We start from the raw sequence: 141,729 nt of genomic DNA, 5'->3' as shown, positions 1-141,729 counted from the left end.
GAAGTGGGCGCGAGTAACGAAAGGTTAACGAGGACAATCGTCAACATCAAAATCACCGTCTTTGTAGTGACGGAACCTATCACGATACCTTAGTAGCAGCATCTGCGTAAACTTTTCTTGGGCTCTCGATGCGCTTCAGCCTGTTTTCGGCCAGAATGAAGGAAGAAAATCTAGACTTTCGCAAATGAGGATTATTTGGCTCGAAATTAGACATTTTCGCACAACCCAACAAAAGTACACAACGCCAAAACCAAATCACTAACGTATTAAAATGGTTTGTTTACCGTCTGTTTAAGCTTGGTTTTTGAGGTTTTCGATATGTCCATCCAAATAGCATGGATGCAACCATCGATTACCAAACAGCAGATTACCAAACGAGTTATCTACGAAGGACCACCCCTCAAGCTGTAAGTGGCAAACTAAAACTTGATGTCGCTGTCATCGCTACTATGTAACTCCTGAACAAACTAATATTGGTAAAGGTGCATGCATATTTTTTTTATGCGTTTGGCAAACTATTTCTGGAGGGCGCCACTGGCAGATTTTACACACACAAAATCGATTGCTTTCTTCGAGCCTGTTAATCTGTTCTCTGTGCTATAACGATGCTGACTTTAATTGCTACATATCGGCCGTTACTCGCATAACAGTCCTATTTAGATAGGAAACTCCGTAGGAAAAGGGATTGTCAAGAAGCTAACTTTTGATAGTTTGTTGCTATTCCTTCCATAACATTCATGTTCATACTCATTACGTTTGATTATTATTCTGTTATATTATTATTGTTTTTGGCTCCCATTCGGCCGTAGTCGTCGTATGTTCTCGACTGGGAGAGACCTGCCAGAGTCAATGGAATCGTAGCACTAGCCCCGCAACGCAATTGCCCTGTACTCTAACACCTGACTGCGAAGTCGAAGTCGACCAAAAAATCAGAAGGCCCAATTCCATAGGTATGTTATGCTAAGCCTTTCCTTTTAACATTGCAGTTTTTGTGTTAATTTGAAACATTTTGGGCTTTTATTGATATTGAAGCAATGAAGGATTTTGTACTATAATTTTCATTTTTTCATGGGATGTGCAGCTTTCATTAAAACCTCTAATTATCATTAAATGCTAAAATTATTGATGGGCAAAAACGAATACGGTATCGTTATTCTATTATTTTTAGCAAAAAAATAGTAATATTAGGGCATACATCTTTTGGTTCCAAAAGCACTAGTGAATTTTTTACAGATTTTGTTGAATAACAATGCGGAGTAATATTCGAATCACCCCACCAAATTGCCAATTGGTTGGCAAAATCGTTTGGGCTGTCTATTTTACCCTAGGCATCTGCTTTACATTTAGCTATGCTAGGCATTACTTAACAATAATTGTTATTATTGATCATTAATTATTGATCACTTCCTTCTCATAATAGGCCCCATCGCGATGAAATCATAAGTTCACGATAAGGGCTGTAAAAGAGTTCTTCACTCCAAAAGCGTTTCTGTAGTAGCATATGTAAATAAAACAACGATATTTTTCTTTGCGCTTCCTGGAGATAAAATTTGGTAAAAAAAATTATCATGTGCACGAATCGCTGACGTAATTAGTAGCGGAAACCTGGAGCCTTTTATTTGATTCAACCCTATTTTATTTTGACAGTCCAATCGTTTTTGACAAATACGCAACCTGATGGTGAACAAGGGTGTTCCAGACAAGCTTCAGTGTGGTTGTAATACGAGAGAATTACGATTTTTAACCGTAAATCGTTGTTTAGTCATATAAAAACGGTAAAAAATCGACGAAAATGAGGAACTTTCACGTTGCTTATCAAAAAAGCTTCTCACAATTTTACTGGGCACAAAATGACACTGCTCCTTTAGGCTTTCATTGATAGTTTTGTTCTTCAATATTTAAGATCACATGGGACCACACGCGCGTGTAGGTAGTACATTAGTCAACCATTTTCCTTCACCATTGGCTGCTGTTTGAGTGTGTTGAATCATGAATAAATTTGTTGAGTAAGCATTAGGTAACAATAAAAAAGCACATTCGCACTATTAGTCACACAAAGTTCGCGTGGAGCAAAAAGTAGGCCAGAACAGCTGTCGTGTACTAAATAGAATGAATCGGCGTTGTTGTCAACGGCCGACATCCATATTGCATGAATTAAACGTGCTTTGACGTCAGTGTTGGTTAGGATTTTCCTCCATTTAAAAAATGAATGCGTTTGGTAATTTATTTTAATTTAATTGCAGTCGAATTTCGTTGGTTGGTGGGTCACCATCACCACCTCGGTTCAACCCAGCGAATTTGATTCATCGCTAGTTCAGTTGGGTCAGCTGACAGAAGGGCAGAATTTCACGAGGGGTGCGTGCGTGTTAGTTTTGTTACAGATTTATTGATAAAGTTAGCAAAGTAAGAAAACTTTTAGTGAAATTACATCTTTCTATTGAAAACTGCCTCCCTATAGGCCCGTCAGTGAGTCGTTTTAGTTTCAACCGCTGAAAATATTTGTTAATCGATATTTTAATTAGCATTAGCATTAGCATTAACAACGAAAACCAAGATTTACAGATGCTTTTCGAGCACACTGCATACCTTCCAGGCTATCTAAATTGAACTTCTTTTCTTTGAACTTAATTCCGGCATATTATTGAGCTGGAGGTGTTATTAAAAACCTTATTTATTCATTATCGCAACTAATCTCTAACTTTATGGAGGCTATAATCCTTAAAGCACATTCATGAAAGAAAAGACCTGGAGTCGCTAATATAATGCGCAAGAGTTAACCCTTATTCAGTTCGTAAATGATAAACTATTTCTAACCGTGGACCATCGTTATAATGAGAAAAATAATTGTTTTTTTGCAATTATTTGCATTCATTCGTAAGTTAATTGTGGTGCATCTGGAACTTTTAAAATTAATGGCAAAATTAAGGGGCGCTGTTGCGTAACTTAGCATTGTTCAACTGCAGTCAAGATCTTGATCGGATCGGACAATTGGAAATTAGTGCGAATAACTAAAATCTTGTTAATATTTACACCTTTCTATTCTTATACTGCAAAATCCCCTTTTTTATTCAAGTTGTCAAAGAAAGCGTAAAATAAACGAGGAAATTGAGGAAATTTGCAAAAATTAGACAGGAGACGTAAGCAATAAACATAAAAAATCAGTAAAACTCGAAATTAGCTGACCTCCATATATTATAGCTACACAGCGTTTTCGAATATTAAGACAGTTCGCTATTTATTAATTTTAATTTTAATACAAATTTGTTTTGTCTTAACAAACCTCAGTATTAACCATATCAGCCCATTTTTATGATGTTCTTTAACGCAATACGCCGTGATGTAAAGGCCCGCGCAGAATTGGTACTTTACGTTTGCGTTTGCGTTAATCTGACAGTTCTCCCATACAATTTGACAAATTATCTGCCGCAGGTTTATTACGCAGACGCTACCATAAAGTACTAATTCTGCGCGGGCCTTAAGGCCTCCTTGATATTTTGGCGTTATAGACTCTTTTATCCTATGAATTCTTCTATTCTGCTAGCCTATTTAATTTTTTTATGCAATCTATTTTTCACTATTTACAACGTTGTAAAGACGCAAATAGTTGAAACGTTTATGTCTTCGTTCGTTTGCGTGTTATCTGTTCCAGACAAGTTCTCAGCAACAGCGTCAAGACAAACTGTACAAACCGCGGCGGTTACTGTTCTCATAGGCCTGTGCGCATAATTTAACACAATCTTGTCTCGATTTACCTCGAACTGTGTGGCTTAACGTGGTATCTGTCCAACTTCCAATTCTTAATCACCTCAGAAAACAGAAAAAAATTTGTGACTTCTCCTAGCTACGCATTCGGGCAATTGACCGGCTACTATTTCTAGTTTGTCGCTGTTTCTTGTTTCAAGGTACACCCAGTGTGGGTACCGAATAACCGGCCCTGTCCATCAATCAATCAACAATAATTCGGGGTTTCAACCAGCCTCCGCCAAACCCACTACCAACATTTAAATTTTTCCTCTGAATACCGAGGTCACAGCAATGGTGAATGAAGTGTCAAATTTTGTAAATAGTTGTCCTGAGCTGAGGCTGGCTGGGAACTATTTAGCTCGTCTTAATAATAAAATGTTGCGTACAATTTATTTGAGAAATTGATACACCGGCAACACTACCGTTGAACCGCAAGTGTTCATCGTTTGACCGAAGCAAATTGCGGCAAATAACTCTTAGCTACGCAATCGTTCAAAAACCCCGGCGACATGTTCTGTTGACTGAGAACGAATTTTACGAATACGAATACGGATTACGTATGTGCGAAGCACGTGCCCCGGAAATCACAAGAAAAATGTCACACTTACATAATGTTCTGCTAGTTTAAGCGGTTAACGCTCGAGCCGGATCATCGATCGGTGAGAACAGAAACGAAAATGCCGCAACCAGCCGCAGTCAGCAACAAGCACATACATAGCAGGCCTGTTTAGCGTCTTGACTAAGCTGCTTTTTGAAGCTTTCCTACTTAGCATATAGTGATAAGATGATGAACGAATGTGCGATACGTATAGGTATGTGAATCGTTTTCATACAGGTCCGATAATGTTCAGGTTGCAAACGAAACGCAAACGTTATATGTAGATGTAAATTACTTGCTTTGCAAAAAAGTGGAAACTACTAATTTGATTTTACTTTGTTGAAAAGCGAATTTTCCATCCACCTTAGTAAATAAGTCAACCATGATGAATATAAACAAATGAATCATTTAAAAGAGTCAGTTGGTCAGTTCACATCAGTTGATGGCTTGATTCAGAGCCTTTCGATTTGCATAACCAAATTTGTTTTTATATTCTTTTGAACAGAATTCCAAGTAATCCCACAACAGCTGTTTTGTTTTGTAATACAAATTAAAATTTTCTTTAATTGTTGCATAGTAAAACTTAGTTTTTAAATCTAAAAGTTTTTGAAACTTTTAAGAACAAGGTTGTCAGAGTACATTTATGGCTATCAGTTTTGCGGAGATACTCCTTCCTTGCCCTTCTTAGGCTTACCAACATATCACCTTAGTGTCAAGTAACCATTACAAAAAATTAAAATTGGTTCAATTAATCTCCCAACCGTAATAAAATTTTGTAACTCGAAGCACTAAATATTGCTTTCTATAGGTTCTGTTACTGCTTGGGTCATAAGTCACACTAAATATCAAAGTCTAGGGCATAAACCGTCTTTAGACATTACCCTTCTTTATCGACAGACTACGCAGTCGGCTGTTAGGGTACAGGACTGTTACGGGGCTAGTGCAATTCTATCTAGCAGCACCGCCTAGCCGAGATTCGAACATACGACGACGAGCTTGTAAATCACACTAAATACTGAGATTTGTTCACAATTAAAATTCGTCATTAAATTTTCACGTTATCTGGCATACTCGTCCCTTTAACAGCGTAAATAAATTACTGACCCGGAAGTGTACTTGTATCCAATTTGACGTGCTTAATTTTTAACAATAGCACAAACAGAATGCGTAATATTTGATGTTAAGCGAGGTACTTTAAAATCTACTGATCGTTTCCTACGTCAGGTTTCGGTAAATTCTTTACAGCATAAATTTCTCCAGACTTTTCAACGATTTTGAGCACAGCAGACTTTGAACACTTCGCGATTTTCCCTAATTCGCGCAACGATAGCTTCTCGAAGCACCATTTGTGCAGAACTAAGTTGTATGTCAACATGGTTATCTCCGTGCTCCAACCCATGCTCTTGAAATTTGCCTTTATTTTGACGTTTATCAGTAGTGTTGCAATAATGAGCATTTTTTATGCACACTAAAATGAACATTCCTTATTTCGGAAATGTGTATTTTAACATCTAAACATATAAGAGCCTTGTCTGTAACCCCAAAACCAACCTCCTGACAGGACACCATATTTTCTTGGTATGAATCGCAGCTCACTCCCTACATGCTTTTTACAAAGCTGAAACTACACATGTGCCTCCTAAACTACACGTTATGAAAACTTCATCATCCTAGGCAGGATTTGTTATGTAGTAGTAGGTAGTAGTAGGGGAAAGCCACCATCACTTCAAGGACTTGCCAATGTATCTAGGTAGAATTACAGTAGATCCAAATTTGATTATCGAATGAATTTCACATTAATGCTGTTACAGAAGGGCCAAAAGGGATTAGGTGGACCCACAAGCAGAGGCACTTGTGCGCATTCCGGGGTTATAAGAGTCGCCTTCCAGCATCAGGATCCTTCCATGTAATAATCAATTTCGCAGTACCAACTTTAATCCACGTGATGATTTGTTTGTTTTGAATTGAGAAATGCCATATTTGCTTCAGACCTTAAGGATTCAGGTTAGCAATCCACTCCATCATCCAGCCTTCCACATTTATGATATCAATAATAATACTATTAATAATATGATATTAAGATGAAATGGGGTACATATGGGCAAAACAAAAATAGAACAATCTCACCAGCAGTCCTTCGAATGGAATAGAGTTGCGTCCTTTGAAGTCCCATAAGTGCTTCTAATAATTAATTTAGTTTTTTTCATTCTGGTATCCATGTGCAGTATTAAAACTCGTTTTGGCAAAAGTTTTTACTATACAGCAGGAGATGCTTCATAAGCTAAAACGAAAAAAATAATTAAAATAACTTATATTAGGATTATCTATTAGCAAGGTCGTGTTGCTTCGCCGTCTGCCCAAAACCGCGGTTTTGAGATCAGGCAGCCGGGAACCACCCAGCACCGCACCTCCTAGCTTGGCTACTCAATAGAGCATTACCAGTTATGGCCACGTGGAGGCGGTAGGTAGGGGCTTGGGATGGCTAGAGCTATATTGGACGCTCCTCATTTGCCATCCCCATTCCATACCCATCCGGGGCAGGATTTTGTATGGCCCGAAAATGAAGACGCCCGACTTTTGGACGCAAAAGGTGTAAAAATTCGTGATATAACAATGTACAGATATCAGTAACCTGGTTGAAACCCAGTGCCTCAGTCTATGGTATACAACAGAATGCGTGCGTTTTGCATGTAAACTTTATCTGCGACATCTGCAAGCTATTTTTTGAATTTCAATATAATTTAGAGTTCAATGATGCCTAATGTTGAACTTAAGCGCTCTTTATAAGCATACGAGAGCCTATAGCAGTGAAAGGAAGTGTGCGATCTGCTGATAGAAACAACTAATTTTTGGCTGTGCTAGTGGTCTGTATTCCCCCAGTATGTAAAACTCTACTATAGCACAGTGGAAAAATCACCAACAGCAACAACAAATTGCGTGTGCGCAAGGGGTTTCCACTAAGGCGTATAAATGTGTAGTAATCATAATTACTTTTATAATAATTTACGTTGTAAATACGTAACGGTTATCAATACAATAATCAATGATAATCTTCAGTTATCAATGGTAATCATTTTAGTATAAGTGCGTGATATAAGATAGTTAATATATTCAGCGAAGTTGCTTATTTTAATGCTTTCTACAATTTTTCAGCAGAATTTTTTACGTACCATTCATTTTACGTGATTTCGTTTTACGTCACCTTTTTTACGTCCGAAATTTGAATTAACGTCCTCTCGTTTTACGTGCAAAATTTGAATTAACGTCCACCTTTTTACGACCGATTTTTTTACGTCCCCCCAATAGTGGACGTAAAACAAGATTTGAGTGCATTTGAAAAACTAAAGTTTGTATCACCCTACCAGACAGACTCACGGTTACTCCAATAGTGCGAAAAATTCGCTATATTTTATTAATGAGGGTGCATGAGGTTGATTGCTATTTCTGACCCGATTTGGTGTCACTTTTTCAATTCGATCAAATCGTAGTACAACAACAATTGCGTCACTGTGTTTCCCAATGAGTGAAATCCAGCAAATCTGTCAAACTGTTTGTGAAATACGTGTCGACTGTGAAGAGTAAACCACAAAATGAATGCGAAGAAAAAGGTGGAAATGCCAGTGATGAGAAAAAATTCAAGCGAAAATAGAATTTGGCCGCCAAAAAAGTAGGAAACCAGCAGGTACAGAGGATGATAGGACGTGTTCGGGAAAAAACTCGAGCAATGAGCAATGATAAGATTACGAAAAATTTTCGTATCCAAATTATGCCCTTATGAGGTCTGGTAAGAAACATCGAAACAATAATGCTTTGATCACAGTTTTATGAATATTGATATATAGTACTCATATTGCAATTTAAAATGATGTTTCAGGATATGATAACGCAGAAATAACGAGCGAACTTGCAAAAATGCGCGAATATTTGCAGTGGAAGAGTTTTGTAAAAAAAATCAAAATATCCAAAAGATTAGAAGAAGCGAGGACGGCAATAACAAATGTAAAAGATGGAACCTTGAAAAGTATGTATTACTACCCAGGTAACCAATAAGCACTAACATAAGCAATAAATCAACCGGTTATTGACACTTTAGGCGTTATTTACTGCACATTGTTGGACATTGATTTTTGACTGCACCGCTGTTGTAAACTGGTATTCAAAATGCCATTCAAATACTTTTTGTCCGTAATCAGCTGCAAGTAAGCAATGGCAGCACTATAAGAAGTATAGCAGCAAAGTAGTCGTATATTTTGCCAAACTACTTGTTAAGTAGCCTTTAAGTTGACTTAAATATTTATTGAGTTGCATTCGAATAGCATTAATAATGCTTATTGGTTACCTGGGTAGAAGAGTATGTATGTTACTAGTCTTTATGGACAAAACCCATCAATTTTTTTAACTTTGGTATAAAATTTATTTCCATACATGACATTCAAAGCCATAATGCATTACCGTGTTCGTGTAACAGTTTTCCCTGTTTTCAAGTGGTCCGAAGGACCATGTTTGACCAGCGTCTTGTGGGTAGTGAAATATCACGATTCCATTTTAGAACCCTCATAAATCCTCCGACGTGCAGCAGCGGGCGACAAAATGCAATAACAACGACACCTATTATTCAACACAGACACGACATGAAACGATCTACCATATAAATTCGACAGTCCCCATGATCGCCCGTTTTCCAACAGTCAAATGACTATATTTGGCAATTTTTACTTGCAGCTCTTGCAACAACGGGGCTGTTGCTGCTCGTGAATCGGTTGCGCTACGAAAAAAAACTGAATGCGTTCAAACCGGGTTTGCGGCGTGGCCTTAACCCACAACAACGTTAACTGATGATGCATAATGCTTCCATTTAAGGCATGATTCAAACCTGTATCTGTGCGGTAGTGAAACGTTGCGCTATGCTGGAATTTCAGCAGAGCGTTCCGGTTGCACTAAACAGGGTTTATCCAGTTGTTGCTGGAATGTGTTGACTTTCAACAACTTTCTGGCTGGAAATTCCTTTCCTTTGACAAAGAATTTAGTTAGCTTGCAAATTGTACAGTTAAACAAGTCCTAATGCTACTTTATTTTATTTTTGCATTACCGGTTATGCCAGTCTCAGTATTACTGCATTTGTATTTGACAAACTGCAAAATGCAAACTACTGCAAAGTTCATTCTGCAGACCAAGTCAAAAGTTTGCAAAACCGCATCGGAAATCAATTCAGCCCATCCGACAGTGAGTTCCGTTAAAGATTAGACTGTAGGCGCCAGCTTTGAAAGAAGGAAAAAAATGACTCAATACATTGTTCACGCTACACAAAACCCCGCACAGAGCAGCACTATTTATGATGCTCAACCTCCTGCATTCAATGGGCCGCTGATCTCGGAAGCTTCCACTATCATGAAGTCCACTGTTAAACATTACCGCACAATAACTGGAAGAAGAACAGCACAAAAAATAAGCTGTTCTTCCAATAATTGCTTTTGGAAAAAAGAAATTTTCCCATTAATTATTAATGCATATGCTTCCGGTTTGCGTCATTCGTCATGGTTGATGGCAGCCTGGCTGACTGCTGGCCGGATGGTAGCGCAGCCCATGATGAAGATGCCCACCGACACAAGCGCCAATGCATCTCATAAGGCGTTCGAGTAGAGATTTTTAAGTTAAAAGATCTTCGTCATTGCTGGGCGATGACGACGCGACGGATCGCTGCTGACTAATCGTTAAGTATTTTTAATTTCCATCTCCAGTGAAGCCAATGATGGTGAGTAACAGGAACTGAACACTGCACTGAAATTAGTTGGGGCAAAAATCTATTAATCTTGTTTCTTCCACAGCTCTTATTGTACTAATTCTAGAAAATGTACTTCGCATCAAGTAGAACAAGCAAAGTGTTTGAACCAATTTGAACCGGAAACGAGTCGTGTTTAATTCATGCAGTCGACTAGACTCTTTGATTCGGAAGATAGCAGGAAATAGTGGGCGCACAGCATAGCCTCTCTCAAGCAAGCAACGCAAATCTCCAACGAATGTCACATGTCTATTGTACTTCATCAGGTGCTCTGGTTGTATTCGATACCCGGCACATGTTGGAGTACACTTAATGTGCTGACAGATTTCCATCTTCCGTCCAGGAGCAGCGCACTAGACTATGTGCAACCATGTGCAAACCGTTTTACACTATTAACATTTACCTGTGTCGGCTGGGGTTTTTACATTCGCTTACGGAATTTGTGAAGTTGTGAAAATCGTTACACTTTAAATGCATCATCACTTTCAGATTATTTCCGCCCCTGGCTAGGCGGCGGTCGTACCATCGGGAGCAATAACTTGGAACGGAGAAGTTTTGATGGATTTTCACATATGTGCACAGGTAGGAACCAACTAATATACAACTGGTTAATAGTATGATCTCACGAAGCTGGTTGTTAAGAGCAAGAGAGCGAAACGGAGTAGCTTGTGAAAGCTTCAATAAAAACACTTGAAACCTCCTCGTAAAAGTAAAATTGAAAAGTGCGGCTTCATAGTGCGGCATCTAATACGGATTTTTATAATTAAATGATTCAAATCTACAGACAGTAAAATGTAAAATAGAAATGCATCTTTTTTACTGTTGTTCAAAACTATAAACGAGAATAATGTGTTACAGTTTTCAAGTAATAAATCCTAAGTGATCTAACATCTAATTGTGAAAATGAATTAATATACAGACACCATATAGAGCGAGTAAACCCTTATGCATGAAAAATAATGGAATAAAAGGTTCAGCCTTATTAAGTAATATGAATAAACTTAATTACATTTATCAACACGGACGGTGCTAATCGCAAAATAGAGCAAAAAACGGAACTACTTTTATTTGCTCTTTTTATGAGAAATTGATTGGTGATAGCACCAACGCATAAAAAATAACCAAATTACCATATTTTCTTAACACACCATTACCTAACTTACTCTGTTGTGATATATATAAAACACAATGAAGGTACGGGTAACAGAAAATTGTCAGGAAATTGAATATGCCTTTAAGTTAAAACCCCCGTTTCCGTTTTCATGATTCAAAAACAATGAAATCATTAAGTTTGTAATCCAGTGGAATCATTACAATAGTGGAGCGACAAATATTATGACGAATAACAAAGGTTTCTGCGAACATTAGTCATGATCACTTCGAGCATTGACGTACTCTCCTCTTGTCCTATTGGCTTGCAAAGTTAAAAAACAATAACGCTTAAATATGCGACAACATTGCAAGGAAAGATCCTAGAAATTTGCAGACTTGTGCCAAAACGTGTGCTTTCAGTGCTTCAATATTGCATATAGAACAATGTATTCTTATAAAACGCAACCAACAAAAGTTAAACATGAAAAACTAACTTTGAAGGAACTTCCAAAAAAACCCAAACTTTGTACTCGAGAAAAATACAAATTCCATTTTGTAGGCGAAGTTATTTGGGTTTACGTTTTCTACAACTTTGATAAAGAAACCATGTCTATATCTTGTAACACAAAAAAGTTGTTTTTTTTTATTTTTATTATAATAACCCATAACTTTAACACTTTTGAGTTAAGAAACCCGAACAAAAAGATCTGAAATAAAAGTGAAAGCCGCTAGGAAAAAAGTTACAATTGAGCCGTTCCGAATTATAGTGGTCTATTGACCATTTAGTTAATTTTACAGGAGATGCAATTGTCTAAAAAACTCTATAATAAATTCTATACAATTATTTACACCAAGCCTAATGTTCTAATGTGTAGTGTATAAAGTGATTCAACATGAGAATACATAAAAATCCCAACTTTTGTCAAAATATGCGATTTATTCATACCAATGTACATAGATCACTATGATTTCATATATAATTTACCTGAAATCCCCAAAACGTTCCGCAACATAGTGTTCTATATCCGTGGGATTTGTAAATGCCAATAAATGATACAAAATCTCCTATAAAATGGGTATTGATGAAAGAGTATGACGACTGGGTATGGAATATTGTATTCTTGCGCCATTTTGGAAAAGATGGAACTTCTGGTTATCTGAGAATGACCGTACATGCGGTTTCGAACAAGAACGTTTCCAATAACGATGGTCTCGAGTTATTCCATTAAGGCGGTCGAACGTCCTTATTGGAGTCTATGTAGCAAATGGGAATTAACTTAATTAGTTCCAACATGGAATAAATCGTGATCCTGACCGTACTGGTGGTACGGTCAAGGTGGTATGGAAAATAGCGCAGAATTGTCTCACTACGTAGCGCTAGTGTATATGTAATATTCCTATACTGGCTGTATCTTGCGCTGCTGACTGTCTAGAAAGTTGCGATCTTCGGGAAGGTTATTCAAACGACTGCCAGCTTTGAGATAATATGAAAATAATACAAAATTGTCTCACTACTACAAGGCTATGAAAAATAGTTAACTTCAACGCTCAATTTTTGTTCGATTCACGGACGGGGTAAAAGTGCGATTCATGGACGAGGCAAAAATGTATAGCTAATTATATACAGCTTTAGGCACTATATTACAGATACTAGAAATGAAAGATCGGCAGAAAACTGTGTGCTCTACGGATGTTGACCGAAAAAAAACAATGTTTTTCCACTGATGAAACAAAAAACTAACGTTTGGAAAAGTTTCGATCTGACGGAGGCTTCAGTACACCAGCGCAAAATAGAAAAGGTGCAAATTGAGAATATTGCTTACCGACACATAACGCAGATTGAAGATAATATGGTTTTGTTAGTTACTGTTGAACTAATTTCATGGATTCGAGCTTTGCACTTTTGCCCCGCTGTAATCGTACTTTTGCCCCGCTAGTGGGAATCCACAATTGTGGGGAATAATGCACATTCTCACAATTATGCATCAGAAACTCCATTTTTCTCTATGTAAAGCTTGCTTCTTTAAGAATTGGAACAAGCTTTTGCTCATATTGTGGCGCTCTTGGTGGACGGATTTAGAAGTTCTTGGCGCCCACGTGTCGGAAATTTTGTTAGCTTAACCTATGTACTTTTGACATTCCGCAAAACGACTGTAATTTGTAAAGAAACAACATGGAAGCCGAAAGAAGGGAAAAAATTGTGCACAGTTATTTGAAAATCCATTCTAGGTCTACATCTAGGCTAGCTAAACAGCTGAAATTGCCCAGAAATACCGTATGGCGCGTTATCAAACGGTATAAGGAAACATTGGCGACGATTCGGAAGCCTTAAGCTAATCATCGGAGTGAAACTGTCGACCGGAAACTGCGTGGTAATATTTTGAAGACCACCAAGAGGAATCCCAATCTGTCGTACCGTGGTTTGACCAGAAAATTCGGTGCTGCCCATAGTACCGTAAGGAGAATTCGACTCCGGGAAGGAATCAAGTCGTATTGAGCTAACAAACAGCCAAACCGAACCATAAAACAGAATAGTTGCCAACCAAGTTTGTCGGGTGTCTTCTGATTGACGATGGAACCTATGTCTGGGCTGGCTTCGGGTAAATGCCAGGTTAAAAAATTTACTCGACAACGGCTCGGGGAATGTTCCAAACAAATTGAAATTTGTTTTTGCCGACAAATTTGCACGAAAGTTTATGATTTGGCAGAGCATTTGCAGCTGTGGCAGAAAAACGACAGTTTTCGTTATAAATAAGACAATGACGACGGAACTATACCAAAAGAAGTATCTCCAAAAACGAATTTTGCCATTCATTCGATCCCAGCATCATCCGGTTATGTTTTGACCTCAATTGGCAAGCTATCATTACAGCAAAGTCGTTCAAGAATAGTATGCAGAGAAAGGGGTCCAGTTTGTTCCGAAAGACCTTAACCCACCCAATTGCTCCCAGTTCCGCCCTGTTGAGAAATACTGGGCAATCATGAAGAGAAGACTCAATACAAAAGGAAAAGTTGTCAAAGACATCAATCAGATAAAGACCTGGTGGAATAAGATAGCCAAAACGATGGACGAAGAAAGTGTGCGCCGCCTAATGAGCCATATTACAGGAAAAGTTCGAGAATTCCTACGAAACCGTGACGAATAATTTTATCCGTATTTTTTCTTGAAAGTATGAAGAAAATGCTACTTTTGTGTAAGGAAAGATCTTGAATTCAATAATAAATAACTGAAATACACGCAATTGTTTTTGTTCCAATACTATCTGAAGCAAGCTTAATTATAAGTTGTTGATGATTCATAAAAAAGTAATGACACAATTTAATGATTCATTGGATGACGAATTTATTTTTGGTCAATGCATAGTACTTAGAAACATGAACTTTCATACTTTCTCTTTAATAATTACTAATGAACTGATGATTCGTTTTAGGTCGGAACTCAAAGAAAGATATAGCATCTCTGGAAAAGTTGTTAAAAACTTTTGCCAAAAATATCATCTTTCTCCCAGAACAGTAGACTCCCAGAAATCAGTGTTATCGATATATCTTCGAAATTATAGAATTTAGAAGACGATGATGTTCTACAAATATTTATTTTGGTATTATGAAATAATATATAATTTTGATGAAGACTCCGAGTATCACTTCTACATAAATATTTTTTAAGAGTTTAGCATAGAATAGCATAGACCGCCCATGAGTTCCCCGCAATTGATCTAGATCAGCTGAGATTGCACAAAGAACCATCAGAATGATGCTTGGGAGTAGCAGATCATTCTCAGTGTGCATTTTCTGGTGATCTAATTCTTAGTGATGATCAATAGCAAAGCTAGCCACGCCCATACAGGTCAATTTGGGAGGGAAAGGAATGCTAGTACGACACTTGCTGCTACTAGAGACCGAGGAATCCTCTGCATCATCCACAAGTGTCACAGGGTGGAAGGAGTTGTTGTTAGTAGAAAGGATCCATCGAGGCAGGTGGTGCGATCACTGTCATTCGAGCTCGCGTACGATTTGAGGACGTTTTTGGTTACGTGGCCATTGCGAAACAGGCAGTGAAGATCTGACATACCGATATAGGAAAAAACTATGAAAAATCAGTTTACCGCACCGAAGTCGGCAAATTTTTCCCGAGACTCGAACAGCCGAGCGTTCGGTAAAATTTTTTATGATGCCAAACGTTAGTAAAGATCCGTAAACGTCGATTTGCAAAACCGAAATTTCCACCGAACGCTGGGCTGTCCAAATCTCGGCAAATTTTGCCGAGTTTTTTAGGTGTGTAGGTAACCGATTTTACGATTAAAATGCACGTTTATAAGATTTCATTAAAAGTTTTTTATAAATGAAATATAATGGTAATGGGGTTACATTATGAACCATAGTTTGAAAATTTATATCGAGAAATATTATGCACATGCGAGATTTACGGTGGCTTGAAAACCTCATGACAAACTAAAATGTATAATACCTGAAATTAAAAATCAGGCACAATGAAGTGTGCCAATATAGTCCCTAAGTTGATAAGTATTTCCTCCTATCAACACAGAGCATATGCTATATGCAGAGATATAGCGCCCTGCACGCGTCATAAATATTTTTTTAAGAGTATTTGATAGATTCAGTCTAAAAGTCGTCATATTTTGGTTGAAAATCGGTGAAAGTTTGCACATACATTAGTCGGTTTTACTGTGTTCTAATCTTTATTTTATTGAAAAATGGGTAGTTGTAAAAAAATCGGTAAATAATGTTTAGAGGCGGCAAGTCCTTATCTACTGCGATTAGGAGTATAGCAAATGATATTTTATGCGTTGCTAGTAACATTCTTTTTTAGAACGAAGTTTGATAGATGAAAATACAAAGAAAGTCAATCGTCTCAACGAGTTTTAGATCAATTTTGGGTCTAGTTTCTGGATATTTACGAACTAAGACTAATCATCATTCCAAAGTAAGACTAACCATCGGTTATTGCACTTAATAATGTTATTATTTTTTCGAATTTTTCGAGAAAAAAATACATTTTTCTCTATATCTTCTCTATATATGCCGCTTAGCTTGGTCTCATCGTTTGATCTCAAGACAGATATATTTATTAGGATTCAAATGATGTAGCGCCTGTACACGGCAGGCAGGTGTCTGCAGTTTTTGCAGTTTTCAGCAGTGTTTTCCAACGGAAAAGTATTTTATCTTAGTTTTCTCGATACGAAAAAATGTGAAAGTTCATATCTGGGGATCCTGCTGGGATAAAATTGATCTTTTTTTTACCAAAGATAAGATATTTTCACGAAGAATCCGACGACAGAGTATTTGTTTACGGCAGATAGTTGTTTCTTGATATTTTAGTCAAATAAACGGCAATTTACCCTAATTTTTTCAGTGGAGGACCAAAATATTGAAATCCATATAAAAATATCTTTCTCTTGATATGTAAACATTGAATGTAGTTGAGATTCGAATATACGGCAATTAACTTGTTAGACTAGCATCGTACCTCGAGGTCAACTGGGAGATATCGTATGAAGAATAAAGTTTTTCTAAGCGTCTTAGTAGAATACGAAAATTAAATTGAAGGTTTATTGACTGCAAAATCATCTGTACAGGCTTAATAAATGCAGAATTCAAGGAAAACTTGTTCCATTGAATTATCTTTTGTAGTTTTTCTTTCATCGTCATCCGAAATTAGTCCATTTTTAATGCATGCGTTATCAAATCTTAAAGTGAAGTAAGTTAGTTAATGTTCTTTTTAGAGCAAACAAAAAACTAAGCTCTATACGGAACAACTGGCTATTTATAGACGTTACCCCGCATTGAGACCAGCGCTAATAAAATTTCAATAACATTTTACATGAGAAAAATTAGAAAAAAATCCCTAAACATATCGAAACCTGACTAGTGCATGGACTAGGGAGGAAGGCAAACTAATCACAAACAAACTCGAGGCGATTGACAGGTGAAAGCAGTTCTTCGATGAGCATTTCATCGGCGATATAACAGAACAGGAGTCGCAACGGAAATTAACGTAGGAGTTCCTACGATAACAGCGTGCTACCTCCGGATCTCGAAGAGAACCGGTGAGAAATCGGTAAGCTGACGAATAATAGAACTGCCGGAAGGGACCGACTCCCGGAAGAACTCTACAAAAATCGACAAGAACCACTACTGTCTTACCTGACTTATAACGAATATACGTGTTATTGCAATAAAACGTAACCTACCGTTTTATTCGTTTATAACGTATATGCGGCTGATATCGATAACAAACGATTTTTTGTAAGTTATGCTTTTGTTATTGTCTTTAACTTGTAAAAAGTTGCACAAATAACAATTCAGTTTTAGAATAAAATTATTGCGTACTACTGGCACTTGAAATATAACGTTTAAGTACGTTATTTTCAGTGATCAAAATTAGCGATATTTCTAATATTTGACGTGCTTATCGACTGTATTCAATAATTCTTTAGACTTAGGTTTTATCGGCTCATCATACTGATGTCTAAAGTGATATTTCCAATACAATATATTTTTCGAAACCTTTCGAACCAACACGATCCCGCGAATACAACGTATATTCGTCGCACTGAGTCAGGTAACACAGTAGCAACGGCACTTCACTAAATAATTTTAAGGGAGGAGGAGGAACTACCGGAAGGGTGGATGGAAGATGTGATTTGTCCCATCTACAAAAAGGGCGATCGGTTAGATTGCTGCAATTACCGCGGTATTATGCTGTTGAACGCCACCTGCAAGCAGGCTTCATTCTCGGTTTTTTGCTCAGTACATGCTCATTTGACTGCAGAGCCTCAACTAAACAGAATTCGAAAAAGTAGTGTAAAGGGCAATTGTAGGGTCAATTATTATCTACATTATTCTTGAACAAAGTATAGTTTTATCTTTTGTATTTACTGCGCTATGCGATTGCTACCCCATTGGTAGCCAAATGAGCGCTCTTTTTGCTAGCCAACGGGGTAGCAGCCCGATAGCGCCGTAGATAATAATTAGCTCTACAATTGCTTTTTACACTACTTTTTCGAATTCTGTTTCGTTGAGGCGGTGCAGTCAAATGAGCATCTACTGAGTAAAAAACTGAAAATGAAGCCTACCTACAAGGTACTCTCCTGGTACCTCCAAGGTACTCTATAATAGCAAGAGAATTCGTAGGGCAGTATCAAGCGAGCTTTATAGAGGATCCTTCGGATCTAATTTTTACTCTCCGTCAAATCCTCCAAAAAGGTCGGGATTACAACCTGCCCACGCATAATATTTTTATGGATTTCAGGGCAGCATACGATACAGTCTAGCGCGAATAGCTATAGCAGGTTTCCGTTTTCCGGATAAACTGACGCAGCTGACTTTGTTTGCCACATGGCCAGATCGCTTGTATTCCTTGGCAAACTTTGAAAGTTTCTGCTTCCTTATTTCTTCCGGAACATCAAACTTGTGCTTGGCGGTGAACAACAATATATTATTTGTTTATTTATTATTAATCTATAACATAAGACATTCGTCTTCTCATAATTGAGCACATATGCGTAAACGTAGAAGTAGCGTCATGGTTACTATTTCAATTTAAGGTTAGCTCTCAAAATTGTTTTACTATTTCACTAATTTATTTTGTTTAAATACTATAAAAGATCTTTCCAAGGTTAGATCATTAGGGAGTAACTTCCACTCGGTCACGCCTCTAACAAAGAAAGATTTTCCATATCTTGAGGAATAAAAGCGCGGTAGTTTGTATTTTCTCGATTGATTGCTTCTGAAAGATTGCAGTTTGTTGAACAAATAACCTGGTTGTTTTGGGTTAACAAGACTGAAAAGGAACAAACATATTCGCATTTGAGCAAATTTATTATTCCGTTCGGAAAAGTGACGTTTTAATTCACTTGCGTGTAAAACTGCGCCATCTGGACGTGAAATAATATTTCTTATGAGGTCGTACTGTAGAAATCGTAAAAGAAATCGATTCTTGAGCATTACTTGTCCTATCTTTTTACCCATTACTCTTCAGCAGCGTACTCCGCTTAATGATGAAAATAGCATGAGTTTTTTTTAATGTTAATAGACAGCAAGCCCAGCTAGCACCAACTCGTATATCAATGTACGAAAACTATCGTAAATATCTCCTAAAAAACTCGAAATCGTAACTAAAGCTGGATAAAGTGGGATCAAGTTGATTTTTTGTCGTATATAATGATAATGACTGACATACATACGATTTTCAATACAAAATCGTAGAGTAGTACGGAGCGACTCGCGCTTAATCGGATATTATCGTATATAAATACTTATATAGTCGTAGCGCTCAAAATTATTCGTAATCACGTATATCGCCTCCAAAATAGTACGGATATGCCAATTTTGCGCATGAAATACGATTTATTTAGCATGTATATCTGTACGTAATGCTGATTTTTACCTTTTTATACATATGAAAATGCTAGCTGGGTGTTATTAGAAGACCATTCGTATACGCAGGCTACGTCTTCATTAATTTACGCAGCGGCTTGAGATACGGAAAGCCCTGCACAAGCGAAATATAGTTGAACATCGTCAGCAAAAAAATGGATGTTACAATACTTGAGTACACTAGGCAAGTCGTTAATGCACATGGAAAACAAAACAGGGCCAAGAATAGAGCCTTGTGGTACTCCCGAAGAAATGGAAATAAATGACGAATATTCTCCGTCGTCACGATTTGAAGCCTTCTGCACTTTGTACGTATGTAGTCCCTCCCGGTCCTTAGCTCTCAGAACGAAAACTTGAACAGATTCAATTTGTGGCCACATCCCTGACCGAAGCATTGAAATTCCGCTTAAACACTTTCACGACACGCTTGTGGTCACTAATAGAACATCCATTCTGAGCGCATTTCTCCTTCCGTTCGATGCTCAGAGTTTCGTAGTAACGTTTAAGCACACGACTCACCGTTGATTGCACGATTCCGAGTTGTTTTTCGATGTCCTGAGGAGAGTTGAAGATTGTCCAGATGCTTGCGCAAAATCACTTCGCGACGTTGCTTTTCGGATGACGCCATTTTCTCCAATTTTCGAAAAATTGACTAAAAGCTTTTCTACAGCGTTTTATACACCCTTTATATTTTTTTTTAAGAGGCATCGAGTAACGGGCGTATTTCATTAAAGTACTGCCTTACTTTTACTTTTTACTTTGTCGGCGACAATCCGTTTATCGAATCTATGCCGAATTCAGGAGCCGTCTCCACAATACTCGGTCTTAGGCTACCACTCTCCAGTCGCCCCTAACACCCGCTGTTCTAGCATCCTCGTCAACAGCGCTCATCCAACGGGTACGGGATCTGCCTCGAAGTCGTCGGCCTCTGTTCTCTGTTCTTCTCTGCTAAATATTGTTTTCGTTGGTCTCTCATCCGGCATCCTTGCTACGTGGCCAGCCCATTGTAGTATGCCGTATTTTAATCGCTTCACAAAATCCGCATCTTTGAATACTTGGTATATTTCATGATTCATGCGCCTGCGCCACACTCCTTCGTCTAATATGCCGCCAAGAATTGTTGATCGCAGCATCTTAAAGTACCGCCACTATTGTTAAATACTACCTCCGCTAGGGGTACACTGAGCCCACTTGTTTCTTTTTGAAAGATTTTAGACCCGAATTTTTTCATTTAGCGCACCCTACCACCAAGAGAGGTTGGGACAAGCAATACTTTTTACAAAAGGATCTAGGAATATTCGTTTCCTTTCAGGTGAAAACAAAATTCCGTGCTTCTCCAATGCATTATCGCAACATTATTTTTTCAATTGCATCTCAAGAACAAAGAAAAAGAAAAAAACATTCAATTTTTGATATGTTGTGTAAAAAAATGTCAGCTTTCTATAAAAAGTCGTTTTAATTCCCATAGTGGTGAAAGGAACTTTTGGTATACCATCTTACTTATTATCTATACCTAGAAAAATGGATTTCTGTCTGTCTGTCTGTATGTCCCTATGATCCTTATAGAATCGAAAACTACTGAACTGATCGGCGTGAAAATTTGCATACAGGAGTTTTTAGGACCAGGAAAGGTTCTCTCGATAGCAAAAGATCCCTCCCCCAGTAAGAGGGGGGGTTCCCATACAAATGAAACACAATTTCTGCATAAATCGAGAACTAATCAAGCAAATGGAACAAAATTTGACATGTGGGTGTTTTTGGAGACAAGAATTTTTTCTATGGTTAATTGAGACCCCTCCCCACTTTAGGAGGGGGGGGGGGGGCTCCCATACAAATGAAATACAAATTTCCTCATAACTTCAGAACTAATCAAGCAAATGGAACCAAATTTAGCATGTGAGTGTTTTTGTATGCAATCTTTTTTCTATGGTGAATTGAGACCCCTCCCCTCTTTAGGAGGGGAATGATGACCCCTCTCCCTTTTCAGAGGGGGGGCTTCCATACAAATGAAATATAAATTTCCTCGAGAACTAATCAAGCAAATGGAACCAAATTTGGCATGTGGGGAGTTCTGGAGGCAGGAATTATTTAATGATGGTTTGAAACCCCTCACCCCTGTGGTAGGGGGATAAGGACTAAAAACAGAAAACAGAAAATAAAACAGAAATTTTTGGGCAACTCAAAAACAAATCGAACTCGAGAAATTTTAGACTTTTTCATAAAACATTAATCAATAACAAGACCACTAAAAACTATCAATAGTAACATTAGACCTGCCGTCGAAAGCGCCAGCCACTGCGGGGGGCACCCCTCCGTAGAGATCACCTCTATCTAGGTTTTTTTATTTTCCTAGATCTACTGGCCTCTATTACTTTCCTTCAGTTGGGTCATCCCTGCGAAATGGTACTTTCTACGAGAAGATTTTCCGTGAAATGGTACATCCCGCGTAAGGGTTTTCGCGAAATGATAAATGCGAAACTCTATATACCGCGTTATGGTCAAACGAGAATTGGCGTTCCACAAAATGGTATGCGGCGAAATGGTTTGTAGTGATGGCGAATGTTTAAATGCTATCTGCTTTATTTTATCAGGCTGAGCCATGGGGGGAGTTGTTTTTTACTTTACTGTGAGAAAAGTTTGTATATTAAAACACCCATGAACTCCTCAGAAACTTGCAAAACTCTAGATTGTGACAAAGGTCATCCGAGATTCACGATTTATGTACAACACAGTTTAATTTGTTTCAATACGAAGTTTGTCGGATCAGCTGGTTTGAGATAAAAATCGATACGAATATAGTTGAATATAATTCGACTGTTTGTTAACGCCGTATTCGTTAGTTCGTATCATTTATACTGACGGATATATAACAAATACTAAATATAACAAACCTTTTTGCTTGACATCAAAATTATTGAAATCGGTTCGCTAGTTCAATAGTTCGAATCAGTGGATTTCTGGCGCAGCTAATGGTTCCGCTAACTACCTAATTATGGCATTTCAGAACGAACTTTATTGGGTTCAAAACTGCCAGCTTTAACTGTGAGATAAAGAAGCAGGTGATCTGGATCAAAATCAGCATAAATGGTATATTTACTGCATGTATGAGTCTGATCTGTTTGGACTTTGGAACGCAATCAATTGTAGATGCAGCTCCATTTGGAAATAAAATTGAATAGTATGAAAATGGTTTTTCCATTAAAATCACATCTGGCATTATTCCACACGATCAATATTTAGGCATTAAAGTCACCTGTAATTAGAAATGTTTAACGATTTCTTGTGAGCTTTTGTGCATCATATCTAAGAAAAATTTTCTGTTCGCTTGTACTCTGAAAAGGTAGATCAGCAACAGCAACGAATAAAATACCATATTCTGCAAATGCACAGGAGCCACTTTGCTGAGTAGAGATCGTCGAGGATCATCTCGACTTTGTCTGGAGAAAATTGCATCTGTAGAAGATTGATATTGTAGATAGTTATGTATTGAAAGCAGTATTGTCATTGCATGGGCTAAAGATGCTTTTGAACAATGTAGAATGGTTGCTTTGGATCTCAACGTAGAAATGGTTGAGGCACACGATATTTGCTGTACTTGCCAATCATTTGGCGTGATAATTTAGTGGATATTTCGCTTTTACTAGAAAACCATTAGTTTTGCTTCTAAAATTTGCCTGTTGGAATGTAAGTAAATAAAGCAACAGAATTTCAACCATTTTCAACAAATAAACATAGATTTGCGAAGTACGATTCGTCACAAAAAAATTAAAATTCATTCCTTACCCATGAATCTCGCAGCATGGAATGGGGCTATTGATGCTTTGGTACAGAAAAAAATCACATTGCACTCTTTCAAATTTGTCGGTCGCAAGCGTCATCCTAGACTTGCCAAGGATAAGCACATCTGTCGCCTTGAGGTTTGTAATCGCACTCTCCTACTTACTCGCAGGTTTAAAAATAGAACCTATCACGAAGCGAACCTGACCACGCACATAACTTCGAAACAACAAAATTGCTGAATTGTGGGTACAGCGGTAAAAAGTAATCCGCCAACGTAGCGGCGGCAGTATGGGCATGGCAATGACTTGCGATTCGATCACCATCGCCTCGGACCGCGCGCAATACACACCAATTCAAAAAGAGTTCTCTTTTCATGATGGGACTCAGTCCGGGTTCGCAATTTGCCTGCGTTTCGAAAAAAAACTATACATGTAGATGGATTCGACGGTGGCGTCGCAGGTTGGTCAATTCGAATTTGGGTTTCAAATTGTGGTATGGTTAACTTTAAGAAAAATAACGATTGAAAAGTATATAAAGATACAACAAACTAAAAAAAACTAACTAAAAATTATAACATAACCAACACAAAACATTTACACAATACTGATATAAAACTTGTTTTTTATCTGTAGAAATATTGTTGAACTTTATCTAAAATTACATTGTTATTTTTGTTTCAATTTTCTTCAAATGTTATTTCTGTTCACATTTTGGTTTTTCGTTCTTTAAATTTTTGTCCTTTTTTGTGCGTTTGTCCTAATTTATTTTTCTTCGCTAAGGTTTTTTTTTTCGATTTTTAACGCGTAATAGATGTGAAAGCTAACAAAAAAGCAAAGCCTAGGTGCTACATTCCGTTATCGAAACTTAACCTTCTGTTTATATACGAAAGACTTCGCAGCAAGCTGTTAGAGTACATGACAATTGCAGGGCCAGTAGCTACGACTCTAGCTTGACTCTAACAGCCTTTCCCAGCTTAGATTCGAATATACGACGACTGGCTTATTAGGCCAGCATCATACCTCGAGGCCAACTGGGAGGCCACAGGTAGCATAATTCCCTATTATCCGTTTTACCCATAAAAAGCAATGTCCATATCACAAAACCTCAAAGAAACTGTGTCGCCAGGCATTCATAAAATCTCTTAAAAACTGTACTTAAAGTAACTTTTTAGCTTGTGGTTAAAAATTGATGAAATTTGGACTGAAACTAGCTAAGAGTGTAGGGTAATATCGTTAGCGTCGGGCCACCAAATTTTGTTCAGTTTTAGTAGCTCGTGATATCTATTAACAAGCGTTGTAATACTTCTTACTGTGACAGCTAACTTTTCACAATATTGTGAGTTTCAATCGTGTATTCAAAACACGCGTACTGAATTCAGTGATTGAATCTTACAAGAAAAAAAGTTTTCCGGGTGCACTGAACTTTTCTTCAAGAAATGATTCATGAAATGCAATTATCAAGATAAATATAGAAAATGTATGAAGTGCGAGGTACTTCATACGAAGACTATAGAACAATTCCCTCCAGTAAGGTGTTTGTAAGGTGGTAAGGTAAGGTAAGCTGAAATACTGCAAAAGCGCTTATCGTAAAGGAAGGTAATTTTTAGCTCAGAAGCGCAATCGCAATACTCACTAGAGAACGTCAGTTACGTGAAATGTGATGAAATAAAACAAAATTAATACTATAAAAACCTAGATTGTTGTTGTTTTTTCATTATAGTAGATAGTATGCTTTGGAAAAGTTGATTGTAGTAAAATTATTGCAATATCGCAAAAATGTAATTAAAACTAGGGTATTTGTAGTTATATCGGCCATTTTTTACGGAGTTCATTCTTTTCATGCCTCTATATAAAATTTCAATACGGATGTATTGGATTTTTTGCAGTGGCCGAACTTGTAAAACATGGCCCAACTATAACAACATTTTTTATCTTCACGAAAATGCCTATAACTTTATAATTTTTCAAGAAATCAGTTCAAGATTATCCACAAATATACCTTATTCTTAGATATTTGCAACGATGTATTTAGATTTCCGAAATTCCTTTGGAAACGGAAGTTATGAGCGAATGCCAAAAGGCGGCCCAACCACGACGACATTCCCTTAATATTTAGGTAAGCAGAATTTTGTCACAATTTGTTAATTGGTTATCGAGATGGCAACGAAGCAAAAGCAGATTTGGAAATCAATATTCCGGGTCAGCGACGATTAGGCAGCGGCAGAAAACTGACGTGGTGAAGGCCAAGAAGTCTGTTCAAGCGTCGGCCGAAGCTCTCCAAAAAAGGTTTCAGTCCGGTAGGCACCGAACCGAAATGACAAACAAAACACGGTAACCGAAACGTGCATCAGGAAACTGTACCGAGAGAGGTTGGCAAAACCGATGTACGTCGTGATAAGCGACGAGACTTACATCAAGGTGAATACAATGGAGTTGTAGGGACAGAAGTTTCTCCACGATTGGTCACACCACGATTGGTCGTTCGTGAGAACGTAAGGAAGCCCGAGCAGGAGCGAATAGCAAAATAATATCAAAATGTGTTATTGGGAATCGAATAACTCCTATCAAAATTTGGTCTTGTTTTGGCTGATATAGTAGGTAAAATAACGAAATTTTACTCCTTTAAGGCCAAAAGAATAACTTCTTGTGTTATTTGAATGACAAAGCAATAACATGACTGTATTCAGAGTTTAGAATAACATATTTTAGTATTATTAAGGTATTGAATAACAAATGCAGTAGTATATGTGATATTAAAAAGTCATTTTATAAAATAGTTATAATCTAAAATCTCTTTAATCAATAAAAAAAATTTTATGAAATATATTGAACGTCATTTTAAGGGCAAAATTAGATATAATAACAAAATCAGTTACTAAACTCATCTTACAAGCACTGTTTGAAATATCTACTCAATAACAAAATGTGTTATCAATGTATCTCCTTATCTATTCAATAACAAAATATACCATTATAACACAGTTTGATATTGTTTTTATATTATTTTGCTCTTTGCTCCTGCTCGGGAGAAGATGGACGAATTCGACAAAGGTTTTGATTTGGCAGGCCATTTGTGCGTGCGGCAAGATGAGCAAGCTGTACTTCACGATGGGCCTTATAAACGGGTAAATCTACCGGGACAAGTGTCTTCAGAAGCGCCTCCTGACGTTTCTGCGGTTTCGTCTCATGGAAGCGAGACGTATTGACCGGATTTGATATCATGCCACTATGCAGGGCCTGCAACAGACTGAAACAGAGATTACAATGTACCAACACACATCCATCCACCCAACCTGCCGGGGGTTCTCCCGATGGAGATGTTTTGAACTAACCTGATGACGAGATCTCGTAAAATACCTAATTTGTTAGAGAAACAGTGGATATCAAGAAAAGTCTGTCTCACCATCACCCAAAATCTTATGATTCGGGTCAAGGTTTAGGTGCAGTTATTCAGCTTTGGAGAGGAGCTCTAAATAAGCAACGAAGTAGAAACCTAGCCATAATGTTTTATTTTATTCCCAGAAAGTTTGAGGAAGATTCGACTTAAAATGAATTTTTGGTAACCATATTTGTCTCATTTTTTTCGAGTACAATTATTAGTTTACAAGAACAGCAATTGACAGATAACAATTTATGGCAACTGTGTTATACGAAACCGTCGGATTGTCCAGTTTCGGAAGAACAAGAGTATTGCTGTAGTATAAAATGCACAGACTGTATTGCAAAAATTGTAAAAAGTTAATTAGATACGCTTAGACGAAAAGTTCTGCCCCACCCACCATATTCACCAGACATCTCTCCAACTGATTTGCATATTTGGCTTGTCAGACCACTGCAGAAATATTACAAATTAAATTGATTTTCACATTTATCACATCTAAAGAAGAAGAATACTTTGGACATGATATCCGTACCAAAAAGATGACAAAAAGTGGTGAAAAGTAATCATAAACAAAATCGAAGTTAATCGCGATGTAATGGTAAGCACTCAGGCCTCTCACGCCGGGGACTCGGGTTCAAATTTAAACTCCGCAGAAGTCACAAATGAAGGGGGGCTCTGTAGCCGCAAGGTTACCGTATCTGCTTTGATTTGATCGTGGGTTCAAATCTATGTAGAAACAGGCTATTCGATGTCAAAGTGATTTTAGTGTGGGTTTATTCTCAGGTCCCTCCTCACCCTTCCTTCATGCTGAATTCTATATTATCCCATATTATGCAAAAAAGACTCTTATAATAAAATGCACTAATTAGCTGCCCCAGTGTTGGCTATAGTTGGGGACAGTGCTGTTATGTGGAACGAGGTGAGTAAAGTAGAGAAATCATTGCAGGAAGGGTACCCAATTATCACAAAACCACACATAAAATTCAATAAGCATATCGCCTACCCAATATCGATTATAGCAAAAATAAATGCAGTGCGGGTTATATAGCAAACACCCGGGCGATATCACAATAGATCAACGACACTGGTCGCAGTGATGACTCCATACAGGAAAAAAAGTCACAAATGAACCAAGCTATTCAAGTGAAATCAAATCAAATTGATACACATCGGTAATCAACAGGGAAACTTAGAACTATACCTTTTCAAACAATACTTCCGTGTCTCACTGTTGAAAGTTACCGAAATGTTAGTTGAAAAATAAAAGAATAATATTCAGAACACATTTGGGCAGCCTTAAAGTATCGTAAGCCCATGGACGATCAATCATTGTAATATTTTAAAAACGAATAAATTTGTAAGATCATATATATAATTAGAAACAGTCGATCAAAAGGACAAACATGCAAGTTCAAATATAGACCTTTACCGCAAGGAGAAAAACGCAAACATACCCCAGCGACGCAACCGACACAGCGGAACAACGCAAAAACTGGTTACCATATCTGTAGCGAAGCCGCACTCGACTTGAGCTATTCGGTCAATGTCCGTGAGGCAGCCTTCCTCGACGTGATTCCTCCAGGCCGTAGCTGGGTGGACAACGGTCAGCAAGCAAGCAGGCAAGCGGCCATCATAAACATATACGTACGTCGTACGTGTATAGATTGAATGGTCAACTGGTCGTCGCATTTACAAGTGGTGATGTGATTTGCATAAGTGTAAAGTGAAACATTTTCCCCGTCCTTCCGGTCAGCGCAGCGTAACCGTCTCAGGCTGCTACTCCGCTGACCAGTTAGTGATGATGATAAAAACCGACACTCATCGAATCCTGCAGGCTCAGGCTCTGCATCTTCGCCTGACGCTAACGCCGATGCCAAGAGCACGAGTTGCTGATGGTTGATGTGCGACGGAGAGTTACGACAGATCCAGCAAGACTGCAGCAGCAGCAGCAGCAGCAGCAGCAAGCTGCTTTCGTCAACGGATACAGGGACTTCTTTGATACCACAAAGAGATAATTTGCACTTAATTCAGAGATGACAGGTGATGTTAATCAGGAACCGCAGTATAGTAGTGCATAATCAATAGAATTCTAATCGAGTGATAACTTTTTTTAATACCGACAAGCGATAAAGTATCAACGTTGTTTGAATGCCATTAGTAAAATTTATGACCCTTGCGGTATTTTTTTTAGGATGCCTACATGAAGCTTACATAAAGACCGCAACAAGCTTCCGGTGGCCAAAGTACGCGATATTGCTATGTTATACCTCAAACTGTAGCATAGAAAGCTAACTATCACGATCTTGTAAAATTAAAATATCCAGGCCGAGACCGAGTGTAAGTTCATTTTCCTATGCTGTCCAGCAAGGAATAACTTTTACTCGGTTTTTTTTTACATTTTGGACTTGATCCCTTTTCAATTGCTAGACCTTATATCCCTCCAATCAATTTACATGTTGTTAAACGTAAAATTTATAACGTAGGACTACGTCTTACAGCAAGGTTTGGGATTGGGTGTCATTCCAAAAAATCTTTCTCGAAAAATGGTCAGGATTTGAACGTTAATAGCTTAGCGGTTTCCCGATCGATTTTCAATATTCTTACACCAATCGATCGGAAAATCTTCTAAGAATTGACTCAAATGAGGAAAAGTATGGATTCTTGATGTTGAACTATTGAAAAATTGAAAAGAAAGAACCTATGTTAAACCAGAATTCTCGCTACGCGATTGGTTGTTGGAAATGACGTCATCAAAGTGGTAACGCGTTTTCACGCTTCGGCTTATAATTCAAACAATTTTCATTGCGCGTCATTGAAAAATTGACAATAACTCTAGATCGGTCGGACTAGAAATTGTCGCTTTGCGATTGGTTGGCATAATTTCCAATTATTATCGAACAAGTCTTGATACAATTCAGAAATGAACGAGAAAGTCGATGGATAATTCAATTTAATTCTACTATAACAAAGTTACAAGAGAAAGTTAAATGAAATCTTACCAGTTTTCCTTGATTGCTATATGCCTTGATTTTCATTTACATTTACATTTATTGGGATATTTAATCTGACATAAAAATTGTCTTAATGAATAGAAACTTCAATTTCAATACTTACATTTTTGTGCAAACACGTGCGATGGTTCGCCGAACTCAAATAGTTCCTCCACTTTTGAAAAAGTCCGAATGCATTCCGTGATTGGTTCGTTATATCCAAATGCCGTTCGATGAAATGGAGTTTGTAGTAGGCCCGTCGATCGTAATAGTCGTTGTGATACCCGGAAATTCAGCAAGGACAACAGTTTCGGAGAATCAATTTCACCACTGATTAGTTTTCCAGTCGGAAAATACATTCAGTAAACCTTGTAATCGACGGCAGTCGTCTGCATCACAAATCACCGCGTATAGTTTCAAATCATCGGCGTATACTAACTTGCTGTCGGAATCCAGTAGTAACGCCACATCGTTGAAGAACAGTAGAAAAAGCAAAGGCCCCATGTTGCTGCCTTGAGGCACTCCAGATTTATTGGAAAACATCGAGGAAATACTGGGTCCGAGTTTCACACGATAATTCCTTATTGTGCTGTACCACCAACGGCAACACCAGCGGTGCCGCAGTTAGTTTAATTTCAATAATGGTCACATTGAAAAATTGTCTGCCGTGAATAAGTGATAGCAGTTAAAACCAAGTTAATACCAAATTAAACATTAATTCACCGCAACAAATGCGTAGGAAAACGCATTAAAACTAAACCCAATATTTTGTTTTAACCTTTACGTCCCCGACATCAAAAATGAAGATACTTTCAGGTACACTTTTGGCTCTATCTCCTTGGCTCTCTATCTATTTTCAATCGATTTTTTGCAACTAGTCTTAAAAGAACCACATTAGATTGGCCTTTAATAAAAAAAATATGCTGATAAATTATGGTTCCATTTTCCCGGAGATATTCCAGATCGCGGTGGGATTTTTTTTGACGTCATAAGTAGCATTTAACTTCACTTTTTGCACTAAGCACACAGCGCTCTACAAGATAGTGTAAAAGTTATTATTAGTGACTACAAATAAAAGGGATAACTTTTGCGCAGTCAATTAAGCAGATTTCTAGTTTTATTTCATCTGCTACTTATGACGTCAAAAAAAATCCCGCCGCGATCTGGAATATCTCCGGGAAAATGGAACCATAATTTATTAGCATATTTTTTTATTAAAGGCCAATCTAATGTGGTTCTTTTAAGACTAGTTGCATAAAAATCGATTGAAAATCAGTGGAGATAGAGCCACAAGTGTAACTGAAAGTACCTTAATTTTTTATGTCGGGGACGTAAAGGTTAATAAATACTGCTGGCCCAATAAACTTTATTGTGATCAGCGGAGAACAACAATGTTTTATATCTTCATGTAAGCAGCATTAGTATTAGTATTAGCAATTTTAGTGACATCTTTTGCATCTTCACATAAGGATTTGTTCGTTCTTAAAAGAACGGTTTTCGGCAATTGATGAAACTTAGGAAACTTGCAACTTAGGGCTTTCCCTCGGCTTTTGTTAGCAACACAAATCCATCCGTCACCAATGCCACAGTAATACGTAGCTTAATTTTTCTTTGGCAGAAAAGGTGAACGGCTCACTGGCAACTTTGCTCTTTTGTTCGGACTGAAATTGAAATGCTCCAGTTTGTTCAACGTACTTGATGGAATGATGGACCATGAAAAATAGGCGTGACCGATTCTTGTCGCTTGCTCTGGTATATAACAAGAGGTAATCCGGCGAACACCATTATTCAAACGCTAGCTGAGCTACTGTACTGCCAACATTTTACTAGCATGTCTGGACGCAACAAAGGAGGAAGCAACAAGGGCGAGCGAAAGTCACGCTCGAGTCGTGCACGTCAGCAGTTCCCGGTCTGCCAGTTCTGGAATTGGCAGGAAATATGCTGCTCGCGACAACAAAACGATCAGAATTATCACACGTCACTTGCAGCTGGCCACCTGGACTGGTATTTCATCGTGACTCATGACCATACACGAACAGCTTCGTCGATCACATAGCTGCTGAGGCTTTCCGGTTGGTCCGTTGCAACAAGCAGTGCCTGGTTTGCGGTTATCGGTACGGTACCAATTTGCCGAAAAGAGAATTACGTTAAGTGCGTTAGTGCAAGTTTATTGCAAGCTGGAGTTATGACAATCAAACGGTCGGTCCTTTTAAGGGCAACACAACGGTTGAAGAGTTTATTATATTTTCTTGCCCAGTTAATACCACAATAACACAGGCAACGAGGGAAAAGTTGAATTTTTCGCCGTTGCAGACGACCTACAAATGGCGGAAATAAGTTTTCTGGTCACGGGCGACATTTTCTGTAAAACGCCTGCAGCTTGTAAATACTTTGTTATCAGTGTTCGTTTGTGAGCCGAAAAAAGTTCCTTTTAATGAAAATCAGGGTGCAATTTATGGTCATTTGAAAAGCACTGTTTAGATTAATCAAACAAAACTAAGATATAGAAAATTGGACGTTTCATTCAAATGTAATTCCAATTTAACCAAATATAAAACGTGCAAAAAAGGGTAAACTACTATGGACTGAACTTATGTGCGCACGCCAACACGGACAGCAAAAACGGTCGGTCGCGATCGTTAGAAGCAGAGAGCGAGCGTTAAGGGCCAAGTCAAACAGAATGCCGCATTAACGCGTCCGCCATTGCCGCCACGGATCCTCCAGTGCCACGATGCCAAACTTTCGGTGTTCTAACTGATTTGGTTACGTGACCAGCCCGAAATAGGTAGTGGAAATCCGAAATATCGCGCGACCATTCATTCAGGCCGACCTGAGAAAAACGTGTCTTGCAATTATCTCGAAAATCTCAGCGGCACGAAACACTTTTTGGCATTCTACGTTCCCAAAGAAGCACTCTCTGTGGCTAACGATCAGCAAGAAGGAAAGGTCCTAGTCGCTGTAGTGCTTCTTCGGGGCTTACGATGAAAGGGGATATATACAGTACAGAGGGCCTGCTGGTTAATGCCGGCCGCCTTCATCAGGAAGTCACCAAGAGCCATTATACTATTATACCATTACACCAAGAGATCACTGGAGGAAATGAGCTAACTGAAGATAAACGTTGTACCGAAGACCGTCAACCCTCTCAACGTCATCCAGCTGCGACCTATAGTAACTTTTTTGACAAGCCTCAATCGGAGAAACTACACCAAATATTTCGTGGCCAAAAAAGAAAAACCGGCTGATCGCCGACACCAAGATGGAGCACATGATTTGCTTTGATACTTGATACTAAGATCATCATATGTCGGAAAACCGGCCTTTTTGCAAGTGAAAAACCGGTCGGGTCAACCAAAAACCGGCCATTTGGCAACCCTATGCCAAACGTTGTGGATTAGCCGAGGTTATACGTATACTGGTCGAGCCATATAGCACATTGGGCCCCTCTATTCCTGGTGCCGGTGGGGTTTTTGAAGAGAACGGATTTTACTGCACGATCGGCTAGCGTCCTTACCGCGTGGCCGGTCCACCGTAGTCTCCCAACTTTCGCCAGGTGTACGATGAAAATCTCTTCAAGCAATGCCGTGATTTATACACCTCCGCCACTCTTCGCTTTCTGTTTGTAGTCCGCCAAAAATAGTCCGCAACACCTTTCGTTCAAATACGGCTAGTGCATGTATGTCCGTAAGCAAAGTTACTGTCGCAAGTCCGTAGAGGACTACCGGTCTGATTAGCGTTTTGTACATCGTCAGCTTTATGCGGCGGCGTAAGCTCCTAGATCGCAGCCTCTTGCGGAGGGAAAAAAGGCTCGATTTCCAGCTTGAATGCGTCGTTGGATCTGCCTTTTCGTATTATTGTCGGCGGTGACCAGAGATCCCAAATATACGAACTCAACAACCACATCAGTTCATCGCCGTCAATATTCACTGTCCGTGCGAGACAAAAGTTGCTTTCTCTGCAGCCTCTTCCTAGCATATATTTGGTTTTCGACGCCTTGATTTGTAACCCTATCCCCCTTGCCTCCGGTTTGAGTCTGGCGTAATTACCTCCGCCGTCCCAAGGTTTCTAGTAATGATGTCGAGGTCATCTGCGAAGGCTAGGAGTTGGCTACTCTTGCTGAAGAATCGCCTCTCGTTTCGATGCCCGCTCTCCAGGTCACACCTTCAATAGCGACATTGAATAACATACAGAACAGCCCATCCCCTTGCCGCAACCCTCTACGCGATTCGAAAAGACTCGAGAGTGTCCTCGAAACACGCACGTGGCACATCACTCGCTGAAGAGTAGCTATGAGCAGCCGCGTCAGTCTGCCCGCAAAATCGTACTCGTGCATTATCTGCCATAGCTGTTCTTGTTGAACTGTATCGTATGCTGCCCTGAAATCCACGAAAATATGATGCGTGGGCACGTTGTACTCCCGACAGGAGGATTTGTCGGAGAGCAAAAATTTGATCCGTAGTAGCACGGATCCCGAGTTCTGGACATTATTCACATTCACATTATTCAATTCGATTCAATTAATACCGAACCAAAGGAAAATGGAAATAGAGCAAAGAAATAAAATCTACCGTGTTACGTCCTTCGCTTCGCAGTATAAGGATCTCTTGGAATCTCTAGTCACCGCCGACAATAATACGAGTAAGGAGATGTAACGACACGTTTAAGCTGGAAGTCGGGCCTGCTTCTCTCCGCAAGCGGATTCGATCAAGAAGCATACCCCGCCGTACAAAGCTGACGATGTACAAAACGCTAAGCCGACCGGTAGTCCTTATCGGACTTGAAACTGTAACTTTGCTTACGGAAGACCCACGTGCCACTTGTCGTATGTGAAAGAAAGGTTTTGCGCACTATTTAAGGTGAGGTACAAACGAAAAGCGGAGAGTGGCGAAGGCAAGCACGAGCGGCAGGTACTACTTGGAGGGATTCCCATCGTATACCTGTCGAAAGTCGGAAGGCTACGGTGGGTGGGCCGGCCACGGCACAAGGATGCCGGCCGACTGTACAGTGAAATCAGTACTCTTCAAGAACTCCACAGGCAACAGGAATAGAGGGACCAAATGTGCTAGATTGCTCAACCAGGTTTAAACCGACTTGCAAGTGTCGAGATGCTCCACGAATATAGGGCACGGGAGGGTATTTTCAGCCCATTAAGCGATGGCATCTATTTTTTCGGCCTATGGCCTAGCTCTAGTGGAAGAACAGGTGGTTTTGACGTTCTTTGAATAAAAAATAGTAGATTACTTACAGTCTTGAAAAAATAGTTATAACATATTAAAATTGTATGTCGGAAAAGTATTTTTATTGGCGAAAGAAAAGGCAAATAGGCTGAATTTAGAAACCTGTTAAAAATACCCTCCCATACCCTATATCGAGTAGCACATGACCGAGCACAGTGGAGACAAACCAAGGGGTTTCCAACAGCAATGATTACTACGCACCTTTGAAAAAAGTTATTTTTGATTACTTTACTGATTACCTCTGATTACCAGTAATCAATCTCTTGGGATTACCTAAATTAATCATGATTACCAATGATTACTTAAGATTATCATTGATTACTCTACTGATTACCATTGATTACCTAATTGATTCGTTGATGATTACAAAAGTAATCTCTGATTACTACGCACTTCTACGACTTTTTTTTCCTTGTTGGGGACCTTGGACCACTGCGACCAGTTCTTTGATCTATTGTGGTGTGTCCTCTTTTGCTGTATGCCTTTACTTATGAACAGCTACTATGTTGTTTAGTAATTGTTATTTTAATTGAAGGCATCATCCCAACACGGTAATATGTTGAGAATAAATTGTACTACTTTCTGAGGAGAACTAGCCCATATTTTCGACGGCTTCAACAGTCCTTTATCGAGAAATTTGCGCCTTTTATTGAATAATGCCGTGCATTCGCACAGTATATGATGAGCACTTTCACACTCTAGATTGCAGAAACGACATCTATCATCATTAAGCTTTCCTATTACCTTCAGATGATATTTGCTTAGACAATGACCAGTAACCACTCCGTTAAAAGTACTCAAATCTTTTTTTTTTTTTGAAAGATTCAATAGCTTTTGCGTGATTGAGGCATTTGGCTTAATAAACCGTTTTGCTTGACAGGCTGATAGAGTATTATTCCAGTTCAATATGACCTGATTCTCTTCCCATTTTTTCAGTTCCATCTTGCACGTACTATTGGATACCCCACAGAAAGGTTCGGGACGTATAAATTCCATTGCAGATCCAGATCTGGCTAACTCGTCTGCTCTTTCATTACCTTCTATACCACAATGCCTATAAATTCTACGACTACGACTACTTCTACGACTTACTGGAAACCTCTTGAGACAAGCTTTTGATACTGCTGCACCCACCACGGCTCTATGCTGCTAGAAGTAAGTAAGTAGGTAAGAAGTAAGTATCGTTTAATAGTGACCAACAAAGATTGCTGATCTAGAGAGTTTCAGTCAAATTATAAAATATTTTATTCAGGAGACAGCAGTGTAAGATATACCTATGAATCAGTAAATACATAAATAACTGCATTAAACAGTTTAGAGACTTTGATTGCTTTAGTGGTACAACGGTATATTTATCTCACTTCAATTATTCGTGTTGAAGAACAATCTTTTTTGCTATAATCTTACTGTAGAATTAAAATTTACTACATTTAGTTCTATATCAAACCATGAAATGGCACATAGATTCCTTTCTATAAATGAGATGTGACTCTCGAACTAAACGTGCAGAATATTTTGAAAAATAATAAGTATTTAAAATTCAGTACTCAAAAATTTTACGAATTCCAGTTGCTTGCCGACCGACTGAATCCTTCGATGTAACCAGTCAATTTTCATCGTGGTATACTGTCAACAAAATGAATTAAAAGCATTTCAAGAAATAATCTATTTAAAAGATATGACCAAAATATATCAAGCAGGTCTTAAATATGTCTTTTCATGATTTTTGATTAAAATTTACGCATGTTTAAAGATCGGGGTGTGTTTCGGAATATTTGCTGTGTAAAAGAAAATTGATCAAAATTGGATGTGTTTTCATTCCGAATAAGAAACACATATCTTCCACGCGTCCAACATGTTCAATGTAATCCTACTTGTTAAAAATTTAAAAAAAAAAACTTTCCAAATGATAATTTAGATTAGGTGTAGATAAATTTTAGAAAACAAACTATGCAAATTTGTTTTTGTTCAACCAAATAAAACATCAAATACAAATCTAGCTATAAAGGTTGCTATAAAAGGAACCCTCTTTCCTATCCCTCAATTGCTTGACGTTAGCTGTCACCCCTGGTTTGACAACGACGCATATTTTTCATTCAATATTTTGATTAGATGTACTTCAGTCGCAGAATTTCCATTGTGCTGCTGAAAAAAAGCAAGTGATCTAATTGTGTTTCTCTAATTCACCGCTAGCAGTAGGTTCTAGCCGATGTTAAAGTAAAGTCAATTATAAAAGTGCACCGAACGAATATCCCCTACTTAGAACGAAAGACAATAACAGTCTGGCTAATGTGTAGGTGAAAGTTTTTACTCTCCGAACGAAAACAGACCTAAAAACCTAAATGATGAAATTGAAATATCTGGTTATACTTCTCTCGGTGATCTACCTGCACAGTAGCGTCGTCCTGGCGGAAGAGTAAGTAGAAAATGTCAATTGATTACATACGGTGACATTGGCGATCAGGATAAGTTCGACATACACCATCCTTTTTAAGCCAAAATTCTAATTCATTTGCAGTTTTTTTCTCGATAAACAAGTAGATATATAATGACGTAGCGTACAAATTGATTTCAATTGAATGTTTTCAAATTTCTGTAAAGTAAATGTGTTAATATATGATTATAAAATATATTATCCAACTTGATGTCTTGAAGGAAATGGTAACTTCAAGTCTCTTACATTCGTAAATAATCAGCTCGTGCTTCATGGTGGTACTACATCTTCCATTTTTTGAAAGTGGACCTTCAATATTTATGCGACAGAATTCGCAACCAACTGTTACAGTACAGGGTGATCGTGAAACTAGTGCAGCACTAGTAGCGCTATGATCCTATTGACTAACACTTGCTTCCAGTCGAGATTCAAAAATATGACAACTGGATTTTGGTACCTGTGTTGTGCCTCATGCCAACGGGTCCCACGATTATTTTGTACTCTAGCCTTAGCAGCGAAGTTTGTCAATAAAAAACAACAGAAACTCAAGTTTCGATAACGGAATGTAGCACACAGATTTTGTTTTGCTAACACAATGTAGAAGATCAGATTACATTTCGAATGCCTTCTTATACAGGCGATGAATAAATATATGCTTAAGTGTAGTAAAATTGGAGTAGTATTTTGCTAGCTTCTTTGATTTATAGCAAGGGTTTAGAAATACTACTCTACAAATAAATTGGAAAGATCGGTCCTCCTTCTAACCCGGCAGAATTTGCTGCCATTTAGTATTACGCTTGAATCGCTATGTTTCAGAAAGCGGCATATTATTTCAAAAACGTTGCGTAATACACAAGTTAAATGCATACATAACATTATTTAACAATGCATGCATACAATAACAATGTTTAACAATTTTTGGTTCTAATGTGCAACCCAATTTCATTTGTTTCATAAGAAAAACCATGATGCAAAGATGATGAACAGCTGAAATTCAGCGTTAATTGATTTTCAGCTCGTTAGCGTTTGAGATAGGTTGTTCATTTGTTTAAAAAAAAATTTAATTTGAAAATTTCGAAAAGTAATCCATCCAATCCCATCTTTCCGTTTGATTTTAGTTCATCCGAAGAAATATATTCTTCCGAATCGTCTTCCGATGAGGTGATGGAAAATGAAGCTGTAGAGGAAGACACAGAGTTCGATCTACTAATCTTCACCCAGCGGTGGCCTATTACGGCGTGCTACGAATGGCGTGAGAAGAGTGCAAGTAACATATGCGGTTTACCTTCACCGAAAAATGTCTGGACCATCCACGGCATCTGGCCTACCAAGAAGGGCACCATCGGCCCGAGCTTTTGCAACAAAACGGCCCTATTCAATGTAACGGAACTAGAATCAATAGAACAGCAGCTGGAACAGTTTTGGACTAACGTGGAGAAAAATAAACCCTATGACTCCCTTTGGCGCCATGAATGGCTTAAGCATGGAACTTGTGCTGCAGCTGTACTGAATCAGTTGAACAATGAAAACAAATATTTCGGTCAGGGTCTCTCTTGGCTTCAACAGCATTCCATGGCCGATATCTTGACCGAGGGTGGAATTACACCGGGCATGAACTTCACCGTCATCGATATCCACAAAGTTTTGATGGATAAATTGCAGAAAAACGTTGCCATAGAATGTTTTCACGATAAGGAGACAAAGCTTCAATTTTTGAATGAAATTCGCATTTGCTTCGACAAGAACCTCGAACTGACCGATTGTGATGGAATCCGATTTGAAGAAGTTACAATCAATTATCCTAGCGAAACAATTATCACCAATTGCAACATGAACAAAGAAATCGTGTACCCAGGAACCGTGCCACTGTCCAGGTTTGACAAAACGCACATGTCCCCATATGATCTGCATCGAAAGTTTCTAGAGGAATATAATCGTAAAAAATCTGATGAGAACAGAACCATGAGACTGCTGGTGAATGTATATAAGTTGATTCAACTGTTGAAGTGGACGACAATTTGAACTTTCTAAAACGTTCTTAAGGTGATAATCTGACCTAGGAACTCTTTATAATTATTTACCTTTGTTGTAACTCTTTGCTTAGAATTAATTACTAACCAATGTCGTGAACGTCCACATTATTACACGTTTGATCAAACTCTTCTGTTTTTCTAAAGTGATTTATTTTCCACATTAAAATTTTCTCGTGCAGCAAAAATTTGTCTGGTATATTTGCGTGCATTTTCTAGGTTTCGCTAAAAACTCAGACGGTTCTTTTTGTAATCTTTTCTTAAAAAAACTTCAATATTTACAATTTTCTGCCCGAATTTATATAAGTTATTCAGCTTCATAGAAAATCTAGCTTAAGAATAAGTGAAGATTCACAGAATTCTTAGTTTTACGTAAACGCAATATCTAAAGCAACGCATCACATTATGTACAACTGTAGAATTCTACGAAATGCACCCATTTCGATTCAAAGAACAATTTCGAATTTCTTTTATGCGCTCTACAGCTGAAGTTACAAAATCGTCATAAAATAAGGGCAGAAACTCCGCCCAAAGGGTTTTGAACTTTAAGAGAATGTAAATAGTAAATTTTTAGAAGTAAAGTGCACGATTGGCGTTCAATCTATGATGATAAGTGATAAAAAGCGTGATACAGATATCGCAACCAGTCAAGACGTCGTTGCATTTCTTGTCTGTGTTGTGTCTGTTTGTCTTTGATTATACACAAGCGTAATCAAAACAGCATCCACTAAGCGGGCGCATCAGATAAGCAGACATTGGTTGCCACACAAAGCAGAAAACAGTGTACTTAATTTGCCCTCGTCATTTGCCTCCTACTGAAGCAATTCATAAAATAGATTATTTTTTCAAGCAAAGAAAACAGTTCGTCTGTTTATCTGATATGTTGCGGTGCCACTAAAAGACAAAATTAAATGCTTTCTTTCGACTGACATACAAATGTTACTTTTTGAAGAAAATTAATAAATATCCGAAAACTTACCCTTTTCAATATTTTATTTAATCCGAAAAATGTCCTTAAACATACATACCAATAGTACCGCACGTTATGCGAGATCTCAATCCGCACGTTCTAATAAGCTCATGGCGTTTTAGTTACGATTAGTACCGCCGACGGTACTAGACCCAGTTTGTCAAGTGGAACTTCATAATCTTCCGAGCCGAAAACTTTTTTCGGGAAATTAGTCATAAAACCAAACGGTGCCGGATTTGCACCGAGCTTGAGCTGAACGAATAGCCTAACGGCAGCTAATTGTTCCTTAGCGTCGAAGGTTTCGACCAGGGCGCTTCCATCTAACATGCGAATCTGAATGCGTGTATTAGTGTAAGATTTAGGTGTTACCGGCTTAGTTACTGTAGATTCCACTGAGGATGATACCGTACTTGTAGGCATCGGTGGACTGATTTGCTCTCTGGAATGGAATTAAACTTAATTTAGCATTTCAATTCAAGCAATTTAATACGCTTGCTTACCCGGATTGTTTGGCTCTTCGAGCTGCCTTGTCTGCTTCAATCTGTGCTTTAACACGCTCGCGTGCCTCTTTTTCTTCCATCTTTTCTCGGCGCCTTTGATCCATTACTTTTTTCATCTCTTGCTCTTCAAGTTTACGACGAGCTTCCAACATATCCTTACCGGATTTGATCCGTAATCGCTCTCGTTCCAACGCTTCCTTTTTTTCATTTTCCTCCCGCTCCTGTCGCTTCCGTTTCATCTTTTCCTCTAGCAAAGCTAACTGTGCTTTCTTTTCCTCCTCGGTCAGCGGTTTTTTCTCCTCAGTAGATTCCGAGAAGCTACTGTGTTGAGTCTTTGCAGCATGGAACTCAACTTCATCCTGTGACTTGAACAATTTTCCACATTCGTCACATTTGAGAGACTTCGCCATTTGAGGGGACGCATCGGCTGCGACGGTTTCAGCTGTTTCAGTTGTTGAAGCAGTACTAGGTTGCTCGGATGACGATTGCAACGTTACTGCATCAGAAGATCCGCTGCTCGAGGGTATATCCTCGTCAGCATGTGCCAGTAACCACTCCATAGCCGCTTCTACACCTTTATTGCCGGTGACCTGCAAGGCCCTTTCTCTGTGCAAAAAAAAACATAGATTTAAGCAGTGTTTAACACATAGTTTCAAAAATACTCACGCCTTATCCTTGGGAAAGCCCATGTCCACTAGCGTTTGAATATCCGACATTGTTTGCAGCACGTTGTCTAATGTTAAAGTAGTGAATATTGGAATATCTTTTGTTTTATCTGCTACGATTAAGCTTTTTATATGATGGAAAAAGTTACTGCACTTGCAAATAGGTAAAATTCTCAGATTCAGAAGGTAAAGTGGAAATGACAGCCGGCAGCAGGGATGCCAGAAATTGGGTATTTTATGTTCGGTCCGGTTCAAAAATTACGTAACCTAAAAATGCCATTTTCTCTGCAGAATTGGTACTTTATGATAGCGGTTGCGTAGATTTGAGATTATCTGTCAAATTGTATGCACTCTTAAATGATTCTACCTGTAAATAGGTCGGATTTAGTTAAAGCTAGGTTGAAAGTACTCAAAATGCCCTTAAAGTGTACAAACTCAAACTTTGGGTAAAAATTTCAACCAATTTTGGCTACTTGCTACCGATAATTGAATTATTCTCTATAACAAATAACGCAATTTTAAGTTCCTACTACCAATTTTTTGGTTGAAAAACTACTCAAAATCTGAGTTTGTACACTTTAAGGGCATTTTGAGTAGTTTCAACCTAACTTTAACTAAATCCGACCAATTTACAGGTAGAATCATTTAAGAGTGTGGGCAAACTGTCGGCAGTTTGACAGTTTTTGCACGGGTTTTCTGTCAAATTTCTTCAACGTAGTAAAATCCGTGTGCATTGTGTGTCTGGACCTTAACACCATCTGCACAACGGATCACTATTTATCTCGGAAAAGTAGAGAACAGGTTTGGCAGAATGCCATTCACTAAAGGCCCAAACAGAATGCTGCGTCAACGCGTCCGTCAGCGTTATTCTGACAGTTTTTCCATGGGTTTACTGTCAAATTGATGCTGACGGATGCGTTAACGCTGCAGTCTGTTTGGGCCTTAACTATGTGCGACCGACACGAAAAAATAAAAATACTAGGAGCACAAGTGAATTGACCAAACTCGTGACTTTAGTCATGACCTTGAAATGCGGTCAGGCATATTGCGGTTATTTACATAAATTTTCATCCTGTTGCGGCGGTAACCCGCATCGTCAATCACCGCAAAGAGAACAAGGAAAGGTGGCCAAATATTTTTTGGTTTATATGTGCAATTGTTACTGATGCTTTAGCAACTAAAAATACATAAAAAAACGTCTTTTAACCTTTTACATTCAAAAATATGTATTATATAAATTCATTGAATATCATAAGTATAAAAATATGTGTAAATAGTAACACAATTTAAGAAGTACGGAAAGGGGTTGCAAATATCTAAACAATAGAAATTAATCTATTTGTATGGCAGCTCTGGACAAAAGCACATCCTTCAATATTTGGCGAGGTCAGCATTGGGCGATAATGTATCGATATAACTGGTATCGATATTCGTGGACGAAATCTCGATAGTTTTTTTTTTCGAAATAGTTAATTTCGGCATGCATATAACAGCTTTGTAAATGTTAACACGTTAAGCGGGGTACGCTGCTGAAAAGAAAACAGCTCAAGAAAAAATCTTGCTATTTACCGAAGAAATTTTGACAACTCCAATGCAAGCAACCACCTGTCATTTTTTCTTGTGGTAATAATTGCGCCGGATATTATTCCGTACGGAAAAGTGACGTTTTAATTCACGTGCATGTAAAACTGCGCCATCTGAACGTGAAATAATATTTCTTATGAAGTGCGTACTGCTTAAGAAATCGTAAACGAAATCGATTTCTTGAGCATTTCTTGTCCTATCTTTTTACCCATTACTTTTCAGCAGCGTACCCCGCTTTATACGGAGTGTTAAAATTAATGTAAAATGCAGATCGTCACGTGATGCGAGCAATTTTGCTGATTATGCTTTCAGCTGAGTATACGTATCGATATGTGAAAAATATCGATATTCAATTAACGAAAATTCGTCAGCTTCGCTCAATACAGAATTATTTTGACAGCTTGCTATGAACTTTCCGAGAATGAAAAGATTTCTTGCAATGCACAATATATTAACATTTTTTTGAAACGATGATTCTACAATTGATGAAGGGACGGTAAGGGAAAGTAATGAAGAAGGATTTTTTTTTACGTAGGACTACGTCTTACGGCAAGTTTTGAGATAGGGTGTCATTCCAAAAAATCGAAAAATGCGAGCGTCACGAAAAATGAAAGGTTTTGAGCGCTAATAACTCAGCGGTTTTCCGATCGATTTTCAATATTCTTACACCAATAGATCGGAAAATCTTCTAAGAATTGACTGAAATGAAGAAAAGTATGGATTCTTGATGTTGAACTATTGAAAAATTGAAAATAATAAACCTATGTTTTGCCAGAATTCTCGCTTCGTGATTGGTTGGAAGATTCTTTACGATGATCTAACCCTATACCAATTTGATATCTGTGCTTGGGAAGTAAGCCAAAACAAGTGACAAAGTTTCCTCATTTCAACAAGATTTCTCAACACCGCGGTTCAACCTAGACCATTTTGATGTCCTTGCTTGGGAAGTACGCCAGAGAGAGTGACAAAGCCCCCTCGAGCGAACAGATTTCTTACGAACGCTATTAAACCTAGTCCAATCTGATGTCTGTGTTAGGGAAGTGTGCCAGAACAAATGACACAAGTTCGTTGTCCCAACAGATCGCAAATTCTTTACTGCGAGACGATTAAACCTCGGCGAGTTTGATATCTGTGTTGGAAAAATGTGCTACAGTTGTAGTGTTCGGTTATAATACGGCTCTGTATGAATACGCATGCTTGCCGTTTCATTAGAAGTGTAGTGAAAAGATGCGCTGTTGATAAATAGGATTGAATTAGTAAAATCCCTTCAACGTGTGAAACCATGGATAATAAAAACAATCTTTAATTTCAGTAAGGTAGCAGGAATGTAATAGTTTGTGTTCTTGATTTTGTTAAATTGTTTTCAAATTCACAATCTTTTGAGAATTGAACGTATTCAATGTTACTACTTTGATAAACGTTACATACAACGCATGTAGCATGTATATATGTTGCATATAGCATGTATACATGAAGAATCGAATGATTACAATGATTACATTACGTAGTCCTGCGTCACCTATATATGCGGTCGTGTCTTGTACACAACCTCTCTGATTTTTTTCTCGGGAATGAAGGGGAAGGGTGGAAAGGAAGCGGGGGGGGGGGGTAATAGGTAGCTATGCTTAACAAGTTGTTGTTGTGACTCCTATCTTTTGTCCAATGCTGGAAGGTGCATGGGTTGAACCAAGCTGTAATCAGAGATTATAACCGGATTTGAACCCACAACACCTGCCAGGGCGTGTCGCTCACTGGTACCCGTGTACCTTTGAACCACAGAGGCGCTGGACAAAAGAAGTCTGCACAACCCCCCTTATTAACCATAGCGACATGGGTTGGTCTATTTTTAGACACAAATTGTGCCTCTTCCTCCACCTACTGTAGAAACCACCGACCGAGAAGCACAAGTGAATGCATAAAGTCCTTTGTAAAAATTACTTTATCCTTTGTTTTTGTAATACACAAAGAATTACCGGGTTATTTCCGATATTCATCCAGCTTTTTACGAGCCATAATGGCGGACATTTTGACATTTCCCCAATACATCGCATGTTTCCTTTCCGCACATTCCTTTAGTTTTACCGTGAACGCGCGGAAAGAAAACGTGCGATGTATTGGGGAAATGTCAAAAATGCTGTTCAAATATTACGAACACGTCCGCCATTATGGGTCGTAAAAAGCTGGATACAGATTTCCGGCGAAACAAACTGAATTTTGCATAAATCTGTCTCCCGTATCTTTATACATCGCTCTGCTGTTTGACATAAGCGAGCGCTCGCTTATCCTTTCTGTGTAAAGGCCCATCAGACACAATGCATACGGATTTTACTACGTTGCGGAAATTTGACAGAAAACCCATGGAAAAACTGCCAAATTGCCGCAACATCACCCCTTCGACATCTCTATATCAAGCTGCAGTAAACGTCAGCGACAGCATGTCCGGGGCTCAAAATTTGACAGCGGGCCTAAATCAGACTGCTGGCAGTTGAGTGAAACGCAGTGCTGACATGCTATCTCATTTTCGCACACACGAGATGTTGGCTGCGAAAACATGGTTGTCTGCCGATGGGGTGCGCAACATATAGTAAAATCCGTATGCATTGTGTTTGGGGCTTAACTTTTACTGAAGCGCCAGCTACACGTCGCTTAATGCGTTCATTTGACAATAGATGTCAATGATTTGAATGAAAAAAAAGTCAAAAAAATAAACACAAAATGCATAATGTTATTGAAGTTGAAGCCCGATAAGCTCCTATAAGAAGTGATAAAAGTACGGCGTTCATCATAGTTTGCCCAGTTTACCGAAGATTTATAACAAATCGTGTTCAATTTCAAATTATTATGTTACGTGTGCAATTTTAGAACATCTGAAATTACCAAAGTGTCAAGATAATTGCATCGACAGTAATGTCGTCACAGCAGTCCATCGATGAGCTGTACAGGCAGCAAGATTTTTACATTGGTTTATCGCTAGCTTTATCGAGCAGCTTCTTCATCGGGGCCAGTTTCATAATTAAAAAAGTAGGACTCATACGACTGTCTCGCATTGGCTCGGTCCGGGCTAGTGCCGGAGGATTCGGCTACCTAAAAGACTGGATTTGGTGGGCCGGTTTACTATGCAGTAAGTCTCATCGGCAAACAGATTAGCAGTGGGCGTGGACATTCGTTTTGTATAAAGATGGTCTAGTTTGGGCAGATAAGCGGAAAATTACTTCACGTGCAGTGACTAAAACTATAATCTCACACCATGACTCACCGCGGCTGAGCATACATCGAATGGCTGAGGAACGACGAACTGATAAGATATGCATGCTTTATTTCGTTTTACACATAAAGTTCAGCATACATAAGTGTCCGAACGCTAAAGCTATCTTAATACTACGAATTTCCACGCTGTTAGTTTTGTTTGTAATTAATGAAAATGATCGATTACTTAAAAGTTTTTTGTTTGCAGTGGGTGTAGGAGAAGCAGCTAACTTTGCGGCGTATGCTTTTGCTCCAGCGTCGCTTGTCACTCCACTTGGCGCGCTAAGCGTTATTGTAACTGCCGTACTGGCTTCAAAATTTCTCAAAGAACGACTGAATCTACTTGGAAAGCTAGGTTGTTTCCTGTGCATCATCGGTTCCATGATAATTGTTATTCACTCACCAAAAGAAGGTGAAATCGACGACTTGAACTTGCTTTTAGACAAACTTCAGGATCCTGCTTTTATAACGTACGTAGCGATTATTTTGTCATTGTCGCTGTTTATTGGCTGCTGTTGCGGTCCCCGGTATGGCCACAAAAATGTTATAGTATACATTCTGCTGTGTTCAGCCATCGGGAGTTTAACGGTGATGTCTTGCAAAGCGCTCGGATTAGCTTTAAGGGATACACTATCTGGAAAGTCCAACGACTTTGGAATGTGGCTGCCATACTTTTTAATCGTAGTTACGGTGGTATTCGTCGGCATCCAAGTCAACTATCTCAACAAAGCACTGGACATTTTCAATACCAGCATCGTGACCCCTATTTATTATGTTATTTTTACGACTTTAGTTATAACGGCTTCTGCTATCTTGTTCAAAGAGTGGGGTCGAATGAAAGCGGAAGACATTCTTGGAGATCTATGTGGATTCTTTGTTGTCATCATAGCAGTGATTTTGCTGAATGCTTTCCGCGAGATGGACATTAGTTTGAACGACGTAAGAGGTATCATGAGACCAAAACGAGAATTATTACCTCACAAGAATCATTTTGATGATTTTTTAATCGAAACGGAGAACAGCAGTTTATCACAAAAACAATACGGCAGCGGGGATTACCGAGACATTTGATATCACAAAGCGTTTTATTTGGTGAAAAAGAGGTGCTTCGGCATGCAATGGCTGTATATTATTAATTTTAATTTTAGAAAACTAATACATAAGAAATAGTCATCAGTAAAATTTATGTAATCTTCAGAAGTTGTAGCTTTTCTTGTAACGAACATAACCATTTTCTGTATTAGCTCTAATTTAGTTCAGGTTGGTACTCATTAAAGTTAAAAAACTTAAATTAACGCAGAAAGCGTTTACTAGTTAAACAAAAAAACGGAATGAATTAAAACATTCCGTTACAAAAAGAGCAAAATTTAAATTTTTTCCAAATTAGACTGGTTATATTTCGCTAGTGCCACAGGTTACAGTGATCGAAATATCATAATTACACTAAATGCTATCATTTTCAAATCTATTCAAATCGGTAATCATCAAAGACGATGAACAAAATCCCGTAATATGCAATTTTTATCAACATTAGTATATTATTGCAACAGTAAAATTAACGACACAAAGTTGCATCTATCTTTTTCAGCCAAGGAACGGCTAGTTTGAGCTTGTTCCGGTACGCTATATCCGAAGCTATTGGGTTCCGCTCGAGGTACACTGTTTCCAACTTTTTATTATCTGTTAAGACCTTAACACAGTTCCAATCAGATACACTGTTATCGTTTAGCTACCAGCGAGAAAATATAATGGAACAATATTTTTTTAGAACAAATGACACAACACTTACCCAAAACTCTTCCAGGTTTCCCAGATGTGCCACATTCTCTATCACTTTGATGCGATTTTTAGCCACATCCAGTGTTTCAATCAGTGTGTTGTTTTCCAGATTCTCCAGTTTTTCAATACCGTTTTCCGAAACGTATAGCTCAGTGAGATTGCGCAAATTGTCCAGATTCTCCAGTTTAACAATCCGATTGCTTTGCAAACTAAGGCACTCCAATTTGACCAATTTGTCCAAGTTTTCTATTTTGCAGATTTTGTTTTTTCCCAAATAAAGATGTGTTAGGTTGACCAAAACGTCAAGGTTTTGAATTTTCTGCGCGAAGAAAAACTCAGAATTAATAGCAATTCAAGAATGTGGTTACACTTTATACTCTGATTCGATTGTCGCCCAATTCTAGCATAGTTAAATTAGTTAACGCATCAAGGTTTTCTATAATTGAAATTTTGTTGGCGCACAAATAGAGCTTATGAAGTTGTGTCAACTGGTCCAGACTTTTAATCTTATGCAAACGATTAAAACTGACATCAAGAATCCTGCAATTAAAACAAAATTATACATCTTGCAAGGCGCATCGTTTCGGTTCACACTGACTCGAGTGAGGTCAAGTTCTCTAGGTTCTCCAATTCCTCAATCTGGTTATCATATAGTTCCAGTTCTTGCAGGTTTGTTAGATGATCCAAATTTTCTATCTTTTTTATTAAATTCCATCGTAAGTACAATCTGTAAGAAAATACAGAAACCCGTTCAATACCTGCTAAGTTCGAATTCGAAAAAAATGAATAAACGCTTTCCTTTCTAATTTCACCAAGGGTTCTAAGTTTTCTATTTTGCCGATACGCCCATGATTTAAATCAACGTCCGTCGTTTCAGGATCGATGGTGATTACATCTTCCATTTTCACAGGTGGTTGCTCATCAGCAGGGGATTTTGGCTGCGCTGAGTCAGCCTGCTCCGGTGTATCTGGACGCTCTTCGTCAGCTGCATTAGATGTAGCTGGTTGATCTAAACAAAACACAAAACTGAACCTAGTTCGTTATAAGCAATTACACTAAATTTACCATTAGATTGACTCATTATTGTAGATTATCCACAGTACGAAACTAGATGTTTTAAAGATATTTCTGCTTTTTAACACTTTATTAACCGAAAAGCTTTAAAAAAAATGCATCTGAGCGCAAATTCCGGTCTGGTCTGAAACTGTCAAAATGTCAAAGATCAAACCGCATCAAAACAAAAAAAAAATAGGTGGAATTAGCAAAAGGGCGAATGTCGCAAAACGGGTGAGAATGAAAACGTTTCATTTGCATTCAGAACTATACGCCATCTGAATGCGAAATAATATTTCTTAAGAGATACGTACTATCGTAGATTATTAAGAACAGTTCCGCATGCGTATATACAGGCTGAGAAATCATTAAAGCAATCTATTTCTTGTCCTGTCTCTTAACTCATTTTCTTTTCAACTGCTTATTCAACGATATAAAAATACAAATCAATTTTCGAATAAAATTAGGCGGTCTGAAAGTTCAAAATTATGCACTTGAAGACTGTTCACAGCAAACCTGATGGCATCATTGCTTTTTTGGCTTTTTTGGTTGAAAACTTGACACGTAAACTCACAGCTGTCAAAATTCAATATCGAATTTACCTTATAGTTTTTCAGCTTTTTCGTACATGCAGCTTTATTCAAGTAAAAATCGTAAAAGAATATATCTAGTTTCTCGTTCTGTGCACAAAATTCTTACAGAAAGTAACTTAACATGGTTTTGCTAAACAATGAGGAGGTATATTGTATAAAATAATACAGATACGAAAATTCCAACCTTACATGTATGTTTCCAGTTTCTTACCCAGCTAACTTTATTGTCCCAATCAGCCAGAAGCGAATCATCATTTACGATAACTTTAAAACGATGTAAGTATTTTATATCCCAACTACAAACCCAATTTGATTAAATAAATCAAATATCTAGACGACGGTCACGATCGGCCAAAACCGCGACCAGGAAATCCACCGCTCCCTAAACCGGACGAATATCAGTGCCTAATCCGAGCCCGTTCCCGATCTAAAAAACTAGCTACCGTCGTACGGCATGACGAAGTGGCCAAATTCATGGAATCCTACTCAAAGGTACTCAAATCTAGCATGGATGGATTGAAGAAAATCAAAAAAGTGAAAAATAAAGCCAAAGCAGTACAGGGATAGTAAATTAGTTCTTCCTATGGCACCTGTGTTTGCTTTGATTTTGTTCGCAATAGATCAATCAGCAGATTTGATCGGAATTAAGAGGAAAAACTGAAATGAATGGCTTTTTCCCAAACGTATGTTTCGCACGCTATGTAATTTACAATAAGTGTAAGGGTAATAATTTTGAATTCATTAAATGCGTTTGAATTTAATCCAGACTGTATCGCTTATTGCTGAAATTCGCACAGGGCGCCCTGTTATTTTTTTAACATTCTTCCGGGTTAATTTTGCCAGATTTTTTGTGTAGTCGTTTTATCTCGTTTAGTCGTTCAGCAATTTGCGCATGAATCACTTGGCGATGTTTTTTGCCCTCCCCTAAAGCTTCCATTTCCGCTAACCATTCCACTCGTTCATTAATTTCTCCGATCACTAAAAATAAGGTTAAAAATAAGTTAAAATCATCTAACAGGTACGAGTTTCTCGTTCTTATATACATTCTGCCTCGCGGTCCGGCTCGACAAAGTCTAGTTCATCATCATCCTGCTTGCGTAACGTACGCTTTCGTCCATCATCAGGGTAAATCTTGCAGCCAGCCATCCTTTCCTGCAGTTTGAGTTTGGCTCTTTCAATTGGTTCTTTTCCTTTTTTGACTGCGTACTTTTCCACATCAAATGCACCACTTTCGATTATAGTGGATAGTGATCGTTTTTTGATGTTTTTTCGCGTGATTGCCATGGGCAGGAAATTACTGTAATCTTGCTCATATTTGTGCTCTTTTGGCGGTGGTAATGGCTCTCCCGTACGCAAATGGTAGTTTATTTTATTCCGCTGAAGTATTGTTAACTTGGCCTCTTCCATTAGAACTGCATAAACACGTCGTGGTTATCGAAATTTATTGAAGGTTATTTAAATTTGTTGAAAGGAGAAAATGTTTCTAAATCGAAACTGATTACCTTTGATTAGATCCTGAGTTTCTTTCGTGTATTTAGGCTTCGGGGTGTGAAAAATGCCACCCCGTGCTACACGGGAACTTGGCCAGTCCATGATTGTGTCGATGCAGGATGGTGTATATAACTTCTGTTCAGGGAATAATAAGCACCTCAATAGGATAAATATAAATATCTTTATAATCTTTTTAAGATTTCTACCTTGTGGTTATTGTAAAAATAAAACCAATGCTATTTCGGGCACGATATTGAAAATACTTGTTAGTTTAATCAATTGAATATGTAAAACTCAGCGCGTGAGAGGGGACGAAAAAACAGTTTACTAAAGCGCCAAGTATTACCATGGTAACCGACACATCGGCCTCGACCCCATTTTAAATGAACATAGAAGAACGTAGGCATGTCATGTCATGTTATGTCCATGGCCTGTTTAGCTGACTGTAAGAGAAAATAACTTGGCATAAACAAGGAGAAAATCACAACAAAAAATTATGTCCATTAAATTAATTGCGTTTGCTGGAAAGACCGATGTTTCTATTTCTGAATAAGGTCAAATGTTTGGCAATTTCATAATCCACTCAAAAATTCAGTCTAGAATTTACACGCGGTAGAAAAATTAAGCAGCGACAACAAGATCTTTATTGTTTATCAAAACTCTGGATCGAAATCGAGCGCTATGCAAATAAATTAATGTTACAAAAGTTTAAACTTATTCACTTCAAATTAAATAAAACCTACACATAGTCTGAAGAAAAAAATGAGAACACTCCTTATCGGTTAGTTAGGTATGCCACTATGGGTATATGATTAAAGTTAATCTATTTAGCAAGCTGGCATGTGCTTCAAAAATTGTCCATCACCAGCTGGTTCAGCAAACTTGTTCCTTAGTAGGTACGTACCAATAACTTCAGCCACTTCGTGCGGACGATCTTCATGGACAGCATGACCGCAACGAGCCAACACTTGCAATTGAAATTTTCCTAGTGGATGAGAAATTGTGAAATAATTACCCTCAATCATGCTCAAGCCGCCTTATACAATTACCTTGCATCTGACCAACAGTTAACGCCCGATCGAGATTGTCAATGCCGGCAAGAAGCAGCAGTTTAGGAGCCGTTACATCTAAAAACTTTTGACTAAGACCTTGGAACCAGCCTTCCCAGTAGATTTCAGATTTCGATAGATCGATGCGCCACGTATACTTTTTCATGTTGACGGCAGCTGATGTTGAAACAGAAGGCGCAGCCATAGGAGCGGCAGTTTCGGTATCCTCTGCTATAGCGTTTGGATTGCTGAATCGTGTTCGTACTTCCGTGCTTTCCTCAGGCAAAGGAAGCTCATTAGTAGAAAGTTTTCCAGTCTCAATGCTAAGAGCAAAATATAAGTATTATATTTTTCTTAATTAAATCTTTGTGCAAAAATCATACTAACTTTACAATCTGCCCTGGCATCGACACTCGTGCGGAGTCGATGTTTCGAATCTGGCCACTCCTTACGCTCCACTCAACTGCATGTTGAATGCTTTTAAATGTGCTTGGGCGTGACCGCAAAAAGCTCTGCATACTGGCCAGGGCTTCCAACGCGGTTCCCTCGACAACGTCAATCACGACAACTCCAATAAGGGAACTGACCACATTCATGTTTGCTACATGAACACAAATCGCTCCTCCCATTGAATGCCCTATAAGAATTACCGGTGGGCACGACTCACCATACATGCTTTGCAAAACATCTCCAATATCTCTGCAGAATAAAGAAAACTCTTTAAATTGAAGGTACAATCTCTAGTGAAAATTATCAAACTGACTGTGCCAAAGTTTCCGCAGATAAATCGTCTTCATTTATGGTAGAGGTATCGCCATGACCTCGTATATCGATTGCTAAACATTGACAGTGTATTATTTTTGTAATTTCCATCTAAAATGAAGTAAAAAAAAGTAAAACTTTGTGCAAATTGTGAACACCTTTCCGATTTCTTACACTAAAGTGAGCCCACGATAGAGCCGAGAAACCACCACCATGCAGCATCACAAGTAATGGTCCCGGTATATCTGGTTGCCCCGAGAGATAGACTCGGAACTTTCCCTGTTTGGTTTCAACATCTCGTTGTTCAGCAAAATATTCACTCCACATTATCGGATTATAGTCCGTTTGTCGGCGAAAACCACGGTCTCTGAAAAATGTATACATTTGAGTTGCTGCAATATAATTCTCAGATTATAATATTAAACCGGCTTCCAGTACTTACGATGGCTTGGGAAATTTAGGATTTGGACACATTGGTGGCAGACGGGACTTCATCATGACCCGCTGTAAATTGGACATTAAGTAAAATGCTTTATTTTGCTTGAAAACTTTAGTAAGCTTAGCTAAATTTGCCAAATAAAACTCACAACAATGACGCGGCTGACAAAATCAGCGATTATAAAAATAACTGTCAAAAAATACACTCGCCTAAAGAAGCAATAAACTTTAAAGTGAAAATGACCCAGATAAAAAAAATAGCGTTAAAATATTTAAATATTTACTAAATAATAATCTGAGAATCGCGAAGATCGTCGTGGTCAGCAGCCCAGAGCCAGGGTGAATTGTGCTGTATGCTGCTTTAATGCAATCGTCGCCGTTCAACTTGATCTTGGGCCGCTCGTTACCCATTCCCTAGTCGTCTCAGTCGTTATTTTTTGCTGAACCAGCATAGTAAAATCAACCTCGCTCGGTTTGTTTACGCTGTTTACGCTTGCGACATTCGCGCTCTTGTTAATTCTATGTTCACTTTTGACCTAATCGCACTATCATACACGATAAGCCCCCTGTTCTTATTGGTGCCGGTGGGGTTGTTGAAGAGATCTATTTTTGTCGTACTAGTACTATCGTCCGGCATCCTTACGACATGTCCGGCCCATCGTAGCCTGCTGACTTTCGCCAGATGTACGATGGGAATCTCTCCAAGCAGTATCTGGAGCTCGTGATTCACTTGTTTCCGTCACTCCCCGCTTTCAGTTTGTACTCCGCCAAATATTGCAGTGTCTTCCGCTCAAACACGGCGTGTGTCCTCCGTGAGCAGCGTAACGGCTTCAAGTCCATATAGAGAACTACTTATGAGGGTTTTGTATATCGAAGCGTTTTGCGAAGGGCAAAGAAGGCCCGATTTCCCGCTTGTATGCACCGCTGGATCTCATTACTACAGTATCCCCCCGCTAATCCGACACCCAATAATCCGACGACTCGATAGTCCGGATCTCGCTAATCCGGAAAATTCCGAATTAAAAAGCATTGTACTTAGCTTCATTCAACCGAACACTGCTTTCATTGGGGGTCTTTATTTGAGTCAAGATGTTACTCATTCCAACTAAATGGGGAGGGTAAATGGTGCTCCTTATAACTGCGTTCAATTTTGCCAGGAGCACCATTTTTCATCACTCTTCTCAAAAGATTAACGTTATTGCGTTCATTTCTAAGCTAAACAAGAATTCAAAAGTATTTTATAGAATAAATTGAGCATTTCTTAGTACAACACAAATTTATTGCGTATTTGCGACATTTTTTTTCGGAAATTTCAAAAGTTGTTTACGTCTGGATGTAAACAATACGACATCTCAAAACCCCACTGACGTTAGTTTGACTGCCGGATTATCGAGTCAAAATTCGTTAGTCCGGCCATGAATTTGTCGGATTAGCGGGGTGGTACTGTAGTGTTGTCCGCGGTCACCAGCGATCCCAAATACACGAACTCATCTACCACTTCTAACCATTGGCGGAACTAGCGCTCATGGGATCTTGTAACAGTGATGCAATTTAAAATTACTCAGATTTTTATTATCTAGAGTTATCCAACTACTGTTTTTTCCTAAATTTAAAAAACCAAATCAATTTTTCTAGGGGCGAGCAGCTAAATCCCGCTTAGGAGGAGCTTAGCCCGATCTAACACTATGCAAAACTTTATATTACTCACATATCAACATTGTGAAGCTGATGAGTAGTCATATATCAGAAATTTACTGAGCTGCTAATGAGCTAGTGGTATTAAAGCATCGTAAATACAAAAGATACAACAAAACTTCATTCAGCAAAATTATAGATAATAACTAGTTCTACAAGTGTCCCATATATATAACACTAGCTGACCCGACAAACTTCGTATTGCCACAAATTAAACTGTGTTGTACATAAACCGTGAATCTCGGATGACCTTTGTCACAATCTCGAGTTTCTGAGGAGTTCATGGGTGGTTTAATACACAAATTTTCCTCAGAGTAAAGTAGAAAACAACTCCCCCCATTGCTTAGCCTGATAAAATAACGCGGATAGCATTTAAATATTCGCCATCATTACAAACCATTTCGCCGAATACCATTTTGCGGAACACCAATTCGGTTGACCATAACGCGGAATATAGAGTTTCGCAGAACACCATTTCGCGAAAAACCTTACGCGGGATGTACGATTTCACGGAAAATCTTTTCGTGGAAATTACCGTTTCGCAGGGGTGATCCCCTCCTTACTTACTGTCGCTCGTTCAGACCCAATTGAAAGAAAGTAATAGAGGTCAGTAGACCTACTGTGTTACCTGACTCATAACGAATATACGTTATATACGGGGGAAGGTCTCGTAACTCACAAACTTTTTGGTTTTTCGTTTAATTGATCATAAATTCGAATAGAGCATACAAATATCAACTATATAACATAAGAAATTACATGTTTACTCCAAAAATAAAAGCATGACAGATTTCAGAATTTCGGAAATAGGGGTTCGTTATGAGTCAGGTAACACAGTAGGAAAATGAATAAACCTCGATAGAGGCGAAATCTGCTGGCTGGCTACCCCCTCGCAGTGGCCGGCGGCGGGTTACCGGCAACACTCACGGGCTGCGGCCGTCTCGCCCTGAATCATCTAGTGTTACTAATAATAGTTTTTGGTGGGCTTGTTATTGACTAATGTTTTATAGAAGAGTCTAAAATTTCTCGAGTTCGATTAGTTTTTGAGTTAAGCAAAAATTTCTGTTTTATTTGTATGAGTCCTTATCCCCCTACCATAGGGGTGAGGGGTCTCAAACCACCATAAGAAAAATTCATGCCGCCAAAACCCTGCACATACCAAATTTGGTTACTTTTGATCGATTATTAGTTCTCGAGTTATGAGAAAATTTTTATTCAATTGTATGAAAGCCTTCCCTTCTAAAGTGGGGAGGGGTCCTAATTCACCATTGAAAAAATTCTTGTCTTTAAAAACACCCACATGCCAAATTTTGTTCCATTTGCTTGATTAGTTTTCGAGTTATGCAGAAACTTGTGTTTCATTTGTATGGGAGCCCTTCCTCTTAGTGAGGGGAGTGGTCTCTAACAGTCATAAAAACCTTCCCTGGCCCCAAAACCCCCTACATGCAAATTTTCACGCCGATCGGTTCAGTAGTTTACGATTCTATACGGAACATACCGACAGACAGACAGAAATCCATTTTTATAGGTATAGATTGTCTAATTTTGTTGTTTTTGTTGCTGGTCAAATTTTGCGACGGTACTGTCAAATGAATCATAATTGAGTCAAAGTGATCGAACCATCCCTACCAGGGAATGGTGCTATACTTGCAATGAAAAATTAGGCGTTATCAAATGACTATTTGTAATCCGAACTGTTCATAATATGGAGTTGTTCACAATATGGTACTGGCACGGTGAACTATTTTTATCAGATCTTTATTTAACGCCTTATGGACAAAATTTTAAAACGATATTTAGTTAATCTAACCAAATTCGACTTGAATTTATAGATGTGGCTCGAACAGCGGGAATAATTTCCTTCTCCAAAAGGGAGAGGTAGTCCATATTGTGTTTAGCCAATTGGCTCTTGTACTTACATTGCTGAGGATATTCAGAGCATTCCACTGCTCTACCCGTATGATTCTCCCGACAGTGGAAACACGCCGAAGTTTTTCGTTTCCGGTTCAGGCAATCACTCTTGAAATGAATCAGTCCTGTCATAGTTCCAGTGCACATATCACAGCGTGGTTTATGCAAGCAATTGCTTTTACGATGACCATATCGCCCGCAGCGATTGCAATAAACAGGCTTGCGCTCGTATGGCTCTAATGGTACCTCCACATCTCGTATGTTCAGCTTTGGGGGAAGAGTAGAACCACGAATAGCAACTGTAATCCTAATCTTCTTATCTGCAAGCTTCTGTTTGCGCCATTGCAGAATCTCGCATGTGTCAGAGGCAGATTTAAAATTTAGGAAATTAAAGTTAGATGCTGGCATGACAGCCACCCCCACTACAACCACGAAGCTGAGTGGTATGAAGCAATAATAATCTGGATCTTCCTTTTGAGAAAAGTCGTTTGCTTCTTGCATTGTTTTGAACATTATCATGCCTTTATTAGGACCACTGCGGCGAAAATAAGGCATCTGTTTTCGTTTAAGCGACATTTTTCGTTCGTCTGCAGCAGGTAAACAAACTGGTCCGGTGGAAAGTTTGGTTGCGAATAACGCCTTTAGGGCATTAGTCGAATAAGTCTTTTTGGCATCTACAAATACAGAAATCAATGTATTTTTCGATCATTTATGGTATCAACTTATAGCTTACCCCATTGTACTATCACTCCGAAGACAGGAAGGTTTTCGTTTCGGGAATCATACAAATAAGATGTTGGTTTTCTAGGAGTCTCATTTTTCAGTTTGCTCCTAGTTTTCCTTTTACTTTGCTTTGCCACTTTTGAAGTCGTATCCATTATATTCAGTTTTATTTAAAACAATGATAAACCTGATAAACGATTAATGAATTTTGTTTACGTTAACAGCGAACAACCAGGCGTCTTAGCTGCTGAACTTGAACTCTGCTCTAGTGCTCTGAGCCGGAGCGTTACTAACGTTACTATATACATCCCTCTACCACCTGATTTTGCCGAGTGTTGTTCACGCATAAAATTTCCAGTTTAAATCCCAAAAAAATTATTTATCTGAGAATTTCTGAATAACTTTGTCGAAAATATAAGTAAATATCTTCGTGTTATGCTTTCATCTCGATTTAAATTTAATAATTAAACCAATAATAATAAAAAAGCGAATAAAAATAAAAGATTGCAAACAAAAACCTCCAAATCCTTTATTTCAAACAACTCCACATATTTACATTTCACATCCTGCAAATCTGGCATCTTTGGTAAATACCCGACAAGCCGAGAAATGTCAAAAATGTCGAAATCGAACGCCAACACGTGCGTATTTTGTTTATAAACCTTTACCTTATCACTGGAGTACATATCAAAGCAAAGGACTATTGAGCGAATATTTTTGAAAGTAAACGAACGTAAATACCGGGGAAAAGTTACCATCAAAGCGGTAATTATAGTGAATACTTTAAGGTCGCCAGCAAACAAATTACCTTAATTTTTCTTTTATATTTCTAATAGAAAAGTCAACCGATATGGATGAAACAGTGTGCTATATAAAAGCTCAGTAAGTTTCAAATTTTTAGCCTAGCAATTTGCTATTGAAATTCAACATTCACAATATAACTGAAATGTTTTTTTTTCGCCAGATATTTGGTTGCCAAACCAGCTAAGGAGTCCATAGAAAAAGAAGGGGTCAACGTATCGCACGATAATTCTGAGCAATCCAATCAGGACGGACCTCCTTCGAAAAAACCCCGGTTCGAAAAGGGAAAGAAAAAACGTGGTCAGAACAAAAACCGCCAACTCCCGTTTAAAGAACACGATGATGTCCGGCTATGTAAAAGTTTGCTGAATGGAACAAATAGTACAGAGACAGAGGGAAAATGTGCTAATCCGTCGTGCCGTTTTTCGCACGATTTAAAAAAATTTATTCAACTTAAACCGAAAGACATCAGCGATAGTTGCTATATTTACTCGGTGAAGGGATACTGTAACTTTGGAGTTACGTGTCGATTTGCAGGTGCGCATTTAGATGAGAATTTGAACAATAAAATTGCGGATGGTGTCGAAAGGAGCGATACGAATCTAGTGAGTAGATGTCTGGGATTTGAATTACAAAGTATTTTGCGGAAAAAAAGTTATAACTTTGAAAAATCTACTAGTATCGTGGAAAAACTTGAAGCGTCACAAAAGGCAGCAAAAGAAAAACTAAAGAATGGCGATGAATCAACGACTCAGCGCAGTGGATTTTGTTCCGATGAAGATTTAATTAAAGTACGCAAGGAAGAGCGAAAGAGAATTGACTTTACAGACAAGCTCTATCTGAGTCCGCTAACAACAGTTGGTAATCTGCCTTTTAGAAGAATTTGTAAGGAATATGGCGTGGATATAACTTGTGGCGAAATGGCTTGTGCAGTGCCCATAATAAATGGTTTACAACAAGAATGGGCTTTGACAAAAAGACACCAGTCGGAAGATTTATTCGGCGTTCAGCTTTGTGGCCGCAGTCCAAAACTAGTAACGTATGCCGCACAGGTAATCACAGAGACTGCTGATGTGGACTTCATCGATATCAATCTCGGATGTCCAATCGATTTGATTTTTAAAGAAGGTGGAGGCAGCGCCTTACTTCGCCGACAGCCGGTGCTAGAAGTGATGGTACAAAGTTGTTCCCAAATGCTGTCCGATTATGGTAAAGAGTTAACCGTAAAAACGCGGGTCGGTATTTATAACAACAAAAACGTTGCACACGAGTTAATTCCAAAATTCGAGGAATGGGGTGCAAGTCTAGTTACGGTGCATGGTAGATCCAAGGAACAACGTTACACCAAACAAGCGGATTGGGATTATGTTCAGAAATGTGCCCAGCAAGCTAAAACAATGCCCGTTTTTGGCAACGGGGATATATTAAGCTACGAAGATTACAACAATGCTAGATTGCGAGCGGCGGATGTCAAAGGCGTTATGATTGGTAGGGGAGCACTTATTAAACCTTGGGTGTTTCAAGAAATCAAAGAACAAAAAATACTTGACCTTTCAAGTAGCGAACGGTTAGAAATGTTAAAACGGTATGTTAACTATGGATTAGAACATTGGGGCAGCGATACAAAAGGCGTTGAAAATACTAGAAGGTAATGCAACATAAGTGATGTGTAGGTCTATGAAATGCTACAAAATGACTACTTGCAGGTTTTTGCTTGAATGGCAATCATTTTTGTACCGATATGTTCCCTACGGCCTGCTGGAACGACCTCCACAAAAAATAAACCAACGACCGCAGGCCTTTCAAGGTCGAGATGATCTTGAAACGCTGATGGCATCTCCGAATTGTGCCGACTGGGTAAAGCTCAGGTAAGGAAACATGTGCCAAACTGATTCGTTATTGATATCCTTGCATCATGCCTTTTATCTATTGTAGTGAAATGCTTCTCGGTCCAGTTCCTGAAGGTTTTAACTTTGTTCCCAAGCACAAAGCCAATGCCTACTGAGATTGTCATCGGTATCATCAAATTGTTAATAGCAAATAAAAGTTTATTTTTGTTTATGACTAAACAAATTATGATCCTGTTTTAGAATCAATTTTAAGCTTGATTTATGAATAACTATAATTTTCTGAACTGTACTTTAAACTTCTTGTGTTTTGATTTAGTGACAAAATAAACAGTTTTGCTCTGATGTTCACTTTTTTTCACCACAAAATTTTCCCAGGATATGCTGGTGAATATTTATCAGAAAGAATCATTCCTCAAAAAATTTATTTCCCAAAATTACGAAACTTCCACGGTCCCTCCCATGGGTAGGTGGTTTGTCGCGCACTTCGGCAGACTCCTAAATTTAATTCCGCATGTAGAATGTAATACAGTTTAAGTTAGATATATGTGTAGTATGTAGTATAGTATTGCATAATTTAGCTTTATGTGTAGCATGTGGCTCGTAAAGCGGAATGGAGCGAAATCGAACGGATTTGATTTTAAATTCAATCCGTTTGGGCCGAAACACCGGGAGGGCTTACTCAGTTCCCTAGATGAATTGCTGGTATGCACAGAAATTTCTCTAGAAAACTGAAACCAAATCCTACCCACCATTCAAGAGATTTTGACTTACTCTTGAAAATTAAAATTTATCGCTAGTTAGAACGAACGAGTGTTCAAAAATGATGTGATGTCTTTATTTGCGTAATCGAGACATTTTCTATATGAGATTGCCATAGAATTTGTGGCTGTTATGCGATTATGGACAGCACAGCACTGAAAAATATACACACACGTACATGTATACATGTGTATGCATGTATGAGTGTGCATGGGTGTATAGGTACGAATGAATATATGTTTGAGTGTTCTATGATGAGTCGGAAATTCTTTTTATACCTATGCTGCCAAACTACAATTATTAATGGGCAGGAAGTTATAGTCAGTAGCTGTGTTTCCTGTGTCAGTTTCCTATGTTATTACTATTATTACTAATATTGCTATCGTTGCTGTTACTGTCACCTCTACTGTATTGTTTTGGATGTAATTAATTATAATTATTTTTTTCTTATTTCCCTCCTTTATTAGAATGATTTGCATGTCTTGTGACTAAACGCGTCAACGGTATTCAACTAACAACATAAAATGATCATGAATGACGCTGTTTGTCTCCCAAGGGCCCTCCTAATACTGATGAGCCTCTGTCGGAGAGTCCATCAAGTCGAACGGTGGCAACTCACCTGCTCCTCTCCATTCTTGCGGCTGTCGTCGCGGTCGGACTTAGTGGATCTCTCGAAAAGCTTTATAGCCTCGATATATATTTTGTTCTGTCCATTGCCCAATGCTGGCAGACTTCAACTGAAATTCCATTCTAACTAAATCTTTTTAGAGTTAAAACTTCTTCAAGTAAAAACAGGTATTCGATTCTCTGGCTGATTCGAACGATAGCGAAGGGCTGTCCTCAATATACCATCATTTCCACTTCCTAAAATGGGGTCATAGTACATAATATATGGCCATGGTATGAGGATTTTTTTTCGATTCAATACCATCCTCACAGAATTATCAACGTCGTTAACATCTTATTAAGTCTTGCTTTAGTGACAGCTTGCACTTAAGACTTAACACGGCATATATACATATCTCCAAGTGAAGTTCTACATGATCCATCTCATCCTTGCTTAGTTACAGAATCATTTCAATTGACCACGGTCTGAAGAGCATACCGACAAATCGGTTGACTACCGCTACAAATATGCAATCAATGCCACCGGGAATAATACGAGCGAGTACCAGTCCCCATTATATCGCATCTGCTCTATTTTTCGGAAGTTCAAGTAGTTTTTCGATAGTTCTGAGCGATAATATTGCTCTTGAATAATATTCCGCACAAAATATTCGAAAATTTACGCCAACAGCTACAATACTGCAAAGATGGTAGATAAAGAGGCGGCTGTGGCTTTTAATAAGCATAGGTTGTTGAACAGCGCTGGGTCAATCGTGATGACATGGGTATTTGGGAGATGAGTAGCGTCCATCCTAGCGAGTAGTTAGTCGGTAGTAGCATAGGTGATGGACAGACATAGAATTCTCGTGATATTACTAACTCGAAAATTGCGAACAACATGTTGACTAAAAATTTCTTCTTTTCTTTTCTTTTCTTTCTCTGCCTGATCTCTATCGCTTCTTCTCACGGCAACAATGTTGTCGTGAGGGGAGGCAAGAGATCAGCCACAGATGACCACACTGGTGACAACGATGGATGAGGACGCCGTGGTGCCATGAATAAACACGAAGTAAGAAAGGGTCGAGCAAGATGAGGAAACAAACAAAGGAAGGAGAAAACAAGATAAGTACAAGCCATCTTATGCTATATTGACCAAGCACACAATTATAACGAGCCAAGTTCTGTCACTCTTCTTCCGCCCATTAATCCATAATCACCAACACATTATGGCGCTAGCGTTATCCGCACGGATTCTTTTATCATTATCACAACCACCTTATCTCTGCCCTGGACAGACTTGGCTCTAACTGCCCCACCTCGTGCTGCAAACAGAAACAGAAACAGAAAATTACGAAACTTCCACGGTTTCTTAATTCTAAAATAAACGGGAATAGGACCAAATAATCTTGAATTGTACGTCACCCGCACCCCTTCTTAGCAATAGGAAGCTAAATTAAAACAGTAATGTGTAATAATACAGATATAACAAAGATATGTTGCGCATCTTACTTCTTACTTCCTTTTAGGGGCCGGGATGGCTTTAGCTGTATCATAAATCCCTCTCCACTGCTTGGTGCTGGGCTATCGTCACCAATTCTTGAGCACCTCGACAAACGCAAGTCGGTTTCAACTTAGTCGAGTCATCAAGTACATTGAACTCCTCTATTTTTTGTGCTGGTGGCGTTATTGAAGAGCACTGTATACATAGTTGCCCGGCCTCCTTGCGACGAAGCCGGCCCACCATAGTCGCAATTTTCAAGTTTACGATGGTCTCTCCAAGTAGTGCATACAGCTCGTGGTCCATCCGCCTTCGCCATTCTCCACTTACCGTTCGTACTCCGCTAAAAATAGTCCGCAACGTGCTGTTCACGTGTTTCTTCCGTAAGCAAAGTTAGTCTCAGGTTCGTAGTCCGAATACCGGTCTGATTAGCGTTTTGTACATCTTTGTGCGGTGGGGTGTGCTCCTTGATCGAAGCGTCTTACAGGGAAAGTAGGTCCGACTTCCAGCTTACATGCGTTGTTGAATCTTCTTACTCGTATTGTTGTCGGCGATAACCAGAGATTCCAAATATATGAACTCATCAACAACTTCCTATTCATTGCCGTCAATATTTACTGTTCGTGTGAGATTCGCCTCCCAGTTGGCTTCGAGGTATGACGCTGGCCTAATAAACCAGTCGTCGTATGTTCGAATCTTGGCCAGGAGAGGCTGTTAGAGTCAATAGGATCGTAGCAACTGGCCCTGCAATTGCCCTGTGCCTTAACAACTGGCTGCGAAGTTTGTAGTATAAAAACAAGAGGTTAAGTTTCGATAACGGAATGTAACACCTAGGCTTTACATTGTTTGATTTCTGGTTTTTGACGCATTGATTTGTAACACAATCCTCCTAGCCTCCGTTTTTAGTCTGGTGTAGATTACCACGGCCTTTCCGAACTCTATAGTGGCGATAAGGTCGTCTGTTAAGGCTAGGAGTTGACTACTTCAATAGCGACGTTTAATAACATCCCTCTGTGTGATACGAAAGGACTCGAGATTGCCCCCAAAAAACCCGCATGTAGCGCATCACTCTCTACAGGGTAGCTATGATCAGCCACGTCAGTCTGTCCGAAACACCGTTCTCGTACATTTTATGCTACCGACCTTTTCGCGTTCGTAATGGCGGCTAGTGGGTACAACTTTTGGAGAACATTAGCATGCCTTTGACAACTTTATTCACGTCAAGTTGATATTTCCAAATTCCAACCTTAATTGTTGGTGTAGAACGCGAGCGGAGTTCCCAAAAGCAAATAAACACTGTGGAAAACTGTACCCACAAGCTGTATCGCATGCTGCTCTGAAATCACAATTTCCAAGACAATGTGATAACTTCACATTTTTCGAAGTTCGATAGTATGTAATCATCTACCTACACATCATTTCGCAAAAGTCAATTTAAGCAGGAAATTGACATCGTTGAAATAGAAGAGGAAGACCAGAGGTCCCAGATGGCTACCCTGTGGGATTGCAAAGGGCACAAGCAGTGAAAGATCTTGAGACAAACCTGTCGATGGGGTTTCGTCCAGAGTCGCAATAAAGGTATTCCTAATGCCGATCCATTGCTGTTCGACAGTTCCACCACCAGTTGGCGGCTCTACCAAGGCTCGAACTATATGCCACACATATGGCAATGTTTAAAAATAAATTTGATTTAATTGCCATTGACTACAACAGACGGACGAAGAGGCACGCACACAATTTGTGTTCTATTGCAACCTGTTAATGAGCACATACAGATCCAATGAAGATACTCCATGCAGTATCATAGTTTTGTTTTATTTTACTACAATAACATGTATGCACTGTGATTTTGCAAAGACCTGAGACTTTCAGTAAAAGTACATCATTTTATACAAGACGTATTTTCAAAATTACACATAATTTAAGTCTGACGAAGAGTTCACTTTATGTAACTCAAAGCCTCTTCAACATCTAGTTTCGAACCGAGGTAAATTGGGCAACGCTGATGTATGGACGTGGGAACGACATCTAAAATCTCCTTATCCTTACCGGCGCTCGCTTTTCCTCCAGCTTTCGTCACGATAAAAGCCATTGGATTGCACTCGTATAGGAGGCGAAGTTTACCATTCTTGGCAGCCGCTGTAGCGGGGTAAATGAAAATTCCACCATATTTGATAGTTCGGTGCACATCTGCTACCATGCTACCGACGTACCGAGCGCCGTACGGTTTCCCTTTGGCGGGGTCTTTTTTATCTTGAACGTAGTTGTATACCGACGGGTCCCACGTCGATGAATAACCTTCATTGATGGAGTATATGTTGCCCCGCTCCGGAATTCGCATATTGTAGTCCGTTAAAACGAACTCACCAATTGATGGATCATACATAAAACCGTGAACGCCTACACCCAAACTGATCACGACCATGGTTGCCGAGCCGTAGAGTGCGTATCCTGCGGCTACGAGTTTATTCCCCGGCTGGAGAGCATCAGCGATAGTTGGGACTTCGTTTTCGTTGATTTGCCTGAAATTTTTGGATAACAAGCTAAATTCGATAAGGCAAGTCGCTCGTCGAATACTTACTTAGTTATTCCGAAAATAGAACCAATCGACGCCAGGCAATCGATATTGCTGGAGCCATCCAGCGGGTCAAATGAGACAACATATTTACCCCGTCTCTCAGTCTCAATTTCGATTACGTTATCATTCTCTTCCGACACCAGGACGCACGTGGCATACGAAGACTTTAACATGTTGATAAAAATCTCATTCGACAGTACGTCCAGCTTTTTTACTTGTTCGCCCTGAACATTAGTATCTCCAGAGATTCCCTGCCTAAAACAATTAATCAACGCATCGTTCGTTTAATAAACCGATATGCAATGTATGTACTCACAGTTTCGCTATTCCTGCCTTACGCACAGCTGAGCTGATGGCTTTAATTGCCGTCTGGATACAGTTCAGCAGCTGGGACAAGTCACCGGTTGCATGCTTGTATTTTTTCTGTTCCTGCAGCACGAAGCGAGTCAGCGTCATGCAGTTGGAATCGAATGCTGGTCCCTGCTGGGTCATGATTTCGATTGGGGCTGGTGCAATAAAGAAAGCGTTCAAAAATAGACAAGGATTTTCAGAGTAGTGGTCTAACTTTTTACAATAGTGATAGAAAGCATGTTTAATGAAAAACTAAGATTAAGTTAAGAAATTAATAAACAGAGATAAGTGCACATAGAAATGTTAAAGGGTTGAAATAGTAGTGCAGTAAGTTTTAAAGAATAGTATAATTTTGTCACATTCATTAAAAGTGTTTTATATTTCCTACATGAAGCAGTTATGAACGCTAATTCATGCTGTATTTAACTTTTAGAGCACGTCCATAAATAATAAATTTAAAAGCCATAAGAAAAATGGTACGTTTAAGCAGTCTGGCTTGATAATTAAGCTGTCCTAGACGGATTTCCGAATCAATTGGTCTGAAAAAGCCTTAAGATAATACATAATAAAGGTATACATATGAGCAATAAAAGTTTACAGAAAACAAAGCGTAACATAATCGTATATGTATTCGTTATCATAACTTAACATTCACATAAAAGTAGTCACTTTAAGAAATAGTAAGAGCTACTGCTTGCTTCAGAAAAGCGATATACGTACTCGTCATTTTTCTTCCAGACGACAAACTTGCAGCTGTCACTGAGGAATAGTTTAGGAGTTAGTTCGATTTATTTAAGTGAATTTAATCAAAACAGGAAACTAGCTCTATGGTTTTGGTATGACCGTAAAGAAAAATGGCAAATTCCTAATCTTTTAATGATTATAATTCTACAATAAGTTTTTTTTTCTTTCCCGGAAAACTAAGGACGTCATACGCCGTCCTCGCTCCTTAGGTCTCCGACCATAATTCATCAACAAAAAAAAGTTATTTTTATCACTGAAAGATTAGAAATAGACAAGCAAGGGAAAAAATAAAAGAAAGACACTTGGAAAACTTTGAGAAAAACTTATTTCAGATAATATTATTCCTGGATTGGTGAGAAAATTTATTTGAGTAACCAGCTAAGATATGGTTATTCTACGTTGTTGGATCCAATTTCACACTGCCATTCATATTACCGGCATTCAGATTAAAAATGAAATGTTCAGAATAAAGAAAGTCATAGAGTAGGGCGGGGCATAAGTGCGATGTTTAAAGTTGTCATCAATTTTCGTGAGATATAAAGAAGGACAACAACATAATATATTTTATAATGATGCAGTAACTCAATGTCTTCACATTCAACTATAAATCATCTGCGGTAATAGTATTTTGCAAAATAAATACTTCTTTCTTCTGATCCAGTGTCGATTCGCACTTTTACCCCACTAGTGGGGCAAAAGTAAGAATACCGCGGGGCAAAAGTGTGAAGCTCGAATCCAGAAAATTAGCACAACAGTAGCTAACAAAACCATATTATTTTCAATCTGCGTTATGTTTCGGTAAGGAATATTCTCAATTTGCACCTTTCCTATTTTGCGTTGGTGTATTGCAGCCTCCGTTAGATCGAAACTTTTCCAAACGTTTGTTTTTCGTTTCATCAGCGGAAAAACATTGTTTTCCTTCGGCCAACATCTGTAGAGCACACAATTTTCTGCAAATCTTCCATTTCTAGTATCTGTAATATAGTGCCTAAAGCTGTATATAATTAGCTATACATTTTTGCCTCGTCCATGAATCGCACTTTTGCCCCGCTAGGCGCTTGACGGTGCTAGATTAAATTACGGAAAAGCGAAATGTATTTTGTAAATTCTTTTCAGTGTGTTTTCACTACAGATATGTGAGTGATGTAAAACGCTGCTACAAATTTTCAACAAGTAATATCCTCTTGTTGATATCGCATTTGCCGTATAACGAAAAATTACATCAAAATGGCTCTAAAATAACATTTGCACATAACTCAGCATAATACTTCGTAAGCAACCAAAGTTTACGTTAGATTCAAGCTGTCAAAGTAGTCACCCGTCCATGCCAATGTAGTCAATTTACTCGGAATCTGCACCGATAAATCATTGAATCGCACTTTTACCCCTCCTTGTTCTATTAGGGTTTATGGAACTATTTCATTTACATAATTGAAAGTAGCACCAGTATCGAAGGCATGTACACGTAAACTCGGAATCCTTCGTGACTCTAGAATTTCATTAAGAATCCAAAAAATAGTAACACGAGGAAGTTTGCGGCCCAGACGTTTTTAGAACTAAAAGATCTTTGGGAAGCAGAATGAAGACGGAACTCCGGGGGTCGTGTCTGCGTTGAAGGACCGGAAATCCAAAGCAAAAATCATTATCTGACTGAATCCGGTGAATTACGTACATGTGCGGGAGCTTACATCTGCGAAGGTTGTGGTTAAGGTTGGAAGCAGCGATCGAGGAGGACACAGGTTTGACCCAGAAAGTCGGCCTATTGAGAAAAGTAATAACGTTCCTAACTATCAGCGAATCCATGGAAAGTTCATCAACGGCATCATACAAACAGCAAGCACATCAGCTACGAGGAATCAATTTGACAATCAGCGACGAGTGAATTGGAAATCTTCAACTGACCGCCCAGTTAGCTTCGAGGTACGAGCCAGTCGTCGTATGTTCCGAGATTCGAATCTAGGCGGTACTTGCTAGATAGAGTCAGTAGGATTGCCCTGGCCAGGTAATTCTCCTGTACTCTAACAGCCGGCTGCGAGGTCTGTCGACAAAGAAGGGTAATGTCTACAGACTGTATAAACCCAAGGCTTTGCTTTGCTACTGGGCGGATTGCTTTAAGCATACCGACCAATGACAATGGCGCTCGAGAATTCTGGAGTTACCGGAGATATAGTAAAAACCAAACTATTGCAGTAAATCCGAGTACCTTCGTCGGAAGCTGCAGTAACAGGCTACGGAAAAAATCAGTCAAGAGGAATGAAAACCCGAATCCGTCATTCAGCAAAGGGTGCAAATGCAGGCGGTGCCATAAATTTGGCCATATTGCGAAGAAATGTTCTTCAAATCCTGTAAGAAAAGAAAAATGCGTAAGACGACAACGACTGGTACTTCAGGTGCATCCAACCATTCTGCCAAGTCGGATCGGTTCTTGCATAGCAGTAGATATAGGCGTTGCCGTCAACAAACAAATGAACAATGAAGGAAATCGCCAAAGGAAGCAGCATGAAATTGAAACCGAAATGCTGTCCAAATGATCCTATCGTACTGCATGATGTTCAGGTGATTCCGGAGCTTTCGATATTTATCGGTGAATCAGATTAACAAATGTGGACAGACGGTTACGTTTAGCAAGGATGGCATTAAATTTATCAACCCGGATGGTGAAATAATGGCTACAGCAAGTAGAGATGAGCAAACGCTCACGAGCCGTTCAAATGCACCAGCTCACAAGAAAAAGCGTTCAAACGAACGGCTCTTGTAAAAGAACCACGGTTCTTCGAACGCACCCGAAGGTGGCACGAAGTTTTGTTCGTGGATCGTAATCTGCCGACCTGTCAACTTAGCGAACAAACCGGAAAAACGATCCGTGAACCATGTCCATGAGCCGCTGCTGATTTGAATCGGTTCGCAACAGAAAATGAACGTTCACTCAGAAGCAGAAGTTGTTCATCCGGATATTTGCAGACCTATGGAAGAAAAATCGCTGGGTGAAACCTGATCCGATACTATTTCATGTTCACGGAGAGGAATGATAATGAGAAAGAAATTATGAATTGAAGGCTTGAAAACCATTTAAGGCGTTTGGGATTTGGCTACCAGACAACGACGGACTATCACACCAGAACTAAATGGACTGGCTGAACGAGTAAATTTCGTTCCATCGTCTGAACGAATAAAGCGAACCATCGATCTCCAACTAAAGGCCACGAAATGGTCCTGAACCTGAGGCGAGTGCACAACAGCATGGACGCTAGATATGAACTACAGGGACTATAGATTACAGAGGCGCCGAGAATCCGCTAAATTTTGAAACAAAACGGAGAGTATCATCATAAATAAAGGTAACTCCGCTCCGTTCAAAATTTAGCGGTTTTTGAGAAGTGTTCGACATCGGAACGAAAATTGAAGTCCAGGTTCCGATCCGGTCCGGTCCGGTTAAAAATCGGCACTAACCTTGTCATTCCGACTTTATTCCGGTTCGATTTGGCTCTGTTCCGGCTCCGGATCCTGAACAGAGCCAAATCGGACCGGATTATTAGTCTTTATAGTCGAAATAACAAAGTTCGTGCCGACTTTTAACCGGACCGGACCGGACCAGAACCCGGACTTCAATTTTCGTTCCGATGTCGAACACTATTTTTGAGTGTCTTGGCGCCTCTGTAATCTATAGTCTCTGTAATATGAAACATTGGCCAAAAGAGATCCACTAAATTCATCCGAAACCCCCCGAGGACCGAAGGTGAAACTGTGGAACACGCGACGGACAACGAGTAGCTGTCTGTGGTTGAGAATGGTACATGGGACCTGGTTGAACTGCTCCATGCCGCCGCTGCTGGTTGCAAGTGGATATTTAAAACGAAGGAAAACGAGAAGGGAAACGTAGTGCGTCACAAGACTCGACTGGTGGCTCAAGCATTCACACAGAAATTCGGCGTGGAATGTGATGAGGTCTTCGCTCCTGTCGTCTAGCAAGTGACTCTCCGGACGCTCCTTATCATCGCAAATTGGCGTGAAATGTTGATAAAGTCCATGGATATTAAGATGGCCCGGAAGCTGGAAAAAACTATCTACATGAAGCGGCCAGAAGGTTGCACCATGGGAGGTCCAAACACAGTCTGCAACCTAAAAAAAGTTTCTGTAGACATAACCCAGTAAACAATTTGGTTTGTATATTTCGGTTGCAACTGAGAGATACGAAATCATATCCGCACGAAAAAGTTATATTTCATACCACATAAGAACATATAAGTACCAAAGTGGAGGTAATATACGTGCAAAAATTTTGATATTTCTATCTTGCATTCTATACAACCATTTTTGGAACACGCAGCTTAATAATCCTCAATATACGATTAAGTTATAACTAAATGTTACAGTCATCTATACTGCTTTACGATTCAGAGCAATAAGTTGTATATGACGACACGCACGACCGCAAAACAACTTATTGTACACTTCGCCTTGACATACTCTAATCATTATGCAATTTCAATGTAAAATTGACATGCAAACGACTTAATGTGCACTTTCTATTACGATCTTGTGTTATCTGGGAAGCGCAATCTGCTCGTGTCTGGAACCAACGAATCGACGCAGTTTTTCGGAAGATAGGCACCCTTATTCTGTATTTCGAACGAGTCTTTATTTCGTTCGATTTGTTTCGAACGAGTTGTTTTGCCCATTTAATTTTGCTGGCGGAATGAAGAATACCATCCACTTTCGTTCGAAATACCAATACGTTCGAAATACAGAATACGGGTGGGGATTCAAGACTTTGTCTGCGGATTCATTTTTCTAGATCCGAAAGAATGCCAACACGGCATTTAAAAAATGACATCCTTTGATGTTTGTTATCAACTGAGCACATACACATTATAACAAAATCTTCGTTCATCATTTTACAAATATATCAAATTATGTTTTGAAGTGAACTAGTTTTTATATCACATCTCAATCAATTACAAAAACCAGTCCAACTTAATTATTACAATATATGTTGCTAAGATTGTCTTAAATATAAGACTGATTCTCAATAATTATTGTACCCAATATGATGTTTCTTTATTTGGTCATACTGATCGGGTTAACATCAACCTCAAAACAAATATTTATTGACTTTTAAATCCATAATATTCTAGACAACTACAAAAGAAGCACAGGAAGTATGATTAACTATCATAAGCCATATGTTCTTCTATTATCGAAACCTTAACCATAACTGAAGTATAACTAAAATATAGCATTTTCCAGACAACTAGCGATTATTCCGGTTCTTGCTCTATACATAAGAGGACCTACAACATAAAAATCTCATAAAATGTGGATTGTGGTTTCGTAATCCCTTTTTTCATTCAAAGCATAGTTTTTTTTTCGATTTGAAGTTATGACGTTTAATCAAAATTGTATCAGTACATAGAACGAATAGGAAACGCAAAGGTCACTGCCGACAAAGTCAAACCACCGAAAAACCTGAATCAAGAGAATGAAAAAAATGACAACAAAAACCGGCTTGTTGCGTGGACGTATCAATGCTATAAATACCATGAATGCACACCAGCTAGCCTAAGCGATCCGACCGATGGAAATGTTATGAACTCTTCCCGACAACATTTCTACATGGGGCATTAATCGATTGTCTACCGAAACCAAACCAAACTATTTTCATTCTAATTTTCTTGTTATTCTTATAGTAAATTTCACGTAAATTAATTTGTAGACCAACAAAACACCCAAAACATACCTTATGTATGGAAATATAAAATAAACAGTAAGACACTTTCTACTCGACCTCAGAAGTGAACCTTCTTCCCGGCGGACACGTAACCAACTGAACTAACGATCGAAGTGAGACTGAATATGAGTGTGACTTAGTAAGTGTGTTACGGTTACTACAATCGTACAACAATGTATAGACCGGTTCTATACACTGAGAGCATCTTCTCTTATACTAAATACTCTCATAGCTCTTATCGTTATTCTATTTACTTTGCTCCAACTTTACCGGCTTTAGCCACCCGTTATCAGAACATTTTGTTTTCGTTTACTATTTTATTACTTTCGCTTTCATGCACTCGTGTTTCTAATTTTCGTAAAAGTAGGTATCGTCTAGTAGTGACGTTTACTCGCATTTTCTTTTGATATGCTACACTACTACAACTTAACATTAGTGGGCGTGTTTTTATTTGTGTTGTCTTCAAGACGGCTAAGAACATTGGTCGATCTCACCGGGCTAAGAACTCACGATTTCGGAAATAAATTCAATGGAAATTAAACAGCAATCCTGGTGACAGTCTAAACTACTGACAAAAATTCAAAAAATATCCTTTTAATACCGAATGTGTTGAACCTAAAATAGAACTGCTTTTCAATGCATGACAATCAGTCGAGCCCCTGCTTATTTATTTTGCGAGACAGAATGTGCAATTCATGGATTCTTATCAAATGCGAGTAGCAATCATCCTTGTGTGTCTTTTTATCTTTTATGAGTTTCATGGGCCATTTCGGGGTGTCTTTCTATTGCATGCAAAAAAAGCAAATATTATGCTCTGTCGTATGTTTTTGATTCCGAGATCACTAAAGCAGGTGGGTGAACACTATAGTCACTCTAAAAACTATTTCTTGAAAAAAAAAAAACAATTTAAAAAAATTAATTTTTACAAAACACTCCAAAGGAAATTTTTCGACTTAGCTTATATCATAGAATCGTAACTTTTGGGCTAATCATAATATAACAAACTTTTTTTTTTGAAAATGGAAGCAATATGTTTCAAGAAACGATTCACGAGTACAGTAGATATGGCCAAAACTTTGAGTTTTTGTTGAGCTACGTGCGATCGATGATGTATAAATTATATAACATTATTCATGCCGATTGGACTTGAAGCGCGTAATAATAAAAACAAAATCCGGTAAACAAAATCCGTAAGTTTCCGTTGTCAAGTCAAGTCAAACTGATAAGGATGTGGATCGAAAAATAAAAACCTACTCACAAAAAGTAACAAGTTTCATTATTAGCTGCTTGTCGTCATTATCACATAGGGTACCTACATTATATTAATAAGTAAAAGAAGCTTTGCTGCTTTTTTCAATTCATAGATATTTTTGGGTTAATAATATCGGTATTCACATAGCGCTTGCTGTTGCGTAAACGGTGTATTCCGTATATATATACTGCCGCTACTCGCATAACAGTTCCATCTCCATAGAAACTGAGACCGTAATGCGAATAGCGGCAGTATCTACACGGAATGCACCGTTTACGCAACATAGCAAGCGCTATGTGAATACCTCTAATACGAAATAAAGTGGAGCTTTTTTACGCGTAGAATATGTCACAAGTTTTTGATGACACTGAGTAAAAAGAGACTCGGGTATGAAATGGGAAAGGCAACCTGTTAGCGTCCAGAATTGCTCTAGCCGTCCCAAGTTCCTACCTAGCACCTCCACATGACCGTGCCCGGTAATATTTCAATTTCAAATTGAGTAGCATCTTACAATTTTATTTTTAGGAAGAGAAGAATGTCTGATGAGAATTATTAATTGAGTGAACTGAAAAAATCTCGAAATAGACCAAAAAGATTTTGGGTAGTGCAATGCTAGGTGGGATTCACACTCACGGTCTTTCGATTGGCGCTCGACTGTTTTACTAACTAAACTACCAGCACCCGTTATATCAGTTTGTCTAATACCTATTTTTTCACATTTAAAATTACAATTCTCGGGTAATTTTTCAAATAGACCTATATGACAATGAGAGATTCTCTTCGCGTATGTATTTTAACACATCAGCTTTGCATGAATCGGTTGCCGGAGTCACTAGTTAGCTAACTGATTTGAAAAACTAAATCGACCACATCTGCATCAGCCGAAAATGGCGAAGGAACCTTCTTGATGTACGCAACAAACGCAGCGTTGATATCGCATCCGACCATCATCTTGTTATCACTGATATACGTTTGCGCGTCGCACGTGTCCAACGACGGGAAGAGAAAGTTGGGTGCCGCTACGACGTCCGCCGATTGGAGAACCCTGAGCTGAAAAGGGCCTTTGTCGAACAACTTGAATCCCGAGCCTCGGAGTTGCCACCTGGTGGAACCGTCGAAGAACAAAGGACCGGTATCAAGAACGCCTTCATCACGACCAGTTATGAAACCCTCAGCAAAGCGCGCAGCGGGCGGAGGGGATGGATTTTGGATGAAACTTGGAGGAAGATCGATCGAGAGGCGAAGGCGGCATTGAGTGAGCGCGAACCAGATCGGCTAAGACAGCTGCCCGTCAACGATACGCCGACCTGAAGAGGGCTGTTAAACGCAGTGATGGTAAAAACTCAAAACTCATCAAAATTCAAAATCAACTGTGAATCATGTCAACTTGATCCTATGCTTGATCATAGCAAGAAGCACAAAACTCACACATATTTGTTCCCGCTTGATCACATTCTGCTTTGCTTCAAATGCTACCCGGAGCTTATTTATTATTATTATTATCTATTTATTATTGAATTCAAGATCTTTTCTTACATAAATGTAGCATTTTCTTCATACTTTTAAGAAAAAATACGGGTAAAATTATTCGTCACTGTTTCGAAGGAATTCTTGAACTTTTCCTGTAACATAGCTCATTGGGCGGCGCACACTTTCTTCGTTTTGGCTATCTTATTCCACCAGGTCTTCATCTAGGTATGAAATGGGGAAGGCAAATGAGGAGCGTCCAATATAGCTCTAGCCATCCCGAGCCCCTACCTAGCGCCTCTACGTGGCCGTACCTGGTAATGCTCTATTGAGTAACCAAGCTAGGAGGTGCGATGCTGGGTGGTTCCCGGCTGCCTGATCTCAAAACCGCGGCTTTTGAACAGACGGCGGAGCCACACGGCCTTACTAATAGGTAAGCCTATTTTAATTATTTTTTTCATTTTAGCTTATGGAGCATCTCCTGCTATATAGTAAAAACTTTAGCCAAAACGAGTTTTAATACTGCATATGGATACCAGGATGAAAAAATTTAATTAATTATTATAAGCACTTTTGGAACCTCAAAGGACACAACTCTATTCCACACGAACGACTGTTGGTGAGATTGTTATATTTTTGCCCATATATACCACATTTCATCTTAAAATCATATTAGATATCAAAAGTATTATTATTGATATCACAAATGTAGAAAGCTGGATGATGGAGTGAATTGCCAACCTGAATTATTAAGGTCTGAAGCAAATATGACACTTCTCAATTCATAACAAACAAATCATCACGTGGGTTAAAATTGGTACAGCGAAATTGATGATTACATGGAAGGATCCTAATACTGGAAGGCGACTCTTATAACCCCGGAATGCACACAAGTGCCTCTGCTTGTGGTCCGCCCAATCCCTTTTGGTCCTTCAGTAACAGCATTAGTGTGAAATTCATTTGATAATCAAATTTGGATCTACTGTAATTCTACCTACATACATTGGCAAGTCCTTGGAGTGACAGTGGCTTTCCCCTACTAGGCTTCGTGCACAAATGGAGGGGGGGAGGTCGAGTTTGCGTTAGTTTTTTTACATAGTGGGGAGGGGAAGTCATGAGAATAGTTACGTAACAAATTCATCAAATTAAAAAAAGCGAAGCTAAGTTTTGCTAAATAAATCTACGCAGCTGAAGACTATTTGAGCCCAACATGCAACTTGGGGTGATGCCTAATTGCTGTTTCTACTGTAAAACTGTTTTTTCCTCAATTCTATTTGATCAAAGCCATTCTGATGAAAATTCCTGTTTTGAGCCCATACCTGGCTGTGTTAAATCATACAGTTTGATCAAAATTCAGCATGGACATTCTGAGCAGAGTAGCTTAAAAAATCGGCGCACTTCTTAAATTTGTTAAAAAAAATTGAACGGATTGTGTGATTTTTATTCAGTATTAATAAATGTTAGAGGGAGGGGGTTTAGTTAACGTTACGTAATTTAATGGGGGGTTATGCCAAGCATTACTTATTGTTACATAGGGGAGGGAGGGGGTTAAAAAACCACTGGACCCCTCTCTCTGCATACGAACGACAACTGAACGACTTTGCTGTATTGACAGCTTGCCAAATGTGGCCGAAACAGATGGTGGTGAGATCGAATGAACGGAAAAATTGGTTTTGGGAGGCACTCCTTTTGGTACAGTTCCTGCGTCATTGCCTTATCTGTAACGAAAATTTTCGTTTCTCTGCCATAGCTGCAAATGCCCTGCCAAATCATAAATTTTCGTGCAAATTTGTCAACAAAAACAAATTTAAATTTGCTTGGAACATCCCCCCGAGCCGTTGCCAAGTAAATTTTTTGACCTGGCATTTACCCGAAGTCAACTTGGTAATACCTGGTACATTACGGTCGACAGTTCCACTCCGATGATTAGCTTGAGGCTTCCGAATCGTCGTCAATGTTTCCATTTTGTAACGCGCCATACGGTATTTCTGGGCAATTTCAGCCATTTAGCTAACCTAGATGCAGACCACAATGGATTTTTCAAATAAATGTGCACAATTTTTTCGCTTTTTTCGGCTTCCATGTTGTTTGTTTACAAAATACAGTCGTTTTGTGGAATGTCGAAAATTCATAGAAGCGCTAACAAAATTTCCGACTCGTGGGCGGCAAGAACTTCCGAATCCGTCCACCAAGAGCGCCACAATATGAGCAAAAATTTGTTCCAATTCTAAATGAAGCAAACTTTAGGCATTCTCTCGAGCGATACGTAGCTGTGTGTGAGCGTGAGAGAATGAATCTCTAAATAAATCGTAAAGCTAAACTAAAACACACATTTAAATTACATGTTTTTTTAATTCTTATCAGGCTTTTTACTTTCTAGTTAAGAAAATGTCGATTCCCGAGAAGAAAAAATGTAAGTTCCGCCAATATTTTTGCCATCTTAATTCATGAATGTGTGCGGCATTTTTCACTGCTGATGTTTTCTCAGGTGGTAGATTCTCTTTCGCTCTCTGGTTCGTTGTATGAAATGCCAGCTATGGCAGAATCAGGCAAAATGCTCACAGCTGAATTTGGTTCACATGGCATAGCAATGCGAGAGAAATTCATATGCAAGTTTGGCGTTTGTGATCAAGGTTGAAATTTCATGTGCTTGAAATCTCATTGAGTTTTTTGCTGCTATGCATTTTTCAACACTGTTTAAACGTGATTATTGGCGGGACAAGAGAGCCTGGACTAACTCCCTAGCCGAACAAGGAAAAGCCGCCGCCACCAATGGTGATATCCGTTTGTTGTACGATATTTCTCGCCGCCTTAGTGGTGCCAGGATGAATACAAAGATGCCTCTAGAGGACAGAGCTGCTAAGCTACTGACTGATCGTACAGAACAGCTTAAACGATGGACTGAAAATTTTGAATAACTCTTCCGAGTTTCAAATGTCAGAGACCAACAAAACTAGCAGAGTATGACGCCTACAGTTCGTCGAATTAATCGTGTCAATTCGGAGGCGCCATCGCTAGATGAAATTGTAGCAACCATCAAGAGTATGAAATCCAATAAAGCGCCAGGGATAGACTGTATTTCAGCCGAAATGCTCACAGCTGACCCATCTTTGTCAGCCCAGATGATGCATCCGCTTTTCAGCAAAATATGGGAAACCATAACTTTTCCGATGTACTGGATGCAGGGTATATTGGTCAAAGTCCCTAAAAAAGAGATCTAACTGATTGCGGTAACTGGCGTGGCATCACGTTACTCTGTATTACTCTCAAAGTGCTCTGTAAGGTAATCCTCAACCGGATCCAGGAGAATATCGACGCTACTCAGCGGCAGCAAGCTGGATTCTGTGCTGGCCGATCATGTGTAGTTCACATCACAACGATCCGCAATATATTGAAGACGATCAACGAACTCCAGGACACCCTTCTGCTGGTGTTCGTTGACTTCGAAAAGGCGTTCGACCGACTCAACCACGAAAACATCTGAGGCGCTTTTGGGGGTAGAAGGGTTCCAGATAAGCCAGTCCGCGTTTTCGTTCAAGGTTTTGCACGACGACGTCTTGTCCGACCCCATAAGGGTTATTGCTGGCGCGAGACAGGGCTGTATTTTATCACCGCTTATGTTTCTCATCGTTATGGATGAGATATTAGTTGGAACAATTGACAGTAGACCAAATCGAGGATTGCCTTGGAATCCTCTTACGATGGAGTAGCTAAATGACCTCGACCTAGTCGACGACATTGTCTTGCTCGCACAACGCCAAAACGATATGCAGAGCAAGTTAGATGACCTCCCCGAGAGCTCCCAGGGAGCAGGTCTCACAGTCAATGTAGCAAAAACTAAGTCTATGGTAGTAAATACTGACAATTCCACCAACTTCACAGTAGCGGGACAACAAGTTGAGCAGGTAGACGCCTTTTCAATATCTTGGTAGTCAGACACAAATATAAACAAATAAATAAGTGAAAGAATTTTTTTTCCAATTAATTACACTACATTTGGGAATTAGGGAAATTTAGCACAAAACTGGTTCCAAATTGATATAAAAAGCAATTACCTTTTTTGTGATCAATGGGAAAGAAGTGGTGCTCTACCAAAACAAAACAAATCTTTCACTCACCTGCATTTCGTTTCAGATCACTTCAACTACCGGTGAAAACACAATGTCCGACATCAGGTCTCTCTCGGTCATTCAGTGGGGTGGTTCTAAAGGGTTCCAGAACAGCAACTACATTCGAAATTCTACAAAGGGCTTCATCATAATCATCGTAAATTACTCTAATTCCCATCCAGAACAGTGAACTGTTTTGAAAGCTACTTAGAGCGATTGCTGGGAGCAAACGGGAAAATACCATATAAGTAGACCAACCTCGTGTTTTGTTGTCTTGACTTTCACATGACCCCATTGGCATTACTTTTTTTTGTAACGGTAGTCTTTACAATCAGTACGGTAGAAGAAAGTAATGAAACAAAGATGTTGATAGTATCTCAGGGGAGGCAAGGCGTGAAGAAGGAAGAACGGAAAATTAAGATAGGGTCATTGAAGCAACACTTATTAAGTTTGTATAACGTTCCTCTGTACCTATGCTGGGGTACTCTGAGTATTTCTGATGAAACCCACTCAGATTATATTTCTAAGAGCAGAAAATTTTGTTTTTTTCGCCTCGCTGTTGACTCTGATGACAATTTTTTATCACTCCGCGAAATTTGCCTGAAAGTTTCGGAAAGCAATGAAAATATAATTTTCGGTAACTCGTTTCTCGTTGCGTTGTATATAAAATAAATAAACTTACATAAAAAATACAAAACAGCGAAAAGCTAAATTCTATTTGATACCTAAATATTATTTGCTTATGGACTCACATTGTACAATTTGACTGAGTATATACAACTTAGCAAATCTTTTCAAGTTTTCCTCGATTTACACACTGTACAAAATTCTACACTATATTTATCAGGCAAACAGTTTTCGTGGAATAGATGCCGACAGTTGAACACCACTACGTCCGTCCTTAGATGATCTGTAAAAATATATTAATAAGTTTAGAAACAGACTAATCATCGCAATTTCAACCTTACCTTTCACAATAATGTCTCTCCTGCAAAGACCGCAGGTCTTTTCACCTGTGACAGCCAGTGCCCTTTGCTGAACCTTCGACAGACGCTCATGTATATCGAAATAATCGGAAACTAGGATCTGATTGCAGCCATCCTGGATGGAAACCTGAAGGCTAAATCCACACAGCATTTTTATCAGGGAATTCTTCAGGCCAGGGATGTCTTGACCTTTCTTAATTTTGTTCACCAACAGTTCTGGATTGATAAATCCTGCAATGCCATCTAGCAGCTTAGTCATTATGTAAGGTTTATCCACAGACTCATTGATCAAATCGTTCCACAAGTCCATATCATCGTGCTCTTTGCAAAAGTCGATCGCCATTTGGATGTCGGTTAATTTATGGATAATAATGGACAATGCCTCGCGTGTGTTACCCATTCGACCCAGTAAATAAACCATTTCCGGGTAGAATAATAGTTGTTTGCAAATATCGAACGCTTCTTGAATAGGATAATTGTTTGATCGTTTAAGGAATGACAAAAGCTTACTAGGTTCATATGTTGCGTACAGCCGAACCAGCTTCCAATGAAATTTTCCGGAGTTATCCACTTTATCATAAGCGTCCAAATATCGGTACAAAAAATCTTCGCGATTTTCTAACTCTTTGACTACGTCATCAACAGGAATTTTATCCTTTTCTAGTAGCATTGCAATGGCTTTATCACTATCTAACTCGATCAATTGGACTATCGTATCTTTTATCACCGAGTAAAGATTATGACTTTTGATTAACTCGAAAACATCTTTGTGCTGCAACCTAAAATCGAACAAATCGAACTACGATAGTGTAAGTTCTAAGAATAAAATTTCATTTACATACTTTAGATACATGGTGAGAGCTTTATCATATTCTTTATCGTGAGAATATAATATCGCTAGTGCTTCTAGTAGAATGTTAGCATCTTTTTTATTGAAATGGTCATTGATAGCATTTATGACAGCTTTGGTATTATAAAGTCCTGGCTGCCATTCTTTTACCAACCTAAGAAACCCCTCGGGGTCGAGCTGAAGGTATTCGTACAGAACCATTTCGTACACGTGTGGATTTAACTTGCAATTGGCCGAACGGGGAATATACTCACTAACGGAGCGGAGTTGTTTTACTTTGACAAACTTATAGACCTCTTCTTCCCACAGTTGTTTGTCGTTTTTGAAGGCACGTTGACACAGCTTGGCCGCTTCGTCATACTGCTGCAGATTTAGTAAGTGGTCCAAGTAGAGACGAGCTACCGTTATCAACGAATACTTGCCGCCACTTTTCAGTATCACTTCCATTGCTTGCTCGAATTTTCTGCAAAAAAATTAGGCATAAATTAACTTTTCATAGAAAATTCAATAACGTTCGCCTCTTGTCTTCCAGCCTCTTGTACATCGGTAAATTTGCTAATGAACGAGAAACAACCCAAGTAACCAGAAGTATTAACCATTGGTGTACGTAGGGGGGAGGGAGGCTAACCCCTGCGTAGGAGAGATTTAGCCCCCCCCCCCTAGAAAAATTGACCCAGTGTTTTTAATTTAAGGGGAGACCCTACTCTGGAAAGTTGGAAAAATCGAATTTTATTTTTTTGCATTTTCGAGACACATATACCTTCAGAAATGTCATGCCAAAAGGATTTTTTAATATCTGATCTCGTTGAAATCTTCCGCCAAAAATTGTGGAGTCACCTCAAGGGTAGTCCATTGCTGTACGAAACTTTGAACACGTTTTCCTCGAAACCATGTTTCTTTAGCTGGCGGTACGTGTATCTTAGAATCTAGTGACCCGATTTGTCTGAAATTTGTTTTTCAGCATGTAAAAATGACTTATTTAAATTGTTACGTAACCGTCTTTTGATATCTCAATTTTTTATTAGCTTTTAATTGGCGATTTTTGATGAAAAAACGCCTTTCTTTTGGAAAAATTGCCGCCATTTTGGTAATTTTTCGAATTTTCAAAAAACACTGCGTAACAATTAAGGTATTAACCTAAAGCTTCAAAATCATCCTTGAAATCCGTTCTACGATACTCTGTTGGTTCCCGGAACGTACCGCCAGCAAGGAACTATTTTCTAGAGGACATTCACGCGCCCACCTGTCAGCATAATAATCACTATTCTGGTATCTAAAAAATACAAAATATATCTTCAAATTTACCTTAGCCAATAACCAAAATACCCCAACACTTAACTATAATTCTAGCATCTGAAAAAAAAAATTACGAAAATCTGATAAAAGTATGAATGGCGATTTGGCGCGAGTATTCTAAATTCCAAAAGAAAGATGCCTTTTCTTCAAAAATCGCTAATTAAGAGCTCATAAAAAATTGAAAAATTGAGATATCGAAAAACGGCTACGCAACAATTTAGATAATTTATTTTTACATGCTGAAAAAAAATTCAGCCAAATCGGTCCACTAGATTCTGAGATACACGTACCGCCAGCTAAAGAAACATGGTTTCGGGGAAAACGCGTTCAAACGTACAGCAATGACTTCCTCTTCCCTTCCCTTGTAAGTTTTCAATGAGATCAGATATCAAAAAATCGTTTTGGCATGACATTTCTGAAGGTATAAGCACAGACAAACAGACATAACACTCGTTTTCCATTCATCGTACCGATAAAACCGTCATTTCAAATTTGGGCTTAGTTGGGAATGTCTCCGTTTTGGTCAAAGTGGCGCTTTTTGACGAAAGAAGGGGAATTCCCCATAAAAAATACTTGCTACTTCGAGGGACACTCATATTGCCATTTTATATTTGGGAATGTCGATCATAGATGGTGCTAGTGTTCAGGCTAAATGTGAGGTACGATAATTTTTGTTGATTTTTCTTCCAAGAGTTATGTCTGTTTGTCTGTGGTATAAGCGTCTCAAAAATGCAAAAAAATAAAACACGATTTTTCCCATTTTCCAGAGTAGGGTCCCCCCTTAAGTTGTCTTTCTAGAACAATTAAAATTTTGAAAATCCGTCTAGTGTTCGCTGAGATGTAGCAGTTTGAACTTTGGAGCCAAATTAACCCCAATTCTGGCTTTAGTTTTCAAAAGGTCGCATAATGCATGTAAAAGGGTTGATTATGCGACCTTTAGAAAACTAAAGCCAGAATTAACAGACAACGTAAGTATATGTTTTCAGGCAGTAGGTAAATATTAGGTTTATTCGAATTATTCGAATTTATTGCTTGAGTTGAACTCACCCTATTATATAACGAAACAGTGCGCCGAAGTTAGTATTTATGGCAGCACTGCCAAAATACACATAAGGTGTCGTGTTGAGTGAATATTACCACAATTTCAGGAATTTTCATTTTCACATAGATATCAAAAGAGGCAACAAAAAAAAACAAACTGAAGCAAAAGCAGCAAAAGCTGATTTGCTGCATTTAAAATAGCATTGGGCGATACTGCCAAAAGCATCGATATTCCAATATCGATACAATTTTTGTAAAGGTATCGATCCCGTTGAAATATCGGGCGGCAAGTATCGATACCAGTGGTATCGATATCGGTATCGATACACTGACAGGGTGCAACGAAAACCACACTTTTGTTTATTATTAAGCTTAATTTTTTAGAAAATTATATGCGTGTGCTTTTACTACTGTTGATTCTCTTTCGTTCTCATATGAAATCTCGTTAGGAACGAAATAATAGCTGAGTCGGACTGGTCAGGCCTGCGGTTTTAAACTCTTTTGACCGGAAACTGCAACGAATTGCTCAGGATTGCTACAAAATTTATTAGAAAATCTAGTGGAATGATGGAAATGAAAAATAAATTTTAAAAATCGGACAAAAAGTACAAACCCGTTTTTTTAAGTTGGTAAACCGACTTTTTGCCAGATTGATCGGTCACCGGCTTTGCAAGTGAAAAACCGGCCGGGCCGACCAGAAATCGACCACTCAGCCAAGCGCTAGCAATTGCTTTTATATTTTGCATACGGTTTATGCTCCTTGATCGAAATGACTTACGAAGGGAAAAGTAGACCTGACTTAGCTAGAATGCGTCGTTGAATCTGCTTACTCGTATGATTGACGGCGGTTGCCAGAGATCCCTAATTTATGAATTCATCAACCCCTTCCAATTCATCTCCGTCAAAAGTTATTTCATGCACTCAGGGTTTTTTCACTTAACAACGCAGTTGCGGCTTCATTGACGGTCTAGCGTATCCAACCACATCCATCTTCGAGTGCCAAGACAGCTACCTCCATTGAGGAAAGCAGAGCTTCACTCAGCAACTTGTGAGTTGTCTAATTGCATTTGAAATTAATTTTAAAATCGGAGCTGGAATTGCACTTGAAATTTTACTTAAAATTGAACCTGAAATTAAACTTGATATTGAACTTGAAATGGGAACTGAAATTTAACTTAGAATTGAGCATGGCATTATGCTTAAAATTGAACTTCAAATTGATATTGATGAACAAATGACATTGGACTTCAGTTTGAATCAATTTCAACTTGAATCTTTACTTTAAATTGAGCTGGAAGTAAGACTTTAAATTTAACTTAAAATTAAACTTGAAGTGGAACTTGAATTTGGACTTCAAATCACACTTAAAATTGGACGCGAAGTTAAACTCAAGTTCGGACCAATTCAGACTAGAATATATAAATTGGACTTGAAATTACACATGAAATAGGACTTATAATGAGACATGAAATTGAACTTGAAATAGGACATAATAAAGAACTTAAAATTTTACTAGTAACTAATAGTGAATTGGATGTAAAATTTGACTAGAAATTATACTTACAACTTTGCCAGAAATTGGAGTTAAATCGGACTTATACTTGAACTTGAAATAGGATTTGAAATTGAATTTGATTTTTTTACATCACCCAAGAAATCCGACTTTAAATTAGATTTCAAATTGAAATTGAAGTTTTACTTAAAATTTGATTTAAGACTGGAACTGGGAATGCATCTATTTTTGCAGAGTTAATTTATCGAAAAAAAAATTAGCTGCCGCATTAATTAGGTACACCTCTTATTTTAATTTCTACGAGTTCGAGGTGGTCGGATAACATCTGCAGCAGAGAAATACGCAGAGGTATTCTTGCCGGAAGTCGTGCTTACTACGGATTCTACAAGACCCTAAAATCTGGCAAGCTTCATCCCTGTACCAAATGTACCATGTACAAAGCGCAAATAAGACCGATAGTCTACGGGCACGAAACGTGGACAATGCTCGACGGAGACTGATCACTTTTGGACGTCGTGTGCTTAGGATCATCTTTGGTGGTGTATGTGAGTAGGGTCTATGGAGGAAAAACATGAACCACAAGCTGGTGCAGCTTCTCGGCCAACCCAGCATTCAGAAAGTTGCTGAGGCTGGAAGAGTACAATGGCCGGGACATGTTGTGAGAATGCCAGAAAACAATCCCGTAAAAATGATGTTTGCCTCGAATTCGGTTGGTACCAGGCGCAGAGGTACGCAGCGTGCTTGACGGTTAGACCATATGGAGCAAGTCCTGGAAAGTGTGGGACATTCGAGAAATTGGAGGCGGACAGCCATGGATCGAGTTTGTTGGCGGAACATTGTTATGCAGGTGAAATCCTAATGGACATCGCATTAGGATAAGTAAAGTATTTTAGTTTCTCTAGCATTTACTATAAAGGTATCGATACAAATATCGTCGTTTTAGCATCGATACTGGCCGGTATCGGGACGCTCAGTATCGATCCAAAATATCGATGTATCGGCTCAAAAGTATCGATTTTTTCGATACAGATACAGTATCGCCCAATGCTAATTTAAAAACGTAAACAGTTCTCTCTTTTGAGGTTCATGTGATTATTTTCCGTGAAAGGTGCAGATCTTCGAATGTCTCTGTGTACTATTCCTTTCTTCTATAAACACAACAGCAAATAAGAAAAAATGGGTAGAAAGACGTGTTCCGTGAAGACTTGTTTCAATACCTCAAATGTTAGTAGGAATCGACAATTATCCATGTATAGCTTTCCAATAGATACAGATCTGTAAGTGTTATTAAAGTAACATTGTAGATACAAAAGTATTAATGTGATATTAATTTTCCACAGATGTGAAAAATGGGTTGAATTCTGCAAAGTAGACTTGCTGAATGATCTCTTAGTTTTGCGAGGATCTGCATTTCTACACAAGACGAATTATGCTGTATGCTCTGATCACTTCGAAAGTAAATTTTTCATCAATCCTAATCTCACCTCACAAGGGTAATAAACGCTTATACAAAAAAGCACCATTAAATAAATTTATCCGTTTTAGATTACATAAAGGAAGTATTCCAACAGTTACGAAATTACTTGCAATTAAAGCTATCAGGCCACAGACCCAAAACGATCCAAAATCAAGCGGTGATGTTGTTCAAATTGTTCGTGACACTGAGCGTCAAACTGCAATGGAGGAACGTGTTCGAGGTACAGATGCTAATACAATAGAGCACCAGCCCACCCGAACAAAAATAATCAATAGTGCAACAGCTTCGAAAGGATTTGTTTGCGGGTGTAAAGAATTAAGTTTGTATAAAACTAAATTCATAGCCGAGCGAAGCCGAGGAGCTGAGTTGGTTAAAAAATATAATGAAATCCGAGAGAAAAAGAAAAAAATCACATCCTCCTATACAGACCATCAACGGGCTATCAAACGAGTAAGTGACAGCATCGATAATTTCAAAGCCAAAATGAGACGAGCAGCTGAACAACGTGGTATTGATATCAATTTAAGTGCCGAAGAAAGTTCTGAAGATGATGCTTCCGACATACTATAACCTTCAATAAAATAGTTTTACGTCATTTATTAACATATTTGAAAACACGAAACACTACAAATATATTATCACCACCACGCTTTGGCTTCATCGAAATCTCCTTCATCGTCATCATCAGATTCTGTTGCTAAGTCGGGTATAATGACTGCTTTTTTTCTTTGCTTTTTTACCTCTTTATATCGTTCTTTTAATCGATCACGTTTCTGCTTTTTCAGAGCTAATGTATCGGTCAGTTTCTTAACTTTTGCCACCGTTTCAATGTACCTCTGCTGATTTTTCTGTATCAGGTTCACCAGTTGGTGGTTTTTCAACTCCTGAACCTTCCAACGTTGTTTAAAGCTTGGAACCGACGCACAAATTCCTTTGCAAGCTGGTATCGATTTCGGTACTGGGGTATTTGTAATACTGTCTGTATCTTTACGCAAAGTGGCAGATTCCGTTGCTTCTGGTAAATTCTGACTACCTTTCGCAACCTGGGAATGTTCGGTCAAGGCAGCGCCTTGAATCTCAGGAAAAGTAACAGGATTTTCTACGATCTCTGGATCTGACTGTTCTTCCTCATTCGGCTCTACTTTGACGTCTTCCGGGCAAAACATTTCTATCAAAACTTCATCAGGAATATATACTTCTTCCGTATGCCATTCAACTGGCTCGGGTTCCGCCTTTACTTGCAATTCAACATTAAAGCCACGTTCAATCAACATTTCAGGTGTCATATACGTTCGCCCTATGCTGATGGGAACCGCATCCGCTGGTAAATGGCCCATACGTACGAGAGAAGGCTCAAAATGTTCTGAGCAAATCGAAAAGTTTCTCACTCCTTTGACTCCCATTGTTTTAAATCGCTCCTCAGTCTCAGTACAGTGGCAAAATTGCACCCATCGAGCGCATCTGCAACAGAATGTGTCAATATTGAACTGCTAGAAAATCAAAAACAAATAAATTGCAATAGCATTACACTTACCTTTCAGGATCCCGCGGGAAACGATAAAATTTCACCTGCCCTCTTTTGTTCAGGCATGATACCACTCGACAACGGCTCATATCGATCGGAATCTAATTTCTATGCGCGTTAAGCTTAGGTAAATTTACCAAACTTAAAAAACAGTCTATAAACTAATGGGGAATTCTCAGCTGAGCTCAGCTGTGTTGCTGCCGTTGCTGCAGCCTGCAGGAGCAAACGAAGCAAACGTCTAACACACACTCTAAAATGATTCTACCTGTAAATGCTGTAAATACCCAATAAAAAACTTTGACAGGAGCTGTTTTACGCATCTACCGACGAAATAGGGCGTCTAAGAGATCAACCTACTCTGAAACAAAAATCATGGTATCTCGCACAATTTTGCAGAAAACGCATGCTTTTTGTAAGTACCATGAAAAAGCTATTCAAATTTACCATGATTCTTGTACAAGTAATTTCTCAGATAATTTTACCACCTTTCATGGTCATGTCTAGTAATTTTGAATACGATTCTGTTATTTTTGTTATGTATCGGGGTAACGCCGAAAGTACCGCATAGTAATTTTGACAAGAACACTGATTAAGCTAAACAGAAATCTTTTCTGCAAAAATTCGCTGGTGTGTCCTCTTAATTTTACCCTTTAATATGGTAACAATTACCATGATCCTTGTTTCAGTGTACTAATCAACCTGCGTCGTTGGATTTCGTAGGCTGACTATTTCCGTCACCCGATGAATAGGGAAATTTAGTCTGTTGCCGTAGGTTGTCGATTAAATCAACCGAGAAGTCGGTCTATTTTCTAGGGGTTTATTCTGTTGACAGTTTTTTGACTTCTATTGACAGTTCAGTTCAGTTCAGTGTACGGATTATGCTGAGTGTGATTTAATACCAGAGACAGACATACAATTGTACCAGCGTTGTACCTGTACAATTGTATGTCTGTCACCGTGTACAACGATAGAATCATGCAAGCAAAGTGGTACAACGGTGGTTTCTGTACCTACCTCTTTCACCGTTGTACGAAGCTACAACTGCTCGATTTTTACTGCGCGCAGCGCCAATGACTGATAGTTGTGATAACAAAAACTAAGCAGAATTTTAAATTAATTATTATTTTGCAAGATTTTGGCAAAGATTTAACGCTAAACGCTCGGCATCTTGAAATTTGTGTTTACATTTCGTGAATAAGAACAAAAACCAACGCTTAGACCATGCAATTAGCGAATATCAGTGATGAGCACAACCACGTACAACGTACAGCAGTATGTCTGTCACCCTTCCGTTGTACATGTACAACGCTGTACACGTACAACGCTGGTACAATTGTATGTCTGTCTAGGGTATAAACCAAGATGATTTATAATACAGTGGACCCCCGTCCGTTTGAACGATTCCTCATGCAAACTAACGGGGTTTGTTTTAATTTGAACAACTAGCATCCCTAAATATGCTGAAACTTGTATGAACTGGCCGCCCTGCTCTTTGTTATTGTTTTGGTGGTTTGATTTAGTCTCGTTTAGTTGGTAGTTGCAAGCAGCGAATATGTTATTCTCCGATCGGATTTATATCGTAATCGTTGGTAAACGAAATGTGAAACTGATTAAACTAGGATTAAACACATTAGATCAGTACAAACAAATCGTGTTTGTGTGCATTGTCTGCGAAGGCAAATGATACCATATTGAGAATGACATTAGACCATTTTTAATTTGCACATTATGCAAACCAGCGGGGTTCAAATTAAAAGGTGTTCAGATTAAAAACGGTCAAACGAACGGGGGTGCACGGTATGCATAACAAATCATTTGAGGTACGTGTCAATTAGTTTGAATTCCAATGCCGGATTTGAAGTTCATTATTATTTTTTAGATTGGTTTTATAATCACACCCTGTCTCTAAACAATGGAAGTCTACTACAAAATAAAGTTATCTTCAAGGACGACTTCGGTAGCCAAAAAGATAGCCAACTCAAATAGGACAACTAGGATTTTGTAAAAAGGTTAGTAAGATTTTTCTGATCCTTCCGGTTCGCCTCTACCATTGGATCCAAGTCAGGCAGGCGGCAGTCATAAAGTCATAAATGCATTTCTGAGCATTCCAGCGATACATGTTCCTGCTGTCAATAGCAAGCTATACAAGTCTGAAAGAATTGATTCACTTGGCGACGGCCATACAGCTACACCAAAATGAAATTGGCATTAAAATGGGGCGACAGTCCTCCCCAAATCTGCCCCATTAACAGGTAACGCCAGTTTCAACGACAGTGAGCCATTGGGCTCTTATCGTCTCAAATGCAGTTGATTAGTCTTTTTCTTATTTCAGGGCTATTCTATCTCTCCGGTGCCATATATTCTGTCCCCGCCACCATTAACCTGCATAGCACTGATCTCTGAAATCAAACGGAACCATCCGGAATTTCCACGACGATTTCAACAGTGAAACAGATGTAAGTACGTGTATTAAAATAATAAAAATAATAGATAATGCCTGCATTATTTGTTTAAGTAACTGAAACATCCGAAAATCCACCTATTGGGTCTGGTACCGTAGGCTGCTCAATTTTATGCAGCCATTAATCCACCTATTTCGTCTGGTTCTGTAGGTTGCATAATTTTTAATTTTTTAAAGTGTACAAACTCAAACTTTGGGTAAACATTTCATCCATTTTTGGCTGCTTGCTGCCCTAGAGTGACTATATATAGAGTGGCGACAATGTCAAAATTGGAATGACAATTATCTGTCAGTATCATTCCAATCGAGCAAACGACCTATCTAACGCGTATGCAGGAAAGAGAAAGAAAATTCGCATTGCATACATTTGGGATGACAGGTGGATTTACAGGTAGAATCATTTAAGAGTGCACGCTCGCTCACTTCTACTGTAGAGGAAAATTTGCGTTCACCGATGTAAAAAATAGGTTCAATTCTGCAAAGCAAACTTAGGCTGTGAACCATTTCGCGAAATTTTTAACTTTTTGGTTAATATTTGACAGTTCGATGGTTATTTCTCCTTAAGTGGTTAAAATCAGTTCATAATGCGAACCATTTCATATCTGACAGATTGATAGTTTTTTTGCTCAATGAGAGCATATAAGGTGAGGATGAAAATATTGTTTATTCTGTCCGAGTTAAAATTGGATGAATTTTTGAAGTTCATTTGCTTTTATTTGATAGATAAAATTCATCTCATTTCAACCCGGGTTGTTTGAACAAATTTATTATGCGATAAGCATCCATACCAATGAAAGAAAAATCCAACGAAAAATCAGTAAAATACGTCGAAGCTCTCTTCCTCACCTACGCATATCTCATTGGCTCTCAGAAGCGAACCATCGAACTGTCAACGCCTTGGTCAAACTCAAAACTAACCATGCTCCCGAGCAGGGTTATTTTCGAAAAACCATCGAACTGTCAAATTTTAACCAAAAAGTTAAAAATATCGCGAAATGGTTCACAGCCTTAGTTTTGCGAGGATCTGCATTTCTACACGCGACGAATTATGCAGTATATGCTCTGATCACTTCGATATGCCCAGAGAAGAGTGCCCAGATTTGATGGATTCAGAGTTGTCAAAAAGATTGTTTGCATATTACGAACACAGTTTATAGCGTCCGCCATTATAGCGCGTAATAAGGTGCGGATAAAGATATGTTTCTGTATAACAGCGAATTTATTTATTCAGTCCAGGCTGGAATTGGATGAATTTTTGGTGTTCGTTTGCTCCTATTTGATAGATAAAATTTATCTCATTTCATTTCGGGTTGACTAAACAAATTTGTTATATGTTAAACATCCATACATTGATGAAAAAGAAAATCAAAGAAAAATCAGTAAAACACATTGAAGCTCTTTCCTCACCTGTGCCACATCTCATCGGCTCTCAGAATAAACCATCGAACTGTCAAAAATAACCATGCTACAGAGCAGGGTTATTTTCAACAGAAAGTGAAAAACCATCAAACTGTCAAATTTTAACTAAAAAGTTAAAAATTTCGCGAAATGGTTCACAGCCTTAAGTGTATATGATAGCTCGAGTCGCTCATTTTTTAGCGTTTTTTTCCATTTTATCTGCGATAAATGTTTTGGATTTGGTACAGTTTTTTGCAGTAACGATACTGATATTGATATTGCGGAGTTTCCACCTATTTCACGGAGCGAAAAAGCTCCAGTTTGTTTCAAACAAAATGATTGTTGTTTTAAGCCTCAATAAAATATTTTTATAACAACCTGAAAATGTTGTTTCCAAACGAGATTCTGTTTGAATCAAGTAAATAACAGTTTTGAATTAAAAGTAAAGTATTTTCAAATTTCAAGTTGACATTGATGTAACAATAAATATTTTCATTTCAATCATACATTTCAGTTTGAAACAAAACGAAATTTTTGTTTGTGCGTAAAACAACCATAAATATGGTTGAAACTACATTTTTATTCTCCGTGTTAGAGTCCCACGCGAAAATTATTAACATGATTATTTTCTGCGTTTACCACATGTTTGCAATTTAGCAATTTGAACCATCAGTTTTTCGTTATTGCCTCCCCACTGCACCCCTCCTTACTTGACAAGCATATTTTAAATGTATTTAGTAAGTATATTATAATATTTAATATTGTCAATTGCAAGGAAAATTGTACCATCCAAAGTGCGATATCGCTCATAAAAGTGCTATTTTGCATTAAATCGTTTCGGTATCTTCGGCGCACTTTTTCGTTATCTTCCAAGTAATAAGTGCGCCGAAGAGACCGAAACGATTTAAGCTAAAATAGCACTTGTATGGGTGATTGCGCACTTTGGATGGTACAATTTTTCTCGCAATTGACAATATTGAATTATTAAAAACCAACTTGCGTAGAACTCGTAAAATTGCTGCTAGGTGCAATATTGATATCCAGCCTGAATATCGATGTCAATAAACCTTTCTGACAGCTCAAGCACCCATACTAGCGAATACGAAATACGCGTGTATATATTGCGACATTTGCCCCTATTTAGACTACCCCGATTTACACGATTATCACAGTCGAATCTCGCACACGATTTCGCTCAAAGAAAATGAAGTGAAAAAGAAGGGAAAGAAAGAAAAAGAAATCAAATTCATTAGTAGATCAAACTAAAAGCCACTCTAGTGTCAGATTAACAGTGCAAAATGCGGTACGTTGCATTAAATGATTATCACAGTAGTCTAAATAGTCATAAAAGGGGCAATATTATTACAAACCCAAATATCGATATTGCAGATATCAATACTATGTTTTAAAATACTTGTAAAAAATATCAAGTTTCTAGAGTGACCAGGGGCTTGCGATAGGTGCCATGTTTTTGTTGCCAACATCTCAGCACATCTCGACATGGTTGGCAGCAAATTTACCTGTCAGACGGGCGCTATTCCTGCAATAGCGCCCTTCGTTAAGTCGACTGTCAAACACCGTTCGTTAAGATAGGGATAGCACCCCGCTGAGAGTGACTATATACAGAGTGGCGACAATGTCAAAATTGCAATGATCATTATCTGTCAGTGTCATTCCAATCGAGTAGATGACCTATCCAACGCGTATGCAGGAAAGAGAAAGAAAAACCTTGGAAAAACCGCATTGCATACATTTGGGATGACTTGTCGCCACTCTGATAGTCACTCTACAAGTTTCGAGTAACGAGTATTCGACCGCAAGAGGTTTCCAACAGCAATGATTACTACGCACCTTTGAAAAAAGTTACTTTTGATTACTTTACTGATTACCTCTGATTACCAGTAATCAATCTCTTGTGATTACTATATAAGGCTGTGAACCATTTCGCGAAATTTTTAACTTTTTGGTTAAAATTTGACAGTTCGATGGTTTTTCGAAAATAACCCTGCTCGGGAGCATGGTTAGTTTTGACCACCCCACTGTCACAAATGTCATTCCCATACATTTTTCGTGTAGCCAACATCTCATCTAGCCCACAACAAACTTTGCCTCGGACAAAATGTATTTGTGAGTAGCCCGCTCTAACTTCAGCCTCGGATGAATCTGTATTGGTAAGCTCCCGAACAAAGTTACTTTTTTGCTTTTTTTCTTTTTGTGTCGGACGTGTAGGAAGCGTAAAAAGATGTTAGCTACTTCTTTACTCTTCAGTTTCATACGCCTGGTTTTGACCAAGGTTTTGACAGTTCGATGGTTCGCTTCAGAGCCAATGAGATATGCACAGGTGAGGAAGAGAGCTTCGACGTGTTTCACTAATTTTTCGTTGGATTTTTTTTACATTGGTATGGATGCTTATCGCATAATAAATTTGTTCAAACAATTTGAGTTGAAATGAGATGAATTTTAGCTATCAAATAAAAGCAAATGAACATCAAAAATTCATCCAATTTTAACTCGGACAGAATGAACAATATTTTCATCCTCACCTTATATGCTCTCATTGAGCAAAAATAACTATCAATCCGTCAAATATGAAATGGTTCGCATTCTGAACTGATTTTAACCACTCAAGGAGAAATAACCATCGAACTGTCAAATTTTAACCAAAAAGTTAAAAATTTTGCGAAATGGTTCACAGCCTAAATTAATCATGATTACCAATGATTACTTAAGATTAACATTGATTTCTCTGCTGATTACCATTGATTACCTGGTTAGTTCGTAAGTGATTACAAATGTAATCTCTGATTACTACGCACTTTTACGCCTTACTGGAAACTCCTTGTTCGAACAACACTGGCGTTCGAAAAGTTACACGTTAATTTTAGAAAAATATAGCATATTGGCATCTCTGCTTTTGACAGATCGATCGAAATCAAAATAGTGCTACCGCTGATTTTGGTAGGTGCTTCTACAGCAAATTTCTAGAGTTAAACAGCAGTTTACGCTATTATTTATCTATTTTTAAGTGCGAAAAGGTTTAAACCATTTCCGCGTTGTAAAACTAGTGTGCACAAATGCCTAGTGTTTGTTGTTATTCGGAAAGATAGTGAACTTCAAAATTGGAATCACACAATCGCAGGGCAGGCGCTCCACCGGAGGCCGCAAACGGATCTCTGACCGACCAGCAGCCATGGCTTTGGGACGCTATCAACATCTATACAAGCGAAACTGTGTCGGGATGATACCCATATTTGGTTCATTTGTCGCTGGTGCTTTGCTAACCATGCTCATAGGCGGAGGGCAGCAAAACTGCGAGTCGAGCGAAAGAGTTTACCAACCTGAGAATTCTTATTTTCTTATGCTTTTGATTGTAAGCGCTCCAGGTAATTTAGAACAACGTAATGTTATCAGAGAAACTTATTTAAACTTAAGACCAAGAATTCTTAATGAAAGCTTCCAAGAAGCTATTTACGTTCCTATTTACGATGGTCAAGACCAATTGCAACTGGAAACCGTTGACAAACAAATGGAGCTGTTGGAACACTACCGTCAATGGCGTCAGCAAAAAATCAGTAATGTGAAAGTAATAAATTTTAAAATAAAGGCATTATTTGCGATTGGAACGTACGGACTATCTCGGCCAGAGCGTAAAATCATTCACGATGAGCAACGTGTTTATAATGATGTACTGGAGTTGGATGATTTAAAAGATTCATACGGAAATCTCACGGTGAAAGTTCTCCGCAGCTTAAGTAAGATAGATGATATGTATGACTTTAAATACCTAATGAAACTAGACGATGACTCATATGTAAAACTGGACTTGCTGTCGGAAGACCTGCTAAGTTATTACGAAAAACTGCACAAGTTTTACAGAACACATAAAAAACTCGTTGAATTGTATTGGGGTTACTTCAAGGGAGCAGCGACTATTCAGCAGCACGGAATATGGAAAGAAACCGACTTTAAAATTTGCGATCGATATCTTCCATACGCATTAGGTGGAGGTTATGTTCTTTCGAAAAATTTGGTATCCTTCATAGCCAGCAATAGTAGAACTCTTGTAGCCTACAAAAGTGAAGACATGGCCGTTGGAACTTGGTTGGCACCATTTGGAAACATTCATCGCCGGCACGATGTTCGTTTTGATACCGCGTGGAAGCCTAGAAAATGTCAGGACTATCATCTAGTACTGCATAAACGAAACACCCATCAAATGAAACGAATCTACCAAGGAGATTCGGTGTGCAGCTTTGAAGATCAACAAAATACTGCAGAAACAGCTCAGCACCCGAAGGAGTATTTTTATGACTGGACAGTAGCACCATCGCAATGTTGTAAAACGTTTGTTTAGTATTACTAAATCTATTAGAGTTTAAAAAAATGTGATAATGCGTCGTCCAAATCATGGTATTTTTTCATAGTTATATTGATTGTGATGTGCAAATACCTGGAGCAATCAGACATTATACAGCACAGATAGGCAGCAACCTTTTTCCACCAGAATATAAATAAATAGGTCATATTCTCATTTAGCCATTGAATAATTTAATCGTTAAAGTTAAAAAGTGAAAGAAACTCCAAATTAACCTTAATTAGAGAGGGGTTTGAATCAAGTATCCCCTCATAACTAAAATTGCCAAACACTTCGATTGCTTGAAATAAAATTTTTAGACGCTCATAAAATGAAATTTGTGTAATATAAATGTAATATAAATATGACAAAAACAGTTAAACCAATGAAGTCTTTCCTTGATAAACAAAGTAATTATTACTTACCCGTGCTCAATGAGCCACTGTACGCGATCATCTGTTTCATAGAGACTGGCTACTACTACGTCCTTTGGCGACACTATGAAATATTGATTCTCCTCTATCAAACATTCAAGATGATAATCGTCACTCTTGTATTCTTGATAGCTATAAAAAACGGCACATTATTAGCGTAAATTATTAGAAACATTCATAAAACAATACATACCCTCTCATCGTCAAACTGTCAGTACAAATTTCAACATAATCACTTGTCTTGTACTGCAACACACAAAGAATTGGACGACGCGCTTTATTCGTATCCATGTCACGCTCCTTAGCATAACCGAGTACCACTAGTTGATGGGTTTCTAATGGTGCAATACCACACACATAGTAATCAGTTTGAAACGTTGACACTAAAATTGACCATTTCTGAAATCAGCTGAATTAAATGTTTGGCCATTAAAACCTACTTGGATCAACAATGTATTCTGGTAAATTCCGGGTCGAAACTTCAACTGGATTCCGTTTTCTTATAACACAAATTCTAATTGTATCTACCCAACCGATGAGCAAAGTTGTCGAGTTTGACCAATTAAGGTTGCAGCGAAAATCCGTTAGTTTTGCCCTGCCAAGAAAAGCGTTGTAAAGAAGAAAAGAAAGAGCTTAAAAGATGCAATGTATTACTCTTTAGGATCTTCCCATTTGATAAGCCCCAGAGAGCATCGTTCGTTCAAATCGTACACGTGAACTCCGAGAGCGCTGGCCCACGCTATAAACTGCCCATTCCAACGAATTGCACTAACTACACCTTCCGATTCACTCAAAACAGTCGATTTGAGCCCCTTCAAAAAGGTTTTTTCATACAACACTAGCTTAGTATCACCTGAAATGATTTTTGGTTAGCAAAACATTGCGGTCTGCGTCTCATTTCAACTACCGATCAAAAATTTCCTCCCAGAACCAGACTTGTGGTGCATCGGATCCAGTTCAACGGCTTTTATACCTTTGCCGACGTTTAATTTTTGATTATTTTCATCACTGTATAATCCGCTGATAATTATCATGCCATCGTCGGAGCATGTCGCAATGTGCTCGCCTTTGCTATCCACCGAAATTTTGTTAACCGATAAAATATGCGGGTTCTGTTTTAAATTGATTAAGGTCTCTACTCGGTTTCCCTGATGATCTAGCATATGTATCCGTCCCCAATGAGTTCCCAGACAAAGAAACTAAATGACGATATGGATAAGAAGTAAAATTTAGAATTATAGATAATTGCTAGTGCTGATGACTAATGCAATTTTATACGTTAAATGTTACTCACCCTTGAATGAACGGCTATACAACTAACAGCTTCTTCACTGAGAATATTTTTTAAATCGTTCGAAAGCCTTACATATTTTAACTTGGGCTCCACTTCCTCCTCGGTCAAACTGCACGAGTCCGTCGACTCCGGGTCGTTCTACGGAACAATTTTAGCATTCAGTAACCTTTTATACTTAAATAGATGAATATATTTACTTACTGCATCCATCATAACGATAAAGTTTTAATTTACAATCGTGTTTTAATCCGCAAATCGAAACACTTGAGCAAATTACAAAATTAAAACTTTTATTTATAAATGAAATTCAATTTCACAAATCAGATCAAAACAAATGTTTTTTTTTGTCAAAAATTAGACCTGTGACTGAAGTGTTTTCAGTTTCGTTGCCAGTTTTCAATGAGCATTAACCAAGGCATTAACAGAAAGGTGTGGATGACTTATTTCATTTTAGCCACCCCATCGGCAGGCAACCATAGAGCTTTCTGGTGCTTGAGCCCCACACTAGCGAACACGAAATACGCGTGTATATACATGATATTTGCCTCATTTTCGGAAAGGGCTGATGCTTGTTTGCCTCATTTTCAAGCACCAACACAGACATAAATGGAAAGGTCTATGTTTTCGCCGCTAACATCTCGTGTGCGAAAATGAGATAGCATGTCAGTACTGCGTTTCACTCAACTGCCAGCAGTCTGATTCGAACCCGCTGTCAAATTTTGAGCCCAGGATATGCTGTCACTGACGTTCACTGCAGCTAGATATGCAGATGTCGATGGGGTGATTTTAGCGCATATTGTTCATCCCGGGTAAATAGATCATTACACGGGAGCTCCTAACCACACTTTTTTGACAGCACTTGGTGGTTTGTTTACATGGTGTTAAAGTTTGAATTGAGTTTTCTATCTTTGTCCGGCAGATAATGATAAAAAATTATAGTTTTTATTTAAGAGAAAGCACCTTACATGCATTTTATAGCACCTGTTGCAGTAATCCTTCACGAAATTTCAAATCGAAACCGCTGGATGTGACAAAAAACATGTAAACAAACCACCAAGTGGTGTCACTTGACGGCAAAATGACGTCATCGCAAAATGATCTATATTGCGCCTTCCCCGTGCTAGGACTTTGACAAAACGCAGTTGCCCGACGGGAAAGTAATATTTTATACCGCACTTCACACTAAACTTCGCTACTCGTCCTAAAGGCTAAGATCAATGTGAAATCTGCCAGCGGGGTGCTATCCCTATCTTAACGAACGGTGTTTGACAGTCGACTTAACGAAGGGCGCTATTGCAGGAAAAGCGCCCGTCTGACAGGTAAATTTGCTGCTAACCTTATCGAGATGTGCTGAGATGTTGGCAACAAAAACATGGCACCCATCGCAAGCCCCTGTAATCTGCCCAAGTAACAATTTCAGGCCGATCAAACGCTTATATAGCTGATTTTACTCAACCTGTGGCTGAACTATGGCTTAGGTTTGGAAATAAAAACCTTTTTCAGCTCTTAGACATCTGATTTTATCAAGCTTTGGGCTTGTTATTAGCTGCTTTTGAAGCTGCAAAGAAGCTTATAAGATGCTTTTGGGCGCTATTAAATAGTCAATTTTCGTAATGCTATCAATTCTATTTTTAGAACGAAAAATAGTTTTGCAATTCTTTTCCAGTCGCTTAATCAACGTTTCATCAACCTTTATGCAGAGAAAAAAATCTATTTTTTAAATTTAAAAACATCGAACGCGTCATTTTTATTTCGCCGTGAACATGTCTCGATGCAATATTTTTAATTTCAAATTTTACTATAATTCGTATCCAGTTTTTTACACGCTATCCAGCTTTTTACGCGCTATAATGGCGGACGCTATAAATTGTGTTCGTAATATGTGAATAATCTTTTTGACAACTCTGCATCCATCAAAACTGGGCACTCTTCTCCTGTACGGCAGTGTTGCTCTTTCTTTCTTACGCAAAAGAAGGAGAGCAATGGTTTTGTTTATATTTCGCACATTTTTGCTCTCCTTCTTTGGCGTAAACGAAAGAAAGAGCACGGTAGTGTGGCAAGAGAAAAGTGCCAGATTTGATGTATGCAGAGTTGTCAAAAAGATTGTTCGCATATTACGAATACAATTTATAGCGGCCACCATTATGACGCGTAAAAAGCTGGAAAATGGTGGCCGCTATAAATTGTCTTCGTAATATGCGAACAAATTTTTTGACAACTCTGCATACATCAAATCTGACACTCTTCTCTTGCAACACTACCGTACTCTTTCTTTCGTTTACACCAAAGAAGGAGAGCAAAAATGTGCGAAATGCAAGGGGTCGGTCACTCGGCACAGCCGTTTTTATGTTAGGCAACTTGAAACGAGCCGAACTGTGCCGATGCTGTACCGAAAGTGCCGAACTGCAAGATTTGTTAAATTCCGCCCAGTTAGGATATCTTTACACCTGAAGTCTAGTCCACCTAGCCTGGAGCATTCGATAATGTCGATAACTGACAAACTTTTGCTGTCAGCCAAATTGCGAAATTCTTATGATCTGGCAGTATGCACACTTAAACGATTCGGTAAAATTTACCGAAATCTAAACAGCTGAACGCTCGGTAAAAATTTTTATTGCACCAAACATTACTAATGATCTGTAAACGTCGATTGGCACCATCGAAATTTTTACCGAACGTTCAGCTGTTTAGATTTCGGTAAAATTTTACCGAATTCGGTGCTTTTTGTTAAGTGTGTGTGTGCTATGAACCGAATGAAAACTTGGTAGTAGTTTGTAAAGCCACTTTAACACCCTTAAGCAGCCTTAAAGTCTATCCAGATTTCCACGAGCGATAATCCACTTCAGCTGATCTGCAAAAGTATTTTTGCAGATCAGCTTTTGCATTTTTACACTTGAACAACAAACAATCATGGATGTTTCCATAGTAACTTCGTCAGGGCGAACTCGACGCTCCTGCAATGTATGTCAAGAGATTGTACCCACTTGTGCTCAATAGCCGCCATTATCGATCGTGGAAAGATCGTGGATTGACTATAATCATTTTTTTAATATTATTGTACCTGGCAGCAATTTAACGAGCCCTACGCAAATTCTTTTTTTTAATAATAATTATCCTGTACTTACTAAATACATTGAAAATATGCTTGTCAAGCAAGGAGGGCTGCAGGTGGGAGGCAATAACGAAAAACTGAAAGTTCACATTGCTAAATTGCAAACATGCGTGGTAAACGCAGAAAATAACCACGCTAATAATTTTCGCGTGTTACTTTAAATAGGTGGAAACTCCGCAATATTTTGTCATGTTTAATTAAATTAATATTTACAATTCAAGAATAGCTTTTAGCGAGTTGGTGTCTATTAGGTTATTGCAGTCATTAAGAAAATATATGTAACTTGCAACCACAGACAAACAGACATAACAAACGTTTTCCATTCTTCATACCGATTAAACCGTCATTTCAAATTTGGGCTTAGTTGGGAATGTCTCCGTTTTGTTCAAAGTGGCGCTTTTTCGACGAAAAAAGAATTCCCCATAAAAATACTTGCTACTTCGAAGGATACTCCTGTTGCTATTCTATATTTGGGAATGTCGATCATAGATGGTGCTAGTGTTCAGGCTCCAAGAGTTATGTCTGTTTGTCTGTGTTGAAACTAAATTTAGTATTGTGGTTTTGCTTATTCTCAATATTCTATTGAGTACTGGCTGGTTGTTTAATATCTACATTAAATAATATTGCAGATTGCAAAAAAATCCTCACATTGCGATTACCTTGACAGCTGAACCAAACCACCAAAAGATAACCGCATGATTTATTATAGTAATTTAGTATATAAAAATTTACCAAATTAATTATTTTCCGCCATAAACACGCTACAAAACTGATATTTTATCGAACCACAAACCAGAAAACCTAAATTTTAATTTTGCGGTTGTATCGCGGTTATCTACTGAGCGCGTTACCACCGCCGCAGCAGGAGGATTTATTATAGGCGCCGCAATAGAGCTTTCTGACAGCTCAAGCACCCACACTAGCGAACACGAAATACGCGTGTATATACTTGATGTTTACCTCATTTTGGGGAACAGCTTATGCTGGAGGAACAAACCGACAAAAAGCTGGTATTTAAGCCAGCGGAAGACGAAATTCATTCTGTACCTTGGTGACAAAGGAATGCATCTCTTTTGTTTACTGTTGTTGTTTGCCTCATTTTCAAGCACCAATACACACATAACTGGAAAGCTCTATATCTATAGGTAGCAACGCGCGCTGGGTCATCTAATTGAAGATAGAATTAACAAAAGGGCGAATGTCGCAAGCGTAAACAAACCGAGTGAGGGTTGATTTTCCTATGCTGGTACAGCAAAAAGTAACTCTCACTCGTTTTGTTTACATTTGCGACATTCGCCCTTTTGTTAATTCTACACTCAACCCCCGCTAATATGAAAAACAGCTCGTTCAGATTGGGCGAGTTCATTTTTAATCTGAATATTTGGTAACTTTATTCATTTTCACACACGCGCAAGACGCGCACCCTATATGAACTTGTTGTTTTGATTTGACGAAAACAAACGTTTTGAAAACATTTCAAACATGCGCGAATTCTAAAGGTTCGATTTGTATAAGACGAAATTGGCTCGGCAGTTTCGACTAAAATGGTTTATTTTGAATGCTGGAGAGAGGTAAGTTGCATATGAGCTATATTACCAAAGCTCCTGAGCAAGAGGAAACGCATTAAGATTTTTTGCTTTTTTTTTAATTTACCGGTCAACTTTAACGTCAATTGTGTGTGACGCTTGATCGGTTTTTAATGTGAACGCATTCATACCACCGGGGTACAAATTAAAAATGTTCAGATTAAAGAAGGTCATACCAACGGGGGTACACGGTATCTAGAATTGTGAAGTGAAATTTGCATAACCGCTCAACTTTACCTATTTTACGTAATTTCCCCATTTTCATTTGATATTTACTCAATAGCGTATATAGCTCCATAATGTTAGTCGCAGCCGCAGGGGCTTGTACCCAAAAGACCCAAAACAGAAAACAAGATTAGATAAACGAATTGCACAAAACAAAACAAAATCGTAAAATACTGCTTCGCATCCTTCGCCGGTTTCACTAGTGTTAGTACTAAAGTTCTCCAAGCCCGAGCTCCAGTTAAGTTGTATCCTTCCATCCTTCTGGTTTTTCGATTATCGATCGATTTCATTCTGTGCTGTAATAAATTCTGCAATCGTCGTATCGCGTCTAGCAATTCTGCTGAGCTTTTTACTGTTTCAATCATTGCAGTGAATTAAAAAGTCTTCAAAATTGTGTGGACAATGAGTGATTCGACTGTAAGGCAGCGCAAAAAAAGTGCTGGTGAAGGGAAACCTAGAAAAGTGTAAGTTAGTTTGCCAATTAGTAGACTGCTAATTAAAAATATTTTTATTTTAGTAAAATTCCGCACAGTTCTCAAACCGACGCAAGTCAGCAAAATCGTATGTGGGCTCGATTAGTGCTCATCATCGGCATCGCGATAGTAGTGTATTTTACTACATTTCGAACTCGGGAAAAGAAGTTTGCCACACAAAAAGAAACACTAGAGTTGCGGTCTCAGAATCTTGATTGTTCAAAATCATATTCTGAGGAAATAGGCAAATTCCCCGGCTGTAGCCCGAATATCTGCGGACGTTTTGTTACCGACACGCTAGTAGCAGTGGAAGAAGTTGATATTCTGTTAAATCTTGCACGCTCTGGTTTTCAATTCGGCCGTTCTTCGGGAGGAGCTTCCATTCTGGATCTTCATTCAGGCGCTTTGTCGAAGGATACTCAATTCATTAATATTTACAAAATACCAGAGGCAAAACAGATTTTTACGACTGATCACATTAATACCTACAAGTTGGTTAAGGAGAAGGTTCAGCAAGCAGTCAGTAATATTTTCAAAATTAACGGGGACTCTTTGTTCCTGACACATCCAACCTTCTTCTCGCGCCTCACAAATGAATCAGCGAAAACCATTCATGACGAATATTGGCACGCACATATAGACAAGGACACGTACAGTTCGTTTCACTACACAACGCTCCTTTACTTAACGGATTTTGGCAAGGATTTCACCGGAGGCCGCTTCGTATTTATCGATAATCCGGGTAAGCATAACAAAACCAATGTTTACATTGAACCAAAACGGGGTAGGGTTAGCGGATTTACGTCAGGCGCAGAAAATGTTCACCATGTAGAACAAGTCGCTTCCGGTGTCAGGTATGCACTGACGATTTCCTTCACCTGTAATAAGGAACATGCCATGGTTGATCCACAATTTGCCATCGAAGAAGATGATGAACCGTAGAATGTAAGGTTTTATCTAAACAGTATCCTAGTACCTACTAATAAAAAGCATTTCGTCTGTGGTAGCTGCATATAAACTATATGCTTTGATCTACCCTAGACAGTTCTACAGAAAACTAAGATTAATGAGGCTTAAGGTCCAAACACAAATGATACGTCTACGCTACGGAGAAATACAGGATTATAGGTCGGGCAACCGTCAAGATTCCGGAACATAAATGTATCAATTGTGCTCGAATCTTTATTGATATTTCAGTTCTGAGCTGTAGCAATAAGCTATTCACAAAATTTGGATTTAATCGGTGGATATTTAGGGGCCCTTTCCAGAATACTGGTAAAGATTTGTTATCTTTAGCGTTTCCCAAGCACGACAGGTATCATATATTTCTCATACATGCTTACACTTTTCCTATAAACCATAAGCTCGCTGTATCCTACTTCCGATTTATTCCAAATTTTCAGAAGAAGCCGTTAAATTGGCTAAATATTAGAATATGAAATAGTCTCATGATACTTACACGATAGTATTGCGGCTAGGCCACATAGAAGTGAAGCCTTGTTTGAACAACATAGGTATTTCTTCAGGCATTTATTATTTATTAGTTCAAAATGTTCTGTTATATTTTTTTCTGCTTGAATTATTTATTAGAGTGGCATATCAAACTTGTACAGATTTTTTTAAAGAAAAGAATATAATAAACAAAGTATTAGTTCTTGCAGTACTGATAATAGCTAAATAACTGCTTTTAGCTCGGATATAATAACCCAGTTTGAAGATTCCCGCCAAGGTAAAGAGATTTTTCTAACCTTTCAAGAGTTATAGTAAGTAACTGTGGTGAAGAATTGATTGTACCTAAAGACAGTATAGTATATATTATACCGTCTTTAATTGTACCATGACATCACTTCAGTAAAATAAAGAATCGTCGTCTGATTCCGCCAGCGTCCGCCAGGAGTGGAAAATTCAAGAAAATTTGATTCGTAACATTTGGCATGACCAGAAGCAGCGAAATATGACATGGAATGGACATTTCGTGGGTGCCGACGGAATGTTGCTCGATCAGTTAGAACCCTGAAAGTTTGGCATCGTGGAGATCCGTCGCAAAGATGAAAAAATGTGGGGATCCATGGCTGCAAGGCCCAATTTTATCAGAGCGGTGGAGCGACCAATAAGCTGGAAACGGGTTTTGTAGTGGTGGGCAGGATCCAGGATCGCATAATGGACTGAAGGACGAGAGGATGTGTATGTAAAGCCCGTTTCTTACTCTACACCATCACACACGAAGGTAGACCCGACGACAAGAAAGAAGCGTTTTATGCGTAGCTGGATGCAACGTACGACAGCTATTCGCCACGGGACATCAAGAATCAAGATCGTCATCGGGGATATAAACACCCAGATCGGCAGGGAAGCAATGTATAGACCGATGATCGGGCCTCACAGACTGCACACCGTTACGAACGCGAACGGCCAGCGATGCATTAACTTTCCAGCAGCTTTCCGAGTCATGGTGATCAGAAGTACTTGACCAACGAACATTGAATCAAATCGACGATATTCTCATCGATAGCCGGTTTTTCTCGAACATCACTAGTATAACGCTCCCTATACGGTGCGGATATCAACTCGTAGTAGTAGCAGTATCTAATGCTAGTACATATCCGATCAAACTCTACCTTTTCCTAAAGACGGTGCTTTCCAAAAGCTAAATGCTTCGACCCTCGAAGATGGATGGAGCAGGATTGAAGAAACTTCGAGGGCACGAAATGATTGGTTTGACGGGAAATGCCAACAAGCCATGGAGAGGAACAAAGAGCTTGGAAAAACTATCCAAGCATTGTCGCGATGGAGAATTTGGCCAAGCAGCGACGAGCGTGGAATGAGTTGGCCACAATCCTGAAGAGAACTAAGTACCAGAAGCAGGACAGATAGAGCGTTAGAGCAACTATTCCAGGCTAATGAGCCGCGCTAGTTCTGCGAGAAGGTGCGCCAATCTCGTAAAGATTCACACTGAAGCCTGACATGTGATGTGTAAGGAAGAGGAAGGAAACCTGGTCACAAACGAGCGCGAAGTGGTTGATAGGTGGAAACAGTTCTTCGATGGACATCTCAACCAATACGGCGTTGCGTAGAAACGATAACAGCGTGTCGGGTCTCGATCTCGAGGAGATCCGGCGATAAACCAGTTTGAAAAATGCATGGAAAATCAACACACATACCAACACGGCAAATCTACGGAAACGGCACCACACTGTTTAGTGATGTTAATTGGGAGATGACTCAAATTTCAGGAGACGGCACTTTGTGCTTTCCTTGATATTGAAGGAGCTTTTGAATACACGTCCTTCGTTTCAACTGCTACGGCTCTATTTCGAAATGGAATCCACCACACTTCCATCAGCTAGATTCAAGCAATGCTCTCGAGCATAGAATCATTGAAAGATACGTCGGTCACGATTTCGGTGATCAAAAAATGTTCACAAGAAGTTCTCTCCCATTTGCTTTGGCCACTGATGGCCGACGCACTCCTTCACAAGATATCGCAGCTTCGTTATGAGGCTATTGCTTAGGCTGTCGATGTAGAACTTATAGTCAGAGGAAAGAGATAACTTTTCGTCATTCACCAGGTAAACAAAATATCGTCGTCTATCTCTAATAGCAAGATAATTCGTAGGACAGTATCAGGCGGACTTTATGTTACTACGTTACTACGTTACCACGACACGTTACTACGACAACCAAAGCAGCCAACTCCCAGCCTTTGCAGACGACCTTGACATCACTACTAGGAACCTTGGGACGGCGGAGGCATTCTGCGCCAGACTAAAGACGGGGGCTAGGAGGATTGGGTTTCAAATCAGCGTCGCAAACCAAATATATGGTAGGAAGAGGCTCTACTCTTCGAGCCTACTTTTCCCTCCGCAAGACGCTTCAATCAACAAATGGAAAGCGAGGAGTGGCGTAGGCGTATATGAACCGGGAATCAGTGAAATCTTATCTTTTGTGGGCGGTGATACAAATAAACTGGAACACTCAAACATATATTCCTACAACATCATTACGCGCGAGAATGTTTTATTCGTGCTCAAAATACGCTGTGTTGTACAACTATTTAAGTAAATGTACAATGTTTACACTTCAATACGTTTCACACCCAAGGGATAATTTCTGATCTTAATTCGCGCTTATAAACTCCCTGTGCATCGGAATATATATGGGATTGTGTGTAGCTGTTACCAGTTACTAGTAATTTACGTAATTCTGGGATTGGGAAAAATTAAGGCAAAGGAATCCTGATTAGCTACTACTACAGTATTTCCATAACCTTGGGCTTGCTCTACGTGCATTGGTTGTTGGTGCTGAAATACATGTGAGATTGTGCGAAGACTCTTTATTTAGTTTTATGGTTTGAGTATCTTTTATCAATAATTCACCGTCGTCTAGTATTTTCCAATTTGCTTTGAGATGAGAGAATGCCTATACGGCTAACATGCTAGTTCTTACGTGACTAAACCTGGATGCCCCTTGTTTTGTAAAATTGTTTTCTTTTATATCGGTTAGAGTTCTTGATGTTTAATATCGTTGGGTATATTATATGTCTAAGACAGAATCAGTTTGGTACGCCAATAATGTTCAATTATCAAAATAAATTATTTATTTGTTTTCATAATTATATTTACCATTCAAGTGTTATAAAACAACTTTTATAGTTTCTAGATACAAATATAAAGTTTAAAATCCAGTATCTGAATTTTAAAGGAATCTAATCCCCTACACGAAGATCTGCCGTAAGATTATTCTAGCGTGGAATGTCATCATCCAATGCGTAAACTGGTTTTACATCCATTAATCAAAGGATCAAAATCTTAACCTAAATGTTCCTGTCGTAGATTCGGACTCTCTTTTTTTACTGTAATGTTTGTGTAGCTACCTAAGGTCTTCGGAAAGATCACATCAGATTTTGTTAAACATTGATAAAGAAAGTTGACATCAATTCTAGCAATAAATGGACCTGTTGGCTAGAATTTATGTAAATTTTCTTTCATATCTGTTAATTGGTTGTCCTTTTAAAATATCCTATCCTATCTTATGTCCGACATTTGTTCTAAACATTCCGTATTCTAAGGGTAAAATTAAAGCGAACAAGGATAGTAATGTACACCGTATAGAAACTGCGTAAAATAAGTTAAACTATTCACTTTCTTAGCGCTGTGCTTGGAATGACATGTTTTTTCTATGTGAGATGCGAGCTAGTGCGTTTGCTGTGGCTATTTACGGCACGAAGTTCTTGGATTTAATTCAGTTCCAAAAGCAGCTTGGAAATCTCCACCATAGAGTCGCCTGCCAGCATGGATCGATGATCACCCTTGACCGTCGTGACTTTTACTTCTTTGTTGCAGAGCTATATTGAGAGGAAATTGGGATTATTTTATGGAATAGATTTTAATTCGGTAAATTAAACTCACCTCAGATAGACCGTAGTCTCCTTGCAGTTTAGCATAGTTTTCCACTGGCTTCACAAGCTTAACGGGAGCGTTAATTTTGGAGGAAGGTTTGTACAGATGACTGGCGACAATTTTGTGCACAAACGACTTGGCTGTCGTTTCAAGCTGTAAACATGAAGAGCTACGTAAGTAAAAGTTAACATGGCTCAGGGATAGAAAACTTACCAGCTGCTGAGAATATTGAGGCATCTTCGCTCGGACCAGTTCGGCGCATTTCTGCAATCGTGCTTCCCATGTCTTTGGAATCATAAGCTCGTGTGCGGTTTTACCGTAGTCCAAATTGCCACAAACCATGCCAAAGTACGCTAATGCGTAGGCTTCATCCTCTGCTTGCACCACTTCTCCGTTGGCATTGCGCTGCTTCTGAGCTTCGGTATACCAACTTACGTACCGTGGCGATCCGTCCAGCAGAATCAGTCGGCAGGTTTCTTTGGCTTTTTCTAGTTGAGCGACTATTTCGTACGCAATCGACGCACCGAAAGAATATCCAAGAATTGAGTAGGGGCCCTTCGGCTGAATTGTACGGATTTGTTTGATGTAAAAGCCGGCAAGGGCTTCGAGAGATTCTAGCGGAGCTTCGGCAACACATTGCAGGCCATACACGGGGACGGGGAGTGTCTCGGCTAACGGAATGAGGGATGTGATCACCCCTTCAATGGCATGTACCATAAACACTGGTTTGTCTTTGCTTGTCGCTGGAGCTTTGGAAGCCAATCGGACCAAGCATTGTGTTGGCATAAGTTCGGCACTGAATTTAACTTGTGTTCCATCTCCAATTCCATTCTGGTCTTGATGTTTAGGTTCTGGGCTTGCCGCTGTCGGAGCACCGCTTCCGGCACCTGTATCCCCGCCGCCGCTTTCTAATGCTTTCAGCTTTCCGAATGTAAGCATTCGGATGTCCGCTGCGCTCATGACCGTGTCAAAGTTTCGCTCAAGGGTCTGCTTAATTTCTGCGCCCATGAGTGAATCCATTCCGAGGTCGGCCAAACTGGACGAATCAGACACATTCTTTGTATCCTTCAACCCAAGAATGTTTGCGATGCAACTGACCAATCCAACGCCGCCAGTTTCGGCCTTTCGTTTTTCGGCCACCACCATCGATGCCAGTACTGGGCATGGCTGCTGCAAGAAGAAGTCGATTGTTTGCAGACAAGAAGGCATACGCTGTGGCAAAGTACCACCGATAACCGTTTCGTTGTCACCGAGATTCTCCAATACCAATCCGGTATCACCAATAGCTCCCCACTGGATCGCAGTTCCGGGTAAACCAACCGACTGCCGGGCCTCACAGATTCGCTCCATAGCCGAATTCGCAAGACCATAATTCACTTGACCGATATTACCTCTTCCGCAGGATACACTGGAGAAGCAAATGAAGTAGTCCAAATCAGGACACAATTCACGAGTAGCTTGATCTAGATTCTTTGTTCCGTCAACCTTTGGTACGCAAACAGTCTTAAAGTCGGCTTCCGTGCCGTTTTCTAGTAATCCGTCTCGAAGTACAGCTGCCAAATTGAAAACGCCTCCAACTGGACCCAGTTTTTTCGCTTCTTGTAACAGCTTTTGTGCACCCTTGAGGGTGGTCACATCATTAGTATCAATCGAAACGGTAACGCCACGTTCCTGCCACCGACGGATCATTAAGGATTGATATCCGGTGCGAATTCCACTTCGCGAAGTTAGTACAATTTTTGTGGCGCCTCGTGACACCAACCAATTGGCAAGTTCCAATCCAAAGCCTCCCAGACCTCCAATCAGAATGTAACTCTTCTCCTTGTGCATGTACGTTCGTGGTATCGATGCCACCAGTTTTGGCGGGGGAACTACCGTTTTCGCTTTCTCTTCATCTCGAATTTTGAGAACAACTTTACCAATGTGCTTACCGGATGCCATAAAGCGGAATGCTTGCTCTACTTGTTGATCTCCGAATACACTTGTCGGCAACGGTCGTACAGCTCCCGATTTGATACCTTCGGAAACCAACTTCGTCACCTGGCTGAGTGTTTCCTCGTCGCCATCCATTATACTGTCCACCAAAATACCATGGAACGAAGTATTTTTCAAGAACACTGACATTCCCAGCGGACTGTTATTGCTCAAATCAAACTTGCCGATTTCGAGAAACCGTCCGTTCAAACCCAAGCACCGTACTGAAGCCTGTAGTTTTTCGTCTGCCAGCGAATTCAGTACCAAATCGACACCGCGGCCCTGCGTTTCACGCATCACCATCTGTTCAAACGAACAGTCTCGCGAGTTGCCGATATTCTTGTCCTGCAATTTCGGGAAGGTTCGCTTCAGGAAGTCTCGTTTTTCCTTACTGCCGACGGTTGTGAAGACGGTCAATCCTCCGGCCAGTGCAACCGAAATAGCAGCTTGACCTACACCTCCTGATCCAGCATGGATCAAGATGGATTCACCAGCCTTCATGCGACCACGGACGACCAGCGCATAGTAGACGGTTGAATAGACACACGGCACCGTGGACGCTTGTTCCATGGTCCAGTTGTCCGGAATTTCCCACATCATGTTGCGATGAGCAATACAGGTTGTTGCCAATGATTTTGCCGGAACCATGGCCATAATACGCCGACCGGCAGAGTCACGACCTGCGAACTGCAAACAAAAAAAGTGTTTAAAATTTATTATTTAAAGCGCACTAAGCATTGTGACTTTACCTCTAAGCCAAGAATACAATCCTGCGTGGGAAGATCACCGGGTAGAGCGTCGACACCGAGCTTTCCTGAGCAAAGCATGACATCACGGAAATTAATCGGTGCATAGTACACGGTACACAGTTCAACGCGCTTGTCCTTCGGATCAGGCCTGTCGCGAGACAGCGTACCCTCAATCCATTTCAAGCTAGCTAGATCACCCTTGGTGAGCGCATTCACGTAGGAATGCTCGACCGGTAACGACGGAGTGTTAGCTTGATTATCCAACCGGAGATGACGGAACGTTCCCCAGACACCGCTGCCATTTACAACGTTGCAAATCAAATCCTTGCGCAGCTGGTCGGCGTAAAACTTTCCGGTCAGCGAGAATTTTTCCGCCCGTTTGTCCTGGATGAAAATCATGCGAGCATATTTACCACCTGCTTCATTTTTGATACAATTGATGAATCCTTGCGCACCAAATAGTTCTTCTCCCTGGCAAATCAAATATACGAACGTGTTCGTTTCTTCGGCCTTAGCGAGGGCAGCTTTCAGACTTTCCAGCCATGAAAAGTTCTTTTCCGTTACCTGAATGACAGTATGCTTGCGTTGTTCGTAATTTACGGCAGGGCGCAACAGCACAAACACCTTCTTTTCGCAGAACTGATAGGAGACAATAGTCAACGAAAGAGCATCAAACAGTGCTTTACCCTTCTTGGTACTGTCGAAGCTTGTGCGAGATTCCTCCAAGAGAATAAAACCATCGTCACGAATGGACTCGCGTAGGTGACCGAGAATGGTTTGTCCATCCGAGTTACCGAGAATGTCGTAAGAGATTACTAAATGGCAGCCTTGCTCGATGGCTGCTGCGGTAGCATCCTTTGGAACAACCCGAACACCGCTTTCACCGTAATGCTGAGTCAAACTATCCGGTTGATAATTAGTAACAACAGCAACATCGCTGACCAGTGTCGGTTCTCCTTCGATTATAGCTTGAACTATTCCGGCAGCGGTATTTTCCGGGGCACGCTGGAAACAGGCTTCGGCAACCTTCAACTTCAGCGCACCGGCACTGTTTTCAATGGCAATGTGAACTGCGGCCGTTATTGCGCGCAATCTGGCTTTTTCGCCGCTTTCAGCTAAATCTTTTTCGTTGTTATTAGGTACAAAGACATATTTTTCAATCGTTGGTGGTGCTTGAGTTCCACTACGTTTCGGAGCAAGTGTGGCCTTTAGTCCACGCATTTCCACTCCTCCACTTTTAATGACGTCAATGTTTCGATAAACACTGATCGGGACGTCGAGATTTTTCGACTTCAATTCGTTCATTATATCCATGTGCCGAGCTGGATTGATAATGATTTTTTCGATTCTAGTGGGCAAATATAATTCTCGCATGTTCTTTCCCAAGATGCTGAATTGCAGCATGGTATCCATGAAGCTTACCCAGTTGTCCTTCCACTGTAACTCACCGTTAATTGCTTTTCCGTCGGCTTTGGTTACACCTCGGAAAATACCGCCGTAGTCATACCCTCGCAGACGCAGTTCCTTGTACACATCGCTAGTGTTCATCGGAATTCCAGACTTATCTTCATCCAGTTTGTATAGATTAAGTTCTTCATTTTCTACCTTTTCGGGGATTGAAATTTTACCCGAAACCGCTAGCGAACCACCTTCACAGATTTCAAACGCTCCAGTGCCGTCAAAGAAATTGATACCGAACTTTACAGATCCCTCCTTCGGCAAAATGGTGGCCCGATGGAAAACAGCGTTCTCGATTACGACCGGGGTCTTGTCCATATCAGCACCGCGCATCTTGGCAAAGGTACGCCAGGCCAATGTCATGTAACCGGTTGCAGGGAACAACACACGGCCATCAATGGTATGTCCCGCAAGGTACGCATCGTCCGGTTTGTCCAGGTTGACATCAATAATAGTTTCGCCAGATTTATCTAAGAAAAAAACAAAATCATTAAAATCAACTCTAGCTCATAGGATCATCCACACATACTTTCCACTCCAAACTTGGCCAGGAACCATTTAGTCGAATGGTCCCATTTGATGAGGGAGTTCAACATCGGTGTTCCTCGGCCTACCGGGTATGTGATGGGACGGTATAGTTTATTCACCTGTGGTTGTGCTCCAGCAGCGTATAATCTATCCAAAAAAAAAATACAAACAAAACCGTTTCAAATAAGAAATCTGTCGGAAGCGGGCTTAAATCTCTGTACTTACTTTCCAATGTTGCTCAACATGAAGATTACATTATTATCGTGGCCGCGTTTCATTAGGCTGAGATTTGTTGCATCCTTACCAAGAGCTCGCTTCAGAATGGCTTGCAGCAAACCATGAGGGGCGATTTCGATGCAAATTGCATTGGCCGGCACATGTTGCAGACCTTCAGAGAACAGTACCGACGACAGCAAATTGTTAACATGATACGCTGCCGATGATTGTTGAGCTAGTGGAGTTTTCCAAGCTTCTTCAGGGATACTGGTACTGATCCAGCGTGGTGAACGGTTTTTCGGGTTAGGAATAATTTTGTCGAGAGATTTGCGCAACTTCGGCGCCGCGTCAGCAATATACCGACTGTGGAAGGCAATGTTCGAAGATTTAACTCCCTTGGCGAATATTCCTTCGGCGTTTAGCTCGCCGATGAACTTAGATACCGAATCAACGGGACCAGAAATCTGAAAGGGAAAGTAGTAAATTGTAAATCACCATCTGAATCTTGTTTTCGTGTCAAAACATACCGTCACGCTGTCGCTGCTGTTGTGGCACGCCGCTATGATGTCACTCGGTAGTCGTTCCTTACACTGTTCCCACGACAAACCGACAGCTGCCATCTGACCTTTAATCAGTTGAGTATCCAAAATGCTTCGACCTCTCCAGTAAGCGGCCAGTACCGTTTGCTCCGGAGTGAAACAACCATCAGCGTAGGCACAACCCAATTCTCCCACCGAATGTCCCACCATTCCATCCGGACTGATACCAATATAGTTCAGAACGTCGGTCAGTGCGACCTGCACTGCAGCAATCGATATGAACGAATTCAAAATATTCTCGAAGGTGCCCTCATCGCTCTTGGTTAAAATATCGACCAAATCGATGCCTTCCGGTCGGAGTGCCTCAGCGCAGCGATGAATGCTGTTGCTGAAAACCTCAACTTGCATCATTTGCTTCGCCATGCTAGCCCATTGCGATCCCATACCGGAATAGATGAACCAAATTGGACGCTTGTCGTCATTTACATCCAGAACTTCGCGAACCACCTGACCATCCCCAACAACGGTGTAACCGCGGTTCGAATGTAACGGAATATTCTTGCTGTGGATTTCATTCACAATTCCAACCAACTCCTCATCGTCTTTATTCTTTTCGGCCGCTTCAAGGAACGCTTCCACCGCTTCGTCAGTACGTCCTGAAGCGAGAACCAATTTGGGGAATCCATTTTTCGGGCTTATTGGTTTTGGTTTTGGGTATGACTTCAAGATAACGTGCGCATTGGCGCCTCCAAAGCCGAAAGAGTTCAACCCTACGATTCCTCCATTCCAGGGCATGTTTCGATCCACAACCTTCACCCGACCGTCCATCAAACCGTACAAATCCGGATTAGTGCTCTTGTAATGCAGATTTCCGGGAATGATACCTTCCTCCATGGCAATTAACATTTTTGCAATCGAACACACACCGGAAGCGGGTTCCGAGTGACCCATGTTGGACTTTACCGATCCGATCAACAGCGGAGTCTTGCGATCCTTGCAGAAGAAATCCGTGATAGCGTTCACTTCTTGTGGATCGCCTACTTTAGTTCCGGTTCCGTGTGCCTCTACGTAAACAACATCCGCGGGATTTAGGTTGATTTCCTCGTAAGTCTCCGTGATTAGACGCTTTTGCATTTGCCCATTAGGGAACGTGATGCCCTGCTCCTTATATCCGTCAGTGTTGATTCGAACATTTAAAACACTTGCATAAATGCGTCGTGAATCGGAGGCACGCTGCAAAAACGTAACGACGCAGCCATCCGAACGTACGTACCCATTACCAGATTCATCGAAAACCTTGCACGTACCGTCTTTACCCAACATGTTTAATCTTTTGAATTGGAGGGACATAGTTGGCTTGAGAATCAGTCCACAGCCGGCAACGATAGCCGCATCGCAGTGCCCAGCCTTCATGTCTGCGAAAGCAGTCGACATCGCGATGAGGGAACTCGAACAAGCCGTATCGACTGCATAGCTGGGACCTTTGAAGTCGAACGTATAGGACAGCCGATTGGCAAACATGGCTCGTGCGCAACCGATTAAACCGTACCCATTGACCAAGTCCGGATCGGCACACCAATGTTGCTCTGTTTCCGAATTCGAGCATCCAATATATACACCAGTGCGACTGCCTCGAATCTCCTGAGGGTTGATGCCTGCCCGAAACAATGAAAGGAATCAAGAAAAACAGTACCAGCAATTAGCGTGAGAACATTATTGTAGGTAAAAAGTGGCAAGTTTCTTCAGCTAGCTAGGTGAGGCAGCAGGAAACAAAAACTTTGCTTGCAACTACCTACTATTATAAGTAGATTCATGAGGACGCGAGCATCATCCGACAAGCATGACGAGTGGTTATAGCTCACAAGTTGGTTGGCATGTACACACACTGCACACGTTGGGGCAAAAATTGATTGAGCATTTACGTACGTGTAAAGATTCTACACCGAAGGCAAACATTCGATCGATCGAAACTGATGTGCGTCATTGCAATTGAGGTTCCGCAAGCCGGCATTGTGGCGAATGGTTCCAGAAAAATAATACTCGCCAGCCAGGCGCAAAGGTTTGCTTGTCGAAATTTTGCCGAATAGTAACGACACAGAGATAATAGCCGAGCTTGGAATATATGGTCATGGGATAGGACTTTAAATGAAATGACAAATTTCGCAAACAAAACAACAGAAATTGACAATTTCTAAATTTGACCGATGTTTAAATTACTTTAAATTGTTGTGTTGTACTGAATCATTCGGTTCAAATTTTACTGATTGTATTTGAACGTTCGTGCTATTGTCTGATTCTTCTGACAAAGAACTCAATTCCCTCACATTGTTTGATTGTTAAGGTTCTTTTCGAGTAATCGACACCCTACGTTTTATCGTAAAATCTACTCGTAGTAACTCACCCGCATCAATGATAGCCTCATAGGTACACTCAAGCAGCATTCGCATCTGCGGATCCATACATTCCGCCTGTTTCTGGTGGATTTTGAAAAATTCCGCGTCCAAATTTTGCAAATCTTCGTTCTTTATTTTACCAATCCTGGTGGGCAGCTCGTACAGACCCTTCGGCCACCGCCGGTCGTCGTCATTGACCATATCGATGCCCTCCATCAGATTGCGCTTGAACTCCTCGATGTTGGAGCTCTCCGGCAGGCGGCCCGAGAAGCCTGTGATGCAGATGTCATCCCGAATCTGACAGCCATCGTACTGTCCCCCCAGGTCCCGGGGGACACCACGGCGGGTGTCAGTAGTGACATCTTCGAAGCGAGCTGGCATCGTTGCGTTTTGGTTGCGTCGTGCTTTTTTCTTGTGGGAACGTTTTCCACGGGAAGGAATGGCGGTGCTGCTATGCGCTGTGCTTGTCTCCGGCACCCTCTGAGTGGTTAGGATTATAGGTCCTTACCAGATGCTGTAAAAGAGCAACAGACAATATTAATTAGATTGTGAATCCCTACAAGTAGTCGGTGCTCGATTGCTAACTATTCATTCATTATATCTTTCAATCAGCTCGCTGTCGGAAACAATAAACGAAATGGTCTCTACAGCAGTTTCATTCAATACAACTCATCAGATCAGATCGGGTCAATTGAATGTTGGCCACAGTGGTATCAATGGTGACAGTTGACCGCTCAATTTTATATTCGATTAGCTATATACATTTCTGACCACCCAGATTATCGTCGATCAAGAGTGATAGATAGTTTGAAAAATTCAATTTTTTTCGTGCACGCCGTTTAAATCATTTCACCTGATAAGCAAATAACCGGGTAGACTTATAACAGGATTTACTAGATACCAGCAATTGCTTGGTGCAACTGGTTATTCATATCTATTGGTTTAATCTACAACCCGTGCAATGATAAACAGAATGAATATCATTGTATTTTTTTTAAATTTTTATCGTAGAGTAATGGAATTCGATGTAAGCAAATGTGATTTTGGCGCCAATTAAGTTATCACGAAGTACGTGCGTGATTTCAGATAATTATTTTAAATAAACTAAATCCGTGCAAGCTCTACTTTAATTGTTTTTGCGTTTGCGCTTTTACTAAAAATTTATCGTACTTGTTGTGTTCTAAGGATAATTTCTATAATTTCATCATATTCTTTTATCATATCCAGCATAGACTTTAATAAAAATTCAAGTGAACTTCCCGATGAACATGGCCTAACGACGAAAATCGTGGCTAAGGGGCCAAACAGAATGCTGCGTCAACGCGTCCGTCAGCATTATTCTGACAGTTTTCCCATGGGTATACCGTCAAATTGACGCTGACGGATGCGTTGACACAGCATTCTGTTTGGGCCTTAACAACCTAACTATTTTTTACAATGTGCCGTACAGCACAAAAAACATATAAAACGATAAAGGGCTGTGACTCTGCCAAAGGGTACAAATTAACTCTGGAAGCAACTAGCTGCCCATCCGTTCAACTATCGTATCCTTCGACGAACATCGAGGTTAGGAATTCTATCCTTGTTTTACAATGGAATTGCAGAAATGTCATCCTTTAATTCGGTATCTTTAAACAATTACTGAGCATCTCCAATAGCGACGCATTCGCACTCTGTGAAACTTTTCCCAATTCAAGTAACGACTTCAACTTCCATGATTTTAATATAATCCGTCGAGATCAAGGATCACATGACGGAGGAGTACTGCTTCTGATCAAGAAGGATTATTCCTTCTTACCTCCCCTCAATCTTGAATATTTCAGTCGTCACCATTCAAACCGGAATAAAAGGAAATGACCTTTGTATTGCTTCAACATATATCCCTCAATCAGTGCGAATTGTGCAGAATCAAGTGTCTGATATCGCAGAATTGCTTCCCGCACCTTGGCCCCCCCTTGGATTGCAAGTGAACCTCCGTTTTCAATATTGGAATTTTAAATAGCGTCTTCTCATGCAACAATAATGCTCCAAGGTTAGACAGAATCAAATTCGATTTGTTGAAGAATCTGCCTGACTCTGCTAAAAGACGCTTGCTGAACGTGTTCAATAAGTTTCTCGAGCTAAACTTCATTACGCAAAACTGGAACCAGGTGAAAGTCATCGCCATTCGAAAACCAGAGAAACCAACCTCCGATTGCAATTCCTACAGGTCGATTGTGATGCTTTGCTGTATCCGGAAATTAATGGAGAAAAAGGAGTGGCGACCCAATTTAGCTTTCGCAGTAGCAAAGGAACGAACAATTACTTAGCGCTTCTGTTTACAGAGATTCAACTGGCCTAGACTCCGACGGCACAAATGGCATTCCGTAGTTTTAGACAGTAAACGGGCTTTTGATTCTGTCTTTTCCGTAAAAGTTTTAACCGAGAAACTTCCCCTGCAAGTGAACCAACTTTCACCGATTTGGAATAATTTTTTGCTCAATTTGTCGTAGGAAAAACGCATGATTTTTACACATGATAGTTTGACAACTTCCTGAATTAGCTACATTTTGCTCTTCTAAAGGGTACATGTTTACGTTATCTTTTGTATAATTTTTATGCGAATTTTAAAGCAACTTGAAGATGTTAGCGCTGCTTCCATAACAAGGTTTACGGCTAATGATTTTATTGTTTATTAATTAAAAGTCAACAGATTTTTCTATCTTACTGACCACTTAAAAACTAATAGTTAGAGTTTTAAATCGGTTTTTCAGCACGTTGCGGCTGACGTCAAAGTCGAAGTAGGATACAAACCGGTTGAAGGTGAGTTGTAAGCCGGTTATAGTACCGAAAGTACTGTATTTAGTTCGCCGGTGCGGTATATGCAAGAAGGAATGGTTCCGTGTTAAGCGAGGCCGAGTTAAGATGTCGAGTCAGAACGGGATATCAGAACATCTGATACGAAGACGGCTCTAGTTACGTTCCGACGTATTTACAGGGTGTCCAAGTTGATTAATCTGCAGCACTGTTCGTAGCTTGGTAACCGGAGCGGATCATTCCCTGGTAACCTACGGAGGGCAAAGCGGATGAACCTCCGTTGCTCCGTTTGCAAGGATCTTTGCAAGATACTAGGTATCGAATTCCGTCCGGAGGTATCAGAGCACGGTACAGCACAACTTCAGCTCTTGCTAATTGGGAAAAAAATGATCAGTCAGGTGCTGGTTTACAAATATTTTGGTATCTGGTTCAATTCTAAATGCACTTGAGACATGTCACTTTAAGTATAGCATTCAGAAATGCTAACAGAGGATATACCTTTTTCGAACAATTACCAGAGTTTGGTGGATACAACGATATTGTCTGTTCTCTTATATGGGTGTTTTTGGAAATGGAATGGAAATGGATGGAAATGAAAGAGCTGATGCGCTTGCAAGACTCGGGTCATCTCACCAATTCGTAAGACATGAGCCCTTCTGTGGCTTATCTGCTTCTGCTTTAAAAATGGAGCTAAAACATGGGTATGTACGAAAGTGGAATCAAATTGGAATAACATTTTCAATGCTAGCCAGTCTAAACAGTTTGTCTCTCCAAACATTTTAATGACTCGAGAAATCCTGCAATTTTCGAAGAAAGATCTAAGCATATATACAGGTTTTATAACAGGATATTGTCCAAGCCGCTATCATCTGAAGCTTATGGGAAAACTTCAAGATGATATATGTTGCTTCTGCAGCATAGAAAAAGAAAACTCGGAACACCTGTTATGCAGATGACCGAGCTGAACAAATGCTATTATTCAAACAATGACGATCGCTTCTGATAAAGGTGCACCATCTTGACAATACAGCTATAATAAAACGGGGGATATATCACAATACAACAAACAAATGGTCGCAGTGGTCAAAATACTTAAAATGAATAAAAGGGTGTTTTTCCGGCTCGCTGCTAACACGGATATTATCAAGCAATATCGTTGTCTGTGTATTGGCTTGAGTTGCATGCAATCGACCCATACGATGAGTCTGGAAGTGTTTGTGAAGGAAGGATCGCTTTTGGAAATTGTCGTACCGGTTATCATTCGATGTGAGATCACGAACTCACTTCAGGCTAGATTTATATTATATTTTGACGACATGGCTCAAGATATCAAACCCTTCTCAAAATGCTCCCTTAAGTGCTTGCTCACTAGATACTTCTAAGTCTGCTATACTCTTCGACACCACCATGAAAGAAAAACATTTGGTATCGGATCAATTGCGATCGCAGGAGATCCCCAAAAAAATTTTCAATAAATTAAATATAAACTACAAACTAATGACGGCGTTTTGTTCTATAAGGACTGTTTACCTAATGAAAAATTTCATCGGCGGCTCATGTACAACAGAACAGAATTGTGACAGACATAGTTCTGCTAGTGGAGCGAAGCCAAGACAGTAGATTGTCATGAATGCCCTATTTGTGGTATGCAGATATGGCAGTCTCGTGGCTTATACGGTCAAAAGCTGTACAAAGGTTGGTACATAAGTTGTCAACTTGCACGGATGATGAACGATGTAAAGGCGCAAAAACAGGTTGTCGACTTCTCGTGGAGCGCTTTGGCATAAGTCCGTGCCGGTCAGAAGAGAAATAGTGTGAGCAATCTTGGATAACCTCTTCCAGAGCGATTAGTTCCAAGAGTTTAGAGCACTTAAGGCAGCAATATCACGGTAATTAACAAAAGTTTGTTTGACTGATATTCCTTTTTGTGCACTGGGAAAACAAAATAATCCTGCAAGCACTCGAGAAAAACTCTCATCGTCAAAGATATGTTGAAAACCTTGGCTAAGTGTAACACAACAGTATTTTGACAACGTTTCAGGACTATGCCACGAATGCCATCCTGCAGATCATCCAGGCTGCATCCAGTTAAGGATTCAAAATGTTTAAGCAAAATCACCACATCGCTAGTGACGTTGAACGTTGAAAACTCGAAACAGCTATGCGTGGAACTTGTGGTGACTGCAAAGTCTTTAGCATTGGAGATTTCATCGAAGAAAAAGCTACTGAATTGCATGCGAGACGAGTCGGCAATATCTGCGTCAGAGTCTACTACTGTAACGCCGTCAGTCCAGAATCTTTTCGTTGTTCGTTTACAAAGCGCCAAAACTCCTTAGAATTCGCTCTGCAGGTGGGAATTACAGGCAATGAACAAACTGTTATTGAGGTGCTTTCAGTTGGCGTTGGCGTGTGCGTAGTCATCTTTTGCACGGTCCAGGCGCAGTATTTTCTGGGAGCAGCCAACGACTAAATCGTTTCAGGTGTTTAAGCTCCGAGTTAAGTTCTACGGGCTTATCAGTGTTGCGATTGCATTTTAATATAGCTGTGCAAAGAAAACAAATGTTTTCATCACAATGGACAACTTTACACGGAGAACTGAAGATAGTTTTGCCGTTCATCCGATCACACGAGTCTTTTTAAATCCTTGCCCGATTTGACCGGCTGTCGTTACAGCCGATGAATGATACAAGCAGAATAATTTAAATTTTATTGAAAAAAGTTTAAGTCCACCAAAGTGTTCAGATTTTCGTCCCATCGACAAAATATTGTGTAATTGAGCAAGCGTAAATTGATGAAGTGTGGCAAAACACTTCATCTAATATGGAAAAGTGGTGGAAAATGATGGCAGATACGGTTGTACAAAAAATGATGGCAGATATACACCGTTTAGTTCGAAAGTTTATCAGAAATGACAAAGAATAATATTTCTTGTATTTTTTCGTTATAGTCTAATAAAACAAAAATCTACAAAAATATATTTTTACAAATTTTGTACTTTATTTTCTCATGGAGAAATTAGAAATTTTGGCCTGCCAAATTCTAAATGGAATAGACTTTATCATGATGATTAAGGTCGAATACTCAATTCATAAAACAAATCTACTGGTTGATTCGATTGTACGAAACGTTTTAATAGAACAAATTTTCAACATTTTCTGCAGGACGAAAAGAGATTTTTTACCATTTCTTCGCCAATATTTACATATTTTTAATGAAAATAGTATAAAAAGACGTGGTAGGCAGTTAGAAGTATGCCTATTTCCAGGATGCTGACTGTGTGCAACATGTCAAGCGTCACAGACCAAATTTAGAAAATCGACGCCTGTCTATACACTCTATCTGCGAAGTGTTGTTGTTGTTGTTGATTCGCACGAACCGTCAGCGAAAAGAAACCAAATAATTACATCAGCATAGGTGAGATTAAGTAATGCATTTTTGTTTTGGTATTCGCAACTTACAGCTCGCTCTAGCACCGCAACCACGGGTCATTATGCTGGAATCGAGGGCATTTTATTTTCATTTGACCTTACGTATATCAAGAGTTTATCGAACCAACACGACGCGTCGGTATCAGATTTTTAGGTCATAACTGTGACTCCAAGCCCACGAAGAGCATTCTACACAACAACTTATGTTTATTTTCATGCAATTGTAATTTCGCTATGCAAATTTCTTTCATCAATTGAAAACAAAATTTTTTGGTGGTCTGGTAACCAACATGAAGTATAAATTGCATGCTTTGAGATTTGGCACACTCTCCGCTGAAAGTTAAAAGCATTATACACGGTACACGAAAAGCCTTTCAACCATTCTGTGTGAAAGCTGATGCATGCGAATGCGATATTCACATCTATGAACTTCAAAAGAAAGACGATGACGTTAGCATAAATAGCAAAAAAAAACAAAGATAACTATATTATGTAGATACATACATATAACAAAAAATAGCTTTGTGAGGTCGCTGAACTCAGCGAATTGTCCATCTACATAATTATTATATTGTGAAGGTCGAACACGCAATACCTATCAGTTACGGAGGCAAAGCCGATTGTGATTGATATTAGCATAAATTTGTAATCGTGAAAGCTTCTATTGAGGACGTAGTAGACCAAACCTTGTCAAGAGGTTCAGGACCATTGTGGTTCAGTTTTCGTTTTTATTTTTATTACTGTTTCCATGCTTTTTTGCTGATACATTTTTGCAGTAAATAACGGGCAAGAATGTTGCTAAGAATAATTTTGCGTTTTGCAGAGTTAAATTCCAAGTTTTTTTATTCCTTTAGATGTTATTTGATTTTGAGTGAAATTTTATAAATCGGAATTTTGCGATATCTGTGTGGTTTTCCATTAGGTGGATTGATTTTCTCTAAAAAGCTATAATTACTGCAGATTGAATGCAATGTAACATTTGCTAAATTAAAAACCATTACGCATTACGTACGGGATTCACGAAAAGTGTCAACTCATGATTCCTCGATCTTTAACAAGTAAACAAAAACTGAAAGTATCAAATGCTTACGTATATTTACGTCATTTTGGTAGAGAAATCCGCGTACTTTTGGACCGGTATGTATCTCTTTGAACTTGCTCATCCGAACGGGTGAACTTGTTGTTAGCCAAATATTTAACAAAAACAGCGAACATCCCATCCACACAAGTAATAAATATGTGCGATAATCTAGCGCACCGCTGGCTGATCACGGCCGAGGCAAAAACTAATACCATAGAGCCAAAAAATCAGGTGATGTCTTTCGAGTACACTACTACCTTCAAAACTCCGGCTTCCAGCCAGACAGCCGTTGTTCCTGTCCAGCTGCCCTCGTTCGGTGGCTGGCTGGGCAAACGAAAACAGAAGAAATGGATGGAGCACATTCGCAAGCAAGACGGTCTGTGCAAAATAAAACTACAGACTTCCAAACGGGTAACCCTTCAACGGTGACGCGGTAGAGTACGATGGTTCACTGTACCCCCCGTTATTATATTGCAATGTTTCACTGAATCATCCTGAGCCTGCGAAGGATGGTACGTGAACTTATTGTGGGTCCTAATCTTTCTCAATTTATTCGCACAAAAACCTAGCCATGAATGGATTATTTTATAAATCTGCCAGAGTGTCATACTATATGTTAAACTTTAGGAAATTAAATTAATTATCAAATTGTGCTACGAATTGATAAACCAGTAAGTTATTCTTCGCATTTTCAAAACAAACTGAAAAAATAAGTCATTAGTTGATGTCTTGCACATCTACTATAATTGCGAGCTCTCGTTTTTTATGCATGAGTCAATTTGTGAGATTCGTTGAAACATGAACGATTTATTGCTGGATGGATTGGAAGTCTCTTGTAAGTGTATGTTTCAACCATCAGGAACCTGTGTTAAAATGCAAGGAAAACCAAGTGCTAATAGTTCTGGAATCGTTTCAAGAAACATGAATACAACACGTGTTTTGCCCCGTACAGTAATGTGCTGTATTTTCATTCCCATCACAGCGCACGCCTTTCACCAACACCATATAGGTTGTAAGGTATAAGTTCGACTTGAATTTGCAACGTTGCGTGACAAATTATCCTCAAAGATGTACTCTAACAGGGCTTTCAAGCAGAAACTTGCCAACTGCAGCGCAGTTACAGTCCCTATTAACTTCTGTAAAACAGTCTCAAGCTGCTGCAATTTTCCCAACATCGTTTCAGAGGTCGTAAATAACAACACGAAAGAAATAACTGATATCATGAAGCAAAACCTGTTCTCTCTGTGATAGTACGGAAATAAATCAGAGCATAGTTAGTAACATCACAATCGTCGAAAGCAGCAAGTTGATAAAAAAACAAATTACCTCCTCTCACTCATTTTCTATCAACACAAAACACCGATTAGAAAACCGACAGGAAACATCACGCCACCACCAGACTGAAGAGGCAAAGGAATCACTCCTGGCCTGGCATCCAACCACGTTCGATAAGTGTCGTTCAGAGAAGCGCGTGCAAATATCAGCTGATTGCACATGGAAAGCAAATTTGTTAATGATAAAACTCGCACTTTTTATAGATAAGTTTTGCGCCTCGCAGTTTCTCTTTGTCCCATAAGCTAAGCCAGTAAAGCCATAGAGTCTTTTTATTAAAAATAGTATGAATAAACGCCGGTACAAGTACACTTTGTACAGACAGTCCCGGTGTAGTGGTTTAGGTTAGGATTCACGCCTCTCACGCCGAGGACCCGGGTTCAAATCCCAACCCCGCAGAAGTCATGAATGACACAATCTGTTAAAGTGACTATATTCTAACAAAAAAATTCACTTTGTACACAATCAGGCTAACGTTATGACGGTTAAGTGGGAAGTTTAAATTGAAGCGCCGAAAGTAAACAATCTATTCTTAGCGACGAATTACTTTCAATAGAAAAACATATGTTTATAAATTCATAAGTGCTACTGATGATTAGGAGCTGTTGACCGATTAGTGTAACATATGTTGCAGCTTATATGAGGTTGAATTCAACAACACTTTCATGAGTAATTCCGTGCTCAGATTTTAATTTTGGGTTTCCTCGGGTTCTGTTACTCGACAACAAGTAAAATTTTAAGGACAAAAGATGCATTACTGGCGTACACCTTACATCACCGCTTTTTATTCTCTAGGTATACAATTGAAGGTGCGACTTTTGCATCAGCACGTTATTGAGTATACCTCAAGTGGCACATTCACAGCAAGCAGGCGCTTCTGGCATCACATCGAGCACAACCAAGCTCTGCCGCGGTACTGTTTCGGAATGGAAGCTGTTTTCCTTTTAATAAATGCAACGAATGCAAACAGTATACCTACTCAGTCAGCGGAATTGTCAAATTCATTGAGCCGAAATAAGATGTGCTATTTCGCTATATGTATTCAGCGCTGCAATCAGTTGGAGGGGCATTTACGAATTCAAGCGGCATTCCGCAGTTGTTGACTAGCCGTGCTAAGCAAGTAGAATATGATTGCCAAATATTCGCATTTGTTAATGTGATTTACTAAATTATGGTGGATTTCATTCACGGACGGCATCAAACTGATACTAATAATCATACCTAAAACGAAATGATCTCCCACTAAATTTAGAAATACGATGCTAATCTACCAAGTCTTTTGTCATATACATACTTCTCCGAATTTGGGTTGGAAGAGATAATTTGGTTTTTAAGGTAACATTTCTAAAGTACCAAATTAACTAGATTAACTTGATGAAAGAGTCCTACAAAATATTTTTTATTTCCCTGCTACCAAAGCCTTATCACCAGAAGTAAATTTCGATACAGTGTAAGATTGTAAGATTCAAAGAATATGCGCATAATGACAACTCGGTAGAATAAAATGTACTTTTACTTCAACTCACGTTGTTTCAAGAGAAAAGCAAAGTTCTGGCACTACATTTCAATACAACATTGGACCTTCTTATTATTTGTCTGACAGACTTCGTTGTCAACTGTTATTGTATAGGACAATTTCGGGCTGTTGCTAAAGTATGCATTAAAAATGGACTAATTTTAGATGACGATGAAAAATCTACAAAAGATAGTTTAATGGAACAAGTTTTCCTTGAATGCTACGTTTCTGGATTAGGTATTTTACGTCAAACAAGCTCCGGCGTGAAGCCAGCAGTACGAACAAAGCATCGAGCGTAGTTGCTTAACTATTTTTGCCGTGGCTGCTGCAAATTAAGTAATGACACTTAATTTTTTCTGTACCGGCTTAATGAACGTAAAATTTCAGTAAATTTTTTCCATAGAAAGTGCGTTTTTATTTTTTCATTGCTATCAGAATGTAGTCCATTTTTTTAAGGCATAGGTTACGATTCTACTGACTCACACAATCTCTCGCAGACTAGAGGCGAACGTACGACGAACGTAGCCTTGTGTGAATACGTACACAGATTCAGCGATGATTTAAAAAGTAAGTTTTGAAGGCATGGCCAATGATATGCACAAAAATATACCAAAAAAATCTGAACTTTCGAGTGCACAATATTTCAAGTTTGTGGAAGCTTCAACAGAAAAAAGTCCGTGGTGATACTTGGTCATGAAAGTTCAGATTCAGAAAACTTATAATTTATGTGATTTGGAAAAAAAACCTAATTTACAAAGACAACCTTTAAAGCACAGGTAAACCCACCTGTTCTGTTTAAGTAAACCCACTTTTTCAGAACACTCATGACGCTTGGTGCTCATGATGGCCACGGGATATTTTGGAGTTAGTATAATGAATAATGATATAAGTATAATGAAGTTTACAATGTAAAGATTGTACTGTGACGAAAGAAGAATATTCTGTCTCGAATTTTCAAGACATTTCAACAGTCTCGTCAGATACTATCACGACCAACTCAGAAGCTTGGAAACATTTATCTTACGGATAAAACAATAAGCCATTATCTGTGATGTTTGTGACCAGACGGAAAACCCGGTTCCTAATTCTGCGCACTCCACATTTCACTTCACGCTCCACTTCCAAACTCTTAACGCATCTAGCCCAATTATGTGTATCGCGCCAGCGCGATATTCAAGCCAGCTCCTAATTCTAGACAACTGAAAATTTTTCTTAAATATTGACAAAATTCTTTAACCCGTTTAACCCATTTTAATAATATGAAATCATCAAATGTAGTGATTAAATTGTTTAAATAGCTGCAATTTGGCCAATGTTTAAGAAAAATCTGCAGCAGTCCAGAATTAGGCACTGCCTTGAATATGGTACTAGCACGATACATATAGTTCTTAATTTGAGAATGTTTTAATTTGTAATTAAAATATGTAATGCGAAGAATTAGGCGCGCTTACCGTACTGGTTCTAACGCTATTGATTCAAAATCGCCAAAATCAATCTAATGTACAACATTTTCAATTGTAAAAAGTGACAATTGATCTTTGATATCTTCAGGCTTGGTTGAAAATTGTCGGTGAATTAATGAAACTGATTATTCTATGGCATAACGTTTCAGCCTACTACTCTTCAGCTATCGTCTGACGCATTCTTATACAATTTACGCCACATTCACATAATATTTTAGCCTTTACCAGTTGGTCAATTTTCGTTCCACCCAACTGGCTTGTTGTAACTACTTGATCTTTGATATGACAATAATATGGAAGATAGCACGTATAAGTACTATTAAAAAAGTGCACGACAGAGTTTGCGTGGAGTCCCATTTCCACTGAAAGAACTAGCTATAGAAAAACTCAAAACAGTTGAATGTCGAGATTATTGAAAAAAATAGCTTCCGAGTGGGTTTCTTCCATAATATTGGAGTTTTATTCAGTATTTAGTAATCGATAATGTGAGGCTAACTACAATGATAATATAAACGATACCGCAAATTTAAATGAAAATGCTTTAATTAGATGTGAGTTAGAGCTTTGACCCGAATAACATACCAGCAAGAGTAATAAAGGGCAATGCCCAAGCATGTGCGTTCGTTTTTGTCAAATCTTCAATAAAATCTTTGATACTGGTGAATATCCTAACTGTTTAAAAACTGCTAGAATACCACCAAACTTTAAAACAGGAGACATTTTGGATGCTTGTTGTTACCGCCCATTATCTACATTATCGATCTTCAAAAATATCATAGAAAAACTACTCGCAACTCGATCATTAGATTTTTCAAGGCAACCAATGTCTTGCAAAATCCAATACGACTTTTGGTAAATGGAACTGCGACAGTAATAACAGAGCTAAAAGACTACTTAGTCAACAAAATTGAAACAAAGAAACTTGTTGAAGGATTATTCCTTGACCATAGAAAAGCGTTGGACACCTTGAATCCATTATATTCACTTACAGAAACTGGAATTATATGGAATAAGAGTGGTGGTAAACAACGTCATTCGCAGTTACTTAAGGCGGAACCGAAAGTGGCTAACGTTATTGTGTTAGTGCGACAAACACTGTACTGTACATCTCATGTGTTCGTTAAAAACCTAAACGTTTATTTGAATATTGCATTAGTATTGGTAATATATGTCAAATAGCGGAGCTTGCAAACATAAACAGCTGATCCGCAGCCAACCGCACTGACTATAAACATCCCGAAGAAGGGTTTGTTTTCTTTATCAAGGCATTCCGATTCAATAAAAATTAACAGCAGCAACTGAATAATGCGTAGGATCACTAGGATGTTTAATTAATCCGCTTGCATCGGATTGCGTTTTTGATTCCTGCGTTTGCGTTTTGTTTGTTTATTTCACTCTAAGCTCATCGATGCGGCGAAAGTTGAAAGCTCTTTAAAAGCTCATTGATGTGACGAAAGTTTGATACTGTGTTGCTGCTTTTTCGGAAATCGCTAGTTCAACGAAATATGTGCGTAACCAAATATCTATTAACTAATTCCAAATTATACATTGGTCGCTTTTATGAACACGTAATGATCGATATGTTCAGTTAAATTTATTTTCCATTAGCAATTATGTTTTGCTGAGCGTTTATTGATACACATCAGATCGATAAATTGAATTACAAGTTTTAGGACATTATAACAGCGCTGGAAGCACTGATTACATGGCGAAAGCGTGCTCTGCCAATACAGATGCATTTTTAAGGCGCAAAACAATACATGCTTCGAATGGTAGCCATTTATCCAGCCATCTTTGAGCCACTTTCGGTTTCCCCTTAACACAAAGTATGCAATTTGCTACTATTGGTGAGGCACGTAGTAGTTCACTTAACAAAACTAATGATGGTATGTCTCAAGGTAGCAATATTGGTCGTGTTGTTTTTATATACAGGAATACCTCGATATAAGACAATTTATAATTTCAAAAAGTTGTCTTATATCGAAGCATGATTTTTTCAAATATATTTGCATAAGCGGTCGCCAATTTTGCTCTGTGTTGAGTGTTTACATTTGTTGAACTATTTATTATTGTTCGAACTTCTAGTTTTTTACAATTTTTAGGGTTATTTTGAAATAATGAATATCTTCATCGCGCCGATTTTGGGATGGAAAATTAGCTCTGGTATCGTTACCAGCTATGTCTATGGGATTTGTTCGATATGAGAAAAAAATTGTCTTATATCGAGGTTGTTTTATAACGAGGTTGTCTTATATCGAGGTATCCCTGTACAAAGAAATAAATTCTACTCTACTCTTCTACTTAGAAATTCTAATTCTACTAAAGGATAAAATTAATAGTAGAATATAATTTTGAAAATAGTTTCGATTTTTCTTTCACTCAACTTTTGTATTCTACTAGGCCGCTCAAAAACAAACTTTAGTCTCCCACACGGAGAATAAAAATGTAGTTTCAACCATATTTATGGTTGTTTTACGCACAAACAAAAATTTCGTTTTGTTTCAAACTGAAATGTATGATTGAAATGAAAATATTTATTGTTACATCAATGTGAACTTCAAATTTTAAAATACTTTACTTTTAATTCAAAACTGTTATTTACTTGATTCAATCAGAATCTCGTTTGGAAACAACAATATTGTCAGGTTGCTATAAAAATATTTTATTGAGGCTTAAAACAACAATAATTTTGTTTGAAACAAACTACCGTGAACGCCCCTAATTCTACGCAGCTCCTAAGTCTGCGCATTTTTCTTTATATAAGAATTTTTTAACATAGTGCATAACTATGATTATTGCGTTATTTTTTATAGATTATGTTCAATATTACGCCATTATTAACAAATGGGCCATAATATTTGAGTGCGAAATAATTTACTGTGAAACTGAAAGTATTTTATACGGCAGAAAACATCGTCGTTAGCACCAACACTAAGATTGTCCTGCTAGAAAATTAACAAATTTATGATCGAAATTCTTAGCAATGATCAAATTACCCAGCATAATTAGAAAGAATAATTAGTTTTAGTCATGTTTTAGACAAAAAGAGTGATTGCATGCATTGCTTTCCTTAGAAAAATGCGATGCAATAATGCGCAGATTTAGGCACAGATTTTTTATTCATGTTCCAAATTCTGCGCAGTAATGTATCCTACGAACAAAGCGCGAAAGAATACGCAACCCAAATGGCTGAGGTATGGAGGCATGAAAATTCAAGTAGAATCTTTAACTTCCATTGATTGGAATCCTGTGCTGTGTCTCGGGGTCCGAACCGACGAGTGCCAATTCATGAAACCATGTCTTCTATTTTTTTAAATGTCCAACCTCATGGGGCTGTCAGAGAGTGGGGCAGTGGTTTCTATATGAAAACACAATTTTTGGTATTAGTCCAAAGTGTAATGTTCAGTATGCAGAAAACCCGAATCAATTCGCCCTTCACGTTTTCGAGAATAAAATATTTAAAATGAAGCAAGCAAAATGATAACAATATTCCTTTGCCACCCGGACAGCACAAGAAGGCCGGATCATGGATTGAATTATGGTAATGGCTAATGTCAGACTTTTTGGTGTGCTTTCAGGGTATAAAGACATAAACAGCATGGCAGGAGTATTTATTTTCACTTTTTGGGTGCGCAGAATTAGGAGCAAACATGCGCAGAATTAGGAACATGGGCATGAAAGTGTGCAGAATTAGGCACCGTGGATAAGTTTACAAAACGAAAAATATACTCAATTGTTGGTCGACTTATAATTCCCATATTTTTTACCAGATATTACAGACCGTAGCACTACACGTTGCTGCTATCCGCGTTGTTAATTTAAATCTAGAATACTTAGAATAGCGGAAGAATCATACAAATGTCTTAACTGCGCAGAATATGGTACGTTCACGGTAGAGCTTTTTCGCTCCGTGCATCAGTAATTTAATCACAGTCATTTATGTTGAATGCAACATTGGTATTTATAAACTGAAGGCAGATTAATAGCAGATTTCCCAACGAAAGAGAATGGCAAAAACTTTTTTGAGGAAAGAAACCAAAATTATGCTCGAAGGGATCCAAATTGGCGCTTCGTAAATTTAAAGCTAATTCAAAAGAACTTTTTCTTCACTAGTCTGTGAACTTTTGTTTTTCTATCACTAACTACAATATTACAATACTAAAAGTTGAAGGTATAGGTATTATATTATGTAACCAGTTATTAAGTATGTTTAGAAGATAAATGAAAGTAAAAATAGGCTTTATTTGCAATAAAAATTTATGAATTATGTGACAAACTGTTTAATTGCGACTCAAAGTAAACGTTGTTTTAGCACGTAGCTGTAGAGAGGACGATGCAGATAGTTTTCAATTTCATTCTCTACGTCTACATATCCATTTCAGTAATCAATTTTGTTTAAAATATGTTTAAACTTGTGTAAAATACTTTTAGTCTAATTTTACATTAAAAAATCATAGAACTGTAAATCTGTATTAAATATGGCTAAACATGAAGAAAACTATAAAGCTATGAAACAACACTACATAAACTAGGCTTGACTTTAGTAAAAGTTTTATGTAACTGCCAGTTTTTCGTCAAATTATAAATAGGTAAATTACAAATTATACCGAACTCTTATCAAAATATTCACATGTTTTTGAATCACATAAAAGTAGAAAAAAAAGTAGCTTACCGTTCAATTAGTACTGAATTGCCCAAGAAACCTTGACTCCTGCTAGGTGGCAGTTGCTAGTTACAGCTCCACAGTTTTTTTCCCGCAAGATCACACTTGAAACACCTTCTCAGGAGCACGTCCAGAAGTGAACTAAGCAGAACAGTCGGCAGCAGCAGGTGGCTCGGTTGAGGTTCACAATTCGATCAAAGGATTTTACTACGAACAAAATCCCGCAATCTTTCACTGCTTGATCACACAAACTTTTTCCAGCGTGCGATCTATGAAAAACGAAATTTGTATTTCCACAACTTTTAACCGCTAATTGCCAGTAGTAATTTTTTAATTACTTCACTTTTTTTCTTATTTTCCCCCCGAATCGTTTGTAGGATAAATTATCGCACACTTCACACTTTGACCAGCTAACGGTAGCTGGATGGCTGGAGAATTATCCTTTTAAGCACAAGACGAAGCACTTACTGCAAAAGAACAACGTTGCAAACACGTTGAAGCTTGGCTTCAAACTAAATCACTGCGAATGAGTTAACTCGTACTTATTTACTTCTGCTCGCGCAATCTCGAGCGTTATTTATTTGCTCTTTTTGATATTCTCTCACACTCACACGAGTTTTCTGTGCTGCTGTGCAAATTCTCTTTATTGCGTGATAGTGGTTGATTATGGTGCACAATTTCCGCGGCTGGGAACAAGATGCATTTCACTTGCCAGTTTACCGGTGTGTGAATTCCTTCTGCTTACCAAAAAATCGAATGTTGCTGGAAATAGAAAAACAAAGTGATTCTGTACATTTCTAAGTTGACCATAGCTTTAATGTGAATAGTATTATTAATTGCACACCTAATTGCATCGAATCAAGTTTGTTCCAAGTTTGTGCTTGGTTGCTGAGATATGAATTTTTAGATAAATGTTTAGGAGAATCAAGTTTTTAGGCCATAGCTCAGAAACAGCAAAATACGCTACCGTGGAACTTTCATCATTAAAAGGTTATATAAACAAACAAGAAAATTTTTCATAATGCAAAACATAAAATTATTTTACGCTTTTATAGAAAACATTATGTTCTGTGATGCTTGGTTCAAGAGTTATGAATTTTTGAAATAATGGATGTGGAGATTAGGAAAATTTCCCTTTGCAAAAATAATACATCTGTTTTTTTAAACATTCTTTTCGTCCATAAGTCGGTCAACTATAAATTTCATAAAATTCTTGGATACAGAAAATATCATAAAATTCTTGGGTACTTCGGCTGATTCGATAAATATGAAAAGTATTCTCATATTGCAAAATAATGTCTGATTGAGTTGTGATCCTACATGGACATTGTTAAATTTTCTTGAAATTAGAGATGTAAAATTTTTACTTTCACTAGTAAATATCAACATCAAGCTTTTGCGTATAATGTCACGCACAAGCTCCCTTGAACTTCATAAATAACAATCCTTCAATATATCGCTTGACTGCGTGCCGCTCGTTCGGTTGGCGTGACCATGTTCGCGGTTGGGAAATTTTCCGGCGTGTACAACACTGGACAGACATTGGTGATGATAACAATACCCAGTAAAGTTTAGAGTGAAAAAGTTGAGAACGATGTGACGAGTTCGTGCTCTCGGTTTTTACTCACTGGTCCATTCTGATGTTCTCGCTATTATTTGATTGGCGATGTTTCACAGGAACATATACCTAACAGGAACGGAACACGCAGGCAAGTAGTGACAGCAAAATATTCCTACACGGTTCGGTAAAGTGCTAGATTTGTTTCATTTCACACCTCTATGAAAAATATTAGCTTTTTATTTTTAATTACCAGGTATTGCAATATGCTATGCTATTTCAATATTTTAATAAAATAAAAGCGTATTTCTAAAAGTAGCTGCATGACTATTTCTAAAAGTAGCACAGCTTATATATAAAATAGATTTAAGATTTTGTTCAACCAGCCTAAAATAAAATAAAATTACTGCACAGCACATAAGATGAAATTCAGTCGACTTTCTCTTAATCGACTTTTATTGTTCAGAACAATATTGTATGTAAATACGTTTTAGCACCAAGTATAACATCGATTTTATAAGATAGTCCTTTCTAGTGAACAGCTTAGTATGCAAAACGAGCCGCTTGTGCGACCAGAATGTTACTCTGAAACCGGGATGACGTATGACGCCCTGACCTTGAGAAATAATACGGGAATAAACGTAGATACACGAAATATTAAATTTCATTGAACTAGTAGCGCTACCACATTATTCCTCCCTAAGGTATCGAACACACACACCAATGCAAGCACGCTTGCCTAAGACGGTAGAGGGCAAGAGCCTCCCATAGTGGGTGGTTTGGTTGACTGAAGTATACAATACCCCGCAAACGTCTGTGTACTACCCGGTTTTTTTGATGCCGTACACCAAGTATCTACTAATAGGAAAAAAGCATTTCCCTCAACGATATCGATTTATTCAAGTATTACATGCCTGACATTCATTGAAAATAGGAAAACTGAAAATCCTGATTAAAAGAACATACGTACGGGTTGGGCACTTATTCCAGCCAGTTCCTTAACTGCTCTTTAGTAAGTTTCTTTCACTAAAGTACGAAAATTATTCATTTAAACCACTGAAAAGCCACGCACCAAATACACCGCGAACCGAACTATAATGCCAGTTGGGGTTGGCCAATACGGATTTTTTAAACGGTCTGGAAATATTGAAAAAACACGTCTTCACTAGTGGAGTATGCGGTCAAATGAGCAATGGATGGATGGATACCAAATGCATACCGTTCCGAGATCTGTCTGAGCCCCCATCCAGAGAGTAGGATATCGTACGATATACGGTTTGAGAGCGCGAGTAAGTTGAATCATTCAAAGGCAGTTGAGTGATCCACCGTGAAGTGCTTCACGTACGAATTGGGCAGTCGATATTGAACAGGTTTGATGATAACCGGTATTGGTGCAGAAAATGCCGGTAAACTATAACATTATTTTCAAATATATTCTAACAGCATATTTCTACAATAGTGGGGTGACGACATACAAACGCTAGTCAACCAAAAAAATCTCTTAAATCTAGAATAATATACGGTTCTTGAGTAATTTTTGGTTGCTGAGCCTGAGTTTCAGGTTATTTTTGCGTTTGATCTAATTTTTTTTTTGCCTCTAACAATTTTTCATTATTTTTTAAAGTACTTTTTCCAGTAGAATTTTGTTGTTTACATAAATGAAGCGGCAAACTATTTAAGATAATTTTATTCTCGGTTTTAATAGGATAAAACATTTTATAAAACAATACAAAACAGATAACAGGTATGGGTTTCAATATACAACACAAAATCACCTTTTTTATTAGTTTTCTTCATTTTCTTCATCATCGGCATCTATTTTTCCTTTTTCTTTTTCGTCTTCTTTATTTTCTGCAGAATAACTCGTTGCACGTTTTGTTTCAGTAGCAATATAACGCATTCAAGACGATTTTATGAGTATAATATTTAGGCCGTTACAAATATTTTATAAAGTTTTTGTCCTTCCGTTGTTGGGCCCAGGTAACCAATAATCATCGCCAATGCTATTCAAATGCAAGCCAATAAGCATTTAAATCACGTTAAATGCTATTTTGGTAAAACATACTGCTACTTTACTGCAAACCTTCTAATAGTGCTGACAACGCTTATTTACAGCTGATTACTGACACGAAGAATTCGAATAGAATGTTGGTCACCGCCGACAATAATATTCCCTTCGCAAGACGCTTCGATCAAGATCAAGAAGCATACGTCGCCGGACAAAGCTGACGACGTGCAAAACGCTAATCAGACCGGTAGTCATCTACGGACTTGAGACAGTAACTTTGCTTACGGAAGACATTTGTGCACTTGCCGTATTCGAACAAAAGGTGTTGCGGACTATTTTTGGCGGAGTACAAACGGATAGCGGAAATTGGCGTTAGTGTATAAACCAAGAGTTACAGACACTACTTGGATCGATTCCCATCGTACATCTGGTGAAGGTTGGGAGACTACGGTGGACCGGCCACGTCGCAAGGATGCGGACGACTGTGTAGTGAAATCCGTTCTCTTTATAAACTCTACCGGCACCGGAAACAGAGGCTGCTGATTGCTAATTGCAACATCTTTGATGGATCGATCAGGTTGAAGCCGACTTGCGTGTGTTGAAGACGCTCAACGAGTTGGCAATGAATAGCCCAGGACCAAGTGTGGAGAGGCATTCTTGATACGGCAAGAGCCACCTCTCTGTATGCTAGAAAAAGTAAGCATTGAAATAGCATGCATTACAATCAATATGTGGTATTTATTCAGCACTATCTTTCCAACGCTAAACAACGCTAAAACATACTGAGGTAGCATACTTTCAAAATTCATAGAAAAACATTTGAATTTTATCGTATTGATCCGAAATTTTGGATTTAAATACTTCAATAGTACAAAATTACAGGAAAAATATACAGGACAGTCACAATTACCTTTAATTTTTTCGGCTGATAGCTATCGATTGCCTACTGTGCAGCCGTCTAAGAATCTTTGTGCACTTTTCTAGTACGGTTTACTTTTAGGAAATTATTTTGATCTAGGTTCAAGCAAAACAAATGTTCTAAGACGTATTTCGGCGGGGTAGCTCAATCATTTTTTCCTAATTGAAAATAATCAAAATGACAATGAACAGGAGGTTTTCTGATAGATGCGCTATGCAGCGCACCACGTGCGACATAGTTGTGACACACAGAACAAGAAATAAACCGAATGTCGCACGTCGATTATTACGGTTTCCAACTGCAACAGCAATATCTATACCCGATACGGAGCCCAATTTTTTTTTGTCAAAGACTGATCGGACGTTTTGTTCGAAAGGGGCCATCCATATACCACGTGGACAACTTAGAGGGGGGTGGGGGGTATGAAAATGCCCACGCTTGTCCACGGAAGGGGGGGAGGGGGTTTGGAAAATGTCCACGTGGACAAGTTTTTTTTCCTAAAAAAAATAGAAATTAGAAACAGCAATGTTGAATTAATTCTACATATGTATTAGCATTAACCATTGATCAGTGATTGTTTTTGAGCTCAAATAAAGTTTTATCTTCTGTGTCATATGTTGACCTAAACACATGAACCGAGCATTACGAGGGCACATGTCTGGCATAAATCTTATCGAAAATATTAAGCCAGCGTTAGTACACATGTTGATTGCCGAGCCTAACATTTGATGTAATGACACATTCCAAGCGCATCTATCCCATGAGAGCAAATTTTGAAAGTAGTAATATTAAAAATATTTGTATGTAGTATGTTCAAACATACTATAAAGCTTACAAAAATCCTGAATTGTCATATTGTTTATTGACAATCCATGCTAAAATGCACCTTGCAAGTGGGAGGTTAACAATATAGATTTTTTCATCATTTAGGCAAGGCTGCAATTAATTCTCTGTCAATAGTTTTAAGCCAAAATAATTTAAAACTGTATATCGTCAAAACATGTTTAATTACTAGGGTAACATTTTGTTCATACAGAGTTTTTTGAAAAATGAAAGCATTTTCCAGATAAGCGGCCTTTAAAAACAGGTACTTTTATAATGGTGTCCCGTAACGAAAATTTTGCATTTATTTCCATATACCAGAGAATTTAAATCCGAATTTTTTGAAACTATGGATTTTCTTTAATCATATATGTACAATCAAAATCGCGCCGTGCTTGACTTTTGATAAGCATTTCTATGTAAAATAAAATAGGTGCTTCAAAATGGTGTCCCGTAACGTTTTGTTTAACGCAAAAAACGCAAAACGCAAAAGTAATTGAATGAAAAAGCACTTATCACATCATGTTTCAACTAATCTTTATCGACGATAACAAATCTATTATTTTGATGACCGAATGCAAGTAAATATGTATTTACTATAAGTATGTATAAATATGATTACAATTTAATAATATATTGTAATATTAGGAAATGTGCGGTAAAGACGGGCACCTCAAGTTTAAAATTCAATATCTACACAAGTATCTCTGTTTGATACAGCCATACTACTACTAAATTTTGTTCAAAACTTATACTTTAACATCAAAAACATTACCTAGTAATCATATTTTTTAGACATTGTACAGAAAAACGGACACATTATATGAAAGGTGGACACCGCAAAAAAGGTGTGATGCCTGATGAGTAATACCTAACGAGGTATGATACAAGTCGTCGTATGTTCGAATCTCGACTGGATGGTGCTGCCAAAGTCAGTAGGATCGTTGTACAAGCCCCGTAGAGTGATTTATCTATTTTGGGCAGACGTTGCGCGTACGTTATTTTGGGCATTTACGGCAAAATCAAATAGTAGTAACCAGAATAAAGTACGCGTAAAGCCTATCCAAAATTGACAAATCAACCTAATTGTTTTGTACTCTAATAACTAGCTGCAGAGTCTCTCGACAAAGGGTGGCTCCAGGCAAAGGGTGAACATGTGCATTCCACAACCTCTGTTTACTAACTTCTACCCCTACATCCACGTGTTGCCGGCTGAGGTACGCAATCTCGGTTACTGTAGGCTAACAGTGAAGGGGATAGAGTGGCTTCTTCCCACCTTAAGGTGGCAGTCACGTCAGTGAGATAGGGACCTGAGGCTAACAACCCACTGTACCCGAAAACAAAAAAAAGTTAATGAAAAAGAAAGAAAGTCTCTCGATAAAGCAGAAGGGTTAAGTCTTAAAGACATTTATACCTAACGCCGTTTTCGACTTACTTCAATACTTTATCATTAAAATACTTGAATAGACTAAAAATTTGGAATTCCGTTTCTGAAAGTTGTTTAGTCAGCTTTTCTAGCACACTAGCAAGACAGCCTAGCCCAGAGAACATTTTTTAGCTTGCAAGATGCATAGTAAGTGTCGTACTTCGAACGGCATCATTTTCAGCTACTTTTTTAGCGTTTCTTTTTTGAAAGTTTTCATGACCCTTTTCAACTGTTTTATTTTTTTATATTTTATATAACTGTTTTATGACTGTAGAATAATTTGCAAGTTCAACAAAGTTATTTTAAAAAATAGGCAAAATTAGTCTTTTATAGCAACTTATGTTATAGTTATAGTTCGCAACATGAGTTGTTAATGTTGCATGAAATAGTAGAGTTGCTTAAAAACTTTTAAATTTATGCGTTATGATACGTTAACTGATACGTCTGAAGTAAAACAAAATACCTAATTTTCGAATATTTGCTATTTAATACCATTTTGGCGTGTAGCGCAAATAAAGCATACCTTTCGCATCAAGACGAGCCTTATTTGCCGTTTTAAATTTTTTCAAATAAAATTTTTGAATTTTGTTATTTTGGCCAAAATCATGCAAAATCTTGCATAGGGGGAGGGAGCGATTAGTCAACAATGGGGAAAACTCGTTACATAATTAATGCACAGCCCCTACATTTTAATTACTAATGTGTCCAAACCCTAAGATTAGGCAAGCATTTCATTATAATACTTCAGTATAGTTCTCACATGGGTATTTCTCTTTACCTGGAAGTAAACTTTACCTTACATGTACTTCGTTACGTATGTCTTATTACCAGACTATAACACACCAAATCAGTACACTATTGTTACAAAATATAGTGAATATAGACCAGATATAAAAAATATGACGGCCTGAACAGAAATCTAGAGAAAATAAACCATATAATGCAGTTTACTTTTTTCGTTACGGGACACCATTTGCAGAATACCGTTTGCCCAACAGCGCATGGTGTCCCGTAACGAAATGATTTTTATTATATCTTAAAAACTAAACCAAAAACCTGAATATACTTTTACATTTTGAGTTTCAGGCTGCCTTCAGCTAAAAATTTTCGGAACATGTCGACTTTGAAAAACTTGAAAGAGAGCAGAGTTTTGCAAATGTTTGAATCATGTTCAGAATACGCATTTTCTGCGATGGTGTCCCGTAACGAAAAGTATTCCGCCACTATTCAATGATGCTTATTATAATAAATATTTCGCCCTCGTATTGAGAAAGTACTACTAAATAGCATCTCAAAACACCTATTTTGAAAGATATTCGTTAGACTGTTGGTAAAATATGAACAAATTTGCTTCGAAAAAACGGTTGCTCATGGTGTCTCGTAACGCTGGAATGTGTCTAATGCAGTAATAAAGATATTATTGTTTTACAATCCTTGCATCCTTATGAACATGATAAAGGTAACGGAAGAATCCAGGAATATTGACCAGTCACGTGACTCATTTATCATTTGAATCGCGCTTGTACCAAATGTGGATTGTATTTTGCCTCAAAATTATATGCAAGGGCATGCATGGGCAACGTATTTCACATCGCATCGGAAAGGTCTTGTATTGTGTTGAAGTAGACGGCCAAGCTGAGGTGCTTTGGTTAGACAAAGATACTCTGGACACAGATGAATCGTCAAGCGAAAGTCAAACTGAAACGGACTTTCTTGCAGTCGATAATAATTTGCACTAGACAAGATCGCAAGAATTAAGGTTCTAACAC

The 141,729-nt window shown here is 38.9% G+C and overlaps 16 protein-coding genes across 20 annotated transcripts; 7 read left to right on the top strand and 9 right to left on the bottom strand.

The window, feature by feature from the left end:
* The first annotated feature begins 37,122 nt into the window (after positions 1-37,122).
* On the top strand, positions 37,123-40,438 carry LOC128740066 (ribonuclease Oy). Its single transcript, XM_053835575.1, has 2 exons — positions 37,123-37,417; positions 38,554-40,438. The coding sequence occupies exons 1-2, from the start codon at positions 37,344-37,346 to the stop codon at positions 39,455-39,457; spliced, it is 978 nt and encodes a 325-aa protein (XP_053691550.1). The 5' UTR covers positions 37,123-37,343; the 3' UTR covers positions 39,458-40,438.
* Positions 40,425-41,758, bottom strand: LOC128740065 (UBX domain-containing protein 1-A). Its single transcript, XM_053835574.1, has 3 exons — positions 41,602-41,758; positions 40,936-41,541; positions 40,425-40,874 (listed from the first exon to the last, which is right to left on the bottom strand). Exons 1-3 carry the CDS (start codon positions 41,649-41,651, stop codon positions 40,544-40,546), a joined length of 987 nt encoding a protein of 328 aa, XP_053691549.1. The 5' UTR covers positions 41,652-41,758; the 3' UTR covers positions 40,425-40,543.
* Positions 41,759-45,933: 4,175 nt separating this feature from the next.
* LOC128741521 (magnesium transporter NIPA2) lies at positions 45,934-47,662 on the top strand. The gene is made up of 2 exons (XM_053837396.1): positions 45,934-46,305; positions 46,639-47,662. Exons 1-2 carry the CDS (start codon positions 46,092-46,094, stop codon positions 47,499-47,501), a joined length of 1,077 nt encoding a protein of 358 aa, XP_053693371.1. The 5' UTR covers positions 45,934-46,091; the 3' UTR covers positions 47,502-47,662.
* On the bottom strand, positions 47,495-49,641 carry LOC128741522 (protein phosphatase 1 regulatory subunit 7). Its single transcript, XM_053837397.1, has 7 exons — positions 49,577-49,641; positions 49,275-49,413; positions 49,002-49,218; positions 48,808-48,936; positions 48,587-48,749; positions 48,220-48,528; positions 47,495-48,159 (listed from the first exon to the last, which is right to left on the bottom strand). Exons 2-7 carry the CDS (start codon positions 49,288-49,290, stop codon positions 47,986-47,988), a joined length of 1,008 nt encoding a protein of 335 aa, XP_053693372.1. The 5' UTR covers positions 49,291-49,413; positions 49,577-49,641; the 3' UTR covers positions 47,495-47,985.
* Positions 49,642-49,865: 224 nt separating this feature from the next.
* Positions 49,866-50,615, top strand: LOC128743254 (signal recognition particle 14 kDa protein). The gene is made up of 3 exons (XM_053839799.1): positions 49,866-50,000; positions 50,059-50,131; positions 50,190-50,615. Exons 1-3 carry the CDS (start codon positions 49,977-49,979, stop codon positions 50,420-50,422), a joined length of 330 nt encoding a protein of 109 aa, XP_053695774.1. The 5' UTR covers positions 49,866-49,976; the 3' UTR covers positions 50,423-50,615.
* Positions 50,616-50,669: 54 nt separating this feature from the next.
* Positions 50,670-51,448, bottom strand: LOC128740471 (UPF0193 protein EVG1 homolog). Its single transcript, XM_053836010.1, has 3 exons — positions 51,358-51,448; positions 50,899-51,267; positions 50,670-50,833 (listed from the first exon to the last, which is right to left on the bottom strand). Exons 1-3 carry the CDS (start codon positions 51,446-51,448, stop codon positions 50,670-50,672), a joined length of 624 nt encoding a protein of 207 aa, XP_053691985.1.
* A 481-nt stretch (positions 51,449-51,929) lies between these two features.
* On the bottom strand, positions 51,930-53,734 carry LOC128742938 (protein phosphatase methylesterase 1). The gene is made up of 6 exons (XM_053839437.1): positions 53,600-53,734; positions 53,332-53,524; positions 53,159-53,268; positions 52,783-53,094; positions 52,396-52,718; positions 51,930-52,331 (listed from the first exon to the last, which is right to left on the bottom strand). The coding sequence occupies exons 1-6, from the start codon at positions 53,674-53,676 to the stop codon at positions 52,174-52,176; spliced, it is 1,173 nt and encodes a 390-aa protein (XP_053695412.1). The 5' UTR covers positions 53,677-53,734; the 3' UTR covers positions 51,930-52,173.
* A 3,313-nt stretch (positions 53,735-57,047) lies between these two features.
* LOC128743732 (uncharacterized) lies at positions 57,048-58,160 on the bottom strand. The gene is made up of 2 exons (XM_053840361.1): positions 57,935-58,160; positions 57,048-57,875 (listed from the first exon to the last, which is right to left on the bottom strand). Exons 1-2 carry the CDS (start codon positions 58,077-58,079, stop codon positions 57,091-57,093), a joined length of 930 nt encoding a protein of 309 aa, XP_053696336.1. The 5' UTR covers positions 58,080-58,160; the 3' UTR covers positions 57,048-57,090.
* A 416-nt stretch (positions 58,161-58,576) lies between these two features.
* Positions 58,577-60,887, top strand: LOC128742711 (tRNA-dihydrouridine(47) synthase [NAD(P)(+)]-like). 2 transcript variants are annotated; one of them, XM_053839152.1, is made up of 5 exons: positions 58,577-58,689; positions 58,761-58,806; positions 58,889-60,373; positions 60,432-60,593; positions 60,661-60,887. In XM_053839152.1, the coding sequence occupies exons 2-5, from the start codon at positions 58,775-58,777 to the stop codon at positions 60,728-60,730; spliced, it is 1,749 nt and encodes a 582-aa protein (XP_053695127.1). In that variant the 5' UTR covers positions 58,577-58,689; positions 58,761-58,774; the 3' UTR covers positions 60,731-60,887. The 2 variants fall into 2 exon arrangements, with proteins under 2 accessions (XP_053695127.1, XP_053695128.1); XM_053839153.1 differs by having other exon boundaries at positions 58,614-58,647.
* Positions 60,888-65,251: 4,364 nt separating this feature from the next.
* LOC128742571 (fructose-1,6-bisphosphatase 1) lies at positions 65,252-72,947 on the bottom strand. Of its 3 annotated transcripts, none has more exons than XM_053838972.1 (4): positions 72,849-72,947; positions 66,333-66,522; positions 66,020-66,271; positions 65,252-65,960 (listed from the first exon to the last, which is right to left on the bottom strand). In XM_053838972.1, exons 2-4 carry the CDS (start codon positions 66,506-66,508, stop codon positions 65,378-65,380), a joined length of 1,011 nt encoding a protein of 336 aa, XP_053694947.1. In that variant the 5' UTR covers positions 66,509-66,522; positions 72,849-72,947; the 3' UTR covers positions 65,252-65,377. The 3 variants fall into 3 exon arrangements, with proteins under 3 accessions (XP_053694947.1, XP_053694948.1, XP_053694946.1); XM_053838973.1 differs by lacking the exon at positions 72,849-72,947 and adding an exon at positions 72,650-72,694; XM_053838971.1 differs by lacking the exon at positions 72,849-72,947 and adding an exon at positions 67,088-67,129.
* Positions 72,948-80,323: 7,376 nt separating this feature from the next.
* LOC128742137 (vacuolar protein sorting-associated protein 41 homolog) lies at positions 80,324-98,585 on the bottom strand. The gene is made up of 10 exons (XM_053838372.1): positions 98,498-98,585; positions 98,297-98,434; positions 97,910-98,201; positions 97,657-97,855; positions 97,443-97,597; positions 97,196-97,385; positions 96,994-97,134; positions 81,496-81,966; positions 80,636-81,432; positions 80,324-80,577 (listed from the first exon to the last, which is right to left on the bottom strand). The coding sequence occupies exons 1-10, from the start codon at positions 98,507-98,509 to the stop codon at positions 80,462-80,464; spliced, it is 2,511 nt and encodes an 836-aa protein (XP_053694347.1). The 5' UTR covers positions 98,510-98,585; the 3' UTR covers positions 80,324-80,461.
* Positions 86,456-87,416, top strand: LOC128742141 (uncharacterized). Its single transcript, XM_053838375.1, has 3 exons — positions 86,456-86,630; positions 86,694-86,846; positions 86,899-87,416. The coding sequence occupies exons 1-3, from the start codon at positions 86,530-86,532 to the stop codon at positions 87,398-87,400; spliced, it is 756 nt and encodes a 251-aa protein (XP_053694350.1). The 5' UTR covers positions 86,456-86,529; the 3' UTR covers positions 87,401-87,416.
* Positions 87,411-88,555, bottom strand: LOC128742139 (uncharacterized). Its single transcript, XM_053838374.1, has 2 exons — positions 88,365-88,555; positions 87,411-88,291 (listed from the first exon to the last, which is right to left on the bottom strand). Exons 1-2 carry the CDS (start codon positions 88,442-88,444, stop codon positions 87,469-87,471), a joined length of 903 nt encoding a protein of 300 aa, XP_053694349.1. The 5' UTR covers positions 88,445-88,555; the 3' UTR covers positions 87,411-87,468.
* LOC128742138 (beta-1,3-galactosyltransferase 6) lies at positions 95,168-96,866 on the top strand. Its single transcript, XM_053838373.1, has one exon. It carries the CDS (start codon positions 95,405-95,407, stop codon positions 96,566-96,568), a length of 1,164 nt encoding a protein of 387 aa, XP_053694348.1. The 5' UTR covers positions 95,168-95,404; the 3' UTR covers positions 96,569-96,866.
* A 4,798-nt stretch (positions 98,586-103,383) lies between the features above and the next one.
* LOC128743337 (2-oxoglutarate and iron-dependent oxygenase domain-containing protein 3-like) lies at positions 103,384-105,284 on the top strand. The gene is made up of 2 exons (XM_053839890.1): positions 103,384-103,683; positions 103,737-105,284. The coding sequence occupies exons 1-2, from the start codon at positions 103,622-103,624 to the stop codon at positions 104,632-104,634; spliced, it is 960 nt and encodes a 319-aa protein (XP_053695865.1). The 5' UTR covers positions 103,384-103,621; the 3' UTR covers positions 104,635-105,284.
* Positions 105,285-107,683: 2,399 nt separating this feature from the next.
* Positions 107,684-135,934, bottom strand: LOC128743998 (fatty acid synthase). Of its 2 annotated transcripts, XM_053840730.1 has the most exons (11): positions 135,756-135,934; positions 133,566-133,989; positions 133,237-133,496; positions 116,957-117,462; positions 114,544-116,210; positions 114,026-114,480; positions 113,802-113,947; positions 111,815-113,742; positions 109,305-111,752; positions 109,101-109,244; positions 107,684-109,036 (listed from the first exon to the last, which is right to left on the bottom strand). In XM_053840730.1, exons 4-11 carry the CDS (start codon positions 117,327-117,329, stop codon positions 108,929-108,931), a joined length of 7,269 nt encoding a protein of 2,422 aa, XP_053696705.1. In that variant the 5' UTR covers positions 117,330-117,462; positions 133,237-133,496; positions 133,566-133,989; positions 135,756-135,934; the 3' UTR covers positions 107,684-108,928. The 2 variants fall into 2 exon arrangements, with proteins under 2 accessions (XP_053696705.1, XP_053696704.1); XM_053840729.1 differs by having other exon boundaries at positions 133,237-133,989.
* Between the last annotated feature and the right edge of the window lie 5,795 nt (positions 135,935-141,729).

This window comes from Sabethes cyaneus, chromosome 3 (genome assembly GCF_943734655.1).
Source record: "Sabethes cyaneus chromosome 3, idSabCyanKW18_F2, whole genome shotgun sequence".
NCBI lineage: Eukaryota > Metazoa > Arthropoda > Insecta > Diptera > Culicidae > Sabethes > Sabethes cyaneus.
The sequence above is the reverse complement of the archived record's forward strand: the minus strand, read 5'-3'. Positions and strand labels throughout refer to the sequence as shown.

Bases quoted from the DNA above. Each gene is read 5' to 3' on its own strand.
- LOC128740471 (XM_053836010.1), bottom strand. From the start codon at position 51,448: ATGGACTGGCCAAGTTCCCGTGTAGCACGGGGTGGCATTTTTCACACC. The intron at 51,268-51,357 runs GTAATCAGTTTC...GTGTTTATGCAG, and splicing joins AACTCAGGATCTAATCAAAG to TTCTAATGGAAGAGGCCAAG. The intron at 50,834-50,898 runs GTATATAAGAAC...CCTTATTTTTAG, and splicing joins GCCGGACCGCGAGGCAGAAT to TGATCGGAGAAATTAATGAA.
- LOC128742711 (XM_053839152.1), top strand. From the start codon at position 58,775: ATGGATGAAACAGTGTGCTATATAAAAGCTCA. The intron at 60,374-60,431 runs GTAATGCAACAT...GACTACTTGCAG, and splicing joins GGCGTTGAAAATACTAGAAG to GTTTTTGCTTGAATGGCAAT. The intron at 60,594-60,660 runs GTAAGGAAACAT...TATCTATTGTAG, and splicing joins GCCGACTGGGTAAAGCTCAG to TGAAATGCTTCTCGGTCCAG.
- LOC128742137 (XM_053838372.1), bottom strand. The intron at 97,856-97,909 runs GTAGTTGAAATG...AAATCATTTCAG, and splicing joins TGGGAGGAAATTTTTGATCG to GTGATACTAAGCTAGTGTTG. The intron at 97,135-97,195 runs GTATGTATTGTT...CGTTTTTTATAG, and splicing joins GACAGTTTGACGATGAGAGG to CTATCAAGAATACAAGAGTG.
- LOC128742571 (XM_053838971.1), bottom strand. The intron at 66,272-66,332 runs GTGAGTACATAC...TAATTGTTTTAG, and splicing joins AAGGCAGGAATAGCGAAACT to GCAGGGAATCTCTGGAGATA. The intron at 65,961-66,019 runs GTAAGTATTCGA...CAAAAATTTCAG, and splicing joins TCTATTTTCGGAATAACTAA to GCAAATCAACGAAAACGAAG.
- LOC128741521 (XM_053837396.1), top strand. From the start codon at position 46,092: ATGTCGTCACAGCAGTCCATCGATGAGCTGTACAGGCAGCAAGATTTT. The intron at 46,306-46,638 runs GTAAGTCTCATC...TTTTGTTTGCAG, and splicing joins GTGGGCCGGTTTACTATGCA to TGGGTGTAGGAGAAGCAGCT.
- LOC128742139 (XM_053838374.1), bottom strand. From the start codon at position 88,444: ATGAGCCGTTGTCGAGTGGTATCATGCCTGAACAAAAGAGGGCAGGTG. The intron at 88,292-88,364 runs GTAAGTGTAATG...ATTCTGTTGCAG, and splicing joins TTCCCGCGGGATCCTGAAAG to ATGCGCTCGATGGGTGCAAT.
- LOC128742138 (XM_053838373.1), top strand. From the start codon at position 95,405: ATGGCTTTGGGACGCTATCAACATCTATACAAGCGAAACTGTGTCGGG.
- LOC128740065 (XM_053835574.1), bottom strand. From the start codon at position 41,651: ATGTCGGATATTCAAACGCTAGTGGACATGGGCTTTCCCAAGGATAAG. The intron at 41,542-41,601 runs GTGAGTATTTTT...TTTTTTGCACAG, and splicing joins GGCTTTCCCAAGGATAAGGC to AGAAAGGGCCTTGCAGGTCA. The intron at 40,875-40,935 runs GTAAGCAAGCGT...ATTCCATTCCAG, and splicing joins CGAAGAGCCAAACAATCCGG to AGAGCAAATCAGTCCACCGA.
- LOC128743254 (XM_053839799.1), top strand. From the start codon at position 49,977: ATGGTTTTGCTAAACAATGAGGAG. The intron at 50,001-50,058 runs GTATATTGTATA...GTATGTTTCCAG, and splicing joins TTTTGCTAAACAATGAGGAG to TTTCTTACCCAGCTAACTTT. The intron at 50,132-50,189 runs GTAAGTATTTTA...TCAAATATCTAG, and splicing joins TACGATAACTTTAAAACGAT to ACGACGGTCACGATCGGCCA.
- LOC128742938 (XM_053839437.1), bottom strand. From the start codon at position 53,676: ATGTCCAATTTACAGCGGGTCATGATGAAGTCCCGTCTGCCACCAATG. The intron at 53,269-53,331 runs GTAAGAAATCGG...ACTTCATTTTAG, and splicing joins TATCGTGGGCTCACTTTAGT to ATGGAAATTACAAAAATAAT. The intron at 52,719-52,782 runs GTTAGTATGATT...TTTTGCTCTTAG, and splicing joins ATGCCAGGGCAGATTGTAAA to CATTGAGACTGGAAAACTTT.
- LOC128743337 (XM_053839890.1), top strand. From the start codon at position 103,622: ATGAGTGATTCGACTGTAAGGCAGCGCAAAAAAAGTGCTGGTGAAGGG. The intron at 103,684-103,736 runs GTAAGTTAGTTT...TTTTTATTTTAG, and splicing joins GAAGGGAAACCTAGAAAAGT to TAAAATTCCGCACAGTTCTC.
- LOC128741522 (XM_053837397.1), bottom strand. The intron at 48,937-49,001 runs GTTTATTCATTT...ATTTTCTTACAG, and splicing joins GTGAAATTAGAAAGGAAAGC to ATTGTACTTACGATGGAATT. The intron at 48,529-48,586 runs GTATAAAGTGTA...TTCTTCGCGCAG, and splicing joins TGGGCGACAATCGAATCAGA to AAAATTCAAAACCTTGACGT.
- LOC128743732 (XM_053840361.1), bottom strand. From the start codon at position 58,079: ATGGATACGACTTCAAAAGTGGCAAAGCAAAGTAAAAGGAAAACTAGG. The intron at 57,876-57,934 runs GTAAGCTATAAG...CTGTATTTGTAG, and splicing joins CGGAGTGATAGTACAATGGG to ATGCCAAAAAGACTTATTCG.
- LOC128743998 (XM_053840729.1), bottom strand. From the start codon at position 117,329: ATGCCAGCTCGCTTCGAAGATGTCACTACTGACACCCGCCGTGGTGTC. The intron at 116,211-116,956 runs GTGAGTTACTAC...TGTTTCGGGCAG, and splicing joins TGAGGCTATCATTGATGCGG to GCATCAACCCTCAGGAGATT. The intron at 114,481-114,543 runs GTATGTTTTGAC...TTTCCCTTTCAG, and splicing joins ACAGCAGCGACAGCGTGACG to ATTTCTGGTCCCGTTGATTC.
- LOC128742141 (XM_053838375.1), top strand. From the start codon at position 86,530: ATGGGTAGAAAGACGTGTTCCGTGAAGACTTGTTTCAATACCTCAAAT. The intron at 86,631-86,693 runs GTAAGTGTTATT...AATTTTCCACAG, and splicing joins TTTCCAATAGATACAGATCT to ATGTGAAAAATGGGTTGAAT. The intron at 86,847-86,898 runs GTAATAAACGCT...TATCCGTTTTAG, and splicing joins CCTAATCTCACCTCACAAGG to ATTACATAAAGGAAGTATTC.
- LOC128740066 (XM_053835575.1), top strand. From the start codon at position 37,344: ATGATGAAATTGAAATATCTGGTTATACTTCTCTCGGTGATCTACCTG. The intron at 37,418-38,553 runs GTAAGTAGAAAA...GTTTGATTTTAG, and splicing joins AGCGTCGTCCTGGCGGAAGA to TTCATCCGAAGAAATATATT.